Source organism: Ranitomeya imitator, chromosome 3, assembly GCF_032444005.1.
Source record: "Ranitomeya imitator isolate aRanImi1 chromosome 3, aRanImi1.pri, whole genome shotgun sequence".
NCBI lineage: Eukaryota > Metazoa > Chordata > Amphibia > Anura > Dendrobatidae > Ranitomeya > Ranitomeya imitator.
The window spans coordinates 734,068,797-734,212,975 of record NC_091284.1 but is presented as its reverse complement, the minus strand read 5'-3'; the positions used below and the strand labels follow the sequence as shown (position 1 = coordinate 734,212,975).

Genomic DNA, 144,179 nt, shown 5'->3' with positions numbered 1-144,179 from the left:
AGGAACAAAGAACTAGGTGGAGTTAAATAGAGCAGCACCTAACGACTTAACCTCGTCACCTGAGGAAGGAAACTCAGAAACCGCAGCCCCATTCACATCTACCAGAGGAAGCCCATAGACAGAACCAGCCGAAGTACCACTCATGACCACAGGAGGGAGCTTGACCACAGAATTCACAACACAACCCCAAACCTATTACCCTACTTGCCACCACACCAAGGCAAGTGGGAAGAGTCGGGCAAAGAGCCAGAATTGGCGCGTCTAATAGATATACCTTTTCTGGGATGGCTGCAGGCTGCTATTTTTAGGCTGGAGAGCCAATATCCATGACCCCTTTACAGTCTGAAAATACCAGCCCTCATCAAAATGGGGTGGACCCCACACCGATTTTTAAATTATTCATCTAAATAATTTTTTTAAAATGGTGTGGGACCCCTCTACTCCTGATAGCTAGCCATGATAAAGTTGACAGCTGAGGGCTTCAGCCTACAGCTGTCGGTTTTGCCTGCGCTGGTTATCAAAAATCGATGAGGTTCCATGTCATTTTTTATTATTTTTTTATTTATACCACAGGCGCCGGCAGATGAATACTCCCATCAGCGTCACCTGCTCCCACTGTTATTAGCGACAGCAGGCGTACGCTGATGAGAGTAGTACTCTCTCATCAACCGATGCCTGTGACTTGGCGGTAACCTTTTTACCGCCGGTCACAGTTGCTGGCTCATAGAAACTGTAGCTCTCTGACTGGCTGTAACTAACTTACCACCGATCAGAGTTGCCGGCGTTTCTCATGCTGTCACACAGATGACAGCATGGGAAACAGCTGATGTTCAGGCTGCCAAACCCAAACAGTAGCACAGACTTCCTTGAGAAGTCTGTGTTCGGGGTCCATGCATGGACACTAGATGTTCAGTATGAACCCCAAACTTTACTATTTAGGGTCAACATCTCTATTGACTTATTGTTAAGGCATTTCAGAGTGGCTCTGACTCCTTCTTCAGGACACCATGAAGGAGTCAGAATGACTCTGAAACGTGTTGACAAAAAACAAACTCTTCATTCTTCATCATAGCTCGTCATTTAACAAGCAGCGCAGGATACTTCCATCACCAGTGGCAATTCTAATGTACCACTCCCTAGAAGCTGCAGCAGCTGGAATTTAAATATGTATAGTGGTTGCATCTCACCCAACCCTATAAGGTAAGCATAATTGCCCATTGTTCCATCTCTACTACTTGGATACTGCACTTTTGAACCCTTAATCTAATGGACTTTAAAGGGCCTAGGGATCTGATGTTATACAACGGACAACCTGAAAAACTTGATATGGAGCATAAGAGATGGCAGCAGACCAAGGTGAAAAAAGCAAAGCCCAGTCCCGGAAATGGTATGAAGGACAATAATAGAGTGACAAGGACATTAGGTAACTGTCAGCCTACATTTATTTCTTTCAACAACCACATACACATCAATGCTTGTCTTGGCAAACATTTATATGCTCTGTATGGGGAGAGCAGAGTAAATCAATGCCAGATTAACCATGCAGTGGGTTATCTGCTTGAACAGCAAAAGGATCGGTGCTTGCATACAAACAACTTGATCTGTCACTCCTTCTGCATCTATTGGGTGGCAAAATTGGCTGGTTTGCATGACTTCTATGAAATGTGTATGGGGGGACCTGTAAAGAAGGGGGGACCTCGCTCAGCAGGGTATATGGGTGAAGTGTAGGAATAAAGGAAAAATTGGTAACCTTTAAGCTAAACTGTTTTCTTTGCATATTTCTTGCACCATACAAAAAGACAGCTTACACTAGAGATATAACAGATTACAAACTTCTAACTGCCATAGGATTTAGCACTCCGAAGTCATTGACTTTCCATATAATAAGATATTATTCTCCAGTGGCAGATTCTCTTTTGAGGAATCTTTTATATATCTTGAAATAAACACACAGGTTGAATGGAGAATTGAAAATGAATGTATCCATATACAGTATTTTATTGTGGGGCTTCAATCTTTACATATCAAGACGTATTAATAATATATTTTTAAGAGTCTACAAAGATGTAAGTGTCTAGGAATCATCTATGGAGTCTGCTGAATAGACATGAAACAGCAAAGTACTAGAAAAGGTGAAAAATAAATATGAAAACGCAGAAATGTTACATTGTCGTTCTCAGCGTAGATGCTTATATTTTAGATATTGATGCCTAACTTGGTTTTATAATGTTTTTTTACTTTTAATATCACATTATTCTTTTTTCAAATTTGACATCGCTTTTTTCTGACAGTCAAGGCCTGTTTTCAGAAAGAGGTAGACAACGCATTACTGTAACTGAAAAGAAAAGAATGAGTGGGCAGTCGCTATGTAATTAACACAATGATTCAGCAGTTGCCATGAGGACAATTGTACATCAAGAGCAGATATCAAAAAACGCTGGCAATCATGATGAGGATCTTTGAGGAGAAAAAAAATTTGAGGCACACAAATGTGTAGCATGGGCATATTATTGGGGAACCTAGTGAATTTAAAAGGGCACATTGCTTAGGGCAACCCCTGTCAATATACTTTGTTCCAAAGAAACTTGGCGTAAAACACTTTGAAAAGTTGCAAAACGTTGCACAATGGCAAATATTTTATGACTTTTGGCACATGCATGCTAGTTTCGAAAAGCTCCGCCAAAGTGGGTGGAGCTAGAGAGGAGTTAGGGCGTGGCTACAATCACTAGACAAATTCATCAATAGTGACCGCATTTCTTATGCCAAAAGTGGTGCGCATCTCTTAGGCTACGTTCAGACTAGCGTTGTGCGCCGCTGCGTCGGCAACGCAACGCACGACGCACGCAAAAACGCGGCAAAACGCATGCAAAAACGCTGCGTTTTGCGACGCGTGAGTCGTTTTTTGCCGAAAATCGGACGCAAGAAAAATGCAACTTGTTGCGTTTTCTTGGTCCGACGCTTGCGGCAAAAAAGACGCATGCGTCGCACAACGCAACAAACAAAAACGCATGCGTCCCCCATGTTAAACATAGGGGCGCATGACGCGTGCGTCGCCGCTGCGTCGCCCGACGCTAACCTGACGCACACTAGCACAACGCTAGTCTGAACGTAGCCTTAATGAATTTGGCGTATCTTATTTCTGCCTGCCCCTCATTAAAGGGGTTGATTACTACTTTAGAAATCCCCTGTAAACTGACTGCCATAAATAAGCATTTCACAAAATATCTTGCAATCCCAAATCCTTTCCTGTGTTCCTAGCTCTGAAAACTTGAGATTGGGAGTGGCTTATAGGTCCAGTGCTAGTATGGTTGTTATAGGTGCTAAGACCCCAAGAAGAATGTATAGCCCATGTAAAATGCAGTTTGGGGGTGACACAGTCCCTTTAACTATACCGAGACTGGAGCCTTGAGAGACAAAATATACTTATTCATTTAGATGATTAGATTTGTGCAAATAACTGTGAGCAAAATTGTGTGGCAAAACGCCCAGTGCCAAGTCTTACTCTTGAGCTCATTAAAATGGATGCTTCATATTTATAAAATGACTAGAAGATACCGAAATAAAAGTCATAATGGCCATCTTCATAAGAGCTAATATATTCGCATCCATTTTCAGGGAATATGTGGTTTGCCACGAGGTCACTTTTAAAAAGAACATGGTGAAGATGTCTGCTACCTAATGTAGCATTAGCATTAAAATATCACCACCCTTGCAAAACAGCTGTAACGTGACACTATAATGTTCAATTCCTATGACAAAACCGTATTAGAAATTATAATTAATGGGAATATAATTTTGCAGACAGACATCACAATGTTCCTGATTTCCAGATTTTAACACCCTGAAAGGTATTTTATCTCATATAATTCTAATCACATAGGGGCATATGTATCAAGTGATCTTTGGTGCATTGCATCAAAAAGAGTTTCCATCTGTGCAAGTCCAGACATAAGCTATGTACAAGTCTGAGAAGTAAAACAACATCACAATCACCCTCAGCCGCACACATGTATCTTTATTAGTGATGAGCGAGTGTACTCGTTGCTCGGGTTTTCCCCAGCACGCTCTGGTGACCTTTGGTGAGTATTTATGACTGATCGGAGATTTAGTTATTATAGCGGCAGCTGAATGATTTACAGCTACTAGCCTGCTTGATTACATGTGGGGATTCCCTAGCAACCAGGCAACCCCCACATGTACTCCGCCTGGCTAGTAGCTGTAAATCATTCAGCTGTCGCGATGAAAACTAAATCTCCGAGCAGTCATAAATACTCGGAGATCACCCGAGCGTGCTCGGGAAAACCTGAGCAACGAGTATATTCGCTCATGACTAATCCTTATCAAACCTTAACATTACACTACACATACCTCTGCAAACACTAGAAAGACTTAAAGAATGATTGCACTTTTAAGTACCTTTTTTAGAAGCTGCCATGTGTGTGTATATGAGAAGTAACACTATATCTGGTGATTATATGACTGTTATCCTGCCTTTTCACCAATTAGGATTTAGCTCTAATTTGCAATCAACTCTGAGCTGGTGGGAGGAGAAAAAAGTTGCTATTATGTCTCACATATGTAGCAGGCCACAACATTCCTGGTCTTAATTCCTTTTCTATAACATAAAAAACAGCAGTAGAAGTATATAAGAAATTACACAGCAGTACCGAGCAGTGTAAATGTGAATCCAGTTCAAGAGAGAGGAAAACCACATATCCAAGCCCTTTGCACTTCCTGCCGCCTTCAACTCAAAAATATTTCACGGATCCGTACATTCCTAAACCAAGAATCTGCAAAAACCCTAGTCCATGCCCTCATCATCTCCCACCTACTACTGTAATCTCCTGCTCTGTGGCCTCCCCTCTAACACTCTCGCACCCCTCCAATCTATTCTAAACTCTGCTGCCCGACTAATCCACCTGTTCCCCCCGCTATTCCCCGGCCTCTCCACTCTGCCAATTCCTTCACTGGCTCCCCATTACCCAGAGACTCCAGTACAAAAGCCTAACCATGACGTACAAAGCCATCCACAACCTGTCTCCTCCATACATCTGTGACCTCGTCTCCCGATACTTTCCTGCACGCAACCTCCGATCCTCACAAGATCTCCTTCTCTACTCCCCTCTTCTCTCCTCTTCCCACAATCGTAAACAAGATTTCTCTTGCGCATCACCCTTACTCTGGAACTCTCTACCATAACACATCAGACTCTAGCCTACCGTCGAAACTTTCAAAAAGAACTTGAAGACCCACCTCTTCTGACAAGCCTACAACCTGCAGTAACCACCGATCGACCAAGCCACTGCACGACCAGCTCTACCCTCACCTACTGTATCCTCACCCATCCCTTGTAGATTGTGAGCCCTCACGGGCAGGGTCCTCTCTCCTCCTGTACCAGTTATGACTTGTATTGTTCAAGACTATTGTACTTGTTTTTATTATGTACACCCCTCCTCACATGTAAAGCTCCATGGAATAAATGGTGCTATAATAATAAATAATAATAATAATAACATTAGAAACTTCAGCACAATCTTTCTGTATTTCCCTCTGCCTGTTTGCTCACAATGTTCCTCTCTCCTTCTCATCTACCCTTTCCTCTGAATTTAATATTAAGGGCCTTGCCACCTGACACCAGAGCCTTCAGTCCCTTTTATCTGTGTAAGGTGGATTTGAGATTTTTTTTCAGAATAAATAGTGAATCAGGGGTAGAAGATGTGTCTTATGAGTGGGGAAGGAAGCTTTTCTTTATATGCTTCATTTTTCCGTCTGTGAACATAGAGGTGATCTGCCTTGTCAAAAAGTTCCATTTTATGTCTCATCTGTCCATAGGACATTCTCCCAGAAACTTTGTGGCTTGTCAACATGTGGTTTGGCAAATTCCAGTCTGGCCTTTTTATGATTTTTTTTTCAACAATGGTGTCCTCCTTGGTCGTTTCCCATGAAGTCCACTTTGGCTCACACAACGACGGATGGTGCGATCTGACACTGATGTTCCTTGAGCTTGAGGTTCACCTTTAATCTGTTTTGTAGTTTTTCTTGGCTCTTTTGTCATCATTCGTATTATCCATCTCTTTGATGTGTCATCAATTTTCCTCCTGCGGCCACGTCCAGGGAGGTTGGCTACAGTCCCATGGATCTTAAATTTCTGAATAATACGTGCAACTGTAGTCACAGGAACACCAAGCTGCTTGGAGATGGTCTTATAACTTTTACCTTTAACATGTTTGTCTATAATTTTATTTTTAATCTCCTGAGACAACTCTTTCCTTCGTTTCCTATGGTCCTTGTTGCGTGTGATACACACCATGTCACCAAACAGCACAGAGAGTATCTGTAGCCCTATATACAGGCCACTCACTGATTCCAAGATTGTAGACACCTGTGATGCTAGTTAGTGGACACCATGATTTAACATGTCCCTTTTGTCACATTATTTTCAGGGGTACCATCATTTCTGTCCAGGCCTATTTCATGAGTTTTATTTTTTATTCTGTGGAGGCATGGTTGAAATGAAATGTCTGACTTTCATTTGTTCATTTTCATAGATCTTGTATTTATTATTACTTTTATCAGATTCAAGTTATTTCTGTGACCATTGTGGGTTTTTCTGTCATTAAATGAGGGGTACCAACAATTTTGACCACATGTATATGAGTCCGCTAACTTTTAACATAAGGTGGAGACTTTAAATGAGAATTATACAGCTACTCTGTCACTGATTTAACAAACTAAGTACACTAATCCCATCAGGTCTAAGAAAGCCGCATAATAAAATGTACAGTTTATAATGTGAAATCTGACATTCATTTAATGAGTCCTTGACACTTGCTGGGATGTCACTCACACCTTTTTCAGGAAGATTTCTGTAGATTCTGCTTGACAGCTCCAGGAAAAGCTGCAGCCCCTGTATGGAGACACGGTACCTTATGTATGACATGCGGCAATATTAAACTATGTATTTTGCAAAAATTGCTGGGGGGGGGATTTGCTATAATAAGGAAATGATGGGGTTTATAGAAGGCCGATACTGCGCTGGAGCCAGATTACAGGCATAAAATCTGCTGACAGATTCTCTCTAAGACCAGTGCAACTTTAGTATGAAAGTGGAGTATACAGTATGTTTTGTATTGCTCAACATGACATAAGCCATTAAAGAAACTGTATACCACAAGGAACGTACAGATGCTTTAACTAGGATTTATTTAGTATAACAAATCCACTGATCACAGCACGGTAACATAGTAACATAGTAACATAGTTAGTAAGGCCGAAAAAAGACATTTGTCCATCCAGTTCAGCCTATATTCCATCATAATAAATCCCCAGATCTACGTCCTTCTACAGAACCTAATAATTGTATGATACAATATTGTTCTGCTCCAGGAAGACATCCAGGCCTCTCTTGAACCCCTCGACTGAGTTCGCCATCACCACCTCCTCAGGCAAGCAATTCCAGATTCTCACTGCCCTAACAGTAAAGAAGGTAGGTACAGAAATAAGTGGTGCAACGTTTCGGGTATAACGACCTTCATCAGGCTGAGTAGCCAGGTCAGTTTAGTCAGTCCTAGATATAGCAAAGGGTGGAGGGAGGTGAGTGGCACAGAGTACATGGGCAGGTGAGGTAATGTCCGACCCATAGAGCAAACCAAGCATGTAAGCAAGGGTCACTGCTCATAGATTGGGGAGATGCAGGGTATGGGGTGGGCTTCCCCAAAAAGGAAAACCAGGACACAATCCTGTCTGATGTATGACACACTTACTACAGAGTGGATATAAGATGCCCTCAAATATGATTTATTATGAGTAAGTTCCCACAGTGAATTTTTGTTGCTACATATTTTCGTTGTGCAAAAAAACGCAGCGTCTTACGTTTCCCAGGAAAGTGGATGGGATTGATAGAAATCTTGTGCCCATTGCGCTTTTCTTGATGCTGTGTAAATTGACCTGCGGAGCATGTCTGAAATCCGCAACATGCCAGAAAAAATTCTGATATGTATTGTCAAAGTAAGTACACGTGCCTCATTAGTTCTAAGAGATCAATTTAATAATGTTTTTTTTTATGTGAAATCTGGTGACAGATCCGCTTTTACAAACCCCCCTCTATTTCTCCTGTGTGATACTTGGATGCCATGCCCCCTTATTTTTACATTTCACTTGTGGCAGGAAAAAGGCTGCAAGGCTTTAGGCCTCTTTCACACGTCAGTGTGACCAGTACGTGTGGTGACACTTTCACACGTAGACACACATGTCCTCTGTATTTCCACTGACCGTGTGTCCATGGGCAAAATACGCTAATATGTCCGTTTTTTAACAGCAGCAAGAGCCGCTAAACGTCCAGCACACGTGCACATGGATGACACATTCGTGAGTTATCAGTGTGACACTTACTGGAGAATGTTGACAGTTATACTCAACTGATAACAGCGAGAGCAGGTGGTGGCTGATGGGACTACTATGAGGCTGCCGTCACACTAGCAGTATTTGGTCAGTATTTGTAAGCCAAAACCAGGAGTGGAACAATTAGAGGAAAAGTATAATAGAAACATATGCACCACTTCTGCATTTATCACCCACTCCTGGTTTTCGCTTACAAATACTGATGTAAAATACTGACCAAATACTGCTAGTGTGACGCAGCCTTACCATCAGCCTACACCTGCTGCCGCAAATAATGGTGAGAGCAGGTGGTAGCTGATGGGAGTATTCTTTACCCACTGCCTGCACTATAAATAAATAAAATGATCCTTGATCATGGCCGTTCAGCCCAGCTGGGAATGAAGCCTCACTGACTGGGGGTAACCTCGATGACGTCACCGCTGCTCACTGATGCTGCGCTCACAGCAGCTCATTCCCCAGTGGTTCTCAGCCTGGACGGTCGCATCTTGGCATTGTTCAGTTTGAAAATTATTTAATGCCAGACATGGATTACAGTGTGGCACAGAACATTGGATAGGTGAGGTATATTGTTTTTTTTTATTTTTGTTTTATTACAGGAGACATTGGTTTCAATGGAATGGTCGCTGGTTGAGTATATCTGCGTTTGTTATTTTTAAATAAAAACAGAAAAGTGTGTTTTGATTTAAAATAAAAGGACAGTATACTTGCTGTGTCTTTATTTACAATATAGCTATATAACTATAGGATTAGTAATGGATAGGTATCTTATAGACGCCTCTCCATTACTAACCAGTGGCCTTGATGTTACCAGACAATACAAAGGTGACATAGACCTCACAAATATGAACCCCACTTGCCACTAATAGATGTGCCATTTCTGGGTGGCTGCAGGCTGCTATTTTTAGGCTAGTAGGTCAATATTCATTGCACCTTACCAGCCTCAGAATACCAGCCCTCTGCTGTCTGCTTTACCTTGGCTGGTAGTAAGGGGTGACCCTACGCCGTTTTTTAAAATGATTTATTTAAATAATTTAAAAAAAACAGCATGGGGACCCCTCTATTCTTGATAACCAGCCTTGCTGAAGCTGACAGCTGAGGGTTGCAGCCAGCAGATGTCAGCTTTGCCTGGCTGGTTATCAAAAAAACATGGGAACCCACGCTGCTTTTAAGTTTTTTTCTTATTTATAATGCAGGCGGCGGCTGATGAATTCTCCCATTAGCTCTCATTGTTATTAGAGGCAGCAAATGTAGGCTGATGGGAGTAATAGTCCTATCGGCCGCTGCTTGCTCCCACTGTTATGAGTTGAATATAACTCTCAACATTCTTCCCTGCTAGCGCTGATCGCAACTCGAGCAGGGGAGAATGATGTGAGCGGTCTTCAGCATTGCTGCTCCACAGGCGCCGGTACGTGTGGTACGTCCGGTCCGTGGCCCTGGGCGCCCATGTTAAAGGGAATGTCTTTAAAGGGGTTTTGAGAATAAAGTTTGTGTTTGTGATGCCATCTGTGGTTTTCGGTCAGTAGGGACTGACGCTGCCTAAAGGGGTCCTCTGGGGTGATGGTATGGCAGCTAGATGGCATAACTTCCCACAAGTGAAGTAGGTCCCCAGGGCTCCCATGTGCAGATGGAGATGGTGAATGGTGCGGTAATGAAAGGAGGACACAGGTTTGCAGTCTCTTTACCTGGTTTACTGTAGGCTTCAGGCAGAGTCCCCTTTACCAGGTGGAGATGAAAGCCTTCCTCAAAGCGTGGTGGTATTGAAGTCCCTTACTGCCTATGGCTTCTATTAAGGTCCTCACAGTTTCTCTCTGTCCTCCATAAAGGTGGGACATAAATCCATATGACAGGAGGCTAGAGCCTTTTTATAGGGTCTCGATCACGACCCGGGCTCTATGTACCACTGCGCCTCCTGTGTTTTAAGGCGGACAGGTGATTTATAATCCAGCTGTCCTGCCGGTTTCTGCTGTGCCTCCTAAAGTCCTACACAACCTCGGTCTTCCGGCTATGGTGTCTGCGCTCTCCAGGGAGGTAGCCCAGTCGCAGCTGTCCTCCCTTGGTGCCTCTCTCCTGTGCTTTGCTCTCTTGCACACTTTCTACAAACTGTCATTTCCTTCTTAGTTCTCTTTCCCCGTGAGGAAAGCAATGCCACTGTGACAACCAGGACCCTGGGGCGTCACAGATGCGGCAGACGGGCAACACAAAGTTGCCACAAGTATTATATATTGTACACATGGACACTGATATCTCCAGTACCGTAAATAACAGGATGTATGAAACAGGCCTTACAACAGAGTTTTCTTTTCAATTAAATATAACTTTGACTATTCTGTGCACTTTGCATTATCTTTCATTCTTTAGTGCTGGCTTCTGGGAATATGACTGGAGTTTGACACAACTTCTTCTTTTATGCATGTGTATATCGGCCACTATATGGATGTGATGCACATGAAATTCATTAATATGTACATAGGGACATATTTAGTAATACTGGTAGTACAACGCGTCATTTCAAAGCACATATTTTTACTCTTATATTTACATGGTGCATTTGCATTAATAAATGTGCAGTTGCAGTAGTCTGCATCATCTGATCCTCGAACTGTAACACTTTTTTCCATTTGTTATATTTAATATGTCATTTAGTCACGATCCTTTTCACTGGTAATGTGGTGAACAAAATCCATCAACATCAGAAAAAGCGATCAGCAGAAACAGAAAAATATTTCCCACATTTATCACTGAGAGCTTCACCTTGTGTAATGTCATTTATTTGCATTCCAGACGGTACTTGTTGACTGTTTGCATAAAGCTTTTGACTTTTCCAGCAGCATGTGGTATTTGTCAGAGAAGCAGACACGAATGCCGGAGAGAAATGCGCTCATAGACACATACATATATACACATACACACTTACATACATTTGCATACGCATATACACAAACACATACTGTAAGGCAGTGGCTTTTGTGTCCATGCAGCAATGAGCCAGTGACCCAAGAAAGTTGAACTTAAACGTCTTTATTTTCAAACTCATAAATTCCAGAACTTTTATTCTTCGGGTCCCAGTCAGAGTGTCCTTATTAGTCTGCTGCCGTGGGTGACTGCATCACTGTATCACTTGTGGGTGCATCAGTAGTTTTGCCTTCTCTGGCCTAAGGTCAGACTCGTACAGAACTGACACACATAGAGCATCCTGCTGTGTTGCTTGCAAACAAGGGTGTTGTCTCCAAGAAATTGGTGGATCACAGCCATCCGAAGCTCCCTACCTTTTATTTGATCCAGAAAATACACAAAAATCCCCTGGATCCCCCCCGGCCGTCCTATCGTTGTCAGGTAATCATGGGCCTTGTGAACTGATTGCGGACATTGTTGAAAAATTTTTTAAACCATTAGTTACCAATTTACCCTCAAATATTAGAGATACCACGTCAGCATTGCAAAGATTAGATCAGCTTTACCTTGAGGACAACATGCCCATTGTAACTGCTGACAGGGAATCACTCTATACATCCATCAGTCATCAAGATGGTTTGAGGTCGGTTCAATTTTTTCTCCATTCTAGCTCTCCAGATGGTCCATTGGTGGAATTAATTCTGATTTTATTGGAATTTCTTTTAACTCATAATGTGTTTACTATCAACAATCATACCTTTCTTCAGCTACAAGGCACTGCGATGGGGGCCTCTTGTGCCCCCTCATATGCTAACTTGTTTTTGGGAGCATGGGAGAGGGATGTCTTCCATGGTGACCTCATCCAGGAAGTGAACAATGTTCACAACTGGATGAGGTACATTGCTGACATCCTCTTTGTTTGGGATGGCCCTCTCGATGGTCTTGAGAATTTGATACAACAACATAATGATAATGATCGGAACATCAAGTGAACCTTCAAATATGGTAGAGAAATGGACTTTCTGGATATCAAGATGGTTGTGGGTCCTGATGGTCGACTAAATACAGATGTATTTAGAAAATCTACGGCCACTAATTCATTTTTATCAGCTGATTCTTCTCACACTATCACTACAATCTGTGGAATTCCAGTGGGACAGTTCCTTCGTTCTAAAAGGATCTGTTCAAACGATGACAATTTTGAAAAACAGGCGATTGACCTCACAAGGAGGTTTACTGAGAGAGGCTATAGCAAGAGATTGATAAAGACAGGTTATCTGAAAGCTTCAAAAATGACAGGTATTCAACTTTTATATGGCCCCTCCACTCCCAAAAATTTGTATCACCCAAATCTGATACGTTTTATTACTACGTATAATAATCAGTGGAATCATCTGAAGGATATTATTCGCAAACACTGGGATGTATTTCGGGTGGATCCCACCTTACGGCAGATTTTACCCACCCAACCATCCCTTGTGGCAAAAAGATGTGTAAATTTAAAACACATGTTGGTTCACAGCCACTATGATCCAAATAAGATTGGTCAGATGTCTCAGCCTGGATCGCCTTGCTTCTTTTCCTGTGGCCTCTGTAAAGGTTACCTTAACCATACTAAATCCATAACCTTCTGTAACCATGATGGATCTCGTCTTTTCCATATACAGAAACATCTTAGCTGCAATTCTTGTGGTGTTATCTATCATGCGCAGTGTCCATGCGGGAAAGTGTACATCGGCCTTACCACTAGTGAGCTGAAGGTGAGAATGCTAGAACACGTTAGGGATATTGAGAAGGCCAAAAGTAGTGAAGATGATTCCTCTCTTAAGCCTCTTCCTAGACACTTTAAAGTTCACCATAAGTGTGATGCCAGGAGTCTTGTCATCAAGGCCATTGACCAGGTTTGTTTGGGCATCAGAGGAGGTGATCTAGCCAAAATATTGGCCCAGGTTGAAAGTAGAAGGATCTACTGCCTGGGAACCTTGAGCCTGAATGGCCTTAAAGGGACTCTGTCACCTGAATTTGGCGGGACTGGTTTTGGGTCATATGGGTGGAGTTTTCGGGTGTTTGATTCACCCTTTCCTTACCCGCTGGCTGCATGCCGGCTGCAATATTGGATTGAAGTTCATTCCTGTCCTCCATAGTACACGCCTGCGCAAAGCAATCTTGCCTTGTGCAGGCATGTACTATGGAGGACAGAGAATGAACTTCAATCCAATATTGCAGCCAGCATGCAGCCAGCGGGTAAGGAAAGGGTGAATCAAACACCTGAAAACTCCGCCCATATGACCCAAAACCAGTCCCGCCAAATTCAGGTGACAGGTTCCCTTTAAAGAATATCTGGGGTTTTCTGCGTTCCTTTAAAATATTAATTACAACCTAAGAGCTTATGTTGTGGAGGTATATTTTTAGGGGTTGGGTTTGTTTCTGTCAAGTTCTTTTTTAATTATTTAATAAATGCATTCTTGATTTTAATTTATTATTTATGATTATTTTAGTTCTTACTTACTTGGGGTCTTTGGCCTCTTTTTCTGGGACCGTGTTCTGGGTGCTGCCTGTGCCGATGTCTTTGTTGTCTTCGTGAATACCTGCCGTCCCTGGATGGGGAAGGAAAAAAAAGAAAAGAAGAAGAAAAAAAGACAAGAATTTGTCATTAATTATTTATTATTTATTCATCTATCATCACGTAAACTAATTTGATCATTTTATTTATTTTTGTGTTCTGTTTATGTAGTCACATATTTATCATTTATTACGCATTATTCATTATTAATATTCATACTTTATTAATTTGTTGGTATCCCTTATTATACTTTATGCATTTCACCTTTTTTGTGAATTTATCTGGTCTATCAACACTATTATTATTATTGCAATAGTCACTTTTTATTGGAGAGTTTTTTGTACTCCCACCATAGATTTTATCACAGGGTTAATGATCTTTTTAATAACAATTTTCCAATAATTTATTTTATTACTATATGAATTGATTTGGTGTAGTACTTTATATATTTATTAATGTGTCGATACACTGTTGTAAGCAGTCATGTCATTACAATTGAATTAAATTGCACCTCTAGCACCTATGCACTTGTCACATTATTCACTCACTTGTAATATATTTTTATCTTTCCGAAGGTTTTGACACGGCATAGTGTTTCAATAATCTTATTCATTTTATTCCTTACTTTCTTAGTGGTAAATCACATAAGACCGCAATGTTCTTGTTATTATGCACACATTTGAGCACTCTTTTCACTTTTCTTTCACTTGCACCAATTCCATTTGTAAATATAGTCCTTTGCAGTTTGGGTATCACAGCGTTCCTTGGTATCATAGATGTCCTTTGGGGCGGTGCGCATGCGTATCACTTCCGACAGTGCCTTCTTTGGATCTTCATGTGTCTCATCATGCGTTCCATTTGGCGCATGTCCGGAAGTGTGATTTTTTTCCCCCTGGAGTAGTGGGACGGTCGCATGCACCGTGGAGCCCTCTCTGGACTTCCTCTTAACCTCATTATGCATTTGTATTATCGGCACGGTCATTGACTTATAGCTAATATTAAAAGACCCTCCTAACCCACAGTCACGCCCCCCAAAGAAGCAGAGGGCGAAACACGCGTCGGGGCGCCAGAGGGGGATATCATGAGACCACTCGCACCTTTGCCTCCTCATACGTGGCTCAGGGAAAGGTAATACTATGGTTCACTTAATGTATAATCTTATTGCGGACTATTACCATACAGATATATATGTTAACCCTTTATAGGGAGGCCGTCAATATGGATGCTTTTTAGCACCTTTCTTGTCTGGTCTTTGCCCTGTATTTGTGGATTCTATATTGCATTTAGGTGTAGGTACAATCTGCATAGTAGTTTCAATTAGTTATTCTTTCCTGTAAGCTGCATTATATTGGCTCTGTGCTTGTGGTCTACCATTGGTATTCCCCTCTTTGCTTTGGGGTATGTTTCTGTGAAAGATAGAAATGTGGTTATTTTAGACCTTTTCAATTTTAATAATAAATTATATACTGTATTTTAAAGATTTTTTGTTTGGTTCGCTTCATTGAGTTAGCAGTTTATTTACTGCTTTCTGGGTTTGCACATCCAAATCTTAACTGAAAATTGAAATGAGTTTCGTGGACGTCGGCCACTCCCAAGACCCGGAGCAGAGAGAAAGACCCGTCCCACTACCAATCTTACAGATCGCTCCAAAAATAAAAGCCCATGTTGGTTTTTCCTAAATCTGACTTGGTCGAATAGTTTGACCAAATCCACTCTCTCTTTTAGTTTGCATTGTAACAACAGGAGGTGCTGTACTTAAAATGCTCTCCAGCAGGTTCAGTATACCTCTATATGCTTCCCGGGACACACACCACTATCCTCGTACAGGAATCCTCACTGCCTCACAATACATATACATGTAAGGAAGAAGACCGGGCTGCGGGTACCTGTATGGAGCCGAGTCCGGAAGGCTGCGTACCATGTTGCCCGGGGGAAGGAATACGAGACCGGTCAGGTCACATGACCTAGGAAGAAGGGACATGTTTAAGTCAGAAACAGAGAAAAAAGAGTGCGAAGCAACAGTCAGTTTCAGGCAGACTGAGGCAGACGGGGTGCGTCCTCAGCATGCCCCAGTCTCCGGGAAGCAGAGTCACAACGGGCTCCAGCTGACCTCCCATGAACACGGCATCAGAACTGTGAGCAGAGACAGGCCCATAGGCTCAGTTAAGTTTAGGGCCGCGCATGTGCATAGAAGTGTGGGCTGTGTACGGGACTCGGCACTGCGGTCACCCTTACTGACTTTCACATCAGAAACTTCACCTGATACGGGGATTATTGCAGCATCTGTGAATGAGTTCATGGACTAGGGGCCCAATGGGCGAGACCAGAGACCGCCCGTTGTCGCCAGAAGCTGGACCGGGAGCTGAGGATCCCCATCTGAGGACATTTCGTACGCTGTCACCAAGGACTACAACCCTCAGTGGGACATCTGCGGCTGAGGAGCCCCTGGACATAATAAGTTTGCTGAGTGAACTGTTAATTTTTCTTGCTTTTTGTGCCATTACCCTGTATTCATCCCCAGTTTAACTGTTTATCACCCTGCAAGGAGTATCTTTACTGTTAATTAAATTGTTAACCCGTGCTCTGTCTTCCTTGCGTCACTGCATCCCGCAACCTACTTACATACATACACATATACACACTCACCATCAGAGGAAAAGTATAATTGAAACACGTCACCACTTCTGTATTTATCACCAACTCCTGGTTTTGGCTTACAAATACTGATCTAAAATACTGACCAAATACTGAACGTGTGAACATGGCCTTAAATACACACACAGATACACACACAAACACAGTGATATACACAAGCTTATAAACACACTTATATACAAATACACACACCTACACAATTTTATGCACACATAGGTGCACACACAAACACACCCTTAACCCCTTCGCGCCATGCGCCGTACTAGTACTGCGCTGCCGGCACTGCATTAGTGCCAGCAGCAGTACTAGTACGGCGCATCGATCACCGCGGTCTCGCGCTGAGCGCCGCGGTGATCGGGTGCGGGTGTCAGCTGTATATGACAGCTGACACCCCGCAGCAATGCCCACGATCGGCGCTATCGCCGATCGCGGGCATTTAACCCCTCTGATGCCGCTGTCAGTAGTGACAGCGGCATAGAGGGGGATCGCGCAGGGACGGGGGCTCCCTGCGCTCTCCCACCGGAGCAACGCAATGAGATCGCGTTGCTCCGGTGACCCGGAAGGAGTCCCCGGATCCAAGATGGCCGCCGGACTCCTTCCGGGTCATGAAGTGACCTGGCTAGCCGGCGCCTGCTGAGAGCAGGCGCTGGAAGCCAGCTAAGCTGCCTGTCAGATCGTTGATCTGACAGTGTGCTATGCACAGTGTCAGATCAACGATCTGATCTAATACAGAGATGTCCCACCCTGGGACAATGTTAGAAAGTAAAAAAAAAAAAAAATAGAATGTGTAAAAAAAAATAAAAAAAAAATCCCCAAATAAAAAAAAAAAACATTTCCCAATAAATCCATTTATGTAAAAAAAAAAAAAAACAATAAATGTACACATATTTGGTATCGCCGCGTCCGTAACGACCCGCTCTATAAAACTATCCCACTAGTTAACCCCTTCAGTGAACACCGCAAAAAAAAAAAAAAAAAACAAGGCAAAAAACAACGCTTTATTATCATACAGGCGAACAAAAAGTGGAATAACACGCGATCAAAACGACGGATATAAATAACCATGGTACCGCTGAAAACGTCATCTTGTCCCGCAAAAAAAAAGCCGCCATACAGCATCATCAGCAGAAAAATAAAAAAGTTATAGCTCTCAGAATAATGCGATGCAAAAAACAATTATTTTTTTATATAAAATAGTTTTTATTGTGTAAAAGCGCCAAAACATAAAAAAAATTACATAAATGAGGTATCGCTGTAATCGTACTGACCCGAAGAATAAAACTGCTTTATCCATTTTACCACACGTGGAACGGTATAAACGCCCCCCCTAAAAGAAATTCAGGAATTGCTGGTTTTTGTTCATTCCGCCTCCCAAAAATCGGAATAAAAAGCGATCAAAAAATGTCATCTGCCTGAAAATGTTACCAATAAAAACGTCAACTCGTCCCGCAAAAAACAAGACCTCATATGACTCTGTGGGCCAAAATATGGATAAATTATAGCTCTCAAAATGTGGTGATGCAAAAACTATTTTTTGCAATAAAAAGCGTCTTTTAGTGTGTGACGGCTGCCAATCATAAAAATCCGCCAAAAAAACGCTATAAAAGTAAATCAAACCCCCCTTCATCACCCCCTTAGTTAGGGAAAAATAATAAAATGTAAAAAAATGTATTTATTTCCATTTTCCCATTAGTGCTAGGGTTAGTGCTAGGGTTAGGGCTAGGGTTAGGGTTAGGGCTAGGGTTAGGGCTAGGGTTAGGGCTAGGGTTAGGGCTAGGGTTAGGGCTAGGGCTAGGGTTAGGGTTAGGGTTGGGGTTAGGGTTTCAGTTATAATTGGGGGTTTCCACTGTTTAGGCACATCAGGGGCTCTCCAAACGCGACATGGCGTCCGATCTCAATTCCAGCCAATTCTGCTTTGAAAAAGTAAAACAGGGCTCCTTCCCTTCCGAGTTCTCCTGTGTGCCCAAACAGTGGTTCCCCCCAACATATGGGGTATCAGCGTTCTCAGGACAAGTTGGACAACAACTTTTGGGGTCCAATTTGTCCTGTTACCCTTGGGAAAATAAAAACATAGGGGATAAAATATCATTTTCGTGGAAAAAAAAAATATTTTTTATTTTCACGGCTCTGCGTTATAAACTGTAGTGAAACACTTGTTGATTCAAAGCTCTCACAACACATCTAGATAAGTTCCTTTGGGGGTCTAGTTTCCAATATGGGGTCACTTGTGGGGGGTTTCTACTGTTTAGGTACATCAGGGGCTCTGCAAATGCAACATGACGCCTGCAGACCAATCCATCTAAGTCTGCATTTCAAACGGTGCTCCTTCCCTTCCGAGCTCTGCCATGCACTCAAACGGTGGTTCCCCCCCACATGTGGGGTATCATCGTACTCAGGACAAATTGGACAATAACATTTGTGGTCCAATTTCTCCTGTTACCCTTGGGAAAAAAAAATTGCGGGCTAAAACATCATTTTGTGGAAAGAAAAAATGATTTTTTAATTTTCACAATGCTACATTCTAAACTTTAGTGAAACAATTGGGGGTTAAAAGTGCTCACCACACATCTAGATAAGTTCATTAGGGGGTCTTCTTTCCAAAATGGGGTCACTTGTGGGGGGTTTCCACTGTTAAGGCACGTCAGGGGCTCTCCAAATGCGACATGGCGTCCGATCTCAATTCCAGCCAATTTTGCATTGAAAAGTCAAATGGCACTCCTTCCCTTCCGAGCTCTGCCATGCGCTCAAACAGTGGTTTATCCCCATATATGAAGTATCGACGTACTCAGGACAAATTGCACAACAACTTTTGGGGTACAATTTATCCTTTTACCATTGGGAAAATAAAAAATTTGGGGCAAAAAGATCATTTTTTGTGAAAATTAATAAAAAATTTTTTTTTACGGCTCTACATTATAAACTTCTGTGAAGCACTTGGAGGTTCAAAGTGCTCACCACACATCTAGATTAGTTCCTTAGGGGGTCTACTTTCCAAAATGGTGTCACCTGTGGGGGTTTCCACTGTTTAGGCACATCAGGGGCTCTCCAATCGTGACATGGGCTCCGATCTCAATTCCAGCAAATCTTGCATTGAAAAGTCAAATAGCGCTCCTTCCCTTCCGAGCTCTGCCATGTGCCCAAACAGTGGTTTACCCCCACATATGGGGTATCGGCGTACTCAGGACAAATTGTACAACGACTTTTGTGGTCCAATTTCTCCTGTTACCCTTGGTAAAATGAAACAAATTGGACCTGAAGTAAAAATTTTGTGAAAAAAAAGTTAAATGTTCAATTTTTTTAAACATTCAAAAAATTCCTGTGAAGCACCTGAAGGGTTAATAAACTTTTTGAATGTGGTTTTGAGTACCTTGAGGGGTGCAGTTTTTAGAATGGTGTCACTTTTGGGCATTTTCTGTCATATAGACCCCTCAAAGTCACTTCAAGTGTGAGGTGGTCCGTAAAAAAATGGTTTTGCAAATTTTGTTGCAAAAATGAGAAATCGCTGGTCAACTTTTAACCCTTATAACGTCCTAACAAAAAAAAATTATGTTTCCAAAATTGTGCTGATGTAAAGCAGACATGTGGGAAATGTTGTTTATTAACTATATTATGTGATATAACTCTCTAATTTAAGGGCATAAAAACTAAGAGTTTGAAAATTGCTAAATTTTCATAATTTCCGACAAATTTTTGTTTTTTTCACAAATAAATGCAAGTCATATCGAAGAAGTTTTACAACTATCATGAAGTACAATATGTCACGAGAAAACAATGTCAGAATCACCAGGATCCGTTGAAGCGTTTCAGAGTTATAACCTCATAAAGTGACAGTGGTCAGAATTGTAAAAATTGGCCCTGTCACTTAGGTGAAAACAGGCTTTGGGGTGAAGGGGTTAAATAAACACACACACAAACCCACACACTTATATGCATAAAAACATATGTAACACCCCAGGTTCCTGGTTGTTACAGTGGCATTGCTTTCCTCACGGGGAGAGGGATGTCACGCATGGAAGCAAGGGAAGATCTCTTCTATCAGGTAAACACAAACATGCAACATATTCTCACTCCAGGCCAGAAGGGGGAGCTCTGAACCAGGTTTTCAGGGGAACTTCCTTATATATATATATACATATATATATATATTTGTAGGATTTTTAATGAAAAAAAACCGGTACAGCATGATGTGAAACCCATTTATTTTTGTGATTTTCCCAAGTTTAAACCAAAATGCCTTGGTGTCCTCACATAAGCAGGGCCGTTAGTGTTAATTAACTGTATAGTTTAATTAAATTAATAATAATAATAATAATAATTTTTATTTATATAGCGCCAACATATTCCGCAGCGCTTTACAAATTATAGAGGGGACTTGTACATACAATAGACATTACAGCATAACAGAAATACAGTTCAAAACAGATACCAGGAGGAGTGAGGGCCCTGCTCGTAAGCTTACAAACTATGAGGAAAAGGGGAGACACGAGAGGTGGATGGTAACAATTGCTATAGTTATTCGGACCAGCCATAGTGTAAGGCTTGGGTGTTCATGTAAAGCTGCATGAACCAGTTAATTAATTTTTTTTTTTTTTTAATATAGGCCACACAGGGATCGTTAGGTTAATGCATTGAGGCGGTAGGCCAGTCTGAACAAATGAGTTTTTAGGGCACGCTTAAAACTGTGGGGATTGGGGATTAATCGTATTATCCTAGGTAGTGCATTCCAAAGAATCGGCGCAGCACGTGTAAAGTCTTGGAGACGGGAGTGGGAGGTTCTGATTATTGAGGATGCTAACCTGAGGTCATCAGCGGAGCGGAGGGCACGGGTAGGGTGGTAGACTGAGACCAGAGAGGAGATGTAGGGTGGTGCTGAGCCATGGAGTGCTTTGTGGATGAGGGTAGTAGTTTTGTACTGGATTCTTGAGTGGATGGGTAACCAGTGTAATGACTGGCACAAGGTAGAGGCATCGGTGTAACGGTTGGTGAGGAATATGATCCTGGCAGCAGCATTCAGGACAGATTGGAGCGGGGAGAGTTTGGTAAGAGGGAGGCCGATTAGTAGAGAGTTACAATAGTCCAGACGAGAATGAATAAGTGAAACAGTAAGAGTTTTTGCAGAGTCGAAAGTAAGAAAAGGGCGAATTCTAGAAATGTTTTTGAGATGCAGGTAAGAAGAGCGAGCCAGTGATCGGATGTGGGGGGTGAATGAAAGGTCAGAATCAAGGATGACCCCAAGGCAGCGGGCATGTTGCTTTGGAGTAATGGTGGAACCGCAAACGGAGATGGCAATGTCAGGCAAAGGTAGGTTAGTAGAGGGAGAAAACACGAGGAGTTCAGTTTTTGACAGGTTTAGTTTCAGATAGAGGGAGGACATGATGCTAGAGACAGCGGTAAGACAATCACTGGTGTTTTCTAATAAGGCAGGCGTGAGATCAGGAGAAGAAGTGTATAGTTGGGTGTCGTCAGCATAGAGATGGTACTGGAAGCCAAATCTACTGATTGTTTGTCCAATAGGGGCAGTATACAAAGAGAAGAGGAGGGGGCCTAGGACTGATCCTTGAGGAACCCCAACAGTAAGGGGAAGGTGAGAGGAGGAGGAACCAGCGAAACATACAGTGAAGGATCGGTCAGAGAGATAGGAGGAGAACCAGGAGAGAACGGTGTCCTTGAGGCCGATGGAGCGGAGCATAGTGAGGAGGAGCTGATGATCCACAGTATCAAATGCTGCAGAGAGATCCAAGAGGATTAGCATGGAGTAGTGACCATTAGATTTAGCTGTTAGTAGGTCATTAGAGACTTTAGTGAGGGCAGTTTCAGTAGAGTGTAAAGAGCGGAAACCAGATTGAAGAGGGTCGAGAAGAGAGTTATCTGAGAGATAGCGGGTAAGACGGGAGTGGACCAGGCGTTCGAGGAGTTTAGAGATGAAGGGAAGATTAGAGACAGGTCTATAATTAGCGGCACAGTTTTGGTCGAGGGATGGTTTTTTAAGTAATGGATGTATGATGGCATGCTTAAATGAGGAGGGAAAAATACCGGAAGTGAGGGAAATTGAGGGAATTAATGATATATGTTAAAGTTAAAGGATCTCAATGCCCAACCAACGTGTAAAGGAAACATTGCCGAATTTACTCAATGCTTTGCCAATGCAATTTAATTTTTTTCTTGAACTCATATGAACTTTTTTTGTGGAGAATAGTCACTACTTTTTCAAACATAAAAATCTTTTTCCAGTAAATAATTTCATAAACTTTCCCTTTTTTCCCGAAAATGTCTTATGGTTTCACATACGTCTTGCATTGGTGGCCTATCACCTTTCATTGTTCATGCTTGTATGTTGGAAGCAAAGCTGAACTTTGGGATTGTGAAAAACACAGCAAAAAAACACACCAAAAAATGCAGCAAAAGCACAGCAAGAAAAACAGCGTAAAAAGTCTGTGTTTTTGCAGCTTTTTTTATTGCCAAGAGATCAGGTTTTGGCTTCAGCAAAAAAGCAAGGTATGAACATAGCCATACAATTAAAAGGAATCTGTCACCAGGTTTTGCTACCTCATCTGAGAGCAGCCTGATGTAGGAAAAGAGTCCCTGATTCCAGTGATGTATCACTGTTTACTGGGTGCTGCAATTGTGACACAATCCGAGTTTTTAGATGTAGCAGAGCTCAGCAAGCTGTAACATCACAGCTTTCTGTGTACATAGTCTATTGACAGTGAGCTGCTAATCACTGCTGGGGGAGTGGTCAGACCAGGTCTCACTCAGGCACCAATCCATGCAGTGATAAATCACTGATTGTATGGAAACAGCAGTACATAGCCTGATAAGTGGCCCATTATGTGAGATGATCCCTTTTTCCCAAGCAAAATCCAACTAAGAGAAGGTGGTTTCAGCATCCAAAAATTATTAACTTGCCATTTTTTTATGTTTTCCTCTTTGTGGGTGGAGTTTCACAATTCCAGATATTTTCACCTGATTCATCAATTGCAAATTTTTTAAAAGTTGCAAAGATTGACGCAACACTGCTTCAATTTTTTTAGTACGCCATTAGGTACTTTTGAGTACACCAGTATTTTGGTGTAGTCCCTTGCTGCCTGTGCCTTCTGACAAGGTCCCCACAGTTCTCTTGGTCCTCCATAAAGGTGGGACACTAACCCGTATGACAGGTGGCTCATGCCTTTTTACAGGGTCTCTATCACGACCCGGGCTCTTTTTGCCACTGTGCCTCCTGGGTGTTAGGGTGGACAAGTTACATGTAGTCCAGCTGTCCTACCGGTTTCTGCTGTACCTCCTAAAGTTCGACACAACCTTGGTCTTCTGGCTACCGGGAATCTGCGCTCTGCAGGGAGGTAGTGCAGTCACAGCTATCCTCCCAGTTGTCACTCTCCTGTGCAATGCTCTCCTGCATGCTCTCTACAATCTGTTCTTTCCTTCTATATTCTCTTTCTCCAGGAGCTGCAGCAACTCTGGCTGCATGGCCCCTTCAGTCCTTCCGACACTTACTGTCTGACTGCTCTCTTCTCTGTCCTCCTGACAGACTACTCCTCACTTCCCCTCCGCCAGAATATATATATGGATTTGTAGGATCCATGGGAGGTGGAGCCGCATATTCATCACTGTAATGGGCGGTACCACGTGACCGCTCATACAGGAGAAGCTGCGGCGCGGAGAGGAAGCAGCGAGGGAGCTAGGTGAGTATTTTATTAACAGCGGGGGGGGGGGGGCGCACAGGGGGTGGGAGGGGGTTGGGACAGGGATATTTATTTTAAACACCAAAAACAAACAAAAAATGATTTTTCATATCTTCTCTCCAGCGACGCTGCTGGAGAGAAGAAATGAATGGAGCTTCAGCACCACGCTGGGGGGACAGCGCTTACTGTAGTGCTGTCTCCTGCATGGCACACGGACGGCACACGGACAACATCCGTGTGCGGTACGTGTTTTACACGGACCCATTGACTTTAATGTGTCCGTGTGATCCGTGCACTCCCACGAACACTGACATGTCTCCGTGTTTTCCAAACGGACACACGGTCCGTGAAAACACGCTGACATGTGCAGAGACACATTGATTTTAATGTGTCTAAGTGAGTCAGTGACTCCGGTACGTGAGAAAACTGTCACCTCACGTACCGGAGCCACTGACGTGTGAAACCAGCCTAAGGGGTTGGAGAAGCGTTACAATTTCTTGTAAATCACTTGGATGACAAAACACTGATGAGAAATCGGTCCATTAATTTCAAATATGGGGAAAAAATGGATGTCTGATTGAGGCCTTAATGTGGCTTCCCTACTGGTGTGCACAATGACAAGCCCTAACATTTCCGTGAATATCAAGTCCCCTGCATTTTTCACACATGCACTGTGGCTCACAAATAAATACAAGCCTCCGTGGCCAGAACTGCAGTTCAACCCTATGAAGAAAAAACAATATTACAAAAAAATCTCCTATGTAACAATTCTTTGTGCAATTATCTTAACGCTCAAATCCCAAGTTTGATCCTCACAGAATATTCTTCTGACATCAGATGACTTCTGGACACAATAACCCGGATGACCGTTCTTGAAAACTTGCAAAACCTTTATAGACATTGATTTGACATTTTAATTATACTAATTAGCTTGTGAGGTCAAGAAGTAAAAGTCTCATTCTTGACACCTTACCACACTCAGAAGAAGTATCATAGATGTCAGACGATCACGTCTAACCCCAATGATGTGGCCATTACACGTATGATTGACGTTAACATTACCTCGGACAAATAACCTTTATATGCAATCTTACAAATGTTTCTATATTCACATTAAATAAATGTCTGTAACATTTTGCTGATGGCAGATTATTTCCCATAGTGAATGAACTATGCTAATGATGCGAAAAAAAGAAAACCTACAGTAGGTGAATTTTTTTGGTTCTTAGAAATATGCTGTAGTTGCCCATTTACCTTACATTCCGTAGCTCAAAAGCGTTCTGACATCTGATTAGTTCTTTCCTCCATTAAAAAGAACATGTAGATTTCGCAAAGTACAATTTGCATTTTACTGGAAACTTCAAGGTCACTTGTGCATGTCTGCCTTATCGCTGGGAGTATGAAGGAAATTTCTGTCATCAGAATGACTTTTACAGAAGCGCTTGTCTTTTCCCCTCCTGAAACTCATTCCTGGTTAACATGACCAAATCAACTTTTGGTGACATATATATATATATATATATATCATAATTTGTAAAGCGCTGCGGAATATGTTGGCGCTAGATAAATAAAAATTAATATATATATATATATATATATATATGTGTGTGTGTGTAGGGACATATGTCTAGGGCTATATGTGTGACTAGTGATAATGTAACATCTGTCCTGAAGGCAAGTCGCACCTAGGTGTTAATAGGTACTTCCTTGGGACTAGTAGAAATTCTGTCTCCATATCTCACCAGGGGTTCTAGCTAGGGCCGAGAAGAAAAGCCACATTTGGCACCTTCTAGGTCTTGGAGGGGAGACGCTAATTGCGGCCTGAGGGAATCTATCCCTGAGAACCTTTCCACAAGAGAAAATAATATATTCATTGGGGGTGCGGCCATGGCCCAATCAAACAGGCAGCAGTTATGATATTGGCCTGAGGGGCCGGTCTAGAAACCTGACCTCAGACCAAAGTTATAAATTTAGGCTGCAGACAGAGAATTGTGTTCACATGATGGGGGCAGCCTGAGAAGCTGGTGTGATCCAATTTATATTCCTCCTATCCTCAGGGAGCAGAAGCAACTACCAGTTAGATAATTTCTGTAAGTTTTCCCCTGTTTATTTTGACACTGTTTTGCATAAGTTGTATGTCTTTTTATTCTCATATTTTTATACCTTTTTTTTAATTGTAAGCATTGAACCTTTTGTTATTAAAGTATAAAACTTTAACAAGTTGAACCTTGAATGTTCTAAAAGAATCCATAGCCTAAAGGTGTGTGATCCTTATGAGTGATAGACATATTTTTATTAGTATTATTATTAGTCCGGGACTCATTGCCCGTGTATTCGATGAATGGTGGCAGCGCATATGAGTGGGTGTGTGGCCTGGGTCGGTGTGTGATTTATGCTCCCATTACAGCATATGACAGAGGTTGAATGCTGGACTGAGAGTGGGGAGATAGATTAGCCCTTGCAGGCACAACCCCAAGTCACGTGTGAGAGCAGGCACGTGACGAATAAGTGACACCACAGAGAAGGGATCCGTGACACAACTATTTTCATACAGAGTAAGACCGATCGCCAAAAGAAGCATGGTTACCTTTGTTTTTGTCCTAAAACCACAAATTGTACTTCTGCCAAAGGCACCAGTATTATGAGGAAAGAATTAAGAATTCATCATGAGATAGGTGAGGGACTTCCACTTAGGGAAGAGTCAGACGGTCATTTAACTCGGAGGACTGCAACACAATGCTTATACTGGCCGTTGACTCTCCCAACCCGAGGGTGACAGCTGCATATATATACATGCTCTCACATTCGGGTGGGGAGAGCCGATGGCCAGTACTAGCATTACATTGTGATGATTGTCCAAGTTATATGGCCATCTGACTTTTTCCTTATAAGGATAATGGGGGTCCCTCTGCTCCCATTTGGCACCCAAAAAAGATGAAATAGATGCAATCTTCATTTTTATGGAAGTTATGGAAAGAAACAATTTTGCAACTCCTACTACATTACAAAAACCAAAAGAGAGACATGGACACAAGAGAATATAAAAAAATTGTTAATAATTTTATTACTGTAAATTCAAAAAATTATATCTCATACAAAAGGGGCTGTCATATAAAAATATAAATATTCAATGTACAAAATGGAAGTATATAACAACATATATACATGTATAGGCCCTGTGTGACAATAAAAAGTGTTTGTGCAATAAGTAAACAAGTAAATGTAGTATTCAGAGTAGAAAGTGCCCAAAAATTATATAGGGGTATCGTTTCTCCTTATGGAGAGTGACATACCATCTCTGGCTTGTCAAGGTAAGGAGGCTTATTTGCCGTACAATGCTCCTCTGGGAAATATAATATGCAAATTGCCTCTTCTGAGAAAAGGAGGACTTAAACTCTATAGCGCCACCTGTTGGAAGTAGCGATCCTACAAGTCACAATCAACTCTTTAACGAGTCGTGCAATATGACTTAGGATTAAAGCCAAATCAGTATCTCAATTCGCAGACACGGTGTTTCGGGCTGTTGGCCCTCGTCAGTGCGAAGTATGAGAACTAATTTGGCTAGGTGAGAGGCTCTAGACTGGGGTCTAAGGGGTATCGTTTCTCCTTATGGAGAGTGACATACCATCTCTGGCTTGTCAAGGTAAGGAGGCTTATTCGCCGTGCAATGCTCCTCTGTGAAATATAATATGCAAATTGCCTCTTCTGAGAAAAAGGAGAAACGATACCCCTTAGACCCCAGTCCAGAGCCTCTCACCTAGTCAAATTAGTTCTCATGCTTCGCACTGACGAGGGCCAACAGCCTGAAACACCGTGTCTGCGAATTGAGATACTAATTTGGCTTTTATCCTAAGTCATATTGCATGACTCGTTAAAGAGTTGATTGTGACTTGTAGGATCGCTACTTCCAACAGGTGGCGCTATAGAGTTTAAGTCCTCTTTTTCTCAGAAGAGGCAATTTGCAAAAAATATATACACAGCCATAGGAGATATACATGAAGGGTACAGTTAATTGTAAATAATACCTAATAAATATGGTACGAAAAATTAAATATAAATAATTACAATTAAGTCTGTCCATAAAAAAAGGAGATGAATAAATACATAATTGAGTGCAGATGATGACAGTGAATATATAGGAAATCCTAATGTGAATACACCCTGGTTTCAATTCAATAAAGCAGAACATAAGTAGCAGTGAACCTGGTGACCAACCTGCTGTAGGTTGTAATTATTTATATTTAGGTATTTTTTGTCTTGGGACTTTTGTCCATTCATCCTTTTCTCAATCATATGAAATTTGCCATTGACGTATGCTGAAAAACAGCCCTACACCATGATGTTCCCACCTCCATACTTCACTGTAGTTATGCTGTTTTTGGGCTGATATGTAGTGCCTTTGATCTCCAAACATGGTGTATATTATGGCATCCAAAGAGTTTAAAATTGGTCTCATCTGATCAGTCTACATTCTTCCAGTATTTCACAGGCTTGTCTAAATGCGATTGATCAAACTCTAAATGCCCTCGAACATGATTTTTATTCAGCAATGGAGTTACCTACTTTATACCTACCACGGAGTCCCTCTCCTAATTGCCTTAACATTGTGGTGACTTGAATAAACTTTTTGCTCCTATTATGTATTCAAAAAATCCAAACCTGAGTGCGGCTGTTTTCGTCAATATATGACTTTGGATCATTTCCACGTCCAGCCAGCACCTATCTAATCATACACTGAGTGCACGCCTTCTTCTCTATAACTTATGGGGTCTTGTGAACTGTCTCTTATTATATTACTGCCTTATCTTTTCCCAGATTTGACTGACACTACCTGTTAAAAAGTTATCTGAGCGCTTAAAGGGAACCTGTCATGTCCAGAAGTGCTATTTACCTGCAGATATAGGGGTAATGTACAAGTGTTTTACATTTAAATTCTGTTTAGCCAGCTTATAGGAAGAGCGGCTAAAGAGAGAAAATGGAGTCTTATTCTCCCTGCAACTGCTTGCTTTCAGTCATCAGGGTTAAGCAGGGATCATTGCTCATTATATATATAATATATATAGCTAAATATAACTAGATGGTGGCCAGATTCTAACGCATCAGGTATTCTAGAATATGCATGTCCATGTAGTATATTGCCCAACCACGTAGTATATTGCCCAGTCACATAGTATATTGCCCAGCAACGTAGTATATTGCCCAGTCACGTAGTATATTGCCCAGCCACGTAGTATATTGCCCAGTCACGTAGTATATTGCCCAGCGACGTAGTATATTGCCCAGTCACGTAGTATATTGCCCAGTTACGTAGTATATTAATAATAATATAATAATAATAATTTTATTTATATAGCGCCAACATATTCCGCAGCGCTCTACAAATTATAGAGGGGACTTGTACAGACAATAGACATTACAGCATAACAGAAATACAGTTCAAAACAGATACCAGGAGGAGTGAGGGCCCTGCTCGCAAGCTTACAAACTATGAGGAAAAGGGGAGACACGAGAGGTGGATGGTAACAATTGCTTTAGTTATTCGGACCAGCTATAGTGTAAGGCTCAGGTGTTCATGTAAAGCTGCATGAACCAGTTACCTGCCTAAGTATGTAGCAGTACAGACACAGAGGGCTAATACTGCATAAAGTGTATGAGAACATGATGCGAGGAACCTTTTTTTTTTTTTTTTTTTTATTATAAATAGGCCACACAGGGATCGTTAGGTTAATGCATTGAGGCGGTAGGCCAGTCTGAACAAATGAGTTTTTAGGGCACGCTTAAAACTGTGGGGATTGGAGATTAATCGTATTAACCTAGGTAGTGCATTCCAAAGAATCGGCGCAGCACGTGTAAAGTCTTGGAGACGGGAGTGGGAGGTTCTGATTATTGAGGATGCTAACCTGAGGTCATTAGCGGAGCGGAGGGCACGGGTAGGGTGGTAGACTGATACCAGGGAGGAGATGTAGGGTGGTGCTGAGCCATGGAGTGCTTTGTGGATGAGGGTAGTAGTTTTGTACTGGATTCTGGAGTGGATGGGTAGCCAGTGTAATGACTGGCACAGGGTAGAGGCATCGGTGTAACGGTTGGTGAGGAATATGATCCTGGCAGCAGCATTCAGGACAGATTGGAGCGGGGAGAGTTTTGCAAGAGGGAGACCGATTAGTAGAGAGTTACAATAGTCCAGACGAGAATGAATAAGTGAAACAGTCAGAGTTTTTGCAGAGTCGAAATTAAGAAAAGGGCGAATTCTAGAAATGTTTTTGAGATGCAGGTAAGAAGAGCGAGCCAGTGATCGGATGTAGGGGGTGAATGAAAGGTCAGAATCAAGGATGACCCCAAGGCAGCGGGCATGGTATGGTATATTGGCATGGCATGGTATATTGCCCAGTCACGTAGTATATTGCCCAGTCACGTAGTATATTGCCCAGCCACGTAGTATATTGCCCAGCGACGTAGTATTCAGCACAGAGCCACGTAGTATATTGCCCAGTCATGAAGTATATTGCCCAGTCACGTAGTATATTGCCCAGTCACGTAGTATATTGCCCAGCCATGTAGTATATTGCCCAGCGACGTAGTATTCAGCACAGAGACACGTAGTATATTGCCCAGTCATGAAGTATATTGCCCAGTCACATAGTATATTGCCCAGTCACGTAGTATATTGCCCAGTCACGTAGATTGCCCAGCCACGTAGTATATTGCCCAGTCACGTAGATTGCCCAGCCACGTAGTATATTGCCCAGTCACGTAGATTGCCCAGCCACGTAGTATATTGCCCAGTCACGTAGTATATTGCCCAGTCACGTAGTATATTGCCCAGCCACGTAGTATATCGCCCAGTCACGTAGTATATCGCCCAGTCACGTAGTATATCGCCCAGCCACGTAGTATATCGCCCAGTCACGTAGTATATTGCCCAGTCACGTAGATTGCCCAGCCACGTAGTATATTGCCCAGTCACGTAGATTGCCCAGCCACGTAGTATATTGCCCAGCCACGTAGTATATTGCCCAGTCACGTAGTATATTGCCCAGTCACGTAGTATATCGCCCAGCCACGTAGTATATCGCCCAGTCACGTAGTATATCGCCCAGTCACGTAGTATATCACCCAGCCACGTAGTATATCGCCCAGTCACGTAGTATATCGCCCAGTCACGTAGTATATTGCCCAGCCATGTAGTATATTGCCCAGTCACGTAGTATATTGCCCAGCCACGTAGTATATTGCCCGGCGACGTAGTATATCGCCCAGTCACGTAGTATATTGCCCAGTCACGTAGTATATTGCCCAGCCACGTAGTATATTGCCCGGCGACGTAGTATATAGCCCAGTCACGTAGTATATTGCCCAGTCACGTAGTATATTGCCCAGTCACGTAGTATATTGCCCAGTCACGTAGTATATCGCCCAGTCACGTAGTATATTGCTCAGTCACGTAGTATATTGCCCAGCGACGTAGTATATTGCCCGGTCACGTAGTATATTGCCCAGTCACGTAGTATATCGCCCAGTCACGTAGTATATTGCTCAGTCACGTAGTATATTGCCCAGCGACGTAGTATATTGCCCAGTCACGTAGTATATTGCCCAGTCACGTAGTATATCGCCCAGTCACGTAGTATATTGCTCAGTCACGTAGTATATTGCCCAGCGACGTAGTATATTGCCCAGTCATGTAGTATATTGGCCAGTCACGCAGTATATTGCCCAGACACATAGGTATATAACACTGCCAACGCAGTATTTAGCAGTGTGTGCACCATATCCCTGTTAAAAAAAATAATTAAAATAAAAAATAGTTATATATTCATCCCTGGGATCCAGCGAAGCTGTGTGATGCGGCCGCCATCTTCCGTTCCCAGGATGCATTGCGAAATTACCCAAATGACTTCTGGGTAAGTTCGCAATGCATCTCTGGGAACTGAAGATGGCGGCCGGCGCGAGCGCATCATCCGACGACGGAAGGTGAGAATAGCAGGTTTTTTGTTTTTTTATTATTTTTAACATTACATCTTTTTACTATTGATGCTGTATAGGCAGCATCAATAGTAAAAACTTGGTCACACAGGGTTAATAGCAGCGGTTACGGAGTGCGTTACCCGCGGCATAACGCGGTCCGTTACCGCTGGCATTAACCCTGTGTGAGCGGTGACCGGAGGGGAGTATGGAGCGGGCGCTAACTGCAGGGAGTATGGGGCGGGCGCCGGGAACACTGACTGCGGGGAGTATGGGGCGGGCGCCGGGGACACTGACTGCGGGGAGTATGGAGCAGGCGCCGGGGACACTGACTGCGGGGAGTATGGAGCGGGCGCCGGGGACACGGACTGCGGGGAGTATGGAGCAGGCGCCGGGGACACTGACTGCGGGGAGTATGGAGCGGGCGCCGGGGACACTGACTGCGCGGTGTTTGGAGCGGGCGCTGGGAACACTGACTGCGGGGAGTATGGAGCGGGGAGTATGGAGCGGGTGCCGGGGACACGGACTGCGGGGAGCATGGAGTGGGCGCCGGGGACACTGACTGTGGGGAGTATGGAGCGGGCGCCGGGGACACTGACTGTGGGGAGTATGGAGCGGGCGGCGGGCACTGTGACTGCAGGGGAGGGACTAATCGGACTGTGCCCGTCGCTGATTGGTTGCGGCAGCCATGATAGGCAGCTGACAAGACCAATCAGCGACTTGGATTCCATGACAGAGGCCGCGACCAATGAATATCCATGACAGACAGACAGAAAGACGGAAGTGACCCTTAGAGAATTATATAGTAGATTAACTCTCTATAAATATAGAGTTGGAAGGGACCTCCTAGGTCATCTGGTCCAACCCCCTGCTCAATATTCACTAAATCATCCCAGATAGATGTCTGTCCAGCCTGTTTGAAGACTTCCATTGAAGAACTCACCGCCTCTCGTGGCAGGCTGCTCCACTCATTGATCACACTCACTGTCAAAAATTTTTTTCTAATATCTGATCTGTGTCTCCTCCCATTCAGTTTCAGTCCATTGCTTCTCATGTTTCCATGTGCAAATGAGAATAAAGATGATCTCTCTACACTGTGACATCACTTCAGATATTTGTAGACAGCTCATAAGTCTCCTCTTAACGTTCTTTTTTGCAAACTAAACATTCCCAGATACTTTAACCAGACATAATTTGCAGTCTGCTCACCATCCTGATAGCTCTTCTCTGAAATTGCTCTAGTTTTTCAATGTATTTTTTCAAATGTGGTGCCCAGAACGGGACACAGTATTCCAGATTAGGTCTAACCAAGGAGGAGTAAAGGGGGATAATTACCTCACGTGATCTAGACTCTATGCTTCCCTTAATACATTCTAGAACAGTGTTTGCCTTTTTTGCTGCTGCATCACACTGTTGACTCTCGCAGTCTGTGATCTATTAGTATAGCCAAGTGTTCTTCACACATGCTGTTGCTTAGTTCCATTCCTCCCATTCTATACATGTAATTTTCATTTTTCTTGCCCAGATGAAGAATCTTGCATTTCTCCTTGTTAAATACCATTTTATTAGTTGCTGCCCATTGTTCAAGCTTATCTAGATCTTTCTGAATCCTTTCTCTGTCTTCTCTAGTGTTAGCTATCCTTCCTAGCTTTGCACACTGTCAGTGCGCATTATAAGAATACGCAACGTACAGAGATCAGTAACGTCACTTGCGGGGACAGTGCTGGTCTCTTCACACTGGGTATTCTTCTTACAACGTGCGCATTCCTGAAGGCTCCTTATTTCTGATCAGAGCTGGCCAGAGAGCACAGTGAAAAGAGTCTACTGACCATCCGTCGGAATTGAAAATCGATGGATGTTCAGTAGAGCAGGGGCTAAACCAGCCCCTGAAACTGAGGTCATTGATGATGCATGGAGGGGCAGGGGCTGTGGCAGTGACTGATGATGCTTCATTTGAGTATCCCAGCATGCAATGGGATTCTCAGACAAAGTGTCATCAAAGAGGAAGTAGAAAAAAAGGAATTTACCGAAGATAGTGAGGGAAGGATAGGAAATTTATAATTAAAATATATTAGAAAAATTTTTAATTATGACATCAAATAGATGGGAATTTAGGATGAAAATGTATGTGTTTCTGACCACCTCTTTAATTTGCCATCATATGATCTAGTTTCATAAATGTTAGAAATGTAGTGAATTTCTTGGGCACTGATTTTAAATCTATGACTCCCGTATTCTAAATCACATACCAGATTTAGGTGCCAACAAAAGAAATGTAATAAAAAGGCCTGTCTTCAGTAAGCGGCTTCACTGAGGCCTGTGACACCTTTGCTGCTAAATATAAATGCCGCTAGCTAAAAAATCCTAACTCTTGACAGGTAAGTAAAAAAGGTTTTTAAAATGGAAAAATCAAACTTTGCTGTGTCAAATACAAAGGACTGGCCCCCGTCCAGTGAGGCCATATTATTAATGCTCGCGTCCACGAATGGCTGCAAAAATTTTTTTTAAAAAAAGCTTTATATTTAGTAATGGAATGAAAACACTAATAGATTTAGGTTTATCTTTTTTAAAACAGTATTTTCTGAGAAGTATCGAACCCAGTAGTGTTTTCTACAGATAGCCTTACCTATACATAGCATGTAGACGTGGTTGTACAGGTATAAAAAAAACGTGCGGTCACTGAACCTTACGTGTGAGCGGCTGATCTGTATATAGATATATATCAATATTACAAGTATGGACATTAAAATCAGCCTTTACACAAACGTATCCTTGTCTGTGTGCGCAACATACTGCACGCGGACCTAGACATTAGCACATATGAGCGAGGAACCACAGCATGCACTAGCAGGTGAGCGCAAGGAGTTACACACACAGCCTGTCACTTATGCAATTTGCTGACTTGCTTGACCTGAAAATGTTAGCGTTCATCTGAACATAAGTGGGGGGCAAAGCAGCAACTTAGGTGGTGACACATTACCAAAAATTGCATTATACTGCTGCTACATTGTAGCACAATGTAATGCCTCATTCAGATGTCCGTATTTTCCACATACGAGAAAAGCGAACCGATTATCTTGATTAGACTTTGATCAGAGAATGTGATATGTCATCAGTTTTTCTTATACAGGGAGAAAATAAGTATTTGCTACAATGCCAATTTTGCAAGTTTTCCCACCTATAATGAATGGAGGGGTCTGGAAATTTAATCGTACAGTAGGTACACTTCAACTGTGAGAGACAGAATCTTACAAAAAAAAAAAAAAAATCCAGAAAGTCCCACTGTATGATGTTTACATAATCAATTTGCATTTTATTGCCCAAAATAAGTATTTGATACGATAGAAAAACAAAACTTAATTATTTGGTACAGAAACCTTTGTTTGCAATTACAGAGGTCAGACTTTTCCTGTAGTTCTTGACCAAGTTTGCACACACGGCAGCAGGGATTTTGGCCCACTCCTCCATACAGATCTTCTCCAGATCTGTCGGGTTTCAGGGCTGTCCCTTGGCAACATTTAGTTTCAGCTCCCACTTAAGATTTTCTATTGGGTTTAGGTCTGGAGACTGTCTAGGCCACTCCAGGACCTTGAAATGCTTCTTACGAAGCCACTCCTTAGTTGCCCTGGCTGCGTGTTTTGGGTCATTGTCATGCTGGAAGACTCAGCCAAGACCCATCTTCAATGCTCTTACTGAGATAAGGAGTTTGTTGTCCAAAATCTCGAGGTACATGATCCCATCAATCCTCCAATCAATACGGTGCAGTTGTCCTGGCCCTTTTGCAAAAAAGCACCCCCAAAGTATGAGGTTTCCTCCACCTCACTTCAATCCATCCTCGGTTGGGATGGTGTATTTGTGGTTGTACACATCCTTCTTCCTCCAAATACAGCGAGTGAAGTTGATAACAAAAAGTTCTATGTTGGTCTCATCTGACCATATGATCTACTCCCATGCCTCCTCTGGATCATGAAGATGGTCACTGGTGAACTTCAAGTGGGCCTGGACATGTGCTGGTGTCCCAGCTCTCTTCAGATCATTGATCATGTCCTCCCATGTAGTTCTGGGCTGATTCCTGATCTTTCTCATAATCATTCTTACCCCATGAGGCGAGATCTTGCATGGAGCCCCAGACCAAGTAAGATTGACAGTCACCTTGTATTTCTTCCATTTTCTAATAAGTGTGCCAACAGTTGTTGCCTTCTCATCAAGCTACTTGCCTATTGTCCTGTAGCCCATACCAGCCTTGTGTAGAGCTACAATTTTGTCCCTGGTATCCTTAGACAGCTCTTTGGTCTTCACCACAGTGGAGAGGTTGGAGTGTGAGCAGGTGAACGACGACAACCGTTTCGCGCTGATCCAAGCGCTTCTACGGGTCTGGTAGCTGGGGAAGTGACGCCGGCTTAAAACAGGTGAGTGAGAGCAAACCGCCCCCACCCAGCCGCACGCCCACGACCCCTGTACCAATGAAAACAGGTGCATAGCACACTACACATAAAATATGTTAAAAACAAGATCCCTGGAAAACAAACTTTAGGGCGAACCTCAACAAGACCAGACGATCAGGGAAACTAAGCCTACAGTCTAACCGCATAATCCAGCCTATCAGAATTTTATTAAAGCAGACGAAAATCAATTTAAGCCAGAGAAAGCCTATTGCAAGGGCATATTACAGCTCTTCCTACTCACGGCAACAGACCATTCCATGGAAAAAGAAAACAGAAAACAAAGAGAGGAAAAACTAATGGGGAGAGAGGAAAAAAGCAGAAATAAGCAAAAATAATGGGAGAGGAAAAGAAAAAAAAAAAAAAAAAAAGGAGAGAAAATCATCAAAACTCCTGCAGCATAACCAACAGAGGGGGCTATAAAAATACAGACATGTCAATCCTGTCATTGAAGCCAGCGGGACCAGTGGCGTTAGTGCGCATGATCCACCGTGCTTCTGCCCTCAATAGCAATTTATGTAGATCCCCCCCTCCCGCTGGTAACACAACCCGTTCTATGCCAGCAAACGTGAGAATATCCGATTTACCCTCATGCATTTCCCTTACATGATTGATAAGTCTGGGAACGCCTTTCCCCGTCTGAATGGAACGGACATGTTCCCTAAATCGCACGTACATCTGGCGTATCGTTTTGCCTATATAAAACATTCTACAAGGACAAAAAATGACATACACTACATAATCAGTCTTGCAGGAAATAAACTGACTTATCGTGTGTCTAATAGGGCCTATACTCATACTCCGTCCAATGACATGGCGTGCGCAAAAGTGACAATGACCGCAACGGTAATTACCTCTAAGGGTCGACCGCTCCAACCAATTCCCCTGAGTTCCTAACAACCGATTGCGAACCAGAATGTCCCTAACCCGTGTACTCCTCCTATTAGAGATCAACGGACCCCCTGATGCCTTACCTGAGAGGTCCCTATCCCTTTCTAGAACATGCCAATGGCGTCTTATCGACGCACGAATCTCCTGGTCCAGCGGACCATACTTAAAGCAAAAGGTGAAACGTGGTTCAACTAGGCTCTGCTCTCCTCTATTCTGGCTGTGTTCGAGGAGGATTATGTGTATTCGGACAGCAGAGGCGTATCTAGGGTTTCTGGCACCCGGGGCAAGAATTCATTTCGGCGCCCCCCCCAGGACATATGTGATTTTCACACTTAGTCATGTACCCACGAGCTCCTCTCCCTAATGCTCTCAATATTCAGTGAAAAACTGAGAGAAGCAGAAGAGAAGCTCGTTGTCACAGGACCACAAGTCTGAAAGTCGCATATGAGTGAAGTGTCCATGTGACGACTACTGGAACCTGCAGAGCTGAATCCTGACATCGCAGCTTCTGAATTCTTTTAGGATTCTCCCTTGCCGGTGGACGGTCATGTCAGCAAAAGCATGTGATTAGTATACTTCTGACCACATTCCGACTAGACGTGCCGGCCTCGCTCAGTTCATTTTCATTGAGTGAGGCCACACATGTCTAGTCAGCACGTGACCGCATGTATGTAAATCACCAGCACGAGAGAATCCTGACAGCGTGCAGGGCGCACTGTGAGAATTCAGAAGTCTGCAGTCATAAAGAATGACTGCAGACTCATTACAAACCTGGACAACCCCTTTAATGCTCCTAACATAAATAAAAACATGAGTTAGTCAGTATCACAATGTTATGATTAGGTAATTCAGAACCACAATGGACCTTGAAGTTCAGAGCACACAAGTGACCTGACAAAACCCACAAAACATAGGACGAGCTCTGAGACGTGGGAACTCTGCTGACCGCAATCCCTAATCCTATAATACCACACTAAAGGTAGCCGTGGAGCGCTCCTGACAGACCTAGGCGCCTCGGGCACAGCCTGAGAAACTGGCTAGCCCTGAAGGTAGAAAAATAAGCCTACCTTGCCTCAGAGAAATTCCCCAAAGGAAAAGGCAGCCCCCCACATATAATGACTGTGAGTAAGATGAAAATACAAACACAGAGATGAAATAGGTTTAGCAAAGTGAGGCCCGACTTACTGAATAGATCGAGGACAGGAAAGATAGCTTTGCGGTCAACACAAAAACCTGCAAACAACCACGCAGAGGGGCAAAAAGACCCTCCGCACCGACTAACGGTACGGAGGTGCTCCCTCTGCGTCTCAGAGCTTCCAGCAAGCAAGCAAAACCCAAAAAGCAAGCTGGACAGAAAATATAGCAACAAAATAAACACAAGCAGACTTAGCTTATGCTGAGCAGACAGGCCACAGGAAAGATCCAGGAGGAAGCAAGACCAACACTAGAACATTGACTGGAGGCCAGGAGCAAAGCACTAGGTGGAGTTAAATAGAGCAACACCTTACGACTTCACCACATCACCTGAGGAAGGAAACTCAGAAGCCGCAGTACCACTTGTGACCACAGGAGGGAGCTCTGCCACAGAATTCACAACACACAAATAACATTTACATCCAGGTACCTTATAGATGTCGTCATCTCTGGAGTCGTTCTACTTCTTTTCTTCATCTTGTCCAGACCCCATGATGAGTTTTCTCATCCACAGCCGTCTCTGCAGACTTCCATCTTGTCCGCTCTTTTGCAGAAAATCTCCACATGACGCCCTTAAAGATACAAGTGTCATTATAATGCTCCTGAATAAAAAATTGCCCCTCACTATATTGTCTGCCCAAAATATGACCCCCACACTGTCCCTCTTATGGTACATACTCTTCACTCTAACCTCTCCTTTCCATACCGGTCCCCTCTTCACACTGTCCTCTCACACTGTGTCCCCCTCTATAGGGCCCAGTATTTGTACTGTACTCTGATTACACTCCCCCCTCCTTGGTATACCGTCCTCTGCTGGCTGTGCCCTTACACTGTCCCCTCATTCTACACCCCTACTGCTCAGTTTCTATTCTGTGCCCACTCACTTTTCTCCCGCATACTGTCTCCTCACACTATTCCCTTCCCTCCTCATACTGTCTCCTCTCACATCCCTCCTGTTCACCAAACTGTCTCCTCATATATTTACCCCCTCGCTTTCTATACTGCCTGCTCACCTGACTCCCTATTTTGTGTCTGCACACATCCCATCACCCTCACTCCCCGTACTCTGTCCACATACATTTTTCACATTGCTACTCATACTGTGTCCACATACATTCCCCCGTTCGCTCCTCATACTGTCTGCACCCATCCCCCATACTGTTTCCTCAGATATGCCCCCCATTCTCCTGAACTGTTTCCTCATATATGCCCATTATTTTCCTCTACCCCACCCCATCATTGCTCTCTTCACCACCTCCATCTTTACTTTCTCCACCACCACTATAATTGCTTTCTCCCCCACCACCCCATAATTTCCCATTCCACCACCTCCATCATTTCCTCCTTTGCCTTTTCTACCATATCCATCATTTTCTTTTCCCCCACCATCTCCATCTTTGCCCTTTCCACCACCATCATCATTGTCCTTTCCACCATCACCATACTTGCCCATTCCACCACCTCCATCATTTTCTCCCCCTCCAATATCATCAGTGTGCTTTCCACCACCACCATCCTTGTCCATTCTACCACCTCCATCATTTCTTCCCCCCCTCATTATTGCCCATTCCACCACATCCATCATTTCCTCCTCCCCCTCCATCCCAATTATTGCCCTCTCCCCGTCTGTCCCATCATTGCCCTCGCCTCTCCTCTCCGTACACACACAAAACCATTTACGTCTCTGCACATTCACCCGCAGCGCTACGCATGCACGCACAAACACACACACACACACTGAGTACAGTAATGTAATGGCCACACCTAGTTACTCCTACACACGTGGCTGAGCTTCGTACACCTTGCACACACGGCTCCGCTCCGTACACACGTGGCTCCACTCCATACACCTCGTATACACACGGCTCAGCTCCGTACACCTTGCACACACGGCTCCGCTCCGTACACCTCGTACACACACGACTCCGCTATGTACACCTCGTACACACACGGCTCCGCTATGTACACCTTGCACACACGCAGTTCAGCTCTGTACACCTCGTACACACACACACGGCTCTGCTCCGTACACACACACACGGCTCCGCTCCGTACACACACACACGGCTCCGCTCCGTACACACACACACACGGCTCCGCTCCGTACACACACACACGGCTCCGCTCCGTACACACACACACACGGCTCCGCTCCGTACACACACACACGGCTCCGCTCCGTACACACACACACACGGCTCCGCTCCGTACACACACACACGGCTCCGCTCCGTACACACACACACGGCTCCGCTCTGTACACACACGGCTCCGCTCCATACACACACACACGGCTCCGCTCCGTACACACACACACGGCTCCGCTCCGTACACACACACAGCTCTGCTCCGTACACATATGGCTCCGCTCCGTACACACATGGCTCCGCTCCGTACACACACACACGGCTCTGCTCCGTACACACACACAGCTCTGCTCCGTACACACATGGCCCCGCTCCGTACACACATGGCTCCGCTCCGTACACACACACGGCTCCGCTCCGTACACACACACGGCTCCGCTCCGTAAACACACACGGCTCCGCTCCGTACACACATGGCTCCGCTCCGTACACACACGGCTCCGCTCCGTACACACACACGGCTCCGCTCCGTACACACACGGCTCCGCTCTGTACACAGACACGGCTCCGCTCCGTACACCTTGCAGACACGGCTTCCGCTCTGTACACCTAGTACACACATGGCTCTGCTACATCCACACAAACCACTCCTGACCCTTACCCTCGTCCAGCACCGAGCACCATGACAATCAGCAGAGTCCTGCACTACACAGAAGCCCTTCATCATGTGACTCCTGACTCCTCCCCCCCGTGACCTCATCACAGGTCCTGTGAGCACAGAGCTGCACAAGCAATAGCTGTGGTGTGCGGCTCTCTGCGGTGGAGGGGCTCTGCTCAGCTGCGGGACAAGTGCAGTCCCACCCGAGCCTCCTTGGACCGCCGCATCATCAGGCGGCCCGCTGGCGCCCCCCTGTCGGCTGCGCCCGGGGCACATGCCCCGGCTGCCCCCCCCTGGATACGCCACTGTCGGACAGTAATGCCTTCCTTAAACACATTAAATTATTTTTGAGATATGTCGATGACGTGTTCCTGGTGTGGGACGGCACGGAGGAGGATTTTGAAGGTTTTGTTAATTATCTGAACACCACTAATCAGATGGGTATGTCTTTTACCTCAGTGTTTGGGGTCCGTTGATCTCTAATAGGAGTACACGGGTTAGGGACATTCTGGTTCGCAATCGGTTGTTAGGAACTCAGGGGAATTGGTTGGAGCGGTTGACCCTTAGAGGTAATTACCGTTGCGGTCATTGTCACTTTTGCGCACGCCATGTCATTGGACGGAGTATGAGTATAGGCCCTATTAGACACACGATAAGTCAGTTTATTTCCTGCAAGACTGATTATGTAGTGTATGTCATTTTTTGTCCTTGTAGAATGTTTTATATAGGCAAAACGATACGCCAGATGTCCGTTCCATTCAGACGGGGAAAGGCGTTCCCAGACTTATCAATCATGTAAGGGAAATGCATGAGGGTAAATCGGATATTCTCACGTTTGCTGGCATAGAACGGGTTGTGTTACCAGCGGGAGGGGGGGGATCTACATAAATTGCTATTGAGGGCAGAAGCACGGTGGATCATGCGCACTAACGCCACTGGTCCCGCTGGCTTCAATGACAGGATTGACATGTCTGTATTTTTATAGCCCCCTCTGTTGGTTATGCTGCAGGAGTTTTGATGATTTTCTCTCCTTTTTTTTTTTTTTTTTTTCCCTCTCTCTCCCCATTATTTTTGCTTATTTCTGCTTTTTTCCTCTCTCCCCATTAGTTTTTCCTCTCTTTGTTTTCTGTTTTCTTTTTCCATGGAATGGTCTGTTACCGTGAGTAGGAAGAGTTGTAATATGCCCTTGCGGCTTTCTCTGGCTTAAATTGATTTTCGTCTGCTTTAATAAAATTCTGATAGGCTGGATTATGCGGTTAGACTGTAGGCTTAGTTTCCCTGATCGTCTGCTCTTGTTGAGGTTCGCCCTAAAGTTTCTTTTCCAGGGATCTTGTTTTTAACATATTTTATGTGTAGTGTGTTATGCACCTGTTTTCATTGGTACAGGGGTCGTGGGCGTGCGGCTGGGTGGGGGCGGTTTGCTCTCACTCACCTGTTTTAAGCCGGCGTCACTTCCCCTGCTACCAGACCCGTAGAAGCGCTTGGATCAGCGCGAAACGGCTGTCGTCGTTCACCTGCTCACCTCCCGTCCATCTGCACTCCCTCGGACCGCAAGGCTGTATTTGTTCATGTTTTGAATAAAGAATTGGACCACAGATGGGTGAGTGCTGCCTCATTTTCTGTTCTTATCTACATGTTTGCATCTATCTTCCATGCGAGCACCCCCTATACTGAAGTCAGTCTGTCACCACTCACTGCTGCTGATCTGCCGGAAGAAGGAAGGCTGTGCAGCTCACTATTTTCTTTTGCTTTAATACACAAAATGAGTGCAGAGTAGGAGGCTTCTTAAAGAAAAACTAAAAAGTGTGTGAGAGCCAGAATTCTTGCTGGTTGGTAGGTGATTAAATACTTATTTCATGCTATTTAATAATTTAAAAATCATACAATGTGATGTTCTTGTTTTTATTTTTAGATTCTGTCTCTCACAGTTGAAGTGTACCCACGACAAAAGGTACAGACCTTTCCATTCTCTGTAGGTGGCAAAACTTGCTAAATCGATATTGAGAAATGTATCAAATACTTATTTTCCTCACTGAATATGCTGAAAAAAAAAAAAGAGCATGAATCCCACACTCAAGAAATCATACACTGATCTAATGCCGCCAGGCAAAAATATAGGCAGCACATTGGCTCAATGGTTAGCACTGCTGTTTTGTAGCGCTGGGGTCCTGGGTTCAAATCCCACCAAGGACAACATCTGTAATGAGTTTGTGTGTTCTCCCCGTGTTTCCGTGGCTATTCTTAGTAAGCACCTGTTCACACCAGATTTCTGTTTGGAAGTGACAGTCAGTCTTTTGATATTTGTATACATAGGCTCTCTGAGCACTCCACCACTCATCCTTAGGCATTTTTAATTACAGCAGGAAGCTATATTCCCAAGTAAACGCAGACTTCAGACTAAGAGAGGATTCACATTGGATAGGTTCTCAGCAACAAGAATCGCCTTATAGTGGCTGCCGGGTAAACATAAATTGGCTAATTTATGTGCTAAGAATTCTCAATTTTTCATATTTTCTAGTGCAGTAATGCAATTCAAATATTTCATGTTTACATGCTATAGCACTAGAGTGATACTTATTTGTTGGTTAAAATTGGCAAGACGTGTGATAAGAGATGGGGAAGTGGACGTGATGCAGATAGTGAGTGCAGAGTCCGAAGACGTGGGCAAGGTGAGCCTGCTGAGGGAGCACACCAAATACACACATCATGTTGATCGAGTTTCCTGTTCCACTTTGTAGGGGGGGCATAGAACAACACTATTGAAGCCAGAACACTGTGAATAGGTTGTTGGATGGATAGCAGATCATGCTTCCAGTCACTTTGCCAGCACCACCCTGCCTACCACACAGTCCAGTTTCTGTAGCTGTCATTCTGGACCCCATAATCCTCACCCAGATCCTCCTTCTGCCCACCATTCCAATTGCCTGGAGACAAGTGATCGCACACTTAGACACTCCAAGGAGCGGTTTACATTTCCATTTATAGAACCTGGCCTCTTGCCCTGCCCGTTTCAAGCGGGACATGAGATCACATGTAGCAATGCTCAAATATTTGAGCTGTCATGCTCGTAAGAAGGCAATGGTGGGAAAATGCAATTAATGTTGCAAGAGCAGGATGATTATGAGACACAAATGACAGCAAGTGGTGTTGCTGTGTCAGCAAGTCACGAGAAGGACCAGGATGTGCAAGTGGAAGATGAGGTGGTGGACAATGAAGTCACTGACCCAACCTGGTAAGGTCACACAAAGAACAAGGATAGCAGCGCAAAGGTGGGGGGATCCACAGCATTACAACAGGCAGGAAGAGGCAGTGGGGTGACCAGGGACACAAGGCAGGCAACTGTTCCCCTGAGCACCAACACAGGTGAAGTTGAAAAGTAGTTGTCCCTACTCCAATCCTTGAAATGGAAACAAATACGAAGCTATAGCAAATAGATCAATGGCTGCACTCAACTGTACTAAAGCAAGGAAATATGCGATACATGAAGTGTGACTAGCGTAATGGCTTGTGAAATATATGAAAAAACACGAGATGCTTAGCACAAGATTTGGCCAAAAAATGTGAGCCCATCCACTAAATGTCAAGGTAATCTCAGAACGGATGGGCACCTGAGCTGTCTGCCTAGTGTGAACACTTACCTATGGCTAATAACGTGGTAAAGCCTGCAGTCAGTTTTCCTATATTTACTATGTACTATTTTTTCTGACTTGAACGCCCCGCCCTTCACCATGCTGGGATTTTAATTACATCCAAACACAGTTGGTTCTGACCTTTCTATAAATGCAGGCTTTACCATGTTATTAGCCAGAGGTAAGTGTTCACACTAGGCAGTCAGCTCAGGTACCCATCCGATCCATGAGATTACCTTGACGTAATTACCGCGCCGTCTGACCGAGCCCGCGCCGCCCTGTCCGACCGAGCCCGCGTCGCCCTGTCAGACCGAGCCCGCGTCGGCCTGTCCGACCGAGCCCGCGCCGCCCTGTCCGACCGAGCCCGCGTCGCCCTGTCAGACCGAGCCCGCGTCGCCCTGTCCGACCGAGCCCGCGTCGCCCTGTCCGACCGAGCCCGCGTCGCCCTGTCCGACCGAGCCCGCGCCGCCCTGTCCGACCGAGCCCGCGCCCCGCCCTGTCAGACCGAGCCCGCGTCGCCCTGTCAGACCGAGCCCGCGTCGCCCTGTCAGACCGAGCCCGCGCCGCCCTGTCAGACCGAGCCCGCGTCGCCCTGTCCGACCGAGCCCGCGTCGCCCTGTCCGACCGAGCCCGCGCCGCTTTGTCCGACCGAGCCCGCGTCGGCCTGTCAGACCGAGCCCGCGTCGCCCTGTCAGACCGAGCCCGCGCCGCCCTGTCAGACCGAGCCCGCGTCGCCCTGTCCGACCGAGCCCGCGTCGCCCTGTCCGACCGAGCCCGCGCCGCCCTGTCCGACCGAGACCGGACCAGCAGCACCGCTTACACTACAGACCACGGCTGGAAAAGATGGAGGCCGCACACCGTCCACACGCCTGTAGTTCCGGGATTTTAACATAAACCAGACTAGTGGTCAGCAAAGTCCGCTGTGTGTGAACCGAGCCCGACACGGGCATCACTCCCTGGCTCAGTCCATGCAGGAGTGACCCGGATTATTTCCATGGCCTCATCCTACAACCTGCACAGCAGCGAGCACTAGCCCTGAGCCACAGACCGCCGCCCCAGCACCGGACCTCCTCCTCCTCCTCCTCACACGGCCGCCCGCCACACAGTAATATAGTGTATTATAGGAAGCGGCTATTCACGACTTCCTCCTCTGAAACACGCCGCTGACGTCACTGATCTCCGCCCACTGCTCGCTCCTCCCACTCTCGCACATCTTTCAGCGATACATACATTCTCTCCGCCCCCAGTGCCTGCTGCAGCCATGACGTCATCGCATCCTCATGGCAACAGCGGGAGGAGCTTGCGAATTCAAACTTGAGCGGGAACGTTAGTGGGGAGAGGAGTGCGGTGACCGGGAGCGGCGGACAGGACGGCAGCTAAACCTGTGCTGCACATGCGCGGTCCTCGGGTATAACCGGGGAGCAGTTAGCCGGTAAGTGAGTGGTGTCGGGTGAATCGTTCAAAGGGAAAATAGGCAGAGGCGAGGAGTGCCCGGGTATAGTGTGCGGCCGTCTGTGCCCCCGCCGGGGAGGCCGAGGAGTCAGGCGGGAGGATGTGTGTATATATATATATCTCCAACACATACACATCCATCCTCCCGTCTGACCACTCGGCCTCCTATATATATATATATATGTTCCCTTCTCACCTGACCTGTGCACTGACATGAGATCATGTGAATCTCCAATGTTCCTGGTTCAGTTATTGTCCGCAGAGCCAATGAGGTGTCCTCAGCGCTGCAGCCAATCAGTGGCTCTTCCCAATTTGATGGTACAGAGCTGTTGTGCTCACTGATTGTCTGCAGCGTTAAAGACAATGTCAGGGTCAGTGGCACAGACTAAGCACTGGATCGGTGGGGGGGATTTAGTTTTTTTTGTTTTTTTTTTCTGAAACCATAAACCCATTTAATGTCAAAAAGTGGAAGTGATACAAATGGCAGCAAGGGGACCCCACTGACTGTGAGCGCAGTCTATCATTGTGTTCATCTCCGTAGCATACACTTTTTTTTTTTCTCCTTGTATAAAAAGTCACAAAGAGAAACCAGTTGCACCCCATAATGACCGGCGGGGTCCCCCTGCTGCTGCTGCTGGCCGGCGGGTTCCCCCTGCTGCTGCTGCTGGCCGGCGGGGGTCCCCCTGCTGCTGCTGCTGGCCGGCGGGGTCCCCCTGCTGCTGCTGCTGGCCGGCGGGGTCCCCCTGCTGCTGCTGTTGGCCGGCGGGGTCCCCCTGCTGCTGCTGCTGGCCGGCGGGTTCCCCCTGCTGCTGCTGCTGGCCGGCGGGGGTCCCCCTGCTGCTGCTGCTGGCCGGCGGGGTCCCCCTGCTGCTGCTGCTGGCCGGCGGGGTCCCCCTGCTGCTGCTGCTGGCCGGCGGGGTCCCCCTGCTGCTGCTGCTGGCCGGCGGGGTCCCCCTGCTGCTGCTGCTGGCCGGCGGGGTCCCCCTGCTGCTGCTGCTGGCCGGCGGGGTCCCCCTGCTGCTGCTGCTGGCCGGCGGGTTCCCCCTGCTGCTGCTGCTGGCCGGCGGGGTCCCCCTGCTGCTGCTGCTGGCCGGCGGGGTCCCCCTGCTGCTGCTGCTGGCCGGCGGGGTCCCCCTGCTGCTGTTGCTGGCCGGCGGGGTCCCCCTGCTGCTGCTGTTGGCCGGCGGGGTCCCCCTGCTGCTGGCCGGCGGGGTCCCCCTGCTGCTGCTGTTGGCCGGCGGGGTCCCCCTGCTGCTGCTGTTGGCCGGCGGGGTGCTAAATTTTTTTTTTTTTATCTGCCAATGTCAAAATGCAAACGTGGCTTTAGAGCTCGCCGCTCGCTGTGTTTACCTCTGTATAATGGAGGCGATGAGTCGCTGGGCTTCTGTATATGTGAGTACATCGAATGTTAATGATTTCGATAGATTCTCCTGCCTTCTATAGGGTTATGTGAAGCTCCTTGTGATGCCCCTATGGATGGCACAAACTGCAGTAGGGAAAATGGAGCGACGGTCCTGAACCATGAACCCTATTCTAGTCATTAGTGTCACGTGATAGATCTGGCACGGCCATCAATTTCAGAATAACTATAGCAATTGTTACCATCCACCTCTCGTGTCTCCCCTTTTCCTCATAGTTTGTAAGCTTACGAGCAGGGCCCTCACTCCTCTTGATATCTGTTTTGAACTGTATTTCTGTTATGCTGTAATGTCTATTGTCTGTACAAGTCCCCTCTATAATTTGTAAAGCGCTGCGGAATATGTTGGCGCTATATAAATAAAAATTATTATTATTATTATTATTATTCTCTTCTTGTAGCATAGGAACAATTATTGTCCAGCACGGGTGTGACACAGAGCCCATGTTCCCCGTCAAAACGAAATCCTCAAAAGACTGATAAAAGATTTGGGTTTAGAGGAAACCTGGCTCATGGTGGCTAAGGTTCACATTGCGTTAGGGCAATCCGTTTAGCGCATGCGCTAACGCAATGTCCCAAAAGGGATCGCGTTTAGCGATCCCGCTAGTGCAGATACCCGATCTGCACTAGGGAGGAACGGACCCTGAAAGCTGCAAGCAGCGTCCGAGGTCCGTCCGAAACTAACGGGACATCGCTAGCGCATGCCAAAAATGGCATACATTAACGATGCGTTAGTTACATTGCCGTCAATGGCAGCGCTAACGGACCCGTTACATTGCGTTAGTGGCGCTGTGTAACGGATCCCGTTAGCGTACTGCCACTAACGCAGTGTGAACCATGGGAGTGTCGGGAGCCGTGCGCTGGCTGCGGTGCTGTATCCGTGTATGTTGCAGCGGGGCCAGGGGCTGTGTATTTCAGATGACTACCACAATGCAGATCCAGTGGCTCCTCTCTGCCCTGCTCCCCCAGACTCACAGGCCTCTCTGTGTGTGCATAGTCGCCGTCTCTTCAAAGTACGGTATAATGTTCTCTGAAACATTGCAGCGTTTGAGTTAAAGCACAATAGCGCAGCTTATGTTATACGTGTGACGCCCGTGGTTCAGCCGGCATGAATCAGATGATATGTCCCACTACTTGGGCAGCCCGTCCTCAATCGCTGTAGTTCCCCATGTGAAATAGGAGCAGCTCTCCTAGCCTCTGGTGCAGGCGCCGCTCCAGCGATGTTGGCGCCTGCTCTCCGAGGGCTCATGTGCCGTTGGGCTACTTTCACACTAGCGTTAACTGCAATCCGTCACAATGCGTCGTTTTGCAGAAAAAACACAGCCTGCAAAAGTGCTTGCAGGATGCGTTTTTTCCCCATAGACTTGTGTTGACTACGCATTGCGACGGATTGCCACACGTCGCATCCGCCGTGCGACGGATGTGTCGTGCTTTGGCGGACCGTCGGGAGCAAAAAACGCTACATGTAACGTTTTTTGCTCCTGACGGACTGCTTTTTCCGACCGCACATGCGCGGCCGGAACTCCGCCCCCACCTCCCCGCACCTCACAATGGGGCAGCGGATGCGCCGGAAAAATGCATCCGCTGCCTCCGTTGTGCAGTGCGTTAAACGCTAGCGTCGGAATCTCTGCCCGACGCATTGCGACGGGGAGATTCCAACGCTAGTGTGAAAGTAGCCTTATTGCACACGAGCTCGGCCAGTGGCCACTTCACTCTGCTTTCCTTCGGATGTAACGGACATGTGGAGGAAGTCACAGAGCAGCAGCTCTCACTTAGGCTATGTGCACACGTTGCGGATTAGGCTTAGGAATTCCTGGTGCGGATTCTGCCTCTCCTGGCAGTGAACGCACCTGCGGATTTGTTGCGTTTTTGTGCGGTTCTGCAGCGTTTTTGCTGCGTTTTTTACCCCTGCGGTTTTCTATAATGGAATGGGTACAAAAATGCTGCAGATTAACAAAAAAAGTGACATGCTACTTTTAAACCGCAGCGGATTTTCCGCAAAGTGTGCACAGCATTTTTTTTTTCATTGATTTACATTGTACTGTAAATCAATTGCGGATCTGCAGTGTTTCTGCACTGCAAAAAACGCTGCGGATCCGCAGAGAATCCGCAACGTGTGCACATACTCTTAGGCCGGGTTCACACTTGCGCGTGGCTGGTCTGCGTATGGCTGCGAAGTTCCTCCCCTAAACTGTCCACTTCCGAATGCATCCTGCGTACCTATCTTTAACATTGGATACACAGGGACATGCGTTGTATGCGGCATTTTGACGTGCCCACCGACCGCACGGGAGCGCAAATACGTTTGCTTTCTCTTCGAGGATGGGCATGCAACCAACAGTCAGTGGCTGTATGACCTGGACACGAAGTAGCCACCACATGACCTGCACTTTGATTCCTGGTATCTCCTAGGAGAAATGATCGTGGGCAGCACGGTGGCTCAGTGATTAGCACTGCAGCGCTGGGGTCAAATCCCACCAAGGACAACATCTGCAAGGAGTTTGTATGTTCTCTCTGTGTTTGCGTGGGTTTCCTCCGTGTTCTCGGGTTTCCTCCCACATTCCAAAGACATACTGATGGGAAATTCAGATTGTGAGCCTCAACGCGGACAGCGATGATGTGTGCAACCTGTAAAGCGCTGCGGAATATGTTAGCGCTCTATAAAAATAAAGATTATTATTGATTGCAATTTTTTTTTTGCAGCCTGAATACATGTCGCGGAGCTGTTTGACAGCCTGAGTAGATGTGGGGATTTTCTATCAGCCGCAAATGATGCAGCTGCAGCGACACAAACATAATCTACGAGCATGGCCAAGATACTCTGAGATCATCCGAGCATGCTTGGAAAACTTTAGTAACGAGCACACTCGCTCATCGCTATTCATGGTATATTTGAATACGTTGGTGGCACAGCGGGGTTGAACTTATAATTTTAATACCAAATCTATTGGGAGCAATCATGTGTGCACTGTTCTCCTAGGTGCAGCGGTGACGGCAGCCCCTTGTGTGCGCTCCGGCCCTCTGTACACAGTGGGCGACGCACACGCAGATTAAGAGCATTGCTTGCCTATAGATGCTGCAGCGCAGGCAGTTGGAGAACAATTATTTATTTTTTCTTTAAGGCCACTATACTGTCTGTACAATATTTTAAACCAGTAGTGTGAAGAATACGGGGGGGGAGGGGGGGGCTAAACTTTCTTGCCAATCACCTACCATATTCTGTTCAAGATTATAGTCCTTTTATATAGTGTGAAGCTGAGACAGGAAACCGTTCTCAGTAGGGGACGTAGCCCAATTCACGCCTCCAGCAGTTGGCTTTCCTGGCTGGATCCTTATTGCGAGTGTGAAGCTGATATGCCCTAGCTGGACACCGGTTACATTTTCGAGATCCCTCAATAAAGACTAAAATCTGCTCCGGTCTAAAACTAGAAAGGTTGGAATCTGCGCTCTGGGTAGATGGTGCTCAGTGGTAGGACAGCTATCCTGACAATAATGCAGGCGCTACGGAGTTACAGTGCAAAGTACAAGTATTGAGCGATCTTTAGAGTTTATAATGTATAAAACGCACAAGGAACATATCACAAAGGGGATGGGGGTAGCTATAGCATAGTTAAGACTGAAGATAAGGAAGGCAACGTGCAGACCATAAATGTGTATAGCTTATGTATATGCTTTGACAGGTAACCCATTCGATAAAAGGTCTCATTTAGGCTTTCTCTAGTAACCCCCCACGACAGCACACCTGGAGGATGTTACCCCTTTCCTAATAGGGACAGGAAATGACAAGAGGTTAAATAACCCCTCCCTCATCCTCCCCTCAGTGTTCTTTCCTGTCCCTACTAGGGATGAAGAGGTCATCCCAGGTGCACTGTGCCGGCAGCGGTCACCGGGGGGAATACAGATAATCTGGCCGGGCAGCTGGGATCAGACTTACGTCCATTCCCTGTCGCTGCTCCCGTCTCCTCCGACTCGGGACTCCTTCGCCACCATTCCGCGCCTGCGGGTAAGGTCTGGGGCGTTCTTCGGCTGGAGGCCTCTCGGAGCTCTCCAGCCCTTCTCCTCCTCCGCACCGCGCGCGCGTGTGTGGGTACTTCCGGTCTGAAGCCGGCGGCCGGATGTGACGTCAGACGCCGGCCGGCTTCTCTGAATCAGGAAGTTCCTCGTGCGTTCCAGCCAGGAACGCTAGGAGATAGCATGGAAGACGTCGGCGTTCTCCCCCCACGTACTTCCGGACACCGGAGGAGGAGGTCCTCATCCAGGAGGACAGGTGCTGCGTCCGGTCGCCTATATATTCAGGCCCTGGACAGGAAGACATCGCAGGTAGGACCACTGTGTGGTGAAGACTATGGAGATGTCTGCTTTCTCGCGCTCTGCACCTGCAGAACACAGCACCATCCCGGCCCCAGTGAGTAGTCTGGCCCCGGGTGTCCATTCCCTGATGTGGGTTGTAGTCTTATGATTCCTTCTCCCCTTTCTTTTTAGGGGGACAAGGAACCCACATCAGGAAGCAAAACAAAAACTACCCGCAAATGCGCAGTTTGTATGAAGAAGCTGTCCTCTTCATACAAGAAATCATTGTGCAAAGAATGCACAGACAAAATTATCAGCGAGGAACGGCCATCCCTGATAGAGGAGATTAAAACCTTAATCCAGCAGGAGATTAAAACATCTCTGGCCACTCTTTCCCAGCCTACACCATCTCCTAGTGCCCCTCCTGAGGCTAAGAAAAGGAAACTTAATCCACAGGAGGAAGAGCAGGAGGACTCTCAGGGAGAGACATCGGACGAACCCCCAGAGGAGGGTGAATTATCCCTGGACTCTGAAACTGTCCAGCAAGAGAGATACTACTTCTCTTCATCTGATATAGAAGAACTCCTTACGGCTGTAAGAAAAACTATGGAGGTTGAGGAAGAGAAGACGGCACAGTCAGTGCAAGAAGAGATGTTTGGAGGACTTCGTTCTAGGAAGCGTCAGGTGTTTCCTATTCACCAAAACATCCGAGATTTAGTTCTGGACGAGTGGGAATCCCCAGAAAAGAAGCTGACTACTCCAGCGGAAATTAAAGACAGATTTCCTGTGGATGCCGAGACAGCGTCATGCTGGTCAGAAGTCCCAAAAGTGGACGTCCAGATTGCCAGAGTAGCCAAAAAGACCACGCTACCATTCGAGGATGCCTCCCAACTGAGAGACCCTCTGGAACGTAAGATGGACGGACTACTAAGGAAGTCGTGGGAAACGTCAGCATCTTTACTGAACATCAATTCAGTATCCACTTGCGTGGCTAGATCGATGCATCGCTGGCTGGGGCAGCTAGAGGAGCACTTGTCCTCAGGTACTCCGAGAGAAGATATTCTGGCCTCCTTGCCTATCTTCCAGAAAGCAACAGGCTTTTTAGCAGATGCTTCTGCAGAATCCGTGAGAGTGACGGCGAGATCATCCGCACTGTCAAACTCGGTAAGGCGTGCACTCTGGCTAAGATCCTGGTCTGGGGATATGACTTCCAAGATGAGGCTGTGTTCTATTCCCTTTAAAGGAAAGTATATGTTTGGACCAGCCTTGGATGACCTTTTGGAGAAGGCTTCAGACAAGAAAAAGACCTTACCAGAACCTAGAAACCCTAGGAAAAGACCCTTCCGCACTCGGCAGGAGCATACTCCTCAATACAGAGGAAAGGGTAAAACAGGTCGCTGGAGCTATCCGAAAGGAGGGAAAGACAGGAATCTTTTTCTTTCACAACCCCAAAACCAGAGAAAGCAATGACGCCGTCATAGTGGGGGGTCGGATTTCGAACTTCCTCCCAGTCTGGCAAGAGATCGGTGTGGATCAGTGGACCTTAAGATTGGTCAAAGAGGGGATGAAAATAGAGTTTACATCATATCCCCAAAAAAGAATGAAAACTACAACGTTATCAACACCGAAGCTACAGTCCACCCTGATAACTGGGATAGAAGATCTCTTAATCAACAATGTGATCTCCACAGTCCCAAAAGACGAAAGAAACAAGGGCCATTATTCCAGCCTATTTCTGATAAGGAAACCAAACGGAACCCATCGGATGATAATCAATCTGAAACCGCTGAATCAATATGTAACCTACAGAAGATTCAGAATGGAGTCCGTCAGATCGACAGTACCCTTAATAGGGCAAGACTTCGTCATGGCAACCATCGACTTACAGGACGCATATTATCACGTCCCAGTCCATCCAACCTATCGGAAATTTCTAAGGTTTGCAGTCACCAGAGGAGAAGTTATAGACCACTTCCAGTTCAATGTCCTCCCATTCGGACTATCATCAGCTCCAAGGATCTTTACAAAGGTCATGTCCGAGGTGATGGCGTACATCAGAAGTCGACGGATATGCATAATCCCATACCTCGACGACCTCTTGGTAGTGGCTCCCACGGTTCCAATTCTACAGGAACATCTTCAAACAACAGTCCAGATCCTGTCATCTCTGGGTTGGGTGATAAACCCCAAAAAATCGGATATGGTTCCGTCCACAACGAAGATCTTTTTAGGGGTCTTATTAGACTCCCACAGACAAACATCTTTCTTGCCCGAACAAAAACGGTCCCTGCTTACATCAAGGATAAGAACATTGCGGGACAAGAAGAGAGTATCTCTAAGATGGGCCATGTCGGTTCTAGGTACCATGACATCTTGCATCCAGATGGTGGCATGGGCTCAAGCCCACACCAGGATACTTCAGACTCATATTCTGTCAAGCTGGGACAGATCCCCAGGTTCTCTAGACAAAAAGATCCGGATACCACCGCATGTAAAGTCCTCATTAACATGGTGGCTACAAAAAGAGAACTTAATGAGAGGAGTTCCCTGGTTGCAGGTCCCAGCAGTGACCATAACAGTAGATGCCAGTGGAAAAGGTTGGGGAGCTACGGTAGACCAGCACATATTCCAGGGATTCTGGTCAGCCGAAATAGCACAACAATCCTCGAATTTCAAAGAGCTAAAAGCAGTAGAAGAAGTTCTCAAAGCGGCGGTAACTCTTGTACAAAATTCCCACTTAAAAATATACTCAGACAACATGACAACAGTTGCCCACCTTCGCCACCAGGGAAGTACAAGACACGAAGATCTAAAAAGAATATCAGCAAGAATATTTTCGTGGGCCGAAGAACATGTTCTCTCCATATCCGCCCTACACATAAAAGGGGAGATAAACGTACAAGCCGACTTCCTGAGCAGAACAGAGGTCCATCCAGGAGAATGGAGCCTAAACCCAGAAGTCTTTCAGATACTAGTCAAAAGATGGGGACAGCCAGAAGTGGACTTGTTCGCGAACAGTCAGAACGCAAAGGTAGACCAGTTCTTCTCGCTAGATCCGATGAATCCGGGGTTAGCTGTGGACGCATTGGTCCAGCCATGGACATTCTCGCTAGCATACGCGTTCCCGCCATTGCCGATCCTACCAAAAGTCCTGCAGAAAATAAGGGCAGAAAAACTCAAGGTGATCCTAGTGGCTCCACTTTGGCCCAAAAGAGGTTGGTTTGGGGCCCTCATCAGTCTAAAGATAGATGGGCCAATAGCACTTCCACCGGTCAAAGACCTTCTCTACCAGGGGCCAATACTGCATCCAGATCCCGAGAGGCTACACCTAAATGCCTGGCTTCTGAATTCTCAATTCTGAGAACTAGAGGACTATCAAAGAGAGTAATTGAAACATTACAAAAAAGTCGCAAAACGGTAACTAATTCTATTTACCAAAAGATCTGGAAGACGTTCATCACGTGGTGTGCTCCTGAGCAACCTAACCCAGATAAACCAAACCTAGCCAAGATCCTGGATTTTCTACAAGATGGGCTGGAGAAGGGTCTCAGACCCAGCACCCTCAAGGTACAAGTGGCAGCCTTGAGCTCTTATTTTGACCAGTCTTTAGCCAACCATAGATGGGTAAGAAGATTCATGACGGCGGCATCTCGCATATCTCCAAGACCCATAAATATAGTTCCATCCTGGGACCTGAATATAGTCCTGAAAGGACTTACACTGCCACCATTTGAACCCTTATCTTCCATAACCATGGATAAACTCGCTTGGAAAACCACCTTCCTGGTAGCTATAACAACAGCCAGAAGAGTGGGTGAACTACAAGCCCTGTCAATCAACGAGCCCTACATGAAGATTCTTCAGGACAGGCTTATCCTACGATTAGACCCATCCTTTCTCCCAAAGGTCGTCTCCGATTTCCACAAATCGCAGGAGATAATTCTTCCATCATTCTATCAAGAACCAAAGAATGAGGAAGAGGAACATTTCCATACTTTGGATGTTCGAAGAATGGTACTCTATTATCTTCATGCATCAGAGAAGATTAGAAAAGATCAAAATCTGTTTATTCATCTTCTCGGCCAGAATAAGGGGAAGAAGACTTCCAGATCCACAATTGCAAATTGGATCAAAAGAGCAATCCTGGAGGCTTATCAAATTCAAGGCCTTCCACCACCAGGAAAGCTTACAGCCCATTCTACTAGAGCAACAGCTGTCTCCTGGGCCGAGAAAGCCAGTGCTTCCATCGAGCAAATATGCAGAGCGGCTACATGGTCCTCGGTCCATACGTTCTCCAAACATTACAGGCTTGACCTGATGTCAAAAGAAGACTTAGCCTTCGGAGAAAAAGTCCTTAGTGCTGTAGTCCCTCCCTAAAAATTACTCTTGGGTACTGCTCCAGGTGTGCTGTCGTGGGGGGTTACTAGAGAAAATAGAATTATTCTTACCGTTAATTCGGTTTCTAGTAACCCACCACGACAGCAGGAGTAATCCCTCCCTTTGCTTAATATACGTTCTGAAAAGAATAAATATAATTTGAAGCATTCATTCTCCTGTGGTCCTTTATAATAACACTGAGGGGAGGATGAGGGAGGGGTTATTTAACCTCTTGTCATTTCCTGTCCCTATTAGGAAAGGGGTAACATCCTCCAGGTGTGCTGTCGTGGTGGGTTACTAGAAACCGAATTAACGGTAAGAATAATTCTATTTTTTGTTCCCTCTAGATGAGGGGGTTTAAAGTTTTACCTCTTTTTCTATCAGTGAGTGAAAAAACACACAGCAAACAGTTGGCATCCAAATGTTGTCTGAATTGTATTTGATTTTCCTCTACGGACTCCCTAGATTTTCATTATTTGGTTTAATTCAGCACTCTGATCAATGTCTGACAGGTCCACTGGACTTTGCGCAGACCATTTGGTCTGCAAAAAAGCGTCGACATGTGAATAGCCCCATAGATTGTGAGGGGATAGGGCCTAACTTCCAAATGTCTGGCCTGCAGATGCTCTCAATCAGTTTTCACACAGCGGTGTGAGAATGTAATCTGAAGATCTGGCAATGAGTCCATTTCTGTACCATATGATCATTTACCAGTATTAAGGACCTGGAACAGCAGTACATCATCAAATGGTGTATATGATTGTAGGATGAAGAGACACCGCATATGGCAATGAATCTGGCCACATGGAGAAGCCGTACTGTAATACCTAACCTCCAGATTTGTATCCACTCTATGATCAGCCTTGAGCCTAAACCCCGTGGACAAGATGAGACCTATATTGGGACACGTAGGGGTGTATTCACAAAAATCCGGTGACTTATTTTGCAAATGTGGATTCTGCAGCAGGACTCTCTCTTCAATTTCATGAACATTAAAGGGGTGTTCCATCATAGGAAGTGACTGCTGCGACCCCAATATTCTGAGAATGAAGTGGTGTGCTGGAGGCTCAGACTAGGGCCCAGGAACAGCTTTGCAGGAAAATCTTAGGCGGCTGCAGCAGTAAACCAGTGCTGTGTCCCCTGCATTCTTAGTTGGTAGGTGGGCTTTAGGGCTGGCGCCTACTAACAAGAAAGTGGTGACGTGTCCTAGCAAGATAGTCTCACTGTCTATTATAATCCTCATTTTTAATGTTGAGATTTTGAAAATGGGAAGCTAAACCTGAAAAATGTCAAATCTTCCAATTGTGTGGAATAGACCATGTGAAACATTGTTACATTATATAATCTCCAAAATGTCCTGCGTGCAGAGGGACGCGGACATACTGTAGTGCCTGTCTGGGGAGACTAGAAAACAATCTGCATGATTTAATAGTTTTGTTGATGAAAATGCAGTCCCCATAGAAATGCCAACAGTTTTGCTTATGTCATGTGGCTTGTTACTGGCGGGTTTCAGAGAAGCACAGCGCGATGTGATTAGAAGATTCCCTTCACATTCACTGGAGGAGTCACTCGGGTGCATTGCTTAACTCCTGCTGACTAATCCAGTTCTGACCCTCCTGACAGATGGATTTTTCTAAACTGGTGTCACATTATATGGTAATGGCTTTGGAATGCTTCTAATCCCAGTGATTGAGACTGTGGGTGTGAATGAACAAAAGCAAAACAGATGACTCTAAATGAGCTCCATTTTGCAAATTATACACTGCTCAAAAAAATAAAGGGAACACTAAAATCCCACATCCTAGATATCACTGAATGAGATTTTCCAGTTGGAAATCTTTATTCATTACATAGTGGAATATGTTGAGAACAAAACCTAAAAATCATCAATGTAAATCACAACTAATATTCCACGGCGGTCTGGAGTTGGAATGATGCTCAAAGTGGAAAATGAAGTTTCAGGCTGATACAGTGGAAATGCTTCAAGACAAGGAAATGATGCTCAGTAGTGTGTGTGGGCTCCACGTGCCTGTATGACCTCCCTACAATGCCCGGACATGCTCCTGATGAGGCGACGGATGGTCTCCTGAGGGATCTCCTCCCAGACCTGGACTAAAGCATCCGCCAACTCCTGGACAGTCTGTGGTGTGGCAGTCTGTGGTGAATGGTGCGAGACATGAGGTCCCAGATGTGTTCAATCGGATTCGGGTCTGGGGAACGGGCGGGCCAGTCCATAGCTTCAATGCCTTCATCTTGCAGGAACTGCTGACACACTCCAGCCACATGAGTTCTGGCACTGTCCTGCATTAGGTGGAACCCAGGGCCAACCGCACCAGCATATGGTCTCACAAGGGGTCTGAGGATCTCATCTCGGTACCTAATGGCAGTCAGGCTACCTCTGGCGAGCACATGGAGGGCTGTGCGGCCCTCCAAAGAAATGCCACCCCCACACCATTACTGATTCACTGCCAAACTGGTCATGCTGAAGGATGTTGAAGGCAGCAGATCGCTCTCCAGGGCGTCTCAAGACTCTGTCACGTCTGCCACATGTGCCCAGTGTGAACCTGCTTTCATCTGTGAAGAGCACAGGGCGCCAGGGGCAAATTTGCCAATTCTAGAATTCTGTGGCAAATGCCAAGTGTCCTGCACGGTGTTGGGCTGTGAGCACAACCCCCATCTGTGGACATCGGGCACTCAGGCCATCCTCATGGAGTCGTTTTCTAACTAGTGATGAGCGAGTATACTCATTGCTTGGGTGGTCTCCGAGTATTTGTTAGTGATCGGAGGTTTAGTTTTCATCACCTCAGCAGCATGATTTATGGCTGCTGGACAGCTTGAATACATGATTCCCTAGCACCAGGCAATCCCCACATGTACTCAGGCTGGCTAGCAGCTGTAAATCATGCAGCTGAGTCAACAAAAACTAAACCCTTCATCCAATTTTAATGTGGATAACCTCAAATGGAAGCTGAAAGTCTGAACTTCAACTGCATCTGAATTGTTTTGTTTAAAATTCATTGTGGTAATGTCTATAACCAAAATTAGAACAATGTTGTCTCTGTCTAAATATATATGGACCTAAAGGTACCGTCACACATAGCGACGCTGCAGCGATACCGACAACGATCCGGATCGCTGCAGCGTCGCTGTTTGGTCGCTGGAGAGCTGTCACACAGACAGCTCTCCAGCGACCAACGATCCCGAGGTCCCCGGTAACCAGGGTAAACATCGGGTAACTAAGCGCAGGGCCGCGCTTAGTAACCCGATGTTTACCCTGGCTACCATCCTAAAAAGTAAAAAAACAAACGCTACATACTTACCTTCTGCTGTCTGTCCTCGGCGCTCTGCTTCTCTGCTCTGGCTGTGAGCGCCGGGCAGCCAGAAAGCAGAGCGGTGACGTCACCGCTCTGCTTTCCGGCTGACCGACGCTCACAGCCAGAGCAGGAGGAGTGCAGAGCACAGCGCTGGAGGACAGACAGCGATAGGTAAGTATGTAGTGTTTGTTTTTTTACTTTTAGGATGGTAACCAGGGTAAACATCGGGTTACTAAGCGCGGCCCTGCGCTTAGTTACCCGATGTTTACCCTGGTTACCAGCAAAGACATCGCTGAATCGGTGTCACACACGCCGATTCAGCGATGTCTACGGGGAGTCCAGTGACGAAATAAAGTTCTGGACTTTCTTCCCCGACCAGCGATCTCCCAGCAGGGGCCTGATCGCTGCTGCCTGTCACACTGGACGATATCGCTAGCGAGGACGCTGCAACGTCACGGATCGCTAGCGATATCGTCTAGTGTGACAGTACCTTAACTGTATATCCGGCGGTTTTAGTGTGTATTGTGAGATAGACTGTGATATGGTAATGTATAGAGTAAGGCACACATCAGGTTTTAATACATCACAGTAGTGAATATAGGCTAAGATGGACTTTTCTAAGCATTATAAGGGTAATATGTGTGTATGCAAATTCATGTTTGTAAAAGTATGTCACCTGTAAACTTAAGGTACCATCACACTCAGCGACGCTGCAGCGATATAGACAACGAGCCGATCGCTGCAGTGTCTCTGTTTAGGTCGCTGTAGAGACGTAAAACACAGGAGCTCCAGAACGATGCAGGAGCGATCCAGTGACGTAACGGCGACTCACTTATCGTTCTCGCTGGTTGTTGGCTCCATGTAAAACATTGCTGGCGTCGTTGCTTTTGATGTCAAACATGACGATACACGCCGGCCTGACGACAAAATAAAGTTCTGGACTTTCAGCTCCGACCAGTGATGTCACAGCGGGATCCAGATCGCTGCTGCGTGTCAAACACAACGAGATCGCTATCTAGGACGCTGCAACGTCACGGATTGTTGTCGTTCTTGTTGTAAAGTTGCTCAGTGTGAAGGTACCTTTAGGGACAGACATGGTTAGTTTGGACTAGCCTATAGTGGGACGGACAAGTGACTGGGTGTCCTGAGCTTTGTGCGGTGGCTCTGGAAGATGAAAAAAGGGAAGAAAAAAGACACTGCTACAAAATTGCACACCACCCAATATATATATACAAAACACTTTATTGGCATAACAATAAAAACAATTAAAATCACTACGCCACTATGGGCCACCTGGATACATGATGTAACAACATATACAGATAAATATAACGCCTGTCAATATACCAATAGAATATAAACAAGTATAAAATAATACCGTCCTGCCTAATGGCTCATGGGGTATCTAAAGGCATATATATAGTAAGATGACATATCTGGACCCAAGAAAAAGAGGGTAGGCTAAATAGCCACAAGGTTACCCATATAGTGGTCACAAAAGAATCCCCATACAGAGTCATAGAGTATAATAAGCTGCGGTATAATACAAACCGGCCTATAGAAGGACAGGCTGAGATATCCAGGAGACCTAGTGGGCCATAGCCCCACGCGTATCGCCTCCGAAATGAGGCTTTGTCAGTGGCTCTGGAAGATGGCGGCCTAGAGAAAGTGGAGAGTCTGTGGCCTACATGTGAGAGTTATACACCCCACACATGAGTGGACCTTGGGACAGGGACATGATTTTTCCTGGAAAGTGACAGGGCCGCATGGAGCAGCAGACTGTCCACAGCTTCTGCCTTCAGTCACTGCATAAGATGTTTTGTTTTTCTCTTCATATACAACTGACTGATTCCATTTTGTCAGTTTGATGAAAAAGCTATATTTTTGGAGGGATTATTATTATTTTATTTTTTGTCTGTACACAAAATCCCGTTAGCAAGTGGCTCTGCCGCTATTGACAGGTTGAAAGCTTCCTGGCAGTGCGTCCACTGCACCCGTGCACATCCCATATCTATTAAGGGCCTGTATTGTGGGCAGTGATGGAGTGGGTGAGATCAGAGCTTCATTACGGTAACGTTATCTGGTAATTCATTGCATTAATAATTAAGTGTTTCTGAAATCTTTTGATGGAAAATGTCTGTATACTTAGTGATGACCATCTATTCTATAACCTGGCATCACTGTGGCACTATACACACTGATGCCTACATGATTTTAGAAGCAGTCTGTTGAAATACCCTGAGCCTATATAGTGTTGTCACCGCACACATCTGTACATTACTGCTGTTAGCTGTATGGACATTTGGCATTTATTTTACCTTAAGACTACATTCACACACTGCACTACTGCATGCACAAAGTGGCGAATAAGAACACGAGCTTGTAAGTAAACCCTCAATGTTGCCGCAATCTTGTGCTCCTTTGTGGATCCACATCCGTGGATTGTATAGAATTACAGCTCGGCTCTGGTGACGTTAGTGATGGAGCAGCATCTCCAGACACGGCCCATGGATGGATGGTTTTCTCATCCTGTATAACCCATAATGCGTATGGATGCAACTGTACATGAGAGCTGGGGTCTGCATGTGAGGGGGCTTGGGAGCAGAGCTCTTTCCACCCTCCACTGAGGCCAGCGTCTGTCTGAGCTCCGGTGGTTGCTATTAACCTTTTTCTATGCAACTCTCAATCTAATAATGGCATTTAAATAGAGCAGTAGCTGGTACACATGTGACCGGGCTGCCGCATGCCCCCTGCCACACACTGGTTACCTTGTCAGCCAGAGGCCGGCTGCAAGCCTATGTCACTATTTTGATATTCTTGTGAAGGCCAACCAAGTCTTTACAGATGCTGAAATGGCCGTATGTGCAACGCATGGAGGGGGGTTTGCTGGGGCTCCCGTATGTGCACCTCAATTGGGGGGGGGGGATTGCTGGGGCTCCCATATGTGCAGTGCTGGAGGGGTGCTGAGGCTCCCGTATGTGCACCTCAATGGGGAGGGCTCCCATATGTGCAGTGCTGGGGGGCGCTGAGGTTTCCATATGTGCACCTCAATTGGGGACGGTTGCTGAGGCTCCCATATGTGCAGTACTAGGGAGGGATGGTTGCTGAGGCTCCCATACGTGCAGTACTGGGAGGGGGGGGGGGGGTGCTGAGGCCCCCATATGTGCAGTACTAGGGAGGGATGGTTGCTGAGGTTCCCATATGTGCAGTACTGGGAGGGGGGGGGGGTTCTGAGGCTCCCATATGTGCAGTACTGGGGGGTGCTGAGGCTCCCATATGTGCAGTACTGGGGAGGGATGGTTGCTGAGGCCCCCATATGTGCAGTACTGGGAGGGGGGGGGGTTCTGAGGCTCCCATATGTGCAGTACTGGGGGGTGCTGAGGCTCCCATATGTGCAGTACTGGGAGGGGGGGGGGGGTGCTGAGGCTCCCATATGTGCAGTACTGGGGGGTGCTGAGGCTCCCATATGTGCAGTACTGGGGAGGGATGGTTGCTGAGGCCCCCATATGTGCAGTACTGGGAGGGGGGGGGGGGGGTGCTGAGGCTCCCATATGTGCAGTACTGGGGGGTGCTGAGGCTCCCATATGTGCAGTACTGGGGAGGGATGGTTGCTGAGGCCCCCATATGTGCAGTACTGGGAGGGGGGGGGGTTCTGAGGCTCCCATATGTGCAGTACTGGGGGGTGCTGAGGCTCCCATATGTGCAGTACTGGGAGGGGGGGGGTTCTGAGGCTCCCATATGTGCAGTACTGGGGGGTGCTGAGGCTCCCATACAGTCATGGCCAAAAGTATTGACGCTACTGCAATTCTGTCAGATAATACTCATTTTCTTTCTGAAAATGATTGCACACACAAATTCTTTGGTATTATCTTCATTTAATTTGTTTTAAATTAAAAAATACAAAAGAGAATGAAGCAAAAAGCAAAACATTGATCATTTCACACCAAACTCCAAAAATGGTCCAGACAAAAGTATTGGCACCCTCAGCCTAATACTTGATTGCACAACCTTTATCCAAAATAACTGCGACCAACCGCTTCCGGTAACCATCAATGAGTTTCTTACAATGCTCTGCTGGAATTTTAGACCATTCTTCTTTGGCAAACTGCTCCAGGAGTCCAGGTCCCTGATATTTGAAGGGTGCCTTCTCCAAACTGCCATTTTTAGATCTCTCCACAGGTGTTTTATGGGATTCAGGTCTGGACTCATTGCTGGCCACCTTAGGCTGCTTTCACACTAGCGTTTTCTGCAATCCGTCACAATGCGTCGTTTTGCAGAAAAAACGCATCCTGCAAAAGTGCTTGCAGGATGCGTTTTTTCCCCATAGACTTGCATTGACGACGCATTTGCAATGGATTGCCACGCGTCGCATCCGTCGCTTTTGCGGACCGTCGGGAGAAAAAAAGCTACATGTAACGTTTTTTCTCCTGACGGACCGCTTTTTCCGACCGCGCATGCGTGGCCGGAACTCCGCCCCCACCTCTCCGCACCTTACAATGGGGCAGCGGATGCGCCGGAAAAATGCATCCGCTGCACCCATTGTGCAATGCAGCAAACGCTAGCGTCGGAATCTCTCCCCGACGCATTGCGACGGGGAGATTCCGACGCTAGTGTGAAAGGAGCCTTAGAAGTCTCCAGTGCTTTCTCTCAAACCATTTTCTAGTGCTTTTTGAAGTGTTTTGGGTCATTCCAAAGACATACTGATAGGGGTTCTAGATTGTGAGCCCCATCGGGGACAGTGATGATAATGTGTGCAAACTGTAAAGCGCTGCGGAATATGTTAGCGCTATATATAAAAATAAAGATTATTGTCCTGCTGGAAGACCCATGACCTCTTAGGGAGACCCAGCTTTCTCACACTGGGCCCTACATAATGCTGCAAAATTTGTTGGTAGTCTTCAGACCTCATAATGCCATGCACACGGTCTAGCAGTCCAGTGCCAGAGGCAGCAAAGCAACCCCAAAACATCAGGGAACCTCCGCCATGTTTGACTGTAGGGACCGTGTTCTTTTGCCTCTTCTTTTTTTTTTTTTTTTTTTTTTCTCCTGTAAACTCTATGTTGATGCCTTTGCCCAAAAAGCTCTGCTTTTGTCTCATCTGACCAGAGAACATTCTTCCAAATCGTTTTTGGCTTTTTCAGGTAAGTTTTGGCAAACTCCAGCCTGGCTTTTTTATGTCTCGAGGTAAGAAGTGGGGTCTTCCTGGGTCTCCTACCATACAGTCCCTTTTCATTCAGATGCCGACGGATAGTACGGGTTGACACTGTTGTACCCTCGGACTGCAGGGCAGCTTGAACTTGTTTGGATGTTAGTCGAGGTTCTTTATCCAACATCCGCACAATCTTGCGTTGAAATCTCTTGTCAACTTTTCTTTTCCGTCCACATCTAGGGAGGTTAGCCACAGTGTCATGGGCTTTAAACTTCTTGATGACACTGCGCACGGTTGACACAGGAACATTCAGGTCTTTGGAGATGGACTTGTAGCCTTGAGATTGCTCATGCTTCCTCATAATTTGGTTTCTCAAGTCCTCAGACAGTTCTTTGGTCTTCTTTCTTTTCTCCATGCTCAATGTGGTACACACAAGGACGGACACAAGACAGAGGTTGAGTCAACTTTAATCCATGTCAACTGGCTGCAAGTGTGATTTAGTTATTGCAAACACCTGTTAGGTGCCACAGGTAAGTTACAGGTGCTGTTAATTACACAAATTAGAGAAGCATCACATGATTTTTCGAACAGTGCCAATACTTTTGTCCACCCCCTTTTTTTATGTTTGGTGTGGAATTATATCCAATTTGGCTTTAGGACAATTCTTTGTGTTTTTTTTTTTTTCATGTAAGACAAATTAACTGAAGATAATAATGCCAAATAATTTGTGTTAATACTCATTTTCTTCCTGAAAATGATTGCAATCTGTCAGAATTGCAGGGGTATCATTACTTTTGGCCATGACTGTATGTGCTGGGGGGGGGGGGGTGTTGAGTCTCACATATGTGCAGTACTGGGGGGGGGTTCTGAGGCTCCCATATGTGCAGTACTGGGGGGGGGGGTTCTGAGGCTCCCATATGTGCAGTACTGGGGGGGGGTTCTGAGGCTCCCATATGTGCAGTACTTGGGGGGGGGGGTTCTGAGGCTCCCATATGTGCAGTACTGGGGGGGGGTTCTGAGGCTCCCATATGTGTAGTACTTTGGGGGGGGGGGCTTTCTGAGGCTCCCATATGTGCAGTACTGGGGGGGGGGTTCTGAGGCTCCCATATGTGCAGTACTGGGGGGGGGGGGTTCTGAGTCTCCCATATGTGCAGTACTGGGGGGGGGGTTCTGAGGCTCCCATATGTGCAGTACTGGGGGGGGGGTTCTGAGGCTCCCATATGTGCAGTACTTGGGGGGGGGGGGGGGGGGGTTCTGAGGCTCCCATATGTGCAGTACTGGGGGGGGTTCTGAGGCTCCCATATGTGTAGTACTTTGGGGGGGGGGCTTTCTGAGGCTCCCATATGTACAGTACTGGGGGGATTCTGAGGCTCCCATATGTGCAGTGCTGAGAGGGGGTGCTAAGACTCCCATGTGTGCACATACAACAAGATGTTGCGTTTTTTTTTTTTTTTTTTTTAATGCATTTTGTACCCAAACTTTCGTCTACGTTTTACAGTATCAGCAAAGTGTATGAGACTTCACAAATCTGATGCCCACATTTTGTATTTTTTTTTTTTTCCTCTGTATTTTGTGCAAAACCTTGGTTTTTGCAGAAGGCAGCAGGTTCCTTCTTTCAGCATTTTTTTTCAGCGTTTTTCAACCATTGAAAACAATGGGTGGTGGGAAAAAATATGTTTTTGCTTCACTGTACTTGTATTGACCTGGAGAATCTCGCTGCCATGTAACTTACCATACGATGAATACCGTAAAAACAAACCATACTAGGATTGCATCTGTTTTTCTCTATTTCATTCTACTTGGACTTTTCTTTTGATTCCCTTTTTTTTTTTTTTTTAAATACATTATATGGTAAAATGGTTGGATTTATTCAAAACTTCAACTTGTCCTGCAAAAAACAAGCCCTGGTATGGCTGTGTCATTGTCCAAAGAAATGTATGGTTCTTGGTGGGTAAAAGAGCATATAGATAAAAATGTGTTTAAAGCAAACCTGTCAGCAGCTTTGGCCGATATAAGATACGGCCACTGCCTTTCAGGGCTTATACACAGCATTCTATAATGCTGTAGATAAGCACCCCCCGGTCCGACCTAAAAGATAAGAAAATAGGTTTTATTATACTCACCCGGGGGGGCGGTCCGGACTGATGGGTTTCGCAGGTCCAGCACCTCCCATCTTCTTGCGCTGCCGCCCTCTGATTGCTTCATGGCTCCCCAACATCGCGCTCCGGCGCAGACGGAATGATTTGCCCTGTTGAGAGCAGAATAAATTCCTGCAGTGCGCCGGTGCTGGGCCTCTGACCTTTCCCGGCGCCTGCGCATTGCAGGAATTTATTGTGCTCTCAACAGGGGAAATCAGTACGCCTGCGCCCGAGCGCGATGCCAGGAAGCAATAGGAGGGCGGCATTGCAAGAAGATGGAGGCCCCGGACCTGCGAAACCCATCGGACCAGACCACTCCCTGGGTGAGTATAATAAAACTTATTTTTCTTATCTTTTAGGTTGAACCAGGGGCTTATACACAGCATTCTATAATGCAGTAGATAAGCCATGAAAGGCAGTGGCCGTTTCTTAACCCCTTTACCCCCAAGGGTGGTTTGCACGTTAATGACCGGGCCAATTTTTACAATTCTGACCACTGTCCCTTTATGAGGTTATAACTCTGGAACGCTTCAATGGATCCTGGTGATTCTGACATTGTTTTCTCGTGACATATTGTACTTCATGACAATGGTAAAAATTATTTGATATAACCTGCGTTTATTTGTGAAAAAAACGGAAATTTGGCGAAAATTATGAAAATTTCGCAATTTTCCAACTTTGAATTTTTATGCAATTAAATCACAGAGATATGTCACACAAAATACTTAATAAGTAACATTTCCCACATGTCTACTTTACATCAGCACAATTTTGGAACCAAAATTTTTTTTTGTTAGGGAGTTATAAGGGTTAAAAGTTGACCAGCAATTTCTCATTTCTACAACACCATTTTATTTTAGGGACCACATCTCATTTGAAGTCATTTTGAGGGGTCTATATGATAGAAAATACCCAAGTGTGACACCATTCTAAAAACTACACCCCTCAAGGTGCTCAAAACCATATTCAAGAAGTTTATTAACCCTTCTGGTGCTTCACAGGAATTTTTTGAATGTTTAAATAAAAATGAACATTTAACTTTTTTTCACAAAAAATGTAATTCAGCTCCAATTTGTTTTATTTTACCAAGGGTAACAGGAGAAAATGGACCCCAAACATTGTTGTACAATTTGTCCTGAGTATGCCAATACCCCACATGTGGGGGTAAACCACTGTTTGGGCGCATGGCAGAGCTCGGAAGCGAAGGAGTGCCATTTGACTTTTCAATGCAAAATTGACTGGAATTGAGATGGGACGCCATGTTTCGTTTGGAAAGCCCCTGATGTGGCTAAACATTGAAACCCCCCACAAGTGACACCATTTTGGAAAGTAGACCCCCTAAGGAACTTATCTAGAGGTGTGGTGAGCACTTTGACCCAACAAGTGCTTCACAGAAGTTTATAATGTAGAACCGTAAAAATAAAAAATCATATTTTTTCACAAAAATTATCTTTTCGCCCCCAATTTTTTATTTTCCCAAGGGTAAGAGAAGAAATTGGACCCCAAAAGTTGTTGTACAATTTGTCCTGAGTACGCTGATAGCCCATATGTGGGGGTAAACCACTGTTTGGGCGGATGGGAGAGCTCGGAAGGGAAGGAGCGCCGTTTGACTTTTCAATGCAAAATTGACAGGAATTGAGATGGGACGTCATGTTGCGTTTGAAGAGCCACTGATGTGCCTAAACATTGAAACCCCCCACAAGTGACACCATTTTGGAAAGTAGACCCCCTAAGGAACTTATCTAGAGGTGTGGTGAGCACTTTGACCCACCAAGTGCTTCACAGAAGTTTATAATGCAGAGCCGTAAAAATAAAACAAAATTTTTTTCCCACAAAAATTATTTTTTTAGCCCCCAGTTTTGTATTTTCCTGAGGGTAACAGGAGAAATTGGACCCCAAAATTTGTTGCCCAATTTGTCCTGAGTGCGATGATACACCATATGTGGGGGGAACCACTGTTTGGGCACATGGGAGGGCTCAGAAGGGAAGGAGTGCCATTTGAATGCAGACTTAGATGGAATGGTCTGCAGGTGTCACATTGCGTTTGCAGAGCCCCTAATGTACCTAAACAGTAGAAACCCCCCACAAGTGACACCATTTTGGAAAGTAGACCCCCTTAGGAACTTATCTAGATGTGTGCTGAGCGCTTTGACCCACCAAGGGCTTCACAGAAGTTTATAATGGAGAGCCGTAAAAATAAAACAAAAATTTTTTCCCACAAAAATTATTTTTTAGCCCCCAGTTTCGTATTTTCCCGAGGGTAAAAGGAGAAATTCGACCCCAAAAGTTGTTGTCCAATTTGTCCTGAGTGCGCTGATACCCCATATGTGGGGGGGAACCACTGTTTGGGCGCATGGGAGGGCTCGGAAGGGAAGGAGCTCCATTTGGAATGAGGACTTAGATGGAATGGTCTGCAGGTGTCACATTGCATTTGCAGAGCCCCTAATGTACCTAAACAGTAGAAACCTCCCACAAGTGACACCATTTTGGAAACTAGACCCCCTAAGGAACTCATCTAGATGTGTTGTGATAGCTTTGAACCCCCAAGTGTTTCACTACAGTTTGTAACGCAGAGCCGTGAAAATTAAAAAAAAAAATCTTTCCCCCCAAAATTATTTTTTAGCCCCCAGTTTTGTATTTTCCCGAGGGTAAGAGGAGAAATTCGACCCCAAAAGTTGTTGTCCAATTTGTCCTGAGTGCGCTGATACCCCATATGTGGGGGGGAACCACTGTTTGGGCGCATGGGAGGGCTCGGAAGGGAAGGAGCTCCATTTGGAATGAGGACTTAGATGGAATGGTCTGCAGGTGTCACATTGCATTTGCAGAGCCCCTAATGTACCTAAACAGTAGAAACCTCCCACAAGTGACACCATTTTGGAAACTAGACCCCCTAAGGAACTCATCTAGATGTGTTGTGATAGCTTTGAACCCCCAAGTGTTTCACTACAGTTTGTAACGCAGAGCCGTGAAAATTAAAAAAAAAAATCTTTCCCCCCAAAATTATTTTTTAGCCCCCAGTTTTGTATTTTCCCGAGGGTAAGAGGAGAAATTCGACCCCAAAAGTTGTTGTCCAATTTGTCCTGAGTACGCTGATACCCCGTATGTTGGGGGAAACCAACGTTTGAGCGCATGGCAGAGCTCGGAAGGGAAGGAGCGCCATTTGGAATGCAGACTTAGATGGAATGGTCTGCAGACGTCACATTGCGTTTGCAGAACCCCTAATGTACCTAAACAGTAGAAACCCCCCACAAGTGACCCCATATTGGAAACTAGACCCCCCAGGGAACTAATCTAGATGTGTTGTGAGAACTTTGAACCCCCAAGTGTTTCACTACAGTTTATAACGCAGAGCCATGAAAATAAAAAATCTTTTTTTTTCCCACAAAAAATATGTTTTAGCCCCGAGTTTTGTATTTTCCCAAGGGTAGCAGGAGAAATTGGACCCCAAAAGTTGTTGTCCTATTTGTCCTGAGTACGCTGATACCCCATATGTTGGGGTAAACCCCTGTTTGGGCACACGGGAGAGCTCGGAAGGGAAGAAGCACTGTTTTACTTTTTCAACGCAGAATTGGCTGGAATTGAGATCAGACGCCATGTCGCGTTTGGAGAGCCCCTGATGTGCCTAAACAGTGGAAACCCCCCAATTATAACTGAAACCCTAATCCAAACACATCCCTAACCCTAATCCCAACAGTAACCCTAACCACACCTCTAACCCTGACACACCCCTAACCCTAATCCCAACCCTATTCCCAACCGTAAATGTAATCTAAACCCTAACTGTAACTTTAGCCCCAACCCAAACTGTAGCCCTAGCCCTAACCCTAGCCCTAACCCTAGCCCTAACCCTAGCCCTAACCCTAGCCCTAACCCTAGCCCTAGCCCTAGCCCTAACCCTAGCCCTAACCCTAGCCCTAACCCTAACCCTAGCCCTAACCCTAGCCCTAACTCTAACCCTAGCCCTAATGGGAAAATGGAAATAAATACATTTTTTTAATTTTTCCCTAACTAAGGGGGTGATGAAGGGGGGTTTGATTTACTTTTATAGCGGGTTTTTTAGCGGATTTTTATGATTGGCAGCCGTCACACACTGAAAGACGCTTTTTATTGCAAAAAATATTTTTTGCGTTACCACATTTTGAGAGCTATAATTTTTCTATATTCTGGTCCACAGAGTCATGTGAGGTCTTGGTTTTTGCGGGACGTGTTGATGTTTTTATTGGTAACATTTTCGGGCACGTGACATTTTTTGATCGCTTTTTATTCCGATTTTTGTGAGGCAGAATGACCAAAAACCAGCTATTCATGAATTTCTTTTGGGGGAGGCGTTTATACCGTTCCGCGTTTGGTAAAATTGATGAAGCAGTTTTATTCTTCGGGTCAGTACGATTACAGCGACACCTCATTTATATCATTTTTTTATGTTTTGGCGCTTTTATACGATAAAAACTATTTTATAGAAAAAATAATTATTTTTGCATCGCTTTATTCTCAGGACTATAACTTTTTTATTTTTTTGCTGATGATGCTGTATGGCGGCTCGTTTTTTGCGGGACAAGATGACGTTTTCAGCGGTACCATGGTTAGTTATATCTGTCTTTTTGATCGCGTGTTATTCCACTTTTTGTTCGGCGGTATGATAATAAAGCGTTGTTTTTTGCCTCGTTTTTTTTTTTTTTTTCTTACGGTGTTTACTGAAGGGGTTAACTAGTGGGCCAGTTTTATAGGTCGGGCCGTTACGGACGCGGCGATACTAAATATGTGTACTTTTATTGTTTTTTTTTTTTATTTAGATAAAGAAATGTATTTATGGGAATAATTTTTTTTTTTTTTTTTTTCATTATTTTGGAATATTTTTTTTTATTTTTTTTTACACATTTGAAATTTTTTTTTTTTACTTTTTTACTTTGTCCCAGGGGGGGACATCACAGATCAGTGATCTGACAGTTTGCACAGCACTCTGTCAGATCACCGATCTGATAGGAGTGCAGGCTGCTTCACAGTGCCTGCTCTGAGCAGGCTCTGTGAAGCCACCTTCCTCCCTGCAGGACCCGGATCCGCGGCCATCTTGGATCCGGGGCTGGAGGGAGCAGGGAGGGAGGTGAGACCCTCGCAGCAACGCGATCACATCGCGTTGCTGCGGGGGGCTCAGGGAAGCCCGCAGGGAGCCCCCTCCCTGCGCGGTGCTTCCCTGTACCGCCGGCACATCGCGATCATCTTTGATCGCGGTGTGCCGGGGGTTAATGTGCCGGGGGCGGTCCGTGACCGCTCCTGGCACATAGTGCCGGATGTCAGCTGCGATAAACAGCTGACACCCGGCCGCGATCGGCGGCGCTCCCCCCGTGAGCGCTGCCGATCGCATATGACGTACTATTGCGTCCTTGGGAAGTAAAGCCCACCCCACATGGACGCAATAGTACGTCTAATGGCAGAAAGGGGTTAAATTGGCCAAAACTGCTGACAGGTTCCCTTTAAAAAAAAAAAAATTGCTGTGCAGGTGGTGGGATTCGCTACTCCCAATGCTTCTACTTCTGCTGTAATGGCGGAAAAAGGCAAAGTGAAAACAGGGCTATAGACGGCAATGACTTGAAAGCCATTTGTGTTGTGTCCCTCCCTGAAAGTGTTCCTGTGTTCAGATGGGCACAGAAATGTAGCACTGCGTGTTTTTTTTTTTTTTTGTTTTTGTTTTTTACCTGTCTGAACAAATGGACACATTGTAAAAGGGAAGAAAAAAAATATTTACTTTGAGCTCAGTTTGTGTCATTGCATTTTTTTATAGCCCTGTTGGTGGTTCGTCTGGATCACATTTTTCGTGGGAACTGGAATTCTGACCGAACCCACAAAACATTGTAGAAACGCAGTGTGACCAGGGCCTTGGGGTGAGTGACCGGTGACGGACCCAGGCACCTATCAGCAGAGCCCATTTTGGTGGAGTCGGAGGTTTGGCTTACCGCCTCCACAGCCCTGCCTACCAGTCAACAATAAATATCGGACTACGCCAATGTAAATGTAACCGGAATGTCGCCCTTCTTAGACTATAGTTAATTTTCTGTATAGAAATGTGGGCCTTCTTTCTGTCTATTGGCTAGAAATCCTGCTAATCATCGCAATGTTTTCCACTGCAGGGCAATGGCGACTTCGATGCTGACCTTGCGCCATCATTTTGAGCAGTTAATTCGCCAGGTGGACGGTCTGAACGAGGGCATAGAGCCACGTAAGTACTTGCGCACCTTATAGAACTAGTGCTATAAAAAAAAAGTGCTTCTTATACGGTATGTGAAGCTTTCTGACGACTGTCAAAGAACGTCTTCTTGGAAGTGTTCATTGAGAATGCTAAATATGCTCCAGGGGCATGTTCTATCAAATTGGTATTTTACTTTTAAATCAATATATACATTTACAGTGGGGCTGGCACGCACCGCACAGCTTCAATATGAACCTGAATGTAATTGGAAAGGCCAGTGCTGTGAAGTCCGAATCTCCTTCCTGCAGCAGAATTGATTGTCTTGAAAAGAAGACACTTTGCTTTACCAGCAGAGTTCTCATTAGTTGGGAGAAATGTTTTTTTTTTTGAATATGTTCTACTTCTCCGTTTTAATTTTCAGGATGGCCGCTGTTATACATAACAAATCCTATTTAATTGAATCAATCTTGGCATAACTGGAGATTTCCTAAGCAAAATTAGTCAGCCTTGGCTTTCATTGCCAGAAAAGCTACATGTTGTGCACCAAATCTATGTTCCCCCATCAGTGGCCAGTCTTGGAGCGCTCAGTAGGATGTGACCCACCAATCCAAACTTATTTATCACAGCCATAAAAAACCTACAAAGAACAAAATGAGCAGAAACACTGCTGTAACTAAATAAGTGAAAAGCAAAAGTGCATCTAAATAACACAGGGTTCTTAGTAATACTGTTTTTTGATCAAAAATAGCAGAAAAGCCATCCTACCACGACAAGGTGACCCTGATCGGAATGGTCCTACGCTGTCTAATGTTAAAAACCTTACCATGTGTCAGTTGGCCTCAATGTGTGAACCGTGACATATGGTAAGCTTTGTAATATTAGACAGTGTAGGACTGTCCCGATCAGGGTCACCTTGTCGACGGTGGCATGGCTTTTCTGCTATTTTTGGTCACAAACCATATTACTAAGAACCCTGTTATTTAGATGCACTTTTACTTACTTGGGTACAGCAGGGTTTTTGCTCATTTTGTTCTTTGTAGGTTTTCTATGCTTTATGGCCAATGTGAACATGTTTGTGCTGCATGTATCCCAGCTTAAACCAAGCTCACGTTTTGTGTTTTATCACAGTCGTGCTGTTTAGAAAGCACTCTGGTGTGCCCCAGGGTACTAGTATTTGTGGGGGTCCTAGTTATTTAACAGCGTAATGTTTGCCTCCAGACAGACTAAGACTAGTTTCATACCACTACATCTGACTTTCCACTCTATTTTATGCCTTTTAGAATTCATTCTGCTGGCTAGGAATTTTGAAGATTTCCGAAGAAAATGGCAAAAAAATGAACAAGAGCTGGCAAAAAGCCGAGAGCTGCTGATGAAGACAGAGACTGAGCGCAGCGCACTTGAAGTAAAGCTGAAACATGCTCGCAATCAGGTGGACGTGGAGATTAAGAGGCGGCAGAAGGCCGAAGCTGAATGCGAGAAACTAGTGAGGACTACATAACTTTTCAGTTTTACTTCCCCACCTGGGCTTTAATATGACAGATCCTTTTTTTTTTCTTCTTGCGGTAGGAGCGTCAGATTCAGTTGATAAGAGAGCTGCTGATGTGTGACCCATCAGGCAGTATTCAGCTCAGTGAACAGCAGAGAAGTGCACTGGCGTTTCTGAATAACAGAACACAATTGTCTACAGATGGCAATGGAACTAGAAGGTAGAAAAAGTGTCTTCTCTCTTCACTGTTAATCTACAACTTTACACGGATGTGTGTAGTTTCTGCATGCGGGGACATATACCGTATATACTCGAGTATAAGCCGACCCGAGTATAAGCCGACCCTCCCCCCCCTAATTTTGCCACAAAAAACTGGGAAAACTTATTGACTCGAGTATAAGCCTAGGGTGGAAAATGCAGCAGCTACCGGTGAATTTCAAAAATAAAAATAGATGCTCCATACCGTTCATTATTGCCCCATAAGATGCTCCATATAAAGCTGTGCCACATATAATGCTCCATACTGTTCATTATTGCACCATAGATGCTCCATATAAAGCTGTGTCATATAGTGCTCTGCACCGTTCATTATTGCCCAATAGATGTGCCATATAAAGCTGTGCCATATAGTGCTCTGCACCGTTCATTATTGCCCCATAGATGTGCCATATAAAGCTGTGCCATATAGTGCTCTGCACCGTTCATTATTGCCCCATAGATGTGCCATATAAAGCTGTGCCATATAGTGCTCTGCACCGTTCATTATTGCCCAATAGATGTGCCATATAAAGCTGTGCCATATAGTGCTCTGCACCGTTCATTATTGCCCCATAGACGTGCCATATAAAGCTGTGCCATATAGTGCTCTGCACCGTTCATTATTGCCCCATAGATGTGCCATATAAAGCTGTGCCATATAGTGCTCTGCACCGTTCATTATTGCCCCATAGATGTGCCATATAAAGCTGTGCCATATAGTGCTCTGCGCCATTCATTATTGCCCCATGGATGTGTCATATAGTGCTCCGCACCGTTCATTATTGCCCCATAGCTGCCATATAGTGCTCTGCACCGTTCATTATTGCCCCATAGCTGTGCCATATAGTGCTCTGCACCGTTCATTCTTGCCCCATAGCTGTGCCATATAGTGCTCTGCACCGTTCATTCTTGCCCCATAGCTGTGCCATATAGTGCTCTGCGCCGTTCATTATTGCCCAATAGCTGTGCCATATAGTGCTCTGCGCCGTTCAGTATTGCCCCATAGCTGCCATATAGTGCTCTGCGCCGTTCAATATTGCACCATAGCTGCCATATAGTGCTTTGCGCCGTTCAGTATTGCCCCATAGCTGTGCCATATAGTGCTCTGCGCCGTTCAGTATTGCCCCATAGCTGCCATATAGTTCTCTGCGCCGTTCAATATTGCCCCATAGCTGCCATATAGTGCTCTGCGCCGTTCAGTATTGCCCCATAGCTGCCATATAGTGCTTTGCGCCGTTCAGTATTGCCCCATAGCTGTGCCATAGAAAGCTGTGCCATTGCTGCTGCTGCAATAAAAAAAAAAAAAACGCCATACTCGCCTCTCTTGCTTGCAGCTCCCAGCGTCCTGTCCCGGCGTCTCTCCGCACTGACTGATCAGGCAGAGGGCGCCGCGCACACTATATGCGTCATCGCGCCCTCTGACCTGCACAGTCAGCGGAGCGACGCCAGGAAGATGGAGCGGCGCCCGGCGTGTGGAACGGGGACAGGTGAATATGATATACTTACCTGCTCCTGGTGTCCCACTCCCTCTGCCTGTCACACGGTCTTCGGTGCCGCAGCCTCTTTCTCTATCAGCGGTCACCGTTACCGCTGATTAGAGAAATGAATATGCGGCTCCACCACTATGGGAGGTGGAGCCGCGTATTCATTTCTCTAATGAGCGGTCCCACGTGACCGCTGAAGAGGAGAAGAACTGCAGCACCGAAGACCGTGTGACAGGCAGAAGGGAGCGCCGGGACTAGGTGAGTATGCCTCAGCGCCCTCTCCCCCTCACCCGCCGACCCTGCCGCCCACCGTGACTCAAGTATAAGCTGAGAGGGGCACTTTCACCCAAAATTTTGGGCTGAAAATCTCGGCTTATACTCGAGTATATACGGTAGCTTGTACTAATTAGGTGTGTAATTGATTACTGAGGTAGATTCTCTGCATTGGTGCAAAATCTGGTGCAATCTGCTGAGCAGTTCTCCTAACTTTCATCTCTTTCCGCTCGTCATCATTGTCCCTGATTCATGTAATTTTGATGTTTTTTTTTTCCCCCTTAGATTATCTACAATAGATGAATCTGGATCCATCCTCTCAGACATCAGCTTTGACAAAACTGAGGACTCGCTGGTAATTGAACAGAAACTGATACTGTTAATGACGGTTTAGGGAATTATATCGATGCAATGAAAATTATTTACACTTCGCTGCAAATTAGGTTTAGCAAAATTTACAATGTTTCTGTTTGCAATAAACTAATGAAACAAGAACAATTTAACTTAACACATAACAAATTAAATTTGTTTCTCCCGATTCCTCACAAAATGCTACCTTTTAATGGTCACAGAATTATTCAGCCCCCTTGATGGCAATTGAAGGAACTTTAGAGCTTATTAGCCTATTACTCATTTCCATTGGCCTGCAGTTCACAAATATTTTTGATGTGTGTGAAGCAACCGCCATCTTTAGATCCCACAAAAGAGAGATATATTACACACAGTACAGACCAAACGTTTGGACACACCTTCTCATTTAAAGATTTTTCTGTATTTTCCTTACTATGAAAATTGTACGTTCACACTGAAGGCATCAAAATTATGAATTAACACATGTGGAATTATATACTTAACAAAAAAGTGTGAAACAACTGAAAATATGTCTTATATTCTAGGCTCTTCCACCTTTTTGCTTTGATGACTGCTTTGCACACTCTTGGCATTCTCTTGATGAGCTTCCAGAGGTAGTCACCGGGAATGGTTTTCCAACAATCTTGAAGGAGTTCCCAGAAATGCTTGGCACTTGTTGGCCCTTTTATCTTCACTCTGCGGTCCAGCTCACCCCAAACCATCTCGATTGGGTTCAGGTCTGGGGACTGTGGAGGCCAGGTCATCTGGCGTAGCACCCCATCACTCTCCTTCTTGGTCAAATAGCCCTTACACAGCCTGGAGGTGTGTTTGGGGTAATTGTCCTGTTGAAAAATAAATGATGGTCCAACTAAATGCAAACCGGATGGAATAGCATGCCGCTGCAAGATGTTGTAGTAGCCATGCTGGTTATGTATGCTTTCAATTTTGAATAAATCCCCAACAGTGTCACCAGCAAAGCACCCCCAAACTATCATACCTCCTCCTCCATGCTTCACGGTGGGAACAAGGCATGTAGAGTCCATCCGTTCACATTTTCTGTGTCACACAAAGACACGGTGGTTGGAACCAAAGATCTCAAATTTGGACTCATCAGATCAGACCAAAGCACAGTTCTTTAGCCCAAACAAGTCTCTTCTGCTTGTTGCCTGTCCTTAGCAGTGGTTTCCTAGCAGCTATTTTACCATGAAGGCCTGCTGCACAAAGTCTCCTCTTAACAGTTGTTGTAGAGATGTGTCTGCTGCTAGAACTCTGTGGCATTGACCTGGTCTCTGATCTGAGCTGCTGTTAACCTGCGATTTCTGAGGCTGGTGGCTTGGATAAACTTATCCTCAGAAGCAGAGGTGACTCTTGGTCTTCCTTTTCTGGGGCAGTCCTCATGTGAGCCAGTTTCTTTGTAGCGCTTGATGGTTTTTGCAACTGCACTTGGGGACACTTTCAAAGTTTTCCCAATTTTTTGGACTGATTGACCTTCATTTCTTAAAGTAATGATGGCCACTCGTTTTTCTTTACTTAGCTGCTTTTTTCTTGCCATAATACAAATTCTAGCAGTCTATTCAGTAGGACTATCAGCTGTGTATCCACCAGACTTCTGCTCAACACAACTGATGGTGCCAACACCATTTATAAGGCAAGAAATCCCATTTATTAAACCTGACAGGGCACACCTGTGAAGTGAAAGCCATTCCCAATGACTACCTCTTGAAGCTCAAGAGAATGCCAAGAGTGTGCAAAGCAGTCATCAAAGCAAAAAGGTGGCTACTTAGAAGAACCTAGAATATAAGACATAATTTCAGTTGTTTCACACTTTTTTTGTTAAGTATACAGGTCCTTCTCAAAAAATTAGCATATAGTGTTAAATTTCATTATTTACCATAATGTAATGATTACAATTAAACTTTCATATATTATAGATTCATTATCCACCAACTGAAATTTGTCAGGTCTTTTATTGTTTTAATACTATAATAATAATAATAATTTTTATTTATATAGCGCCAACATATTCCGCAGCGCTTTACAAATTATAGAGGGGACTTGTACATACAATAGACATTACAGCATAACAGAAATACAGTTCAAAACAGATATCAAGAGGAGTGAGGGCCCTGCTCGTAAGCTTACAAACTATGAGGAAAAGGGGAGACACGAGAGGTGGATGGTAACAATTGCTATAGTTATTCGGACCAGCCATAGTGTAAGGCTTGGGTGTTCATGTAAAGCTGCATGAACCAGTTAATTAATTTTTTTTTTTTTTTTTTAATATAGGCCACACAGGGACTGATGATTTTGGCATACAACTCCTGATAACCCAAAAAACCTGTCTCAATAAATTAGCATATCAAGAAAAGGTTCTCTAAACGACCTATTACCCTAATCTTCTGAATCAACTAATTAACTCTAAACACATGCAAAAGATACCTGAGGCTTTTATAAACTCCCTGCCTGGTTCATTACTCAAAACCCCCATCATGGGTAAGACTAGCGACCTGACAGATGTCAAGAAGGCCATCATTGACACCCTCAAGCAAGAGGATAAGACCCAGAAAGAAATTTCTCAACAAATAGGCTGTTCCCAGAGTGCTGTATCAAGGCACCTCAATGGTAAGTCTGTTGGAAGGAAACAATGTGGCAGAAAACGCTGTACAACGAGAAGAGGAGACCGGATCCTGAGGAAGATTGTGGAGAAGGACCGATTCCAGACCTTGGGGAACCTGAGGAAGCAGTGGACTGAGTCTGGTGTGGAAACATCCAGAGCCACCGTGCACAGGCGTGTGCAGGAAATGGGCTACAGGTGCCGCATTCCCCAGGTAAAGCCACTTTTGAACCATAAACAGCGGCAGAGGCGCCTGACCTGGGCTACAGAGAAGCAGCACTGGACTGTTGCTAAGTGGTCCCAAGTCCTTTTTTGTGATGAAAGCAAATTTTGCATGTCATTCGGAAATCAAGGTGCCAGAGTCTGGAGGAAGACTGGGGAGAAGGAAATGCCAAAATGCCTGAAGTCCAGTGTCAAGTACCCACAGTCAGTGATGGTGTGGGGTGCCATGTCAGCTGCTGGTGTTGGTCCACTGTGTTTCATCAAGGGCAGGGTCAATGCAGCTAGCTATCAGGAGATTTTGGAGCACTTCATGCTTCCATCGGCTGAAATGCTTTATGGAGATGAAGATTTCATTTTTCAGCACGACCTGGCACCTGCTCACAGTGCCAAAACCACTGGTAAATGGTTTACTGACCATGGTATTACTGTGCTCAATTGGCCTGCCAACTCTCCTGACCTGAACCCCATAGAGAATCTGTGGGATATTGTGAAGAGAAAGTTGAGAGACGCAAGACCCAACACTCTGGATGAGCTTAAGGCCGCTATTGAAGCATCCTGGGCCTCCATAACATCTCAGCAGTGTCACAGGCTGATTGCCTCCATGCCACGCCGCATTGAAGCAGTCATTTCTGCCAAAGGATTCCCGACCAAGTATTGAGTGCATAACTGAACATTATTATTTGTTGGTTTTTTTGTTTGTTATTAAAAAACACTTTTATTTGATTGGATGGGTGAAATATGCTAATTTATTGAGACAGGTTTTTTGGCTTATCAGGAGTTGTATGCCAAAATCATCAGTATTGAAACAATAAAAGACCTGACAAATTTCAGTTGGTGGATAATGAATCTATAATATATGAAAGTTTAATTGTAATCATTACATTATGGTAAATAATGAAATTTAACACTATATGCTAATTTTTTGAGAAGGACCTGTATAATTCCACATGTGTTAATTCATAGTTTTGATGCCTTCAGTGTGAATGTACAATTTTCATAGTCATGAAAATACAGAAAAATCTTTAAATGAGAAGGTGTCCGAACTTTTGGTCTGCACTGTATGTATGCATGCATGCATGTATGTGTATATATGTGTGTATATACGTGTGTGTGTGTGTGTGTATATATATATATATATATATATATATATATATATATATATATATATATATATATATATATATATATATATTTATTATTATTATTTATTATTTTTTTTTTTTTTTTTTTTTCCTCTATGGCTTTCATCTACAGTCTTTCCGGACTACTGAAAGCTTGGTGGACTTTGAGATATGCTTTGGCTCATTGTTCAATTACAGGGGGGTAGAACATTTTTTTGGTTCAAGGGTCACGTTGCATTAATACATCACCAGAAACCTATTAGGTATTTCAGAAGGATTTATATAGTTTCTGCTAAATATATAAAAAAAAACAAAAAACCTCAGTTTAAGTTAGCATGTATTCACACTGATTTTTTTTTTTTTTTTTTTCCTTAATCAGTGTGAACTCACTAACTTAAACTGAGGTGTTTTATTTTTGTTTGTTTTTTTTTTTTAGCAGAAACTCGCCAAACTTTTCTCAATCTCCAATCTAAGTCTTGTCATTTCTTAAGTTTGAACATGGCCATGAGACACATTGTGAATTGCTACGTGTGTACAAGATCAAAACCACTGTCAGCAAATGCGTGCAGCATGAGAACTACCATCATTACATGAATGCAGCACCAGAACCAGTGTCTGTCACTGTGTCCCTTCCCCCTCACCACTCCTATTTGCCCCATAATGTACCAAACTTTAACATGTGCCCTTGTAGTGACACAGCCCTACCTCCCTTGGTCCTTCATCTAAAACAGGACATTTATGGCTCATGTTCTTCTATGTGCAAATCGGATTGCTCTGACTAATGTACATTGAGTTGCTGTTCATCTGCATCCTTTTTTTTTTTTTCTCAAAATGGTTGAGAAAAAAATCGCACGGCACACTGACCACGCGTGTGCTGTCCGTGTTTTTTTATTTATTTTTTAAATGCACACATCTCATAGGATTCCCGACATTTCATCAGCCAAGTACAGTAAATTCAATCGGAATAGAAAGATCAGATATATAATTAGTGCAGTGCATGTGTAGTTTATGGAACATTTATTTAGCTAATAGATATAAAATTAATTGAAAAAAATTGGCATGCTCCTCTTTTTAATTTTTTTAATTACCAGGTGAGATAAAGCAGACAGCTGCTGGCTGATATTAATAGGCTGGGAAGGGTCCGTGGATATTGGACCCCCATCCAGACTAATAACGTCCGTCCTCAGCCGCCCCAGAAATGGCACATCTAATTTCTTGATGGTGCCAAAAGGCAATCGGGTAATGGTTTTAAGGTTGATGTCAGCTATGTAATGTCCGCTGACATCAAACCCAGAGACTTGGTAATGGAGAGGCGCCTATAAGGCTAGGTTCACATTGCATTAGCGCATTCCGTTACGCTAACGCAATGTTCAAAAAGGATTGCATTTAATGATCCCTCTAGCACAGATGCTCGATCTGCGCTAGCGAGAAACGGACCTCGAACGCTGCAAGCAGCGTTCGCGGTCCGTCAGAAAATAACGGGACATCGCTAGCGCATGCCAAAAATGGCATACGTTAGCGATGCGTTCGATACATTGCGCTCAATGGGTGCGCTAACGGATCCGTTACATAGCGTTAATTGCGCCATGTAATGGATTCCGTCAGCGGACACCCACTAACGCAATGTGAACCCAGCCTAAGACGCCCACATTACAAACACCGTAGTCAAAAGAAATAAACACACAGAACCGGCCTTAAGTTCATACACTATGAGCGGTGATATCAGTAAGGTTCATCAGCTGTGAACTGCGATAACCTTACTGACCGCACTCGTCACAGCAGCAGGCGTGTTCAGACTGCCACGCTGAGTGCTCACATTACTGATGTTACCGCTCATCACAGCATCTGGATGTTATGGACCCCTTTTGGATCTTTATATTTTAATGGTATTAAATTAATAAAAGAGGGTCGGGTATGTATGTATGTATGTGTGTGTGTGTGTGTGTGTCTATTGCGTTTACTGATCGTGTGCAAGAAAGAAGTACTAAATACCATTGTCATGAAGGGCTTAAATATTTCTGATACTGCAGTGGTCATTAACAGCAGCATTTTGTATTGAGTTTAGAGAAAACATTTTATGTTAAGCTATTTACGTTGTTCTTTGATTTATTGCACTAGTCACAGCAGCTCTCCGAAGCCGATCCCTGTATAGAGAAGTCATAGTTGGCGGCCCGGGCCCTGCATGTAGTCTGTATGACTGCTGCTCGTATTTGGATGACTTGTGTAGAATATATTTTTTACATGTTGAATCTTTTCATTAGGATTGGGATTCTTCTATTGTTAGAAATGTGAGACTGAAGAAAAGAGAAAAGCGAGTAAGTTGACTAATATATATTAACTTTTTTTTTTTTTTTTTTGCTGCTTTTTACTAATAGATTTTGTCTTTCTAGCGCTCCTCAAGACAGCAAACAGAAGGACCTCCTGTTCCATCAAAGAGGACGCGCTCATTTGGGCTGGCCGTGGATCCGGTATGCCGCTACTTACCACCAAGTTTCTATTTGTATTTGTAGCTTTCATGGGGTAATCCGGAGTAATATCTAATATTCCTTTGTAATAGTAATCGTCTTTTTAACCCCTTCGTGATCCCAGCTTTTTTTTGTTTTTCACTCCCCTTCTTCCGAAAACCATAACTTTTTTATTTTTCCGTTAATTTGGCCATGTGAGGGCTTATTTTTTGTGGAACGAGTTGTACTTTTGAACTATACCATTGGTTTTACCATGTCGTCGGGTGAGGGCTTATTTTTTGCGTGCCGAGCTGACATTTTTAATGATACCATTTTGGTGCAGATACGATCTTTAGACCGCCCGTTATTGCATTTTAATGCAATGTCGCAGCTATCAAAAAGCGTAATTCTGGCGTTTTGACTTTTTTTTTTTTTTTTTTTATCTTTATTATTGATCGGGCAATTCTGAACGCGGCGATACCAAATATGTGTAGGTTTGATTTTTATTTTGAATGGGGCGAAAGGGGGTGATTTAAACTTTTTTAATTTTTTTTTTTTTTTCATATTTTTAAACTTTTTCTTTTTTTTTTTTTTTTTTTTTTTTTAAATTTTGGCATTCTTCAATAGTCTCCATGGGAGGCTAGAAGCTGCCACAACTTAACCGCCTCTGCTACATAGAGGCGATGTTCAGATCGCAGAAATTCAGCATTGCTGTGAGCGCCGCCCACAGGTTGGCGCTCATAGCAATCCGGCATCAACAACCATAGAGGTCTCAAGGAGACCTCTGGTTGTTATGCCGATGAACCCCGATCATGTGGCGGGGGACACCAATGTGTGCATTTCCTTGTTAAATGCCGCTGTCAGTTTGACAGCAGCCTTTAACTAGTTAACCCCTTAAAGGGACTCTGTCACCTGAATTTGGCGGGACTGGTTTTGGGTCATATGGGCGGAGTTTTCGGGTGTTTGATTCACCCTTTCCTTACCCGCTGGCTGCATGCTGGCTGCAATATTGGATTGAAGTTCATTCTCTGTCCTCCATAGTACACGGCTGCACAAGGCAAGATTGCTTTGCGCAGGCGTGTACTATGGAGGACAGAGAATGAACTTCAATCCAATATTGCAGCCAGCGGGTAAGGAAAGGGTGAATCAAACACCCAAAAACTCCGCCCATATGACCCAAAACCAGTCCCGCCAAATTCAGGTGACAGGTTCCCTTTAATAACAGCCAATACGCCTTTTAACTGACCTGAGATATGAGAGAATAGCCTCCCCATACAGGTGACAATCCCGCATCTGTCGGCTGGACACTATAGCTGACAACTTGCTGTATCAGCCACGATAAGTGTTTGCACCATCCAAATCTGTTTAACCCCTTAGATGCTGCTGTAAATAGTGACTACATCATTATATATGGTTAACAGACTGTGGGGGCTGCCTCCTAATACCAATTGGTGTCCTCAGATCATGATTTTGTGGTCCTGATGTTTGCGATGGCAATTCATGACCAAATAGCGGCCTTAGAGTCTGTCGTCTGTAGTAATCTGTTCAGAAGTTAGAGGCATTTAGGTGGTAAAAATACACATTTTCATTTCTGTCATACCACTTTGCATTAATTCCTGTAAAGCACCTGAAGGGTTAATAAACTACCTGACAACAGTTTTCAATATGTCTGGGGGTGCTGTTTTTAAAATGGTATCATGTTTGGGGGTTTCCCAATATATGAGACCCCTAAAGTCCCTTCAAACATGGATAAGTCCCTAAAAAAATAAATTTAGTAAATTTCCTTGAAAAAATGAAAAATTGCTGCTACATTTTTAAACCTCCTAAAATGCTAAAAAAAAAAATAAAATTACATTTTACAAATGGTGCTGATGTAAAGCAAACGTGTTGGAAATGTTTTATATGGTTTGCTGTGGTATGGCCATCTGGATTAAAGGGATAATCATTCAAATTTTGAAAATTGCTAATTTTTTAACATTTTTCTCAACTTTTTGATATTTTTTATAAATAAACACAAAACATTGACCTAAATTTACCATTATCATAAAGTATAATGTGTCACGAAAAAACAGTCTCAAAATCACTGGGATTTGTTCAAGCGTTGCAGAGTTATTACCACATAAAGTGACACTGGTCAGATTTAAAAAATTCGGCTCCGTCACTAAGGGGTTAATAGACCCGCCGCGCCTATTGCGGGCACATGTCCGCTGTTTAAAATAGCTGACATGTCCCGGCTTTGATGCGGGCTCACTGCCGGAGCCCACATCAAAGCGGGTGTTCTGCCCCCGGACCTACTATTTCGTCTGAAGGCAGAAAGGGGTTAAAGGTCACTCTAAAGCTGCCTAAACCCTCCCATAGCTGTGCTTAAAATACATATGACTTGGTTTGTTGAAAGATGCGAAGTGAAAAACTGCAGCACTGAAATCACTAAAAGTGGTAAAATCCATTGGCCGGGAAACTGAGCAGTAACTAGATAGTCTGCCGAACTTGACCTTAATGGTAACTGACATTTGCAGACACTTTTTAGAGGCTTGTTCAGGATTTTACTCTTGAGGCCAGTTAGTGGACCTGATGGCATTTGTCACTTACTAAATAAGTCTACACAATTGGAACCTAAGCATGGGTTACAAGGTTTGGGACAAAAGACATCTCTGATGACAACTCTGCTGGGATAAGTTAAAATTATTATTTATTATTATAGCACCATTTATTCCATGGCGCTTTACATGTGAGGAGGGGTATACATAATAAAAACAAGTACAATACACTACAAGTCACAATGGTACAGGAGGAAGGAGGATCCTGCCCACGAGGGATCACAATCTACAAGGGTTGGATGAGGATAAAAAAAAAAAAAAAGAGAATGTCCAGCTTCACCGAATCCATAAAAAAGAGTTTTCTTTATTCACAAACTTTAAGCATTCTTGTCATGATCAAGGGAGCTCAGTCTCCAGAAACGCGTTGACTCTTACCCATATGGTTCGTGCTGAAGTCTGTATCCTCTATGCTTAAAGTTTGTGAATAAAGAAAACTTTTTTTTTCGGATTCGGTGAAGCTGGACATTCTCTTCTCTTTTTTTTGGACTTTATACGCCTGGACACAGCGGGTCCGTGTTCCTGAAGTTTGGTTTATGCATCACGGGTGAGCTGGCTTATATTTCTTCTTTCTAAGATGGATGAGGATACAATGCAGCTTTCTGCAGCATTTGTGATACGTTTGACAGAGGGTGGTAGAGTTCAGGGGTGTAAAATGCACTGACATGAGACAGGTGATGGAACATGATTAATGGAGTTATTGAATTTAAAGAATTTTCTCAGATCTTTGAGGTAGTCATAGGGGATTTCCTGTTCAGGACCCTAATTGGGAGTAAGTGCCTCAGACAGCCTCTTGCGGACTTAGCCTTGCGTATTGCAGAAGAGGACATCATTGATCTGAGTCCAGTTTTTCCTACAGAACCCCCCCCACACCCCCCCATAATATATGTAGTTTTGAACATAATTTTTCAGGGTGAAGCCAGACCCAGCATTTGTTGGCTTTGTAAACTAGGTTGTCTGTTCTCGTGGGGGGCACTTGGTGCTGGGCAGCCCACCTAATCTAATAGTATGAGCGTCACTAATGTGCTGTAAGCCAGACACTGCGTTACCTTGTCTGATCAGCGCCCTATACCAGCCGCTTCTGTGCAATTTAATACTAATCAATCGCCTCTCCCTATAAATTGGTAGGTTGTGAGTGGTTGTCAGTATGCACCTGTGCTGCCGCCATCTTTACTACATAGGTTTGCTGCATCCTGATATTGCATTAGTTCTGATACCTGGGCATTTAAATACCGCTGCCCCTTTTTGCTATGTTAACCAATAAAGTAGGGCCAGGATCTGTAAGCCCTCATATACAGCAATTTAGAAGCAGTCTATATGCCCCCAATGCGCTCTCCATAAAACCAAGAAAAATAGCTTTTATTATACTTGTCTATGGGGCAGTCCGGTCCGATGGGCGTCACTGTTCTTGATGTGGCTCTTGCTTGGTGTGGATGACGCGATCTGCATCATCCAGTATCCTCCATCGCGCTCCAGTGCAGGCGTACTTCTGTGGCCGGCGCTCATAGCAGATGATCACTTTAGCTACAGGCTGAAGCCCTGCTTGTGTAGCACAGGCGATCGGATGATCACAGCTTCTAGTCTTCTGTGGTGAATATTGTAGAAACTAATACAAAATTAAATATTAAAAAATGTAAGCTCAAATCTCTCCCCTTTTGCCCCACTCAAAATAAAACCATTAAAAAAAATCCACATATTTGGTATCGCAGAGTTAAGAATCACTCAATCTATCAAAATCTAGAAATAATAAATCCGACTGGTAAACGGCGTAACAAGATAAAAATCAAAATGCCAGAATTGTTTTTTGTTGCCGCAACATTGCAATAACAGATGATCAAAAGATCGTATCTACCCCAAAATGGAATTTCACTGCACTTTTGAATTTTTTTTTTCTTTCCTATTTTCCAGTACACGATATGGTAAAATAAATGGTGTCGTTCAAAAATACAAGTCATCCTGCAAAAAAACAAGCCCTCACACTGCCATATTGACAGAAAAATAAGTTATGTCTCTCGAAGAAGTGGAGCAAAAACAGAAAACCCCAAGGTTGTGAATGGGTTAAGAGACTTCCATCTAAATAGGTTGTCAACCATTTTTCTTTTCACTGCCGATTCATCATCTGCAAACCACATTAAAGTTGAATATGCAAGGCAGCAAAGCGTACAGTACAGACCAAAAGTTTGGACACACCTTCTCATTTAAAGATTTTTCTGTATTTTCGTGACTATGAAAATTGTAAATTCACACTGAAGGCATCGAAACTATGAAATAACACATGTGGAATTACATACTAAACCAAAAAGTGTGAAACAACTGAAATTATGTCTTATATTCTAGGCTCTTCCACCTTTTGCTTTGATGACTGTTTTGCACGCTCTTGGCATTCTCTTGATGAGCTGCAAGAGGTAGTCACCAGGAATGGTCTTTCAACCATCTTGAAGGAGTTCCCAGAGATGCTTAGCACTTGTTGGCCCTTTTGCCTTCACTTTGCGGTCCAGCTCACCCCAAACCATCTAGATTGGGTTCAGGTCATCTGGTGTAGCACCCCATCACTGTCCTTCTTGGTCAGATAGCCCTTACACAGCTTGGAGATGTGTTTGGGGTCATTGTCCTGTTGAAAAATAAATGATGGTCCAACTAAACGCAAACCGGATGGAATAGCATGCCGCTGCAAGATGCTGTGGTAGCCATGCTGGTTCAGTATGACTTCAATTTTGAATAAATCCCCAACAGTGTTACCAGCAAAGCACCATCACACCCCCTCCTCCTCCATGCTTCACGGTGGGAACCAGGCATGTAGAGTCCATCCGTTCACCTTTTCTGCGTCGCACAAAGACACGGTGGTTGGAATCAAAGATCTCAAATTTGGACTCATCAGACCAAAGCACAGATTTTCACTGGTCTAATGTCCATTCCTTGTGTTCTTTAGCCCAAACAAGTCTCTTCTACGTGTTGCCTGTCCTTAGCAATGGTTTCCTAGCAGCTATTTTACCATGATGGCCTGCTGCACAAAGTCTCCTCTTAACAGTTGTTGTAGAGATGTGTCTGCTGCTAGAACTCTGTGTGGCATTGACCTGGTCTCTAATCTGAGCTTATGTTAACCTACGATTTTTGAGGCTGGTGACTTGTATAAACTTATCCTCAGAAGCAGAGGTGACTCTTGGTCTTCCTTTCCTGGGGTGGTCCTCATGTGAGCCAGTTTCTTTGTAGCGCTTGATGGTTTTTGCAACTGCACTTGGGGACACTTTCAAAGTTTTCCCAATTTTTCTGACTGGCTGATCTTCATTTCTTAAAGTAATGATGGCCACTCCTTTTTCTTTACTTAGCTGCTTTTTTCTTGCCATAATACAAATTCTAGCAGTCTATTCAGGAGGACTATCAGCTGTGTATCCACCAGACTTCTGCACAACACAACTGATGGTCCCAACACCATTTATAAGGCAAGAAATCCAACTTATTAAACCTGACAGGGCACACCTGTGAAGTGAAAGCCATTTCCGGTGACTACCTCTTGAAGCTCAAGAGAATGCGAAATGTCATAAAATTAGTAATAAACACCAATTGTAAAAGTTATTTGGCTTTTATAGGCTGTTTACTTGCATATTCAACCTTGATGTGGTCTGCCAATGATATACCGGCAGTAAGGAGATCAGAAAAATGAGGGTTACAAACTCCGACACAGTCGGGCACCCGGATGGATTCTGAGTCCACTCATTCTGTGGACAATAATACAGTGTGACACAGGCTATAGAAGGCACAGTGCAAAAGTTTTAATGAAATCCAATTGCGCACAAAAAATTATATTGAGCCCCAGTTGCATATCATTAAGTGGAAAAAGTCACCAGAGGTGGATATCACCTTTAACATATGTGACTAGTAGAAACTATAATGTGAATCCATACCAATTCTTCTCGTTTTGCGTTCCTTATCCTCTAGGCCAATGAGACCATAGTGGCGAAGACCACGGTAACTGTTCCAAATAATGGCGGTGTTATTGAAGCGGTCTCAACCATAGAGTCTGTGCCGTACTATACACGTAGCCGTAGGACTGGTGAGTTTCTAGACATTTCATTATACTTGGAGCAACTTTACCTCTTCTACGGCCTTCTACATGCTGCTATTATGTACATCGCTGACATTTTCTTTGCTCTTAGCCCAGCTACAGCCGTGGAGTAGCGACTCTAGTTTAATGAGCAGACAGTTTGATGAACGACACGAGGCAGACAACTGCAGGACTCCCCAGAATCAGGGACTGAGACTTCATGAATTTATTTCAAAAACAGTAAGTGTATTACAACAAAGGATAATTTTCGTCATCATTTGCTTTTTATTTTTTTGTTAAACAATTAATTTAACTTTCAGGTTATTAAACCGGAGTCTTGTGTTCCCTGTGGGAAAAGGATCAAATTTGGAAAACTTTCTTTGAAATGTCGGGACTGCCGTGTTGTGGCTCACCCAGAATGCCGCGATCGCTGCCCTCTTCCGTGTATCCCAACTTCCGGAAACACTCCAGTCCGTATTGGAGAGGTACTGTCTGAGCAGTATTAGTGGCTGCCTTATACAGGTCCTTCTCAAAAAATTAGCATATAGTGTTAAATTTCATTATTTACCATAATGTAATGATTACAATTAAACTTTCATATATTATAGATTCATTATCCACCAACTGAAATTTGTCAGGTCTTTTATTGTTTTAATACTGATGATTTTGGCATACAACTCCTGATAACCCAAAAAACCTGTCTCAATAAATTAGCATATTTCACCCATCCAATCAAATAAGTGTTTTTTAATAACAAACAAAAAAACCATCAAATAATAATGTTCAGTTATGCACTCAATACTTGGTCGGGAATCCTTTGGCAGAAATGACTGCTTCAATGCGGCGTGGCATGGAGGCAATCAGCCTGTGACACTGCTGAGATGTTATGGAGGCCCAGGATGCTTCAATAGCGGCCTTAAGCTCATCCAGAGTGTTGGGTCTTGCGTCTCTCAACTTTCTCTTCACAATATCCCACAGATTCTCTATGGGGTTCAGGTCAGGAGAGTTGGCAGGCCAATTGAGCACAGTAATACCATGGTCACTAAACCATTTACCAGTGGTTTTGGCACTGTGAGCAGGTGCCAGGTCGTGCTGAAAAATGAAATCTTCATCTCCATAAAGCATTTCAGCCGATGGAAGCATGAAGTGCTCCAAAATCTCCTGATAGCTAGCTGCATTGACCCTGCCCTTGATGAAACACAGTGGACCAACACCAGCAGCTGACATGGCACCCCACACCATCACTGACTGTGGGTACTTGACACTGGACTTCAGGCATTTTGGCATTTCCTTCTCCCCAGTCTTCCTCCAGACTCTGGCACCTTGATTTCCGAATGACATGCAAAATTTGCTTTCATCAGAAAAAAGTACTTGGGACTACTTAGCAACAGTCCAGTGCTGCTTCTCTGTAGCCCATTTCGGCACATGTAGCCCATTTCCTGCACACGCCTGTGCACGGTGGCTCTGGATGTTTCCACACCAGACTCAGTCCACTGCTTCCTCAGGTTCCTGAAAGGTCTGGAATCGGTCCTTCTCCACAATCTTCCTCAGGGTCCGGTCTCCTCTTCTCGTTGTACAGCGTTTTCAGCCACATTGTTTCCTTCCAACAGACTTACCATTGAGGTGCCTTGATACAGCACTCTGGGAACAGCCTATTTGTTGAGAAATTTCTTTCTGGGTCTTACCCTCTTGCTTGAGGGTGTCAATGATGGCCTTCTTGACATCTGTCAGGTCGCTAGTCTTACCCATGATGGGGGTTTTGAGTAAGGCCTCTTTCACACTTCAGTTATTTGGCATCAGTCTAAAACCGCCATTTTCCTCAAATAACGGATCCGTCATTTTTTTTTGACGGATCCGTTATTTTCCCATAGACTTGCATTAGTGACGGATTGTGACGGATGGTCGTCCGTTCCATCCGCCATGCGACGGATCCGTCGAAATTTGGCGGACGTTTTCTGAAAATAGACGGACATTGGAACGTTTTTTGTCACCGCCGAAATGGCGGATCGCGACGGATCCGTCGCGTCCGCCATTCCATAGAATGGGCGACGGATCCGCCGCAAGTTTTTTTCGGCGGATTCGTCGCCCCAATCCGTTTTTTCAATTGCGCATGCTCCAAAAAGTAGATACTTCTCCCAGACAACCCCCAAGTAACGGATCCGTCAAAAAAACGGATCCGTTAGAACCGTTTTCGCAACAATTGTGACGGATCCGTCACTATGTCGGTAGTGACTGACGCCAAAAGACTGAAGTGTGAAAGAGGCCTAATGAACCAGGCAGGGAGTTTATAAAAGCCTCAGGTATCTTTTGCATGTGTTTAGAGTTAATTAGTTGATTCAGAAGATTAGGGTAATAGGTCGTTTAGAGAACCTTTTCTTGATATGCTAATTTATTGAGACAGGTTTTTTGGGTTATCAGGAGTTGTATGCCAAAATCATCAGTATTAAAACAATAAAAGACCTGACAAATTTCAGTTGGTGGATAATGAATCTATAATACAGGTCCTTCTCAAAAAATTAGCATATAGTGTTAAATTTCATTATTTACCATAATGTAATGATTACAATTAAACTTTCATATATTATAGATTCATTATCCACCAACTGAAATTTGTCAGGTCTTTTATTGTTTTAATACTGATGATTTTGGCATACAACTCCTGATAACCCAAAAAACCTGTCTCAATAAATTAGCATATTTCACCCATCCAATCAAATAAAAGTGTTTTTTAATAACAAACAAAAAAAACAACAAATAATAATGTTCAGTTATGCACTCAATACTTGGTCGGGAATCCTTTGGCAGAAATGACTGCTTCAATGCGGCGTGGCATGGAGGCAATCAGCCTGTGACACTGCTGAGATGTTATGGAGGCCCAGGATGCTTCAATAGCGGCCTTAAGCTCATCCAGAGTGTTGGGTCTTGCGTCTCTCAACTTTCTCTTCACAATATCCCACAGATTCTCTATGGGGTTCAGGTCAGGAGAGTTGGCAGGCCAATTGAGCACAGTAATACCATGGTCAGTAAACCATTTACCAGTGGTTTTGGCACTGTGAGCAGGTGCCAGGTCGTGCTGAAAAATGAAATCTTCATCTCCATAAAGCATTTCAGCCGATGGAAGCATGAAGTGCTCCAAAATCTCCTGATAGCTAGCTGCATTGACCCTGCCCTTGATGAAACACAGTGGACCAACACCAGCAGCTGACATGGCACCCCACACCATCACTGACTGTGGGTACTTGACACTGGACTTCAGGCATTTTGGCATTTCCTTCTCCCCAGTCTTCCTCTAGACTCTGGCACCTTGATTTCCGAATGACATGCAAAATTTGCTTTCATCAGAAACAGCAACAGCAACAGTCCAGTGCTGCTTCTCTGTAGCTCAAAAGTGGCTTTACCTGGGGAATGCGGCACCTGTAGCCCATTTCCTGCACACGCCTGTGCACGGTGGCTCTGGATGTTTCCACACCAGACTCAGTCCACTGCTTCCTCAGGTTCCCCAAGGTCTGGAATCGGTCCTTCTCCACAATCTTCCTCAGGGTCCGGTCTCCTCTTCTCGTTGTACAGCGTTTTCTGCCACATTGTTTCCTTCCAACAGACTTACCATTGAGGTGCCTTGATACAGCACTCTGGGAACAGCCTATTTGTTGAGAAATTTCTTTCTGGGTTTTACCCTCTTGCTTGAGGGTGTCAATGATAGCCTTCTTGACATCTGTCAGGTCGCTAGTCTTACCCATGATGGGGGTTTTGAGTAATGAACCAGGCAGGGAGTTTATAAAAGCCTCAGGTATCTTTTGCATGTGTTTAGAGTTAATTAGTTGATTCAGAAGATTAGGGTAATAGGTCGTTTAGAGAACCTTTTCTTGATATGCTAATTTATTGAGACAGGTTTTTTGGGTTATCAGGAGTTGTATGCCAAAATCATCAGTATTAAAACAATAAAAGACCTGACAAATTTCAGTTGGTGGATAATGAATCTATAATATATGAAAGTTTAATTGTAATCATTACATTATGGTAAATAATGAAATTTAACACTATATGCTATTTTTTTGAGAAGGACCTGTATATGAAAGTTTAATTGTAATCATTACATTATGGTAAATAATGAAATTTAACACTATATGCTAATTTTTTTAGAAGGACCTGTATCTGCCTAAATTGGATTCCAAATGTTTCTGTTTTGAGGGACTGGCAGCATCCCCTGCTGTAGACATGCATGTGTAATGCAGATGCCTGGATGCAACGTACAGAGATCACGAGGCAGAAACAGTCAGGGGTTGATGTATTGGTATTTTTATACAATGAAAACTTCTAAACAATTAGGGATAGAACATATGTAATTTAACAATATAGAGCATTATAACAGGTTATGAACAAGCTAGTAAGTCTCAGTACTTAACGTTAGTGGTGTGCCCAGTCTTTGGAAACACCACGTGAGCTCTCACTTGAAGCTCTGACTCTAGCGGGTGTCACCGGGTTTTCCTGCTAGGCCACAAGTCTCTTCCTGTTGTAGTCTATTAACCCCTTTCTGACTTCGGACTGGATAGGTACGTCCGAGGTCAGATCCGGTGGTGAGCCCACATCAAAGCCGCGACATATCAGCTGTTTTGAACAGCTGACATGTGCGGGCAATAGCGGCGAGTGGAATCATGATCCACCCGCCGCTATTAACTAGTTAAATGCCGCTGTCAAACGCTGACAGCGGCATTTAACTACTGCTTCTGGCCGCGCAGCCGGAAATGCCCGCATCGCCAACCCCCGTCACATGATCGGGGGTCAGCAATGCGTCGGCATAGTAACCAGAGGTTTCCTTGAGACCTCTATGGTTACTGATGCCGACTTGCTGTGAGCAGCACCCTGTGGTCGGCGCTCATAGCAAGCCTGTAATCAAGCTACATAGGAGCGATCTGATGATCGCTGCTATGCATCAGAGCCGATCAGGCTATGCCAGCTTCTAGTCTCCCATGAAAGCTATTAAAGCATGGCAAAAGTAAAAAAAAAAATGAAATAAAATAAAAGTTTAAATCATTCAAAATAAAACAATAAAAAAAAAAAAATACACATATTTGGTATTGCCACATTCAGAATCACCCGATCTATCAATAAAAAAAAAAGGATTGACCTGATCGCTGAACAGCGTAGCGAGAGAAAAATTTGAAACGCCAAAATTAAGTTTCTCTGGTCGCTGCAACATTGCATTAAACTGCAATAACGGGTGATCAAAAGAACGTGTCTGCACAAAAGTCGTATCACTAAAAACGTCAGCTCGGCACACAAAATATAAGCCTTCACCCAACTCCAGTTAACGAAAAATGGAGACGCGAGTACTGGAAAATGGCGCAATTTTTTTTTATTTTATTTTTCACCACTTAGATAAACAATAGCCTAGACATGTTTGGTGTCTATGAACTTGTAATGACCTGGAGAATCATAATGACAGGTCAGTTTGTAGCATTTAGTGAACTTAGCAAAAAAGCTTCAAACAAAAAACATGCATGTGATTGCACTTTTTTTTTTTGCAATTTAACCGCACTTGGAATTTTTTTTTTTTTCTCCCCATTTTCTAGTACACGACATTGTAAAACCAATGATGTCGACTAAATTACAACTTGTCCAGCAAAATATAAGCCCTCACATGGCCATATTGACGGAAAAATAAAAAAAGTTATGGCTCCGGGAAGGAGGGGAGCGAAAAACGAACACGGAAAAATGGAAAATCCCAAGGTCATGAAGGGGTTAATGCCCATTGAGCCTCCCACGCTCCAACAGGTCCTGTCCCAACCTGTAATCTCAGCCGACTCTGGTACCGAAGGTGATAGCTGCAAGTGACGGTCCTGCTCACTTGCACTGTCCCCCCCCCTATCTCACGGGTGTGCCTCAACTGTTGCAGTCGCCGCACGGCTCTTCTTGGCTTGACCGTCAGTGAAAGTCTCTCAGGCTCGGGGAAGAGAGGACTGGGCCTCAACTCTTGACAGGCGTAGGCTGACCTTGGAGGCTTGACCAGCACAGGGCGCAGATTACGGTTCTGACCAGCGAAGGCCGCACTCGGGGATATATCTTCCTGGGGATCCAGACCTTGCCAGGTGGTGACAGATTCCCAGGTAGCACAGATTCTCTGCTGAGGCCTGTCACATTGGTCTCAGTGGAGTCTCTGGAGCACGTCTGCCCCGCTCTTTCCTGGTGCCAAATCCATCTGTGGTTTGGTGCGCTGGGCTTTTATATCAGGGCATTTCTTACAGAAAGTCACCTGATCTGGTCCAGCACACATGGTTCCTTCCACTGCAAATCTTCCAGCACACTTTGGTTCCGCTTGATTTTAGCTGGCCAGCGGATTGCAGTCTTTCCTCATAAATGGCACATCTTGCACCAATTTTAGAGTGGTCATGTTGTCTGGTTACGCATGCGTGATATGAGTGTGTGGCTAGCTATCTTCTCTATAAAGATGGCCTCCTAGGGCATACTTGTCTTGTTCATGGTCAGAATGACAGTGTCAGATTTTGCTGAACACAGCAGTTACTGTTATTTAGGTTGGCACTTGGTAATGCTATTGCCATGCATAATTGCCTGCAGTTTCCATGCTAGATCTAGTTTCAGGTTAGGGGCAGCATTGTGAGGTCAATCTAAATTGATGCTGAGCCGCTTGCAGTAAATGACCACAGCTGACAATTTTCTGTATAATATCAAAATGACATGACCATGTGCCATAAATTAGCTCTGTTATACAAAGAGTACTTTGCTGTGCCCTCCAAAAATCTTTCAATCTCCTGGAGGCTGTGAAACAGGGGCAAAGTTGTGTGACAGTGAAGCAATAAATGTCAGCAAATTATGTGACAATTCTATGTTCATAGTAGATTAGTGATTCTAGACGATGCCTGGTAATATATTGCTTTAGCTGTAATGTAAAGAAATAGGAAAACGGCGCCAAGCCTGTGCACGGGTTCAGTTTCTGCAGGTATGGCTCTGACGGAGAAGGTATTGCAGGTGTGCGGCTGTATTGGGGAAAGGACCCTACTTTGTGGTTGTGGGGCTGTATGGGGAAAGGACCCTACTTTGTGGTTTGTGGGGCTGTATGGGGAAAGGACCCTACTTTGTGGTTGTGCGGCTGTATTGGGGAAAGGACCCTACTTTGTGGTTGTGGGGCTGTATGGGGAAAGGACCCTACTTTGTGGTTTGTGGGGCTGTATGGGGAAAGGACCCTACTTTGTGGTTGTGGGGCTGTATGGGGAAAGGACCCTACTTTGTGGTTGTGGGGCTGTATGGGGAAAGGACCCTACTTTGTGGTTGTGGGGCTGTATGGGGAAAGGACCCTACTTTGTGGTTGTGGGGCTGTATGGGGAAAGGACCCTACTTTGTGGTTGTGGGGCTGTATGGGGAAAGGACCCTACTTTGTGGTTGTGGGGCTGTATGGGGAAAGGACCCTACTTTGTGGTTGTGGGGCTGTATGGGGAAAGGACCCTACTTTGTGGTTGTGGGGCTGTATGGGGAAAGGACCCTACTTTGTGGTTGTGGGGCTGTATGGGGAAAGGACCCTACTTTGTGGTTGTGGGGCTGTATGGGGAAAGGACCCTACTTTGTGGTTGTGGGGCTGTATGGGGAAAGGACCCTACTTTGTGGTTGTGGGGCTGTATGGGGAAAGGACCCTACTTTGTGGTTGTGGGGCTGTATGGGGAAAGGACCCTACTTTGTGGTTGTGGGGCTGTATGGGGAAAGGACCCTACTTTGTGGTTGTGGGGCTGTATGGGGAAAGGACCCTACTTTGTGGTTGTGGGGCTGTATGGGGAAAGGACCCTACTTTGTGGTTGTGGGGCTGTATGGGGAAAGGACCCTACTTTGTGGTTGTGGGGCTGTATGGGGAAAGGACCCTACTTTGTGGTTGTGGGGCTGTATGGGGAAAGGACCCTACTTTGTGGTTGTGGGGCTGTATGGGGAAAGGACCCTACTTTGTGGTTGTGGGGCTGTATGGGGAAAGGACCCTACTTTGTGGTTGTGGGGCTGTATGGGGAAAGGACCCTACTTTGTGGTTGTGGGGCTGTATGGGGAAAGGACCCTACTTTGTGGTTGTGGGGCTGTATGGGGAAAGGACCCTACTTTGTGGTTGTGGGGCTGTATGGGGAAAGGACCCTACTTTGTGGTTGTGGGGCTGTATGGGGAAAGGACCCTACTTTGTGGTTGTGGGGCTGTATGGGGAAAGGACCCTACTTTGTGGTTGTGGGGCTGTATGGGGAAAGGACCCTACTTTGTGGTTGTGGGGCTGTATGGGGAAAGGACCCTACTTTGTGGTTGTGGGGCTGTATGGGGAAAGGACCCTACTTTGTGGTTGTGGGGCTGTATGGGGAAAGGACCCTACTTTGTGGTTGTGGGGCTGTATGGGGAAAGGACCCTACTTTGTGGTTGTGGGGCTGTATGGGGAAAGGACCCTACTTTGTGGTTGTGGGGCTGTATGGGGAAAGGACCCTACTTTGTGGTTGTGGGGCTGTATGGGGAAAGGACCCTACTTTGTGGTTGTGGGGCTGTATGGGGAAAGAACCCTACTTTGTGGTTGTGGGGCTGTATGGGGAAAGGACCCTACTTTGTGGTTGTGGGGCTGTATGGGGAAAGGACCCTACTTTGTGGTTGTGGGGCTGTATGGGGAAAGGACCCTACTTTGTGGTTGTGGGGCTGTATGGGGAAAGGACCCTACTTTGTGGTTGTGGGGCTGTATGGGGAAAGGACCCTACTTTGTGGTTGTGGGGCTGTATGGGGAAAGGACCCTACTTTGTGGTTGTGGGGCTGTATGGGGAAAGGACCCTACTTTGTGGTTGTGGGGCTGTATGGGGAAAGGACCCTACTTTGTGGTTGTGGGGCTGTATGGGGAAAGGACCCTACTTTGTGGTTGTGGGGCTGTATGGGGAAAAGGACCCTACTTTGTGGTTGTGGGGCTGTATGGAGGAACGGCACCTACTTTGTGGTTGTGGGGCTGTATGGAGGAACGGCACCTTATTTTGCCGTTGTGGGAGCGTAGATGGAAAGGGGAAAGTGGCTATGTATTGCTGATGCGTTTGCATGTGGGGGGAACATCCATGTGTCCAGATGTGATGCTGTAGGAGGAGGTAAAGGAAGCGGCCATGTTTTTTAATTTATGATAAACCCTTTTAAGTGTTTTGCCAACTTCCCCAACAGAGCACACATCTGCTGGCAACATCAATCCTCTTGGATGTGTGCACTCACAGGTGGCTGCAAACATCGGAGGCGACTGACGTTGCCAGCAGCAGTCATGACATGTACACTAAAGTCTAAAACTGTCTGATTCCCTCTCTTGTAGGGTGCACTCGCAGATTTTGTTCCACTCACGTCTCCAATGATTCCTCCTTTAGTGGTTTACTGTGTCAGTGAAATTGAACAGCGAGGACTTCATGAGGTAAAGCAGTCTTGGAAAATTTGCAAATGAAATCTGTTCCTAAATGTGACTGAAGTGACTCTTATTCTGCATCCTTTACCAGAATGACTCCACAATATGGCAATGAAACAACCGATCTCTCAAATTAACCTAAATGAACAAACGGGCTCCACACTGAGGTGTTCACCACAGCAGACTATATGAGTCCCGACCTGTTTAGTACATTGGTTCCGGCCCAATGCCCCTGTGCTGCCCCCCTGTGTGACTTAAACCAGGATCTGTAGGAATACTGAATGGCATGTCTTTTTTTTTTTTTTTTTTGTAGACTGGTTTGTACAGAATCTCTGGCTGTGACCGTACCATAAAAGACCTAAAGGAGAAGTTTTTGAGAGGCAAGAGCGTGCCCATGTTAAGTAAAGTGGATGACATCCATGCGGTCTGTGGATTCCTCAAGGACTTTTTGCGTAACCTGAAGGAGCCACTTCTTACCTTCCGCCTCAATAAAGTGTTCATGAACGCAGCTGGTAAGGACTTCTAGGTTTCTAAAGGTTTTTTTTTTTTTTACTTTTTTTTTCCCATCAAATCAATAAAATTTCAGAAGGTACAGATTTACTTTTGACCAAGTCGACTTCTTATCAGTTTGGTATTTCTAAAACTCTACCTCTTATTCGCCAGAAATAGCGGATGACGATAACAGCATTGCTGCCATATATCAAGCGGTCGACGAGCTTCCAGCAGCCAACAGAGACACACTTGCCTTCTTAATGATCCACCTTCAAAGGTTGGTGTTCATTGTATGGCCTCGCCTCTTTGTCGGCCACGGCCTCGTTTTGTAACCATTTTCTTCCGCTCTATTCAACAGAGTGGCTGAGAGTCCAGACTGTAGGATGGATGTAATCAACCTGTCTAAGGTGTTTGGCCCAACTTTGGTGGGAAATGCAGTCCCTGATCCTGATCCAATGACCATTCTACAAGATACAAAGCGGCAACCCAAGGTTTGTATGTTTCTCCCTTGTCTCTAGTTGTGTTCGTGCATGGATAGCTGTGGACAAATGTTAACAAATATATTTTCTATAAAATTAGGTTGTGGAACGATTAATGTCACTACCAGCCGATTTCTGGAATCAGTTCATGATGGTAGAAAATATTGATCCTTCTCATATAATAGAAAATACAAATGTATTCAACACTCCCCAGACTCCTGATGTCAAAAGTAAGTTACAAGTCTGTGACCACGTTCTTAATGTTGCCTAAATCTTCCAGTAAAGATGACATAACTTTGTGCCGATGTGCTCACATTATGTATTGCTCACGGCTTTGCGTTATTCTGGAGTTCTGATGGATCCTGTGGGAATTAGCGATATTCTATCACTTTTTTAGATGCGCTCTTAAAGCATTACTCTGGACAGGAAACCTGGTTATATTGCTGATCAGTAAGGGGGAAGTTTATTGCAGGGTATGCTTATCAGGAGTGCCAAATGAAACTGTGAATGGCAGCACAGGAGTGAAGCTGTCAGGGAAAAAACTAACCTTAAAGGGGTTTTCTCAATATGAAACTTCAGGAGTGCAGTGCTCCCGACTTGCTGCTTTTCCGGGGCTCTGGGCTTCTGAAGTTTGATAGCTTAGGCCCGTGGCATGGTTGCACTGCTGGTCCGATGTGTGCGCTCTCCTAGCTTTGCACTAAGGCTGGTTCGATGCTGCGATCCGGACAGCGGCACGAGTGGGCTCTAAAGCCAAAACTCATTGCCTAGATCACAGGCCACGTGGAGAGTGCAGGGTGGCTGGTAACTTAGGAAAAAGGCTGTACACTATAAATTGAAAATCTCTCCGGTCTTGAGGATGCAAAAAAGTATTTTTAATGCGACAAATTGTACAGTTCTTTAGATGTATTTCTAACATTTTGAGTTTTCCTCGTTTCTAAATTTGAGACAACACCTTGTGCATCTTTAGGTAATGAGCCATGTGCAGAACAAAACATGACTGCTTCCAGCTTTTCTAAATATTACGTTTGCACTCCACCTATAAAAGTAAACTGCCTGAGGAGACGCTCTTTACCCACGCTTTACAGCATATTCCCGAATACAGAGGACATCCATTAAAAACCTTATGAAAGTATTGTGTAAATCAGGCCTGGACACCACCTCTGCCTCTCGCTGGCATCTGGATCTGACAAGATGCTGGCTGGAGAGCAGAAAGGTGCAGGAACACTTTACCTACTCATTAAAGCAGGCCTTAACTTCTACTCAGACAACCCCTTCCCAATCCGTACGTTTGCCCCCAGTAAAATAACACCTATACTCTCCTTCCAGTGCCGTCTGCGCAGGCTCTCGTGGCGATCACATGACCTTGCTGCATCATGTGATCCCTGTGGCCAATCAGCGGCCACTTCACTGTTTCAGACAAATCACATGTATCCATAGGAAGTGAGAGTTGCTGCTCTTCCTTTCCCTGGTTGTATCCAAAGCCTGGGAGAGTGAAGCCAGCACTGACTAGCCACAGAGATCGCGTCAGGTGCCAGGAGAGCCGGTGCCGACACCACTGGTGGTGGTATTTTACTGCGGGCAAACAGGGATTGAGAAGGGGTTGTCCATTCCAGGAAGACCATGCTGAGCTGTATACACCGTACTTTCCCCTGCTGCAGGTGTAGGCGCCACGAGATGCGGTTTACAAGGAGCTATTAGCCGCTGTTCTATGTAGCTGCCCGTCTCAGTCACTAACCGCAACACCTAAAAATCACAGTCATGTTGTCAGCTGTTTGCTTTAATGGGCAGATGGAGCTTGATATTGTCAGTGACCGCACCTGGGCTTCATAGGCTTTACCTATTCTGCACAATTTGGAAGGTTTTTGAACCCTGCTGCGCTCCAGTGTGTTCCTCTTCTTCTAACCAGGGTGTTCTTTCCCATTTCAGTTAGCATGTTGGGACCTCTGACAACCCCTGAGCAACAAATCGCCAAAACTCCTTCTACAAGTTCCCTGTCCCAGAAAGTTCGATCCACCATTGGCAAGAGTACACCAAAGTAAGTCATCACTATCTTGGGAAATAAAATGGCTTTTTTCCACCAGTCTAATCCTGTAAAGACCAGACTTCTGTTGATCAAAGAAAAGGCGTAAGGGCCTGTTTATGCAGGGCGAGCTGTAGCGTTAAAAAGTAGTATTTGTTTTTTTTTTTGTCTAAAATACAAAGGAAATGTCTCTTCTTTAACACCTTTCTGCCATTAGACGTACTATTCCGTCCATGTGGGGTAAGCTTTACTTCCCAAGGACGGAATAGTACGTCATATGCGATCGGCAGCGCTCACGGGGGGAGCGCCGCCAATCGCGGCCGGGTGTCAGCTGCTTATCGCAGCTGACATCCGGCACTATGTGCCAGGAGCGGTCACGGACCGCCCCCGGCACACCGCGATCAAACATGATCGCGATGTGCCGGCGGTGCAGGGAAGCATCGCGCAGGGAGGGGGCTCCCTGCGGGCTTCCCTGAGACCCCCGCAGCAACGCGATGTGATCGCGTTGCTCTGGGGGTCTCCTACCTTCCCCCCTGCAGCAACTCCGGGTTCGCAAGATCCGGGTCCTGCAGGGAGGGAGGTGGCTTACCAAGTGCCTGCTCAGAGCAGGCACTTGGTAACGCTGCAGCACTCTGAGACAGATCGGTGATCTGTCAGAGTGCTGTGCAAACTGGCAGATCACCGATCTGTATTGTCCCCCCCTGGGACAAAGTAAAAAAGTTCAAAAAATTTTTTACAAGTGTGTAAAGAAAAAAAAAATTAAAAAAAAATTCCTAAATAATGAAAAAAAATATATATTATTCCCATAAATACATTTCTTTATCTAAATAAAACAAAACAATAAAAGTACACATATTTAGTATCGCCGCGTCCGTAACGACACGACCTATAAAACTGTCCCACTAGTTAACCCCTTCAGTTAACACCGTAAGAAAAAAGACAAAAAACAACGCTTTATCATCATACCGCCGTACAAAAAGTGGAATAACACGCGATCAAAAAGACAGATATAAATAACCATGGTACCCCTGAAAGCGTCATCTTGTCCCGCAAAAAACGAGCCGCCATACAGCAACATCAGCAAAAAAATAAAAAAGTTATAGTCCTCAGAATAAAGCGATGCAAAAATAATTATTTTTTCTATAAAATAGTTTTTATCGTATAAAAGCGCCAAAACATAAAAAAATTATATAAATGAGGTGTCGCTGTAATCGTACTGACCCGAAGAATAAAACTGCTTTATCAATTTTACCAAACGTGGAACGGTATAAACGCCTCCCCCAAAAGAAATTCATGAATAGCTGGTTTTTGGTAATTCTGCCTCACAAAAATCGGAATAAAAAGCGATCAAAAAATGTCACGTGCCCGAAAATGTTACCAATAAAAACGTCAACTCGTCCCGCAAAAAACAAGACCTCACATGACTCTGTGGACCAAAATATGGAAAAATTATAGCTCTCAAAATGTGGTAACGCAAAAAATATTTTTTGCAATAAAAAGCGTCTTTGAGTGTGTGACGGCTGCCAATCATAAAAATCTGCTAAAAAACTCGCTATAAAAGTAAATCAAACCCCCCTTGATCACCCCCTTAGTTAGGGAAAAATTAAAAAATGTATTTATTTCCATTTTCCCGTTAGGGTTATGGTTAGGGCTAGAGTTATGGTTAGGGTTAGGGCTACAGTTAGGGTTAGGGCTAGGGTTAAGGCTACAGTTAGGGTTAGGGCTAGGGTTAAGGCTACAGTTAGGGTTGGGGCTAAAGTTAGGGTTAGGATTACATTTGCGGTTGGGATTAGGGTTAGGGGTGTGTCTGGGTTAGAGGTGTGGTTAGGGTTACCGTTGGAATTAGGGTTAGGGGTGTGTTTGGATTAGGGTTTCGGTTATAATTGGGGGGTTTCCATTGTTTAGACACATCAGGGGCTCTCCAAACGCGACATGGCGTCCGATCTCAATTCCAGCCAATTCTGCGTTGAAAAAGTAAAACAGTGCTCCTTCCCTTCCGAGCTCTCCCGTGTGTCCAAACAGGAGTTTACCCCAACATATGGGGTATCAGCGTACTCAGGACAAATTGGACAACAACTTTTGGGGTCCAATTTCTCCTGTTATCCTTGGGAAAATACAAAACTGGGGGCTAAAAAATAATTTTTGTGGGAAAAAAAAAGATTTTTTATTTTCACGGCTCTGCGTTATAAACTGTAGTGAAACACTTGGGGGCTCAAAGTTCTCACAACACATCTAGATAAGTTTGGGGGGGGGGTCTAGTTTCCAATATGGGGTCACTTGTGGGGGGTTTCTACTGTTTAGGTACATTAGGGGCTCTGCAAACCATTCCATTTAAGTCTGTATTCCAAATGGCGCTCCTTCCCTTCCGAGCCCTCCCATGCGCCCAAACGGTGGTTCCCCCCCACATATGGGGTATGAGCGCACTCAGGACAAATTGCACAACAACTTTTGGGGGTCCAATTTCTCCTGTTACCCTCGGGAAAATACAAAACTGGGGGCTAAAAAATAATTTTTGTGGGAAAAAATTTTTGTTTTATTTTTACGGCTCTGACCCACCAAGAGCTTCACAGAAGTTTATAATGCAAAGTGCTCACCACACCTCTAGATAAGTTCCTTAGGGGGTCTACTTTCCAAAATGGTGTCACTTGTGGGGGGTTTCAATGTTTAGGCACATCAGTGGCTCTCCAAACGCAACATGGCGTCCCATCTCAATTCCTGTGAATTTTGCATTGAAAAGTCAAACGGCGCTCCTTCCCTTCCGAGCTCTCCCATGCGCCCAAACAGTGGTTTACCCCCACATATGGGGTATCAGCGTACTCAGGACAAATTGTACAACAACTTTTTGGTTCCAATTTCTTCTCTTACTATTGGAAAAATAAAAAATTGGGGGCGAAAAGATAATTTTTGTGAAAAAAAAAAAAAATGATTTTTTATTTTTACGGTTCTGCATTATAAACTTCTGTGAAGCACTTGGTGGGTCAAAGTGCTCACCACACCTCTAGATAAGTTTCTTAGGGGGTCTACTTTCCAAAATGGTGTCACTTGTGGGGGGTTTCAATGTTTAGGCACATCAGTGGCTCTCCAAACGCAACATGGCGTCCCATCTCAATTCCTGTCAATTTTGCATTGAAAAGTAAAATGGCGCTCCTTCGCTTCCAACCTCTGTCATGCGCCCAAACAGTGGTTTACCTCCACTTAAGGGGTATTGGCGTACTCGGGACAAATTGTACAACAAGGTTTGGGGTCCATTTTCTCCTGTAACCCTTGGTAAAATCAAACAAATTGGAGCTGAAGTAAATTTTTTTGTGAAAAAAAGTTAAATGTTAATTTTTATTTAAACATTCCAAAAATTCCTGTGAAACACCTGAAGGGTTAATAAACTTCTTGAATGTGGTTTTGAGCACCTTGAGGGGTGCAGTTTTTAGAATGGTGTCACACTTGGGTATTTTCTATCATATAGACCCCTCAAAATGACTTCAAATGAGATGTGCTCCCTAAAATAAAATGGTGTTGTAAAAATGAGAAATTGCTGGTCGACTTTTAACCCTTAACTCCCTAACAAAAAAAAATTTTGGTTCCAAAATTGTGCTGGTGTAAAGTAGACATGTGGGATATGTTACTTATTAAAGGGAACCTGTCACCCCGTTTTTTGAGATATAAATACTGTTAAATAGTGCCTGCGCTGTGCGTTACTATAGTGTATGTAGTGTACCCTGATTCCCCACCTATGCTGAGAAATACATTACCAAAGTCGCCGTTTTCGCCTGTCAATCAGGCTGGTCAGGTCGGGTGGGCGTGTTCACAGCGCTGTTTCTTCCTCAGCTTTACGTTGGTGGCGTAGTGGTCTGCGCATGTTGAAGTGACTAATCCACTGTGGGCACGTGAAGACACAGCGCGCGATCTGCGCTGTCATCCCTTTCATCGGTGGGGGCGGCCATCTTCCTGGGGCCGCGCGTGCGCAGATAGAGTGCTCTGCTGCACGGGGCTTCAGGAAAATGGCCGCGGGATGCCGTGCGTGCGCAGAAGAGATCGCGGTGGCCATTTTCCCAAAGCCGAGTTTGCATCTCGGCTTTGGGAAAATGGCCGCCGCGATCTCTTCTGCGCACGCGCGGCATCCCGCGGCCATTTTCCTGAAGCCCCGTGCAGCAGAGCACTCTATCTGCGCACGCGCGGCCCCAGGAAGATGGCCGCCCCCACCGATGAAAGGGATGACAGCGCAGATCGCGCGCTGTGTCTTCACGTGCGCGCAGGGAATTCGGAACTTGGACATGCGCACACCACTACGCCACCAACGGAAAGCTGGGGAAGAAAAGAGCGATGTCACCACGCCCACCCGAACTGACCAGCCTGATTGACAGGCGAAAACGGCGACTTTGGTAATGTATTTCTCAGCATAGGTGGGGAATCGGGGTACACTACATACACTATAGTAACGCACAGCGCAGGCACTATTTAACAGTATTTATATCTCAATCTCAAAAAACGGGGTGACAGGTTCCCTTTAAGCATTTTGTGTGACATATCTCTGTGATTTAATTGCATAAAAATTCAAAGTTGGAAAATTGCGAATTTTTTTTTCACAAATAAACGCAGGTAATATCAAAGAAATTTTACCACTATCATGAAGTACAATATGTCACGAGAAAACAATGTCAGAATCACCAGGATCCGTTGAAGCGTTCCAGAGTTATAACCTCATAAAGGGACAGTGGTCAGAATTGTAAAAATTGGCCCGGTCATTAACGTGCAAACCACCCTTGGGGGTAAAGGGGTTAAAGAGTTTGTCCAACCCCAAAATCTAAATTATTTTTTAAGCTGATCTATGCTATATTGTAATATACAACTCCACTATCAATTTTGTTTTTTCCAGTAATGGAGCTGTGTAAATTACTTTTTTATTTTCTGGTGGGTACGTGGGGCAGTTTTTTTTTATTTATTTATTTTTTAATACTTAAGACACTTTGTCACCATTTACATTAAAAGAAAGAAAAAACTGAACTCTTGCAGTTTTCACTTTGAACTCTGAGCAATAATACTTTACAGTTCGATTTTCATTAGTTACCTGGCACACATCTATAAATGCTCAGGCGAGATGGCCCCATAACTGTGCCGCAATGAAAAAAACAATATTTCATTACATTGTGTTGTCTATATTAATTAAAACTTGTATTCTACATTTTTTGTGTCTGTTTGCGGAAGAACTTTAGGGACCTAAAATACCTATTTTATTTATTTCTTTTAGATTCGGAAGCAAGAGTAAATCTGTTACCAACGTTGCTCGACAGGGCAATTTCTTTGCCTCTCCGCTACTGAAATAGACCACCAACATTCAAGCACGTGAAATTGCACATTATAACATGTATAGATAATGTGGGTTTTAATACTTATAATGCAGGATTTCTACAGTACTGTAACATGCAAGAGGTAATGCTGCCCAACTAACGATTTTACTTGTAAGTCTACATTTATTGCTACATACCGAATGCAGGGTTTTTAAAAGAGACTATTTGATGTGACTTTTTTTTTTTTAATCCCCCCCCCCCCCCCTTTTTTTTTTTTTCCCTCAAACTATTGTATGACACGAAGCAGCATTCCCTTTTGCCGGAGACAATAGTTTTTATGCTGGGGTGTAGATGGTAATGACAACCCTTTTGTGTATACTCCATTTGCTTTGGATATTGTATATTTTGTGTATATCCTTTTCTGCCTGAAATACTTTTTGATGACAAACATCTTGCTGACAAACAGCTTTTACGGTCACATTAAAATGTTAAAGGGAACCTGTCATCATGATTTAGTATGTCAACATAAAGGTATGGCCACAGAGGCACTGTTGTTCTGATTTTATAGATGCCTGCAGGGTAAAAATTCACATTCTGGTACTGTTTAAATCACGTTAGGAATGTTGGTACAATACCCTCTTCGTGCACTGAGGTGGGACCGTGGGTAGGGTCTTTGGCTCTGCCGTGGCCCCTCTGCGTTTGCACAAGCCTCCTTTTTTTTTTTTTTTTTTTTTTTTTTTTTATAAAGCGATCACCACCCACACACATTCATGTCTAAGGCTACTTTCACACTAGCGTCGTGCACTGCACGTCGCAATGCGTCGTTTAGGAGAAAAAAACGCATCCTGCAAAATTGCTTGCAGGATGCGTTTTTTTCTCCATTGACTAACATTATCGACGCATTGCGACGCTTTGCCACACGTCGCAACCGTCGTGCGACGGTTGCGTCGTATTGTGGCGGACCGTCGGCAGCAAAAAATGTTACATGTAACGTTTTTTGCTGCGTTGTGTCCAGTTTCCGACCCCGCATGCGCTGCCGGAACTCCACCCCCACCTCCCCGCAACTCACAATGGGGCAGTGGATGCATTGAAAAACAGCATCCGCTGCCCCCGTTGTGCGGCGCTTCCACAGTATGCGTCGGTGCGCCGCAACGTCGCATTGCGACGTGCAGTGCACGACGCTAGTTGGAAAGTAGCCTTAGTGGTCTTAAGCAAAATGGTGCCAGTGGCGGCACATGCAAATTTTCAGACCTCGGCTCATTGAAGGCGGTCAAGAACAGCTCTAGCGCAAAGTCTGAAGAGGGAAACTCTTATAAACGTAGAAGGGCCATGGCATTTCCGAAAACCCTACCCACAGTCCCGCCCCGATGCGTGAAGATACTGCACCAAAACGTGAAATAAACAAGAACCTGGATGCAAATTTATTCCTTACAGGTATCTATTAAATCAGTAAAAACACCATTATGGCCATAGATTAATTTGAACATACTAAATTGTGATGTCCCTTTAAACCTTGTACTTTAGTTGGGGGAAGCTTGCATGCTTTTTATACGGTATCCTACATAATTTCTGTAAATACGGCACTGATAAATTATCTTTTTAACCCAATGTCTGCCTTGTTTTGAGTATTTCTTCTATGAATCTGATAGATACAAATTTGTGTTTTAAGGTAGGATTAATATTGAAGATTGTCACCCACTAATCATCCAGATGATTATTCATGATGGGGTATCGCGGTTCGTTGCATGAAATACTTGCCGACATCTCAGTAGTCCTCAATGTCTACCAGGTTTCCCAGCAAATATACTTTAGACACAAATCAATCTAGTAGTAAATGACACAACGACATATGAAACCAACCACTATGCCAGTGCAGATGTCTAAAGCGAACCCTACGACAGGCATAACTATTACATTGCCCAAGCATTTTAGCAGCTTAAAGAAACATCCAGTTTTGGGCTGTGTGTAGAGATGGGGAATAGGCATAAACGGGACAGGCTTACAGATTCCCACACTGCACTTCTGGAACTTGTCCGATTGTGAAATACTATGGCTGCAACAAATTTTTCCTGTTTAACTGAATCAAATGTAAGGCCATACATAGTGGAGAAAGGTTGCTGATCCTGCCAGCAAATGACCTTCTGATATGTATGTGGGTCTTCTTCCCCCCCAACAGATGTCAGGGGAAATAGGCCGCTGGCAGAGGTGGTCTTCATTCTCATTGCTGAAACCGCATGAACACTCGTCTGTTATCTTGTATGGCAGCTTTAGGTCACCATGAACCCAGGCTGGCCATACATTAGAGATTTCACGTGGGTCCTGAAGTTTGTCACTCATGGTTAGTCAGTGAGGCTTTAACTTCTTGCATGATCACAAAAAGACACCAATATCTTAAGTGGTCTACGCTTAATGTGATGCAGCTCTGTTATTCAGCATGAACCACAGCGCCCAACAACTTCAAAATGCCATGGTGAATTTTTTTTTTTTTTTAGAACTTATCTGCAATCGGCCAACATCTCACACTGATATTTGTGTCATAAAAAGGTAACTAGTCATCAGAAAAATGGTATCAATCTGCTTCTGTCAGTCCAAAGTCTGCTGACTGAACGGCGAGGTCTGAACAATGATATAACAAGCCTGCAATCAATATAGCGATCTGAGAAATAACTGAACATACAAATGTTAGGGACCTACGTGACTGAGCCTCCTTGGGATCAGTGTACTGCAGTTCTGGAAATGTGGTGCTGCTAGTCCATCCAACTCCTGCCTTTTATAGCACAGATCTGCAGGACTTATTTAAAGGGAACCTGTCACCCCCCTCAGGCGTTTGTAACTAAATGAGCCACCTTGTGCAGCACTAATGCTGCATTCTGACAAGGTGGCTCTTTTAGTTATGATGCCTGCACACGCTGAAATAAACGTTTATAAAATCTGTCCCCTCATACCGTGAAACCGTCCCGGAGGCGGGACTTTCCTTCCTAATCAGACGCAGCACAGCCGTCACTCCGGGCCTGTGCATGCCGGACGCCGCCTCCTCTTGCTACATTATCGTCCCCGGCGCCTGCGCATTAAGTTTCTTTTTTTTCGGGCATCTGCAGTTGCGCTGCCCTTCGTACTACCAAGCGCAGGCGCCAGGGACGATAATGCAGCAAGAGGAGGCGGCGACCGGCGCGCATAGGTCCGCAGTGACGGCTGTGCTGTGTCTGACTAGGGGAGAAAACATTTCAAAAACCTGACCGGCACATCCAAACATAGACTAAGTGTGAACAGGTGCTGAACCTAGAGTCGCCAACTCGTATATAGTTACGTAAATAAGGCAGCACACTGCAGCGCTGAAACATGCAAACTTGAAACACGAAATTTGAACCGCATTACTGCACTAGAAATATGAAAAATGAGAGCGTTTAGCGCATAAAAATGGCCAACGCTCTCATTTTTCATATTTCTAGTGCAGTAATGCGGTTCAAATTTAGTGTTTCAAGTTTGCATGTTTCAGCGCTGCAGTTTGCTGCCTTATTTACTTAACTATATACGAGTTGGCGACTCTAGGTTCAGCACCTGTTCACACTTAGTCTATGTTTGGATGTGCCGGTCAGGTTTTTGAAATGTATTCTTTAGCCTTCTGATCGTGCACTCCCCGCCTCCTAGCCACAGGTGTTTTAATTACAGCAGGTCCAATACCCCTCCACAGAGAGAGAGAATTTTAGTCTAGGAAGAGGTTTCACATGCACCCATTCAGATGGAGACGTTTATTCTCAGCGAGGTAAGGCAAGTGTAGGACCTGGTATAAGAGAGATGCCGTAAAGGGGCTACCAGGTACACATAAAATTGGCCATTTTTATGTGCTAAACGCTCTCATTTTTCATATTTCTAGTGCAGTAATGCGGTTCAAATTTCGTGTTTCAAGTTTGCATGTTTCAGCGCTGCAGTGTGCTGCCTTATTTACTTAACTTGATTAGGGGAGAAAGACCCGCCTCCGGGACGGTTTCACGGTATGAGGGGCGCATTTTATAAACATTTATTTATTCAGTCGCCATGACAGCACAACGAGAGAGGGGATCCGCCCTTCAGGGACAGGAAACCTACAGACATAAAAAGGGCGGCACCTCTCTCCCACGTCAGTTTGGTTTCCTGTCCCTGACAGCGGAACCTCTTGCAGACAGGCCCTGACAAGAGGGTCGAAGTAAGAAGACTCCCCACTCCTGGCGGCCCGGTACAGGTAGCGGGGGTCCCCTACCTCGGCCCGTCCAGGGGGCAGGAAGCACCACACGGCAGGGGCACTGCGCGGTGTAGGTGACAGCAGGAGGAAGCAGCCTCTGGTAGGCTAGCTTCTCAGGCAACCGCACATACCTATGGAGGTGCTTGGCTGCTCAGGGTCCCGGGAGTCATGGCTGGTCCGGGCGGGGACGCGGCATTGGTCCGGGGGGTTTGCTGGCGTCCTGGTCCGCGTGTCGGCTTGGCGCCGCCGCCGCGTCCTGAAGGGGGCGTGTCCGGATGACGCGGCGGGCGGCACGGCCGGATGACGCGGCTGGGCATGCGCAGTAGCGTCATCTCCGGCTAATGGCGGCGCCCAGCTGCGGGATCAGTCTGGGCTTCAGGGAGGGGTAGCGCAGCACAGCGGCAGACGGCCACCTGGGATTCCCTGCTGGCCCCCATCCGGGGGCGGTACCTTGGGGGTATTTAATGCGGCAAGCTGGGATAATCAGAGTTCCTCACCCATTCCATAATGGAGTCGCCAGAAGGAACTACCAGCCAGCAGCAGCAGGAGCCGCAGCAGCTGTCAGATAAGCCTCGTAGAAGCTCCCAGCGTCGGTCTAGTGGCAGTAGCCGCGCTGGTGGAGCTAAGGAGGCACGGATCTCTATACCAAAATCCTCAGCCCGTAAAGATTTGCCGGCTTCGAAGGATCCCCCATCTACGGTACCACTCATTACTGGACGGGGTAAGTGAGCTTCGTGAAAGTCCACTTAGTGATGGTTGTGTTCCCCTTGTCTTTTTTCCTCTATCAGGGGAGGAAAAGTTTGTCCAAAGCCAAACATAGGCAGTGTGCCGAATGTGCAGAGCCGCTTCCAGATGGACATTTGAGGAAGTTATGTAAAATATGTGTTCAACGTTTACTGGAGGAGGAGGCGCCTGATCTAACCTCTACAATAAGAGAGATGGTGAGACAGGAAATTAAAGGTGCCGAGAGATCCAAATCTCGGGGGGCAGAAGCTAAAAGGTCATCCCCTTTATCTGAGGTAGATTCGGATTCGGGTGAGCTGAGCTCAGGGTCTCTTCCGTCCACTTCCTCCTCTGAGGATCAGGAGTCTGCTCGAGCCTGTTTGTCCCTAGAAAGGGTTAACCATCTGGTCAAAGCAGTTAACAGCACAATGAGGATAGAAGATACCCAATCGGAATGTTCCATTCAGGATGTTATGTTCAGGGGTATTGAGCGAAAATCCCGAAGAGCCTTTCCAGTGATTGACAAGATCAAATCATTAATCTCAAAAGAATGGAAGAAACCAGAAAGGAAGGGGTCGCTTCCGCCAGCCTTTAAAAGACGGTATCCCTTTGAAGAAGCGGCTTCGTCCTCATGGGATAAAGTCCCGAAGTTGGATGCGGCAGTCGCTAAGGCATGCAAAAAGTCGTCTCTCCCCTTCGACGACTTGGGAAATTTGAAAGACCCGTTAGATAGGAAAGCCGACATCTTCCTTAAGGGAGCTTGGGAGACTTCAGCAGGGTCTCTGAGGCCAGCCATTGCAGCCACTTGTACCGCTCGATCCTTGATGGTTTGGTTGGGTCACCTCGAAGATCAGCTCAGAGATAAAGTCCCTAGGTCGGAAATATTGTCCTCTATGTCCACAATCCAGGATGCCGCAGCCTTCCTCTCAGATGCTTCAGCAGATTCGGTCAGGTTGGCCGCCAGGTCCTCGGCATTATCCAATGCAGCCAGGAGAGCACTATGGATAAAATGCTGGCCAGGGGACTTACAAGCTAGAACAAAATTATGTAGCATTCCTTGTGAAGGGGCTCACTTGTTCGGACCAGTCCTAGACGAGCTATTGGAAAAAGCAGGGGATAGTAAAAAACGCTTTCCCTTCCTAGGAAGACCCTTCTACAGACGGGACTATAATAGAGGATGGTCCAACCGCAGAAGACCATATAGAGACTCCAACAGAGAATCTACTAGATATGACAACAGCAGAAGAAGGGGTAGAGGATTTATGTTTAATCCTTCACGAGAGGTTAAGAAACCACAATGACTAGCGGACCAGGTGGGGGGTAGGCTTTCGGCCTTCTACCCAGCCTGGGTGCAGATTACAAACAATCCATGGATTCTAGGCATTGTGGAGAAAGGCCTAACCTTAGACTTCCACCATACTCCTCGGGACAAATTTATGTTAACACCTGTTCGTTCCTCCTTTACAGAGCAGTTGGCACTAGAGTCTGAGGTCCGGGAGCTCCAACAGAAGAATGTTCTAGTCAGAGTCCCTGCAGGCGAGGAAGGTAGGGGGTTTTATTCCCCTCTGTTCCTGGTCAAAAAACCTGATGGTTCATATCGCACCATTATTAATTTAAAAGGCCTGAATAATTTTCTGTTCATACCCTCCTTCAAAATGGAGTCGGTCAAGACAGCAATAAAATTACTCTTTCACCACTGTTTTATGGTTGTCTTAGATCTCAAAGACGCCTATTACCATGTACCAATTCATATTGATCATCAGAGATTTCTTAGGGTGGCGGTCTCACTAGCTGGCACAGTAGAACACTTTCAATATCAGGCACTTCCGTTCGGAGTCGCAGTTGCACCCAGGGTGTTCACAAAAATCATGGTGGAGGTTATGGCGCACTTGCATGAACAGGATATATTAATAGTCCTGTACCTGGATGATTTGCTAATTGTGGGTCATTCTGAGTCGCATTGCTCAGACCAACTACAGAAAGTTATGGATGCGTTACACAAATTGGGCTGGATGATCAATATAAAAAAATCGCGCCTTCAGCCCCTAAAAGTACAAGAATTCCTGGGATATGTTATAGACTCTAGTCAGCAGGAATGTCGCCTGCCGGACACAAAAGTTGCGAAGATTAAGCATTTGGTCACCAGGGCAATAAATAATCCCTTAGTATCAGTCAGGGGTGCGATGTCAATCTTGGGCTCTCTTACGTCCTGCATCCCGGCAGTTCTCTGGGCACAGTTCCACACGAGGGCTTTACAGTGGGACGTGTTACACAATTCCCGTCGCCTAAATGCTCACCTCGACAGTAAATTCACACTTTCTGCGGAGACTGTACATTCGCTTGGTTGGTGGACTCACACTTCGAATTTACACAGGGGGGTCCCTTGGATAAATCACATATCTAGGGTGCTGACTACGGACGCTAGCCCCAAAGGGTGGGGGGCTCACTTAGGGGAGGATTGGGTTCAGGGACTATGGTCTCTGTCTGAACAGGACTCTTCCTCCAACTTGAAAGAACTGTTGGCAGTAAAACATGCCTTAAATAGATTCCTTGTGCCCCTACAGGGTCGACACGTCAGGCTTTTGTCAGACAATCGGGTAACTGTGGCCTACATTAATCGTCAAGGTGGCACGCGATCCAGTACATTGATGGAGGTCGCAAATCATATCTTTCAGGTGGCCGAAGTACATCTTCTCTCCCTGACGGCGCTTCATATAAAAGGAAGTATCAACACCAAAGCCGACTATCTAAGCCGCAACATGCTCAGACAGGGGGAGTGGTCGTTAAATCCAGCCATTTTCAGTCAGATCATCCAGTTATGGGGTTGTCCGGAGATAGACCTTTTTGCCAACAGAGGGAACAAAAAATTACATCAATTCTGCTCCCTAAATCCAAAAGACAACCCATACGCTGTGGACGCTCTGCTGATATCTTGGCACTTCAGGCTCGCGTATGCGTTTCCCCCTCTAAATCTAATTCCCCTAGTCCTGAGGAAGATTCGGGAGGACAAGGCCCGGGTAATCTTGGTAGCTCCATTTTGGCCCAAGAGGGCTTGGTTTCCTTGGCTGAGAAAGATGTCTGTCTGCCAACCATGGATTCTTCCAGAGCTACCAGATCTGCTCTCCCAGGGACCAATCCTCCATCCTCAAGTAGCCAACTTACACCTAGCGGCATGGAACTTGAGAGGTCCTTACTGAGGGGGAAAGGATTCTCTCAGAATCTGGTTAATACTCTCCTTAAAAGTAGAAAACCATCTACAACGGGCATTTATGTGAGAGTATGGAGAAAATTTTTATCTTTTTCAGGGGCTCAAATTGACCAAGAACCATGTATTAACCAGGTTCTTGAATTTTTACAAAAAGGCCTGGAAATGGGCTTGGCCACAAGTACTCTTAGAGTTCAGGTGTCAGCGCTGGGAGCGTTATATAATCTTAATTTAGCCAGTAATCACTGGATTGCTAGATTCTTTAAAGCAGTCACCAGGTCTAGACCAATTATTAAACAAAGGTTAGTCCCATGGGACCTGAATTTGGTACTCTCAGCCCTGACGCAAGCCCCATTCGAGCCCATTGATACTATTCCTGTGAAGATCCTGTCAATCAAAACAGCCCTGTTAGTTGCTCTCACATCTGCTAGGAGGGTTAGTGATCTGCAGGCACTCTCCAGACATCCACCATACATGCAAGTTAGGGAGGATAGGGTCATATTAAAACCCGATCCCCTATATCTGCCTAAAGTTGCGTCTAAATTTCACAGGGTTCAGGAGGTAGTCCTTCCCTCCTTTTGCTCCAATCCTACTAACGATAAAGAACGTAAATTCCATTGCTTAGATGTGAGGAGATGCCTCCTTAGATATATTACAGTTTCAGATTCCTGGAAAAAAGATAACTCTTTATTTGTAGCCTATCAAGGGGTAAGGAAAGGTCTTAGAGTATCTAAAAACACTCTAGCCAGATGGATTAGGGAGGCAATCTCTCTCGCTTATACCGCAGGTGGCAACGAAGTTCCAGATGGTATAAAGACACACTCCACGCGGGCCATGGCATCTTCCTGGGCGGAGAGGTCAGAAGTGTCAATCGAAGACATATGTAAGGCGGCCACATGGTCTTCCCCTTCTACCTTTCTTAGACATTACAGATTAGATCTGGGTAGTTCCTCAGACCTTACGTTTGGGAGAAGAGTGCTAGAAGCTATTATCCCCCCCCTAAATCTTTCGTCTCTGAAAGTCTCTCGTTGTGCTGTCATGGCGACTGAATAAATACGTACGCTACTCACCTGGTAGCAGTGTTTTTTCAGGAGCCATGACGGCACCCTTAGATTCCCTACCCTATATTTTTGGATGATGCAACACCCTGTTAATCTTGAGTTAAAGTTTATGTTCACTTGCATAATAAAAAGTATTCATGTATATACTGCATCTGTGTTATTAACCAAGGTGGTCCTCTCATGCTCTGGAAACAACTGACGTGGGAGAGAGGTGCCGCCCTTTTTATGTCTGTAGGTTTCCTGTCCCTGAAGGGCGGATCCCCTCTCTCGTTGTGCTGTCATGGCTCCTGAAAAAACACTGCTACCAGGTGAGTAGCGTACGTATTTCAGCGTGTGCTGGGAGCATAATTAAAAGAGCCACCTTGTCAGTATGCAGCATTAGTGCTGCACAAGGTGGCTCTTTTAGTTACAAATGCCTGAGGGGGATGACAGGTTCCCTTTAAGTCAGTCTTTTGGCTTTCAGACGTGAGAATTACTTTACTCGCGGCATTATTTCATTTTCATTGAAAATATTTCCAATTCAATAAAATAGAAATTTTATACAAGAGTGCTTTAATACACTTGGCCTTCAATTGAAGGTTTATTTATTCATTTTTAATGCACTTCCCTTTATAATGTTTTGTAATTTACCCTTGAAGCTCACCTCTGTCTGGTACGTTCTCTCCAATTGCCAGTATTTTACACTTTTTTAATGTAGATTCATACAGCGCTCGTACCGCCACTCATTACAGTCATCTCTGTGCGCTTGTTTCTTGGTTTTGCTACTGGACTGCAGTTACAATTATATGTATTCTGAGCTTAGACACTGGGTATCAGTACAGCCATGGAAGGCCTACATTTTATAAGTTGTCATATAAGGCGAATATGACTTAAAAGGGTGGTCCAGAACTATTGATTTTAATAGGAACCTGTCACTTAATGTACAGGTTATTAGCGATACTATCCTGCATATAGCTGAACGCTGCAGAGAGAAAATTAATTTTCTCCCTGGCAGCATTTGGTTTGTCATGGGTGCGGCGCTGGTGTAGGTTCAGTCACTGCGGTGAGAATAGAGTGGCGCTTGTAACCGCGTCCCAGGCACTGACTTGCACTGGTTCTACATTGTGACTGGCTGGCTGTCAATCAGGGCCAGGACACTTACAGCCAGCGCTCTGTATACTCTGTCCTGAACCAGAGCCGCCTCCTTGACTGAAACCAAACTCTGGCATGGAGAATAAAGTTAATCTTCTCGCCACGGCAGCACCCACCTGAGGGGTTTTGCCTATATAGAGACAGGGAACCTGCAGATAAAAAGCGGTGGTCCTCCTTGCCTCCTCAGCTGGGTTCCTGTCCTTATGGGAACCTGCAAGCTGGTCCTTTTTGCAGCACTCATCCAGGGGAGCAGGGTGCGGGCATCAGCCGCTTTGTGCCTCCATTGGGCCGTACTTCCGGGTTTTGGCCCCCACGCATGCGCACTGGCCATTTAGTGTTCTTGAGCCGGAGGTGCTCAGGGTTCACTTCTGGGGTTCCGGGGAGGTGTATTTCAGCATGGTAAGGTGGATGGGCGGGTTGGGAGTATTAAACCCAGCGGCGTCCTGCTGCTGGTGTGCCCACAGGATGTCCTCTCCAGGAGAATCCAAGGTGCACCCACAGGTGGTGGAAGTGCAGATCCACAGCAAATCCAAGAGCTCCAGAGAGGGTGACTCCACTGATAAGACTGAACGTAGCAAGAAATCTGAGCCATCTACAACTCATGCTGTGCCTCCACCTCCAGAACAGGTACCACATTGACAAGCTTCACTGGGTGAGTGTTACATGGCTCTGCCTACTAAGCTGATTACCCCTTCTTTCTGTGTACCCCCTTTAGGCTAAGAAAGCTAAAAAATCTAAGTGGAAAGAATGTGCCTTGTGCTCGCAGCCCCTTCCTGACACATATACTAAAAGGCTGTGTCAGAAGTGTATCAGCCAGACTTTGGAGGAGGAATTATCTGTTAGGTCCACTGATATACGGGCAATGATAAGGGAGGCGCTCCAGTCCCTAACACACTCAAATCTAAAAAACATAAGACCGGAACAAGGAGTTGTTTCCAGCTCCTCTGCCGATAATGACCAGGTTAGGTCCCTCTGTTCTTCTCATTCATCATCATCTTCTGATGAGGAGGGACAATCCTGTTTCCCCATAGAAAGCATTGATAACCTGGTAAAATCTGTTAGAAATAACATGAGAATTTCAGATACAAAAGAAACAAGAACTATGCAGGAGATCATGTTTGCGGGCATCTCGCAAAAAAAAGAGACGTTTGTTTCCAGTCTTCGCAGCGGTCAAGGATCTGGTTAGGAAGGAATGGGACAAACAAGAGCAGTGAGGGTTCCTCCCTTAATGTTCTAAGAGGAAGTATCCCTTTGAGAACTTTAGGTTGCCAAGTCTTTCAATCGTCAAAGTGGACGCTGCAGTGGCATCTACATCTTTCTGCCCTACCCGTAGAGGACTCTAGGGTTCTAGCCGACCATCTGGACCGCCAAGCAGAGACGTTGCTTAAAAGATCATAGGAATCCTGTACTGGGGCCTTTAAACCGGCTATATCTGGCACGTGTACGGCAAGGTCAATGTTGGTCTGGGTTGATCAGCTAGAACAGGGGTGGGGAACCTTTTTTCCAGCCGGGGGCCATTTGGAAATTTCTACCATCATGTGGGGGCCGCGCAAAAATGATCATCTTAAAAATTACCCCGGTATATTTAGTCAATTAATTATGGTAACTGACCCTTAATGTGACGGCTGGAGCTGCTTCTCTTTGGTGCAGCTGTAATGTTATGTGGTGATACTGATCATGTTGCTTCTCACAGCTGCTTTTTCAGGTTTGTGTCGGCCAGAAACAGTCAACTTTTTTTCATAAGTTTTGTAAATTTATATACACCACATAGGAGATGCTGGGACTACTGTATATACATCACACGGGAAATGCAGGAGCTGCTGTACATAAATAACATGGGAAACATTGAGACTGCTGTATATGCATCACAGGAGACTCGGGATATATAGATTACAGGAGGGGCTGGGGGGCATAGACATCACAGGAGATGCTGGGACATATTAATCACCGAGGAGGCTGGGGGAAATAGACATCACTGTGGGGCTATATACATCACTAGGAAGCACAGACAGCACTGGGGTTATATATGTCCCTGGGGGGCAATATACATCACTGGTGGGGTCACATACGTCACTGGGGGCTATATATATCACAGGTGGGGGGATATACCGCCCTTTTGGGGTAAATGCAGAACTGAGGCATACACATCCCTTGGAGGATATACAGCACTGGGGGGACAGGCATCGCCGTGGAGGCACATAGATCATTGGGTGTGGGGCTCATAGTTGGAGGGGACAGGGGGCACAGATCACAAATATCACAGGGGGTACATAGCAGGGGGGGGGCACAAAGATCACAGGGGCACAAAGCTGGGAGCCACAGATATCACACAGGTGCACATAGCCTGGGGGGCACAGATCACAGGGGGGCATATAGATGGAGGCACAGAAATCACGGGGGGGGGGCACATAGTTGGGGGACAGAGATCACAAGGTGGCATATAATTGGGGGGCACATAGATCACAGGGGGGCACATCACCAGTAGAAAAGCACAGAGCTGCAGGTACAGGGTTCACTGGGGAGGCACAGAGATCGCTCTGGACTTAGCAGCAGCTCCTCTTCTGGGACGGCAGAGCATTGGGCGTTAACTAGTGATGAGCGAATTTACTCGTTACTCGAGATTTCCCGAGCAGGCTCTGATGTCCTCCGAGTATTTTTTAGTGCTCGGAGATTGTTTTTAGCGCCTCAGCTAAATGATATACATCTGTTAGCCAGCATAAGTACATGTGGGGATTCCCTAGCAACCAGGCAACCTCCACATGTACTTATGCTGGCTAACAGATGTAAATCATTCAGCTGCGGCACTAAAACTCCGAGCACTAAAAAATACTTGGAGGACCCCCAAGCATGCTCGGGAAATCTCGAGTAACGAGTATATTCGCTCATCACTAGCGCTAACCCTGCCCACTCAGACGTCATCATTCATGTGCAGGGCGGGCAGCATTCTATAATGAACGTTGCATGCTGTGCACTTGGGGGTTAAAGGGCCAGCAGGATACAGCTGCCTCCCAAGCATTGGGGACTCCGGGGGACCTGCCCACGGGCCACATGAAAAGTCATGCGGCCCGTGGGCCAGAGAAACTGTTGGCTTTTATACCATTGATCAGGGGAGCTATGGCATATCTAGCTGATGCTTCTGCGGACTCCCTACATCTGGCGGTTACATCAGCTGGTCTCTCAAATTCCGCTTGCCAGGCCTTATAGCTGAACGCTGGAGGAGTGATGCACAATCAAAATCTAAGTTGTGCGTAATTCCATGCTGGGGTGAGTACCTGTTTGGCAGAATGCTCAATGAGCTCCTCACTAACACTGGAGAATGAAAGAATGGGTTCCCTAACCAATTTGTTCTGTCCTACAGGAGGGCCTTCAAGAAGCGGCCATTTGGTAAAAGGAAGTCCTATAAGGACCAAGCTGGGAGACTGATTCCAAGCAAAAATGGTGCCTTTTTTAGTTGATCCTCTTCCAAAAGCGGAAACAAGTTCTGCTAACCCTCGCCCTCCTGTGGGTGGCAGATTTAAATATTTTTTTTTTTGCCACAAATGGGGGGAGATAACATCTAATCCCTGGACCTTGAGCCTAATATGGGGATTGAAGCTGGAGTTTAGTCAGATCCCACCCGGATTCCTTTATAGTGACCTCTCCTAAGTCCCCTGCACAACAGGCTCTTGAGTCTGAGGTCCTGAGTCTGTTGTCTAAGCATGTCCTGGGGAACAGGCGAGAAAGGGGTTTTATTCCCCTTTGTTCCTGGTCTCCAAGCCAGATGGCTCGTATAGAACCATGGCCTTCCGTTTCGTCTGTCGTGCACTGGATCCGTCGTAAAATCGCCTGTCGGGCAGAGACAACGCACAGAGGAACGTTTTTTGTACGTCAGTCGGACAGCGACTGATCCTGCGGCGTCCGTCATTGGCTATAATGGAAGCCTATGGGCGCAGGATCCGTCGCGGTCTGTCAAAAGACGGAAACCAGTGACGGATAAAGTCTTTTGAAACTGAGCATGCGCGGAAGAATTTCCAGTCAAGAAAATTCTCGCGCTCTCTCTTTTTACTATTGATGCTGCCTATGCAGTATCAATAGTAAAAAGATATAATGATGTTAAAATTAAGAAATAAAAAATTGTGATTCTCACCTTCCGGCGGCCACCGCAGCCTTCCCGCTGCTCGCAATGCTCCCGGCAGTTCCAGTTCCCAGTGAGACTTTGTGAAATTACGTAGCAACACGCGAGACCGCTACATCATTACAGGTCATTGTATCACAAAGCATCACTGGGAACCGGAGCTGCCGGGAGCATCGCGAGGAGTGGCAAGGCTGCGGGGGCCATGGAAAGGTGAGTATCCCATTAAATTCAATGGATTGTGCATGCGTTTTCGCAGCAAAAACGCATACACAACACAACGTGAGCACATAGCCTTAAATTCCAGCAACTGCATTGACAGATCCGTCAAAACAACTGATCCAGTGCATCAGTTTTTTACAATCTGCACAGGATCCATCTTTTCAACATTTTGACGGATTGTGACTGATTGTATAACAACAGAAGTGTGAAAGAGGCCTTAGCATTCTTTGTTGCAAGCTAAACATTACCAGATCCTTTAACCATTCCTCGTAGTGCATACTTTGCAGTCTGCTCACCATCCTGGTAGCTCTTCTCTGAACTTGCTCCAATTTTTCAATGTCTTTTTGACGTGCAGTCTGTGATCTATTAGTATACCCAATAATTTTCGTTTTTCTTGTCCAGATGTACAGTTTTGCATTTAGCTGTTAAATACCATTCTACTAGGCGCTAGAACATTTGTTCAAGCTTATCTAGATCCTTCTGAATCCTCTGTCTAGTGTTAGCTATCCCTCCTAGCTTTGCATCGTCTCCAAATTTGATCAGTTTACCTTCAGTTCCCGTATCTAGATCATTTATAAATGTTGAACACTGGGGCCAAGACAGAGCCTTGTGGTACCCCACTTGAAACACTTTTCCAAGAGTATAAGTATGTGTATCTACATAACCTAATACACTTCAGCTACTGCAGAACCTCAGTCTATAGTGATGTTTGTGTATATATCTACATATATGCATATGAAGACCAAAAAGAGAGAGAGAGCGGCACAGCCCTGAAAAATAGAGAAAACCGGTGGCAAACCAACGAGGTGTGTAGCAGTCTAAGAAATGAACCAGGAGGTGCAATCTGCAGAAAAATAGTCCATGACAATCCAGCAAAAAAAGAAGAAAGCAGATGCACTCACCAGATGCAGTTACAAAGCGTCCTTTGTTTCAGTGCCAGCCGGCACATAATTCACGGCCGTTTCACGCTGCCTGAGAGCGCTTCTACGGGTCCATCATAGAAGCGCTCTCAGGCAGCGCGAAACGGCCGTCGTCTTACCTGTCGCACTCTCCCTGTCCACTTCCCTCTCCCCCGTGCCGTGAATTACGTGCCGGCTGGCACTGAAATAAAGGACGCTTTGTAACTGCATCTGGTGAGTGCATCTGCTTTCTTCTTTTTTTGCTGGATCTACATATATGCCTCTTAATACACTTCAGCTGCTGCAGAACCTTACAATACATCTTAGACCTCCTTTACCTTTACATGTGAAAGTGTGGCACGGCCCATTTTTATCATCTGTGTAATGTGTGTGCCATCCATGTGACACACCAGAATAAAATCAATTCAAGAAATTACTGATTCTCATGTGTATAAGGGAACTAGTCACCAGAACAAAACACTTACCCTGCAGATATGGGGTTAATCTGCAGGATAATAGCATTATTAACCTTCCCGATGCCCGCAGTTACCCAAAAGCTGAGAGGAGAAAATTAAGTATATTTTATTCGGACTCCCATGACAGCACACGAGAGAGGGGATCCGCCCTTAAGTAACAGGAAACCTACAGATACAAAAGGGCGGCACCTCTCCCCATGCATCAGTTGGTTTCCTGTTCCTGAAGGGACTGGATGCCTATAGAAACTACAGGAGTCCAGGCCGGCCGGACCGATTCTGGTGGCGAGGGGGTCTCCCACTTTGGCCGGTGCGGGTACCTGAGGTAGTCACGGTGGCCCTGGCAGGGCGGCACGGCGGTGGCTAGGCAGCGAGGAGCGGTCGCCAGGGGGTCTCCGGTCTCCGGGACCAGCAGATGGTAGGTGCCTTCCCGTGTGCTGCTGGGTCTCTCTGTGCGGGGGGGGGGGGCGGCAGCATCTAGGGGGCGCCGATCGGAACGTAGCTGGCCGGCCTCGGCGTTCCACGAGGGCTGCAGCGCTGACAGGAAGCGCTGTAAGCGGTGGTGACGTCGGGGGGCAGAGCCGGCGACGACTTCCGGGTCAGTGAGCTCCTGCGCATGCGCAGGGGCTCCAAGATGGTGGCGCCCACCGGAGATCATGCCGCAATCCCTCCTGAGCGTCGGATGATCCCCCACAGCTGCGGGAGGGCGGGAAAATCAAACAAACAAGCTGGGCAAGGTGCGCTGACCGAAGGAGGGGCTTTATAAGGCGGCTCCAGCAGCGTGTTCCCGGGTTCTGGCTCCATTTTACTAAGGAACATGAAAAGAGGAGCGATGGTTCGGGCCGCAGAAGCTCCTCCAGACAGGGGTCTGGAGGGTCAGCCAAAAAGGATGCCCCTCGTACTTCGGTATTTCTGGGTGTGAGCAGCCACTGGTAAGTGATCTTCGAGAAAGTTCACTTAGTGACTAGTCTCCCCTCATATGTTTTATGCAGGGAAGGAAAAACGTCAGTAAGGCGAAGCATAGGGAATGTGCCATCTGCGTAATAACTACTGGATAGCGAGGTTTATGAAGGCAGTTAGTAGATCTACACCAGTGCATAAAGACAGAACAGTTCCATGGGATTTAAATTTAGTTCTGTCCTCTCTAACTAAACCCCCCTTTGAACCTCTGCAGGAGGCCTCGATCAAAATGTTGACACTTAAGACAGCCTTCCTGATCGCCATAACCTCAGCTCGCAGGATAGGGGATATACAGGCACTTTCTAGGGCTCCTCCATACACTGAAATCTTGTCAGACAGAGTAATCCTTAGACCAGACCCAGCATATCTACCAAAGGTGGCGACACGTTTCCATAGATCACAGGAGATAGTTTTGCCGTCCTTTATTCCTAATCCCTCTAATCCTAAAGAGCAGGAGCTTCATACGTAAAGGTACTGTCACACTAGACGATATCGCTAGCGATCCGTGACGTTGCAGCGTCCTCGCTAGCGATATCGTCCAGTGTGACAGGCAGCAGCGATCAGGCCCCTGCTGGGAGATCGCTGGTCGGGGAAGAAAGTCCAGAACTTTATTTCGTCGCTGGACTCCCCGCAGACATCGCTGAATCGGCGTGTGTGACACCGATTCAGCGATGTCTTTGCTGGTAACCAGGGTAAACATCGGGTAACTAAGCGCAGGGCCGCGCTTAGTAACCCGATGTTTACCCTGGTTACCATCCTAAAAGTAAAAAAACAAACACTACATACTTACCTACCGCTCTCTGTCCTCCAGCGCTGTGCTCTGCACTCCTCCTGCTCTGGCTGTGAGCGTCGGTCAGCCGGAAAGCAGAGCGGTGACGTCACCGCTCTGCTTTCTGGCTGCCCGGCGCTCACAGCCAGACCAGAGAAGCAGAGCGCCGAGGACAGACAGCGGAAGGTAAGTATGTAACGTTTGTTTTTTTACTTTTTAGGATAGTAACCAGGGTAAACATCGGGTTACTAAGCGCGGCCCTGCGCTTAGTTACCCGATGTTTACCCTGGTTACCGGGGACCTCGGGATCGTTGGTCGCTGGAGAGCTGTCTGTGTGACAGCTCTCCAGCGACCAAACAGCGACGCTGCAGCGATCCGGATCGTTGTCGGTATCGCTGCAGCGTCGCTATGTGTGACGGTACCTTTAGACGTCAGGAGATCTCTTCTTCAGTATATTTCAGCTACTGATAATTGGAAGAAAGATGTGGCACTGCTTCTTTCCTTCCAAGGTCCAAGGAAAGGGTTTAGAGTATCAAAATATTTACTGGCTAAATGGATTAGGGAAACTATCTCTCTAGCTTATACAGCAGGTGGGGGGCCAGCTCCGCAGAACCTAAAGGCACATTCCACCCGGGCCATGGCGTCATCCTGGGCGGAAAGATCTGGAGTGTCAGTGGAGCAGATATGTAAGGCGGCCACATGATCATCCCCTTCCACTTTCTTTAAACACTATCGGTTGGATTTGGGGTCCTTCTCTGATCTTTCCTTTGGGTTAAGGGTGCTACAATCTATAGTCCCTCCCTAAGGTAGCTTACATCTCTGTAAATCTCTCGTGTGCTGTCATGGGAGTCCGAATAAAGCATTAAGCTACTTACTGGTAGCGGCATTTTTCGGAGGCCCATGACAGCACCCTTAGTTCCCTCCCTATTCACGTGGGGGTAGCACTTCCTGATATGTATATAGCGTAATATGTAAATCTCACGTATGGTGTCTTATTACAATAATGGGTTATTTTGTTTCAAAATGTATATAATGTATATTTGTGTACCACCAACCGCGGCAGTCCTCTCAGGCTCTGAAATACAACTGATGCATGGGGAGAGGTGCCGCCCTTTTGTATCTGTAGGTTTCCTGTTCCTTAAGGGCGGATCCCCTCTCTCGTGTGCTGTCATGGGCCTCCGAAAAATGCCGCTACCAGTAAGTAGCTTAATGCTTTCCCAGCAGTGTTCCGGGACTTGGTTACAGTAGCCTCTCTGTATTCTTGGAAAGGTGACTGCGGTGAAGCAGTAGCGTGAGTGACGGAGACCGGAAGGCTGTGGGGAGAATAAAATTAATTTTCTCCCAAGCATTAACACCATGTCTGCAGGTTAATAGCATTTTTTTTTTTTTGTGGCGACAGGTTCCCTTTAAAGATCTGCAAACATAATGATACATATAGAGATGGATAATAGATATTTGGCAGATATTTAACTGCACAACCACGTGACATAAAATTGCACCCTTTAGTGCCTGGCGTGTGGAGCTTATTGTGCAGCTTTGTAGTAACCAAATAAATAGAAAAAATCACTTGGGGACCCCTCCCTATTTTTGATAATATCAGCCCACAGCTGTCTGCTTATCTTGGCTGGTTATCAGCCTGGGAAGGTCCCTAGTTATTTGACCCTTCAAAGCCTAAAAATACCAGCCTGCACTTGCCCCAGAACATAGTAACACATTAGATGCTCCAATTCTGGTGCTTTGCACAGCTCTTACCACTGCACCAGGGCAATCGGGGTAATGGTACTTGGGGTTAATATCAGCTGTGTAATTTGTTTACATCAAGCCCTGTGGTTAGTAGTGGAGAGGCATATATCGGACACCTCCATTACTTAGCCCAGTAATAAAAAAGGAAAAACGCACAAAAATACTTTATTGAAATAAACACTCGTTCACTTTACTTTAAAAAAAAAAAAAAAAAAGAGATATAGATAATATATATCCCACGCAAGTCAGACGTAGTCCGCCTAATCTGATATAGTCCAGCCAATCTGACAAACAAACTCGATGAAGCCTCGTTATGACACGTCATAGACTTTGCCAACAGCCACTTCCGGGTCGCTCTGCGTGTGACTCCAAAACTCTATAGACTAGATAGATGGATGGGGGAATAGATGACTGACTGTTGAGGGAGTGCTGGATGGAAGAGGGAAGGATGAGTGAGGGGTGGAAGGAAGAGGGAAAATTGGATGGATGGATGAGGAAGGGATGAATGGATGAGGAAGGGATGAATGAGAGAGGGAAGGATGGATGCACAGAGCACATTATACTTACGTAGAAGCCTTTTTCTCCATTGTTAGTCTGATCAACTGAGTCATTCCCCTGCTGCCTTGCACTGTGTGCTGCACGGTGAGGTTGGAGCATGAGGCAGGGGGAGGGTCTGGCAAAGACTGAGGGTGTGATATCTGTTTTGACATTAGGACCAGTCTCTGCAAGACAGGTAAATAGTCGGGGAGTCAGAATCAGGGGAGAGTTGCTCACTAGTGATGAGCGAGTGTACTCGTTGCTCGGGTTTTCCTGAGTACGCTCAGCTGGTCTCTGAGTATTTGTAACTGCTCGGAGATTTATTGTAGTTTTCATTGCCTCAGCTGCATGATTTACAGTTGATAGCTTGAATACATGTGGGGATTCCCTAGCAACCAGGCAACCCTCACATGTACTCAGGCTGGCTAGCAGCCATAAATCATGCAGCTGCGTCAAGGAAAACTAAATCTCCGAGCAGTTACAAATACTCGGAGACCACCCGAGCATGCTCAGGAAAACCCCAGCATCGAGTACACTCGCTCATCACTACTGCTCACGTCTAAGTGTGATGCCTAGGATACCATGCAGAATTCTGAGTATATTACAAACTGTCAGCATTCTGCAGCCTATGTACACACACAAGTTATATAGAAAGCCTTTACAACACCCTTTAACATTAGGCCTTTTAGCGATCATTTAATCTTCAATTTACTTAACTGTTCACAATAACAGTAATTTTGACCAGGGTGCTTAAACTTTTACATGCCACTGTATACCGCACGAGAAACTGCTTATAAAATAAAACCAATTTTGACCTATTGATCTTTTTATCTTGCCTCCCAAACATCGCAGTAAAGCTCGGTGCACATTTATCTTGCGCACTATAATGAGCACTTTCACGGAGTTTTCTGTGTATCTCTCTGAAATACCTTATTCAGACTGAACCACGGCAAAAGATTCCATATAATGAGGCAGATGGAGAATGTGGACTCCGTCTGGCCTATGATTGGGTGGTGTCCGTCTTTTTAAGCGTGCATAAAAGTGCGGATGGCCACAGTTTTGTGCAGTTCTGAAAAGGACACTGTCCAGAGTAACTGCTGCTTCATTATTGTGAGTTGGATCTGTCAGGGGTTTCATCTGATGAATCAACTAATTCACAGACTTAGATGGCTACCCCAATGTAAATGCTCAGCGTAGTGCGCTGGATAAATGTGATCCAAATGTCACGTAAAATATACCCAAGAAAAGCTTCAACTCCATCCACAAAAAAGGCAAGTCCCCACACTCAGGTCTGTCATGTGTTAATGGAAATATAGGGTAGTACAAAAGCTCTAGAAAAGCTAAATGGCTCTTCCCTCCCCCCCCCCAAAAAAAAAAAAAAAAATTTCGGCAAATTCTGCACTCCCAAATCTAAACATCCCTCTCCCTTCTGAGCCTCACAGTGGACAAAGTGTCCATATGTTTGCCATTAATGTAGCCATGAAAGTCCTCCTAATTTACAGGTGCGTGTGTCCAGTAACAGGAGCTGAGCATAATGTAATCTTTCAGCTAACCCCAGCTTTACCCCACCCGTGTTATTTATAATGTTTACTCTGGCTTGATTGTATGCATCTGGTCCACTCTTAATTCTCTGACCATGATGAGCAGAGACCACTCCTCTCTGCTTCACACCTGAATGCACTTAGTTGTACATATATTGCATAGCTCAAGTCTGCATAGAATTCAGTCCGCAGTGTGATTCTTATAAGTGTGTCCTTGAAGTGTGAAGATGTACAGTAGAATTAAAACCTGAAGGGAACTGGCCAGTCACTGTAAACAATCTTTCTGTTTATTTTCACTCTCACCCCTATAATCCTTCACTTTATGCTACCTCCCCTAGTCCCCACACCAAGTAAGGAACTGTTTATCTCTGCTTCAATCCTCCCCATCCATCCCCATCTATCTCACCTCCTCCTCCTCACCTCCTCCTCAGAACTGTTCATTAACCTACAATCCTCTTCTTCCAAACACAGACAGCCCTCTCCTGCTCACACCTGCTAACACTTTCTCTGCTCCTTCTCACTGCTGGTGATATCTCTCCAAATCCTGGTCCTCCTCACCACATTCCCACAGTCATTTCTACCTCCCGTCCACGCTCTATCACAACCTTCCGTAACCTCTCTAACCTTTATACCCATTCACCCAGCCCCCGCTTCCCCAGTCCCACTAACAGGAGCTCTGTGGAACGCTCGCTATGTCTGCAACAAGCTTTCCTACATCCATGATCTTTTTGTTACTACCAAACTTTCCTTCCTCACCATCACCGAAACCTGGCTCACCCCTTCTGACACGGCCTCCCCTGCTGCACTCTCTTACGGTGGCTTTCACCTTTCTCACACACCCCGCCCCAGCAGAAAACATGGCAGAAGAGTTGATTTTCTCCTGTCAGATAACTGCTCCTTCACCCCAATCCCACTGCCACCCTCTGTTACCCTCCCTTCCTTTGAGGTGCACTCTGTGCGCATCTACTCCCCCTCCAACCGGCTGTCATTTACCGCCCCCCAGGGCCAGCCACCACCTTCTTTGACCGCTTCACCACCTGGCTACTTCATTTCCTTTCCGCGGACATCCCCACTATCATGGGCGACTTCAACATCCCCATTGACACTTCCCTCTCAGCTGCCACTAAACTTCTATCTCTCACTTCCTCCTTCAGCCTCACTCAATGGTCTTCTACAGCCACCCACAAAGATGGTCACACACTGGACCTCATCTTCACCCGCTTCTGCTCCCTATCTAACCTCTTTAACTCACCTCTTCCTCTCTCTGACCACAACCTTCTCACATTCTCTTCCCTCTCCACTCCATGTCTACAATCCCCACCCCACAAACTTTCACACCCTCGCAGAAATCTTAAACATCTTGACCTACATTCATTCTCTGAATCCCTCCTCCCTCTCACAGATATAAGTTCCTTACACAATGCAGATGACGCTGCCGCTCTATATAACACCACAATAGCTGTAGCTTTGGAATCTGCTGCCCCACTTACACATACAAAAGCTCGCAAAATCAACAGACAGCCCTGGCACACCAGCCGGGCCAAAGAACTGAGGCGAGCTTCCAGGGCTGCTGAGCGCAGATGGAGAAGATCCCACTCCAATGAGCACTTCATCGCATTCAAACAGTCCCTCACTACTTTCAAGACCACACTCGCCACAGCTAAACAAACCTACTTCTCATCTCCTCCCTGTCTCACAACCCTAAACAGTTATTCAACACCTTCAATTCTCTCCTCCATCCCCCAGCACCTCCTCCCTCCCCACTCATCTCAGCTTAAGACTTTGCCTCATTTTTCAAGCAGAAGATTGATAACATCAGAGACAGTTTTGGTCAACAACCCCCAGAGCCCTTCCTCCCGACTTCCCAGCCCTCCGCCTCCAAAACCAACTTCTCCACCATTACAGAAGATCAACTCTCCACTCTACTCTCAAGATCGCATCTCACCACCTGTGCACTTGAACCGCTCCCATCCCACTTCATCCCAAACCTCACCAGTCTTCATCCCAACCCTAACCCATCTCTTCAACAACCTATCACTAACTGGTGTTTCCCCCCAAGGTTTAAACAAGCCTCCATCACACCTATCCTCAAAAAGCCTTCTCTTGACCCATCCTCTGTATCTAGCCCTATACCACTTCTCCCCTATGAATCCAAACTACTGGAACAACACGTCTACCTTGAATTGTCCTCCCATCTCTCTTGCTCCCTCTTTGACCGCTTACAATCTGGCTTCCGGTCACACCATTCCACTGAAACTGTCCTAACTAAGGTCACCAATGACCTCTTAACCTCCAAGAGCAAGCGACACTACTCTGTCGTCCTCCTCCTCGACCTGTCAGCTGCCTTTGACAGATTGGACCATTCCCTATTATTACAGGCCCACTCATCCCTTGGCATCACAGACTTGGCCCTATCCTGGATCTCATCATACCTAACAGACCGGACATTCAGCGTCTCCCACTCACACACCACCTCCTCACCTCGCCCACTATCTGTCGGAGTCCCACAAGGTTCAGTCCTAGGGCCCCTGCTCTTCTCCATTTACACCTTTGGCCTGGGACAGCTCATAGAATCTCATAGCTTTCAGTATCACCTCTATGCTGATGACACACAGATCTACATCTCTGGCCCAGATATCACCTCCCTACTAACCAGAATCCCTCAATGTCTGTCCACTATTTCATCCTTCTTCTCCGCTAGATTTCTGAAACTTAGCATGGACAAAACGGAATTCATCATCTTTCCCCCATCTCACGCGACCCCCCCACCCCCAACGAACCTATCCATTACAGTAAATGGCTGCCCACTCTCCCCAGTCCCACAAGCTCGCTGCCTCGGGGTAATCCTTGACGCTGATCTCGCCTTCAAACCACATATCCAAGCCCTTTCCACTTCCTGCCGCCTTCAACTCAAAAATATTTCACGAATCTGTACATTCCTCAACCAAGAATCTGCAGAAACCCTAGTGCATGCCCTCATCATCTCTCGCCTTCACTACTGCAACCTCCTGCTCTGTGGCCTCCCCTCTAACACTCGCACCTCTCCAATCTATTCTAAACTCTGCTGCCCGACTAATCCACCTGTTCCCCGGCCTCTCCCCTCTGTCAATCCCTTCACTGGCTCCCCATTGCCCAGAGACTCCAGTACAAGACCCTAACCATGACATACAAAGCCATCCACAACCTGTCTCCTCCATACATCTGTGACCTCGTCTCCCGGTACTTACCTACACGCAACCTCCGATCCTCACAAGATCTCCTCTATTCCCCTCTTATCTCCTCTTCCCACAATCGTATACAAGATTTCTCTCACGTATCACCTTACTCTGGAACCCTCTACTACAACACATCAGACTTTCGCCTACCATTGTAACCTTCAAAAAGAGCCTGAAGACCCACCTCTTCCGACAAGCCTACAACCTGCAGTAACCACCGATCGAGCAAACCGCTGCATGACCAGCTCTATCCTCGCCTACTGTATTCTCACCCATCCCTTGTAGATTGTGAGCCTTCGCGGGCAGGGTCCTCTCTCCTCCTGTACCAGTTATGACTTGTATTGTTTAACCCCTTAACGACCGCCGATACGCCTTTTAACGGCGGCCGCTAAGGGTACTTAAACCACAAAAGTAAAGTAAAGAAAAAGTAAATAGCGCCCCCCAGAGTCAGATTTTCTCTGGGGGCTCGGTTGCCGGGGGTAGCCGAGACCCCAGAGAACATGATTCGGGGGTTTTTTTACCGACCCCGCTTTTGCGATCGCCGGTAATTAACAGTTTACCGGCGATAGCAAAAAAAAAAAAAAAAGCAAAGTGTAATTCTCTGTCCTCTGATGTGATCGCACATCAGAGGACAGAGAAATAGGGGGATTCGGGGACCCTATCATACTCACCTGGGTCCTCCTGCTGCTGCTCCTGGCCGCTGGCGTCTTCTAGGGAAAAGAAAATGGCGGGCGCATGCGCAGTGCGCCCGCCGTCTGTCTCCATCTGCCGGCCGGCAGGAGAAGAGCAGTTGGGGTAAAATTAGGGTTAGGGCTAAATTTAGGGTTGGGGCTAAATTTAGGGTTAGGGTTGGCTTCTAAATTTAGGGTTAGGGTTGGGGCTAAATTTAGGATTAGGGTTGGCGCTAAATTTAGGGTTAGGCTTCTTTCACACTTACGTCGGTACAGGGCCGTCGCAATGTGTCGGCCCGACATACCGACGCACGTTGTGAAAATTGTGCACAACGTGGGCAGCGGATGTAGTTTTTCAACGCATCCGCTGCACAATCTATGTCCTGGGGAGGAGGGGGCGGAGTTACGGCCACGCATGCGCGGTAAGAAATGGCGGATGCGAGGTACAAAAAAACGTTACATTGAACTTTTTTTGTGCTGACGGTCCGCCAAAACATAACTGATCCAGTGCACAACGGACGCGACGTGTGGCCATCCGTCACGATCCGTCGGCAATACAAGTCTATGGGAAAAAAACGCATCCTGCGGGCACATTTGCAGGATCCGTTTCTTGTCCAAAACGACGGATTGCGACGGATGCCGAACGACGCAAGTGTGAAAGTAGCCTTAGGGTTGGGGCTAAAGTTAGGGTTAGAGTTGGGATTAGGGTTAGGGTTGGCATTAGGGTTATGCTTGGGATTAGGGTTAGGTTTGGGATTAGGGTTAAGGTTAGGGTTGTGATTAGGGGTATATTGGGATTAGGGTTAGGGTTGAGATTAGGATTAGGGGTGTGTTGGATTTAGGGTTTTGATTAGGCTTATGGTTAGGGTTGACATTAGGGTTGTTTTGGGGTAAGGGTTGTGATTATCATTAGGGTTAGTGATTAGGATTATGGATCAGGTTGGGATTAGGGTTAGGGGTGTGTTGGGGTTAGGGTTGGAGCTAGAATTGGGGGGTTTCCACTGTTTAGGTACATCAGGGGGTCTCCAAACACGTCAGCCAATTTTGCGCTCATAAAGTCAAATGGTGCTCCCTCCCTTCTGAGCTCTGCCGTGCACCCAAACAGTGGTTTACCCCCACATATGGGGTATTGGCGTATTCAGGAGAAATTGCATAACAAAATTTATGGTTACATTTCTGTTTTTACACATGTGAAAATAAAAAAAATGGTTCTGAATTAAGATGTTTGCAAAAAAAAGTTAAATGTTCATTTTTTCCTTCCACATTGTTTCAGTTCCTGTGAAGCACGTAAAGGGTTAATAAACTTCTTGAATGTGGTTTTGAGAACCTTGAGGGGTGTAGTTTTTAGAATGGTGTCACACTTCATTATTTTCTATCATGTAGACCCCTCAAAATGACTTCAAATGTGATGTGGTCCCTAAAAAAAAGGTGTTGTAAAAATGAGAAATTGCTGGTCAACTTTTAACCCTTAACTCCCTAACAAACAAAAAAATTTGTTTCCAAAATTGTGCTGATGTAAAGTATACATGTGGGAAATGTTATTTATTAACTATTTTTTGTGACATATCTCTCTGATTTAAGGGCATAAAAATACAAAATTTGAAAATTGCAAAATTTAAAAAATTTTCGCCATATTTCCGTTTTTTTCATAAATAATCGCAAGTAATATCGAAGAAATGTTACCACTGACATGAAGTACAATATGTCACGAAAAAACAATCTCAGAATCAGCGGGATCCGTTGAAGCGTTCCAGAGTTATAACCTCATAAAGTGACAGTGGTGAGAATTGTAAAAATTGGCTCGGTCATTAAGTACCAAATTGGCTCTGTCACTAAGGGGTTAAGATTATTGTACTTGTTTTTATTATGTATACCCCTCACATTTAAATGGAATAAATGGCGCTATAACAATGTACTGAGCATTTCAATGTGGATCCATGTGGTCTTTCTAAAGACAGCCAGGCCAGCAGACGAGAGCGCCCACTGACCCTTGTGTCTCCACCACCTCTATCTGTTTTTGACAGATCCCTTCACTTTAATGGGTGACTTTTATCCACAAATCAGATCAAAAACGGATATGGGGTTTAACTAGTCGTGCAGGAAGAGAAAAGTATCTATATGCCTGTGAAATTGGAGGCGCTCAGGTAAGATGAGCCCAGCAGCAGTGCAGAGATGCCCCTCTACCTCCATTCAACTAGGAAGCTGTATACTTCCATCATCTTATGTACGTGGGATTCGGTGCTTTTGGCATGCAATAAAGGCTTATACACGAGTATTACAGCTCTGTACAGAATTAGACTTGTACATTACCAACATCTGTCATAGATTTCATTACACTGATTTATTCTATTAGACCATACAAAACTGATATTTTTGGGGGAAGAAGTGCTCTCTGTATTTAAACATTGAACCATGTTATCAATACAAAGGAGACAATCTTAAAATGCACCAGATTTATCATAATGGCTCATGCTATTTCATGCATTTGATGCATCTTTGGACTAAACATATAAACATACACCACCTATTAGTGATCTTATATTGTGCCAGGACTTTATCAAAATATTGGTGCATTGTCACATTCCGATCTTGCCTTTTTCTGTTAAACCATGCTCTATTATTGGAGAATGCATAGAAAGCGTCTAAAACAAATGAATGGGATTAAATACAGTTTACTGTTGCAATTAGCAAGATATATCTCCCTCACTGTTAGGGCGCATCCAGACGTCTGAGATCAGACCTCAATTCACGGTCTGGCCGCAGGTCTACCAACCTGAGGGTGACCGCTTCATATATTTCTATGACGCGGTCACACTTGGGCCGGGAGAGCTGTGGCCTGTCTATGCACTGTGGTCCGATCTCAGACTCCTTTGTATGAAAGTCTGAATTCATCCTTGGCTTCCTGGGGAAAATCTCATTTTCCTGACAATATCCATCTAATGGTTCCAGTGTTGATGGTAGGGAGTGGCGGAATGATTCCATATATTGTGCAAACCAGCTCATAAGAATCGCGCACGAGAATCGGCCTCCCGCTAGCACTGGACACAGACGAATGTTCTGGATAAAGAAACAGGATGACTTTTTTTAAATTCTTTTTTCTCTAATGCAGATTTTGTTAAGTCACTTTCCTTCTTTGTTTTTTTGGTATTATTTGCTGTTTTTGTTGCCATATTCTTCAAAATAGCCCATTGTGCTTCATGAACTCAGCACCAAGTCAAACATTTTTTTTTTTTATCTTGAACTGTTTTTGTGATTTTTGACAACAAAAATTTGTACATTTCATGCAAAAAATAAACAAGTGCAAAAATTGATCTAAAATGCTGGAATACTAAAAAATACATCAAGGGGGGACTGGAGTACACTTGCATCAATTTTTATGTCAATTTATGAATGGGGGGAAAACATCTAGAATGGCTAAACTCTGCCCATAAGTGGAAAACGAAAAAACAAACAAAACAGGCTAGCGCATATAAAGTACATTTAAAAAAATAGAATAATGAATTAAGTGGAAGCAAAAGTAGACAAAAAACTGACGCAAAGGCAATGATAGATCTGGGACTTAATGTCTAGGAAAGACTATTAATCAAAGTGTGGGCCATAGGCACCATGGTTCTCCAGCTGTCAGAAAACTCTGTAGTTTAGCACACTGGGTAATGGCTGCTGTATAAACTAGCATTAATTATACACCAGACTGATAAACTAGCTATAGGGCTGAAGACTTATTGCCACAATCTCTGCAAATGGAGGAGATCCTTGTGGAACAGATGTGATGATAGTGGAAAGTCGCAGTTTCTTTGTGCTGATAATCACAGATTGAAGTCTAACCTCTGGCCTGTATAGCAGAGATAGAAGCCAAAAACCCATCAATTTGGCATGAGCTCAGCACCATTAGCGGCAAACTTCTCCAAAACCCCTTACAAACAGATGCAGTCATTTAGGTTTGCATTATCCCATCATCTTCTCTTTTTTTGGCCCTTAATGCAATTGATGTAAATCATTTACCGCATGTGCATCAGAAGAAAATGCCAGTGGGCCCGAACTGTCCATTTAGATGAATTTAAATATTTAGTACAGGAGTGTTCGAGAGCGCAGCCAGATCCAACATCTGACGTATTCCTCTGCATCGCTTAAGGAACATTTCTCTCAAATCAAACCATGACCTGGAAATTAAAGTCATTCTCTCGTGTCACTTTTGAATAAGATTTCTGCTCTGGTTTCAAAGAGAACAACCATTTTAGGGTCTATATGGGTCGGTACCCAGCTGTCTGGGCTGTGATTGGCATGTATGTTAGGTCTTCTTTATACCTCTGTACAGCAACCGTGCCAAAATATAATAGACCATGATGGGGTCAGTCTATCCGAAGAAAGAAAAACCCATAGCACTCCAACAAATGCAATAGATTCAAATGCAATTTCCACAAAAAAACTGCGACATTTCGACTCCACGAGAGTTTTTCCTCAAGCAAATACAGAGTTGAAATTAGTTTTTTTTTTAAATTGCATTTGATTAGTAAAGAGGACTTTTTTTAATTGACATTTATCGGAGTGCTGCAGTTTTTCTCTTCGCCACGACAGCACCCACTGAGGGGATCCGCCCCTAGGAACAGGAAACTCTACGGAGAGATAAAAGGGGCGGTCCCCCTCGCTCCCACAGTTTGGTTTCCTGTTCCTACGGGAAGATCACCGGAGAAGAGGATGCCCAACCTGGATGCCGCTTGCGCAGTTTACCTGTGAGGACGGCAAGGGCTCCAGAGCTGGATGCAGCGTTGGGGGTCCTGGCTCAGTTCCCCCCTCTGCTGGCAGACACTGTGAGGCCAGGACGGGCGGTTGCTGGCTCACGGAGATTCATTCGGCTGGTCTGCAGGGAGCAAGCGCCGGTAAGGAGCGTCGCGCCGTCCTCGGTGGACGCTCAGGCAGCGTTGAGCCCCGTGTGTGCCCCCGGAAGTGCAGGTAAGCTTCCGGGGTGATGCAGGAGAGAAGGCGCCTGCGCTGATGCCGGTGGCAGCGCAGGCGCATACAGTATGGCCGCGACCCGGAAGTGGTTAGCACTTCCGGGTTCAACAGGAAGAAGATGGCGGCCCCCATGTGAAAAGGGCGCCGGCGCTGACAATCCGGCATCCAATATGGATTCTGTGAAGGAGCCTGTGATGCCTTCCGTGGAAGTCACCGCTATCACCCCACGCAGCCATACCAGCAGCAGCCGCTCTAGACAGAGCGGATCTTCTAGGAAGAAGTCGGACAGACCCATTCCTCCACCTATGCCTCAGTCTCCTCCTCAGCCGGTACCTTGACAGACAGCTTCACTGGGTGAGTGTGCATCTACCCCACTAAGCTGATTATTGTCCCCTCTCCCTCAATACACCTTAGGCAAAAAGAACGGAAAAAAGGAAACACAAACAGTGTGCATTATGTCTCCATCCCCTTCCGGATAGTCACACTAAGAGGCTTTGTAAATCATGTATTGATACTATCTTATGGGAGGAAGCCTCAGTTAAATCAGAAGACATCAGAATCATGATTAGGGAAGAATTACGAGCCCTGCATAGTTCTGACAAGGAGCCACGTACTAAGGAAAAAAGGGGATACGTTTCCCCTATATCTGACCAGTCTTCTGATATAGAGGATGCAGACTCTGACAAATCCCAAGAATTTGTTTCCTCAGACGAGGGTCAAGATACATGCTTTCCCACGGATAGTATTGATAACCTTGTGCAGTCCGTTTGTAACACCATGGGCATCGAGGATTCTAAGGTCCCTAGAACACAGCAAGACATAATGTTTGCTGGTCTATCCGAAAGGAAAAGGCCCTCCTTTCCGGTAACAGCAGCAGTGAAAAATTTAATCAAAAAGGAGTGGGAAAGCCCCGGGGCAAAGGGGGTTACCACCATCTTCAAAAAGGCGTTATCCCTTCAATGATGAAGAGTTTTCAACATGGTCAAAAGCCCCGAAGGTAGACGCGGCAGTGGCGTCCACATCCAAAAAATCCTTGCTGCCTGTGGAGGATTCAGGCTCGTTACAAGATCCACTAGACCGTAAAGCCGACTCGCTTTTAAAAAGAGCCTGGGAGACTTCTACAGGGGCTTTTAGACCGGCTATTTCGGCTACATGCACCGCTAGGTCCATGCTAGTCTGGCTAAGTGACTTGGAGGAAGGGCTGAAAGGAGGTCTCTCTCGAGACAAATTGTTATCCTCTATACCCCTAATTAGGGGTGCTACAGCCTTCCTGGCGGACTCATCTGCTGATTACATACGCCTGGCCGTCAAGTCGGCACGACTGACGAATGCAGCACGTAGGGCCCTGTGGCTTAAGGGCTGGAGGGGTGATCCCCAAACAAAATCCAAATTGTGTGGCCTCCCATGTCAGGGTGAGTACCTGTTTGGTACTAAACTGGACGAGATTCTAACCAAAGCGGGAGAGAGAAAAAAGGGCTTCCCTAATAATAATAATAATAATTACCTTCCATTCTATAGGAGAGCGTTCCGAAAGCCCGCATTTAATAAAAGGAAGGATTTTAAGAACCAAGACCGCTGGGCCACAAGAGACACAAAACAAAGAGGTGCATTCTTTGGGAAGCACCCTTTCAAAGTTGAAGACAACCCCCGTTAGAACAGATCTGCCTGTGGGAGGCAGACTGTCCTCCTTCTCAAATCAGTGGCGTGCGATAACATCAAATGTTTGGGCAAATAGCCTCATCACCTCTGGCTTAAGATTAAAATTTTCCCGAGTCCCTCCGGACTCATTTCTATTGACTTCATTAAAGTCTCAATTGCAACAGGAGGCATTGGAGCAGGAGGTAATCCAAGGGAGTCTTGGTGGAGGTTCCATTCCTTCAGGAGGGAAAGGGATTCTATTCCCCGTTATTTTTGATTCCAAAACCGGATGGATCATTCAGAACCATTATAAACCTTAAAAAGTTGAACATCTTCTTAGAAAATCAAACTTTTAAAATGGAATCTATCCGGTCCACCATAAAACTCCTGTTTTCCCATTGCTTTATGACGGTTCTTGACCTTAAAGATGCGCATTACCATCTACCAATCTATATAAAACATCAACAATATCTCCGTGTGGCGATTGTATTGAATGGGTGTATCCGGCACTTTCAGTATGCCGCAATGCCTTTTGGACTATCTATAGCTCCAAGAGTGTTCACTAAATTAATGGTGGAGGTAAATTCATACCTAAGGTTAAAAGACACCCTCGTAATTCCATACCTAGACGACATCTTGGTAGTAGGAAATTTTCCTTCACAATGTCAACAACGATTGTATGATATGATTTCATCTCTACAAGGATTAGGGTGGTTAATAAACTGGGAAAAATCTAGGCTATTCCCAACAACTCGGCAAATTTTTCTGGGGATTATATTAGATTCTACAAGCCAGAGATGTTTCCTTCCGGAAACTAAACAAATAACGGTTGGAAATAAGGTTCAGTCTGTATTAGATAAACCCTTAATTTCTTTGAGAGAAGGCATGTCCCTTCTTGGCTCCTTCATGTCATGTATCCCAGCGGTTCCATGGGCCCAATTCCATTCGAGGCGTTTACAGTATGCAATTTTACATGAAGAGGTAAAATCACAAGGTCGTTTAGATGTTAAAATTTCCCTTTCTGGTGAAGTAGTCCAATCTCTGAACTGGTGGCTAGAACCAAAAAACTTGGTTAGTGGGGTAGTTAAACCCTCAAACACAATATATACGGATGCCAATCCTAGTGGCTGGGGAGCACATTTAAGAGACCACCTAGTCCAAGGACTGTGGTCAGTTACGGAGTCAGACGACTCTTCTAATATAAGAGCTAAAAGCTATCTATCATGCTCTATGTGAATTCCTTCCGCAGCTACACGGGACACATACCAGAATTCTGTCAGACAACATGACATCAGTGGCTTATATCAATCATCAAGGAGGAACAAGATCAGGAACTCTCATGTCTATAGCCGAAGACATTCTAACTATAGCCGAAGAACATCTTCTGTCCCTGTCAGCGCTACATGTCAGAGGAGTGGACAACTCAAAAGCGGACTTCCTCAGTCGTCATACCCTCCACCAAGGGGAGCGGGTTCTAAATCATCAAATTTTCAAAATGATAACCGTGAAATGGGGTGTACCCGATATAGATCTCTTCGCTACAAGAGACAACAGGCAGTTAAAAAGATTCTCTTCAATGTTCCGGGCCGACAATCCCGATATTCTCGATGCCCTTCAGGTTCCATGGACATTTCAGAAAGCATACGCTTTTCCTCCTCTGATTCTTCTTCCAACAGTAATCAGGAAGATAAGGGAGGATCGAGCAAATATAATCCTGATTGCCCCATTTTGGCCAAAGAGACCATGGTTTTCCCTGCTCAGGGCCATGTCCATCTCGGATCCGTGGATTCTCCCAGAGGATCAGGATCTTCTCTTCCAGGGGCCCTTCAACCACCCTCATGTGAAGGGTCTACGGTTGACAGCCTGGAATTTGAGAGGCAGCTGTTAAAACTAAGAGGCTTCTCTGATAAAGTAATTAATACCTTATTGGCAAGTAGAAAGAAATCCACTACTGCCATATATGTGAGAGTGTGGAAGAAATTTCTAAATCTCCATCCATCGGCCTTATCAAATGAAATTCCCGTCTCTACTATTCTAGAGTTTCTTCAGAAAGGACGTGATTTAGGCCTTTCAGTTAGTACTCTAAAAGTACAAGTTTCTGCTCTAGGGGCCCTGTATAGTCACAATGTTGCGGGTAATAGGTGGATAGCCAGATTTATTTCAGCCTGCCAGAGATCAGAACCAGTTCAGATTCCCCAGATACCTCCTTGGGATATTAATTTGGTCCTGGAAGCCTTGACAGGTCACCCGTTTGAGCCTCTAGACTCAGCTCACATTAAATGTATTTCCCTTAAGACTGCTCTTCTTGTCGCGCTGGTGTCGGCAAGAAGGGTAAGTGACATACAGGCACTATCAGTAGATCCTCCCTTTATGTCAATATTTCCAGATAGAATTGTCTTGAAAACAGACCCTTCCTACCTACCTAAAATGTGTACTAAATTTCATAGGTCTCAAGAAATCCTTCTTCCTATAATAACCCTACAAATCAGGAGGAAGAAAAGTACCATACTTTAGATGTGAGAAGGGCTATAATAGCTTATCTAGACAGGACTTGCGCCTGGAGGAAGAGCAGGGCTCTCTTTGTCTCCTTCCAGGGTCAAAGGAAAGGATCTGGTGTTACAAAAGGCACATTATCCCGATGGATTCGGGAGGCAATATACCTGGCCTATTTGTCTAAAGGGGAGAATCCACCTGAGGCTGTGAAGGCACATTCCACCCAGGCGATAGCATCATCCTGGGCTGAGCGAGCAGAGGTTCCTATAGAACTCATATGTAAGGCCGCAACCTGGTCTTCTCCTTCTACCTTCTATAGACACTATAGATTAGATCTATCTGCCTCCACTGACTTGTGTTTCGGTAGATCAGTTCTTAATACGATAATCCCCCCCAAATAACTATCTCTGAAAGTCTCTCAGTGGGTGCTGTCGTGGCGAAGAGAAAACACCGGATTACGTACCGGTAATGCTCTTTTATAGAGCCACGACAGCACCCCTTCACTTCCCTCCCATTTACATATATTAGTTTACATATGAGCACTGTTAAGGGTGGTGGATTCTTGTAATTATACGTAGTTAAGTTATAATAAATGATGATATAGAATTACCTACTAAAACTGGTGGGCGGTTCCTCGCAATCTCTGTAACCCAAACTGTGGGAGCGAGAGGGACCGCCCCTTTTATCTCTCCGTAGGGTTTCCTGTTCCTAGGGGCGGATCCCCTCTCTCAGTGGGTGCTGTCGTGGCTCTATAAAAGAGCATTACCGGTACGTAATCCGGTGTTTCCCTTTTGATGTATTGTTAGAGCATTGGACTGGAACTGGACAACGTGAGCGCCAGGGCTGTGGAGTCGGTAAGCCAAAGCTCCAACTCCTCAACTTCCCTGACTCCCCAGCACTGGTCAACTACTGAGCATGTGCATAAAGTGCAGCACAGATTCATCTCCACTAACAGCTGAGATCAGGAACAGACATTTATAGGACATTTCCTAACTTTACCAAATTATATGAAAACATTTACAGCACAGCCTGCATTTTACTACTGTACCTAAATTATATATTTTAGGAGTCGGTCCATTTTATACCGGCTCCACCAAAATGGACATAGACTGAAACTCTGCAGTCCTGGCGAGCACAACTATGGATGTATAACTTACAAGGTTAGAATTTATGTTGCAGTGCTGCATTTATTGTAGGTATCTTTATATTAAGTGTTAATATAAGTGTTTCAATCCAGTTTATTTTTGACTCGTAATGAAGATACATTTCATGACCTCAATGGAAAAGTGCAAATCACCAATGACCACTGTTGGGATTCACCAAAACGCAAGATACGGATGTGTGATTCGTCACTCCACAGAGCGTCATGTCAGCACCTACTCAACAATGAAGCTCCCAACACAAAGTTTTTATGCTGATGTTACTGGCAGAGGAGGTTTGGACTCTCACTGTATCAGCACAAAACGTCTCAGAACTCCGTGTCCCACTCTATCTTTACATTGTCTACCAAGTCATGGTTGAGTTGTCGCTAAAGGCTTCCACTTTCAGTAATACCACTTACAGTTGATCTTGGAATATTTAGAAGAGAAGAAATGTAATGAACTGACATTTTACAATGTTGGCATCCTATTACAGGACTGCAGTCAAATTCAGTGAGCTCTTTAGAATTAACTATTGTTTAGGACA

At 45.2% G+C, this 144,179-nt stretch overlaps 1 protein-coding gene across 2 annotated transcripts; it reads left to right on the top strand.

Annotated features, from left to right (window-relative positions):
- The first annotated feature begins 46,354 nt into the window (after nucleotides 1–46,354).
- Nucleotides 46,355–108,581, top strand: RACGAP1 (Rac GTPase activating protein 1). 2 transcript variants are annotated; one of them, XM_069758821.1, is made up of 17 exons: nucleotides 46,355–46,487; nucleotides 73,318–73,406; nucleotides 74,657–74,859; nucleotides 74,943–75,082; nucleotides 77,163–77,232; nucleotides 83,447–83,500; nucleotides 83,576–83,653; nucleotides 90,160–90,274; nucleotides 90,378–90,505; nucleotides 90,586–90,750; nucleotides 99,570–99,665; nucleotides 99,970–100,168; nucleotides 100,320–100,425; nucleotides 100,507–100,639; nucleotides 100,728–100,857; nucleotides 102,554–102,662; nucleotides 107,890–108,581. In XM_069758821.1, exons 2-17 carry the CDS (start codon nucleotides 73,322–73,324, stop codon nucleotides 107,963–107,965), a joined length of 1,887 nt encoding a protein of 628 aa, XP_069614922.1. In that variant the 5' UTR covers nucleotides 46,355–46,487; nucleotides 73,318–73,321; the 3' UTR covers nucleotides 107,966–108,581. The 2 variants fall into 2 exon arrangements, with proteins under 2 accessions (XP_069614922.1, XP_069614923.1); XM_069758822.1 differs by lacking the exon at nucleotides 46,355–46,487 and adding an exon at nucleotides 61,929–61,975 and having other exon boundaries at nucleotides 107,890–108,113.
- Nucleotides 108,582–144,179: the final 35,598 nt, after the last annotated feature.

Bases quoted from the DNA above. Each gene is read 5' to 3' on its own strand.
- RACGAP1 (XM_069758821.1), top strand. From the start codon at position 73,322: ATGGCGACTTCGATGCTGACCTTGCGCCATCATTTTGAGCAGTTAATT. The intron at 75,083-77,162 runs GTAGAAAAAGTG...TTTCCCCCTTAG, and splicing joins GATGGCAATGGAACTAGAAG to ATTATCTACAATAGATGAAT. The intron at 100,169-100,319 runs GTAAGGACTTCT...CTTATTCGCCAG, and splicing joins AGTGTTCATGAACGCAGCTG to AAATAGCGGATGACGATAAC.